This window comes from Lutra lutra, chromosome 4 (assembly GCF_902655055.1).
Source record: "Lutra lutra chromosome 4, mLutLut1.2, whole genome shotgun sequence".
NCBI lineage: Eukaryota > Metazoa > Chordata > Mammalia > Carnivora > Mustelidae > Lutra > Lutra lutra.
In genome coordinates, this window is record NC_062281.1 from 42267830 (window position 1) to 42389725 (window position 121896).

The following is a 121896-nucleotide window of genomic DNA, read 5'->3' on the forward strand; positions in this document are numbered from 1 at the left end:
GAGTGCCCGGGCGCCCCTCTCGCTCCTCGCCTCCCGCGCCAGCCCTCGTAGCCCCGGGTCGCGCCCCTAGCACCGAGGGTCCTGCGGCGCGGGGGACCCTCCTCTCTTCCGCGGCCACCAGCGCCTGGGTGTCCGCGGGTCCGCTGCGTGTCCCCTGACCCTGCTCGATCTTACACCTGATCTTTGACGCTGCACCTGCGGAAGGGGCCCTGTACTTGCCCGCCACGGGTGAAATCCTCGTTTTGCTCCCGGAGGCCGATTGAGCGCTTCCTCTGTGTCTAGACTATGCGGAGGGCTTAGGTGCCTCAGTTGTCTCAGTTGCTCCTCACGGAGACCCTCTGATGTCGGCTTTATTATCTTGTGGATAGGAAACCCGAGGCCCAGAGAGATGAAGTTATTTTACTCGAGGCCACCCAGCCAATTAAAAGGAAATGGTGTTTTCCCTTTCAAAGTTGCAGGTGCATTTTATGTGGGCATTCCTCGTTTTGTGTTACATTTCCTAACTGCCTCTTTTCATCATCTTCTGTGTTGACTCCAGTTTAGGAGAGGTTAAGGAAGAGCCTCTTTCCGTCTGGAACGTCCAAGTATTTGGGCATTTGTTGCTAAAAGAGCCTTTTCTAAATGCAGAGTAGTTTTGGAAAAGGGGAGGAGAGAGTGTGACCCAGAGGTAATAAAGAGGTACCCCCAAATTTTGCTTGGTAATTGAAACGCACTGTTCATTGCAGATGTGAAAATCCCTGGGAAGCATTTGATTTTAAGTCACAGACGCTATAATTCTGAACTGGGAGCATAATTTTTAAAGGCCGCTACCTGTTTCCAGGACCTCATTGACTTATATGAGTGAGGGCTGTTTTGTTTTTTTCTTCCTGACTTTTGTTCTTTTCTATGACTGCCCGCTCACTCCGTTGTTCCCTCCTATTTCTCTTGGGAATGGCCCTACCTTAAAAATTGAAGGTTAACAGGCTGGGAATAACCACTCACTGCTCTTCTTTGTCCGCTGTCATTCACCCTTCAGGGCAGACAGGGGTAGGTCTCTGGGAGAGTAACCCACTATGACCAGTTGAATAGGCTGATTAGAAGCGGAACAAGCAAAGACAGCTTTCTTGGCTTGGTTTTTCTGTAGTTTAAAATCAATTCTAAATTACTTGAACCGGCATGTTTATTGTTCTAAAACAGGGTGGGATATAAAGAGAAAAATCATTTTGAGGCTGCTTTTCAGTGAAGATGTGTTAGGTTAGCCACCTGATATTTCGAAACTGTCAAGAAGCCACAACTGTACACATAGTTTGCAAAGTTAGATCATCAAAGTTGTGGTTTTGTTTTTGTTGGTTTTTTTTTTTTTTTTTTAATTTAAAAATGTTGTTTTTGGAGCCGCCTACTGGCAGCCAAAACCAGCTGAAAAGTACTGTTCTCTGAAGTTCATAGAACCAGAGTTGAGGCCGAAAGGAGCCTGAGCAATCATGTGCAGGGAAAAGCAAGACACTTGGAACTGCACAGATTTATGTTCTAATGCCGGCTCCACACCTGACCAGCTCTGTCACTTCCGAGCAAGTTACTTAATTTCTGAGCCTCAGTTTCCTGTTAGTAACATGTGACAAGTACCTCAACTCACTGTCACATACAATAAGTATTCAGTAGATTGTAGTTCTGATTATTATATAAACATTTTGCAGAGGAAGACATTCAGACTCAAAGATGCTAAGTGGCTTTACATTCATGCTGCTGGCTTGGAATGGACTTAAGTTTTCCAAGTTATATTTAATATTCTGAGTTAATATTTACTGGCTGCCTGCTCTGTTGTCAGGCACTAGTCTGAGGGATACGCACTTAATCCTCACATCCACGCATAATCCGAGAACTATCCTCCCCATTTCAGGGATGAAAAAACTGAGGCACCAAAAGGTTACTAAATACCTTAAGTTCACACAAATTGTAGGTAGCAAAGCCAAGGTTTCAAACACAGCAGGGTACCTCCATAGCCACAGTGCCTGTTGGTTGTTTGCCTGTCTCAAAAATAAGAAAATAAATCATTCTATCAAGCTCTTCCAGACTAGCAATGCCTTTTCTAAGTTCACGAACTAGAATGCTCTTCCCCATAAGTATTAAACTTAGCCACCTTTCTCTGCCCACAGAGCATTTCTAACTCATATAATAATAGAAAAAACATTAATGATGAAATGTTAAGTAACAAAGCAGGATACAGTATTGTGTATTCACTAGACCTCCTGATAAAAAGAAACCTTATGTGGAGAAGAAAATGCATAAAATGCTAACAGTATTGCAGCAAGGCAGTGAAATAATTATTCTCCCTATCTTCTAAACTGTTTATAATGTAGTTTTGTTTAATTTTATAATGATTTTTTTTTTTTTTTTTTTTTTTTTTTTGGTAAGGGAGGGAGGTATTTTGAGCCAGAAAAACAGGGACAAATCTGCCTTCTTGAAATGCTGGGGTCCAGATACTTTGTTTCTTTTCTTCACTGGGGTGAGACTTCCCTGGTAGATTGGCTAAGGTTGGTTAGTTACTGTGGAAAGTTTGCAGATGCCCCCCAAAATAGCAGTGCTACCTTACCTAGCCTTCTTTGACCCAACCTCTTTGCTAAATTCCAGAATTGTATTTGTAAATTTGTCCTCTTAGGACACATGCTTTCTCTGGAATTTTCACTTTAGTTTTATCATTGCCTTAGAGTTGTAAATATCAAAAAGTCCACGACCGGGGCACCTGGCTGGCTCAGTCAGTAGAGCGAGAGACTCTTGATCTCAGGGTGATGAGTTCGGGCCCTACATTGGAGGTAGAGTTTACTACAAAAAAAATTAAATTAAAAAAAAATGTCTGTGACATGTAGTGAAAAGTGAAGTCTGAGGCTATGCTTTGACTTACAGCTCCGCATAGAACCAGCCCCATTAGGAGCCTCCATTCCTGGGCAGGAGTGAAGGTAAAGGATAGCAGTGACCAGGTAGGGCCAGTTCTTGGGCAATTAGGAGGTTAGGCTCTCAATATTTTAGAGAGATTTTTCTAGAACTACATTGTCCAATAGATATATGTAATGTGAGTTATATATATGTTTAAATTTCTGGTAGCCACGTTAAAAAAGAAAAATAGGTAAAATTATTTTTATTAACATATTTTACTTACCCTAACATATTCCAAAATTACTTCTTAGTTCAACATACAATTAATATAAAAATTTTTGAGATATTTTACAGTATTTTCAAGGGGGCACTAAGTCTCACTTGGACATACACTCTGGTGTATATTTTTAAACCTATCATGTCTTGATTCAGATGTAAAATTTTCATTGGAAATAGTTAATCGGTTGTTCAGAACATACTTGGAAGTTTCCAAAAATTGGCTCAATTGTCAGCTTTCAAATTTGAGTTTGAAATAGATTAAAAGTAAATAAAATTTAAAATTCAGATTTTTGGTCATACAAGTAATTTCAAGTGCTCGTTTGCCTGATGTGCCTTGTGGCCACCCACTGAACAGCTTTAGCATATTGGGGCTCTCCAGCAGCTCCTCGTTCTTTCTGACTCCTACAGAAAGCAAGGCCAAAGGAACTTTGCATAGTTAGTCTACCCTACTTCTTCATTGTGCTAGAGGTCTATCAGAGTGAAGAGGTGATCCAACACAGTCTCCCCATTTTTCCAGTGGTGAGACTGAGGCTCAGAAGGGTTAGATCGTTTAGCTCCAGCCACTTATGGTAGGGAGAGCACCAGAACCCTCTCCTGCTGGTGCCCAAGCCAGCCCTCCTTCCACCTGTCCCCAAACTGGTCTTTTTCCTTCCCAGGGGCCTCCACAGGTGTGTCATGTAAATCTGAGTCATGACTCAGGACAGATGAAAATGAGCTCTTCCCTTGCCTGGTTGGGCTCCTGAATACTCAGGCCACCCAAGGTTGGTTGCCCTTGCAGGACATTTGGGATATCTCAAGGTAGCCTCGGACTTCAGGAGACCAAAAGAAGATTGACTTGTGCTGCTCCGTGGAAAATTCCTCCAAAGGCACCTTTCCTGTGGCAGAGTTGTATATGTTCTAGGCATTAGCTGGCTTCTCATGGATTTGGAGCTGTAGCTGGGTTGGGGGTGGAGGGAGGCAGTTGGCAGCTGGGAACGCAGCTGCCCAACCACGATGGCACCAGCATTGTTTTCTGCCTTGTAGCTTCCACTTTACAGGCCTGGGCCCCAGTAAGTTACCCTCATGTGGCATCGCAGTTGGGGGACAAGATGCTCATTCAGGATGAGCAGGGGTTCCCTTGTGGGGTGCTCTGCTTTACACCCAGCAACTCCAGCTTCCTAGCTGATGAAGCGCCTGAGGCCAGCCCTGTACTCTGGAGAATTAAGATTATTCTCTCAACTAGTTCAGCAGACACAGGATTGTAGTTGGGGCCAATATATGCCTTCATAATTTAAGAGAAATGAGGGGAAGATTTTTTTAAGTGTCTTTTTTCCCTCGTAGCTTATGTGCGGAAAACCTTTATTTACACCAGACCTTGTCATAGCTCATCTTTTAGGATATAGCTATGACACTACACAAGTGAACTATGCAAGCTCACTTTTCATCTAACATCTCTTACATGGAACATAAAGCTGAATTTGAATTCTCTACTAGAGCTCCAGCCTTCATGATTTGGCCCCGCTGCTTCCCAGAAGGGTTTCTGGCAGACTGGTTATGCAAGTAACATTTCCTGTTTACTCTCTTTTAATAATTAATGGATGATGATGACGGATTGTGACCACAAAAGTGTTCAAATGTCATTTATTTGAACACACATTTGTAGTACTACACATTCGTAGTAGCATGCCAAACAGTTGTAGCAGTCCTGTTTGCACATAAAGAAGTCAACCAAGAATCTCCTTCACTACAGACTGTAACTACATTTCCAACTAAAAATGATGACTGTTTTGAAAGTAAAGGGTCAAGAGTCTGAAGTTATGGATTCAAGGCTGATGCTCATGAGAAAGTGTTAGAGGCTTTTCACCATCCCTGGATGGTCTCATCTACTCATGATTTCTGTTATCCCTGTTGTGTTGACAATTTCCCAAATCCGTGCCCCCAGCTGAGACCATGCCCTTGTGCTCCAAAGCCCTGGAAATGTTCCGCTGCCCACTAGACAACACCAAGCATGTGACTTGCAGAGTCCCAAATTCAGCATGTCCAAAATGCCCAACCAGCACCTTCTGCAGTATACCTTTTCCGCTAAATGGTCCCATCATCCCCCCCCATTGGCTTCTGGTAGAGGGTCATCCTTGGCTTTTCCCTTTCTGTAACTTCTGGTTTAGAAGGTCCTAAAAGATCTGGTTCTTGCTTAGCACCCCCAGCCTGCGCTCATGACCATCCTGGATCTTGAGTCCCAAAGAAGGTTGCCACATTCTCACTCAGCTGTAGGCTTCCTCCATTCTTGATCTTCTTGACCTTTCAAGACCAAAGTCATTTACTACAGGAGTCCTCCTGACCTCTGCCTGCCTGGATTGGAGGAACACCCCGTACTTTTTCCATGGCATTCATCACATTGGGTTGTTAATGGTTGCCACAGGAGGGCCGTATTCACTGCTGCCTCCCCCATGCTTAGCACTCTGCCTGATGCATAATAGGTACTCAGTAAATATTTGTAGAATAATAGTTGACGTTGACTGAGAACTTTGTGCCAAGTGCCTTGCTAAGTAGGTTGCCTGCATTATGCCATTTCACAAGAGTAGGATCAGGGAGACCCATCAGGGAGGTAGTGATTGGCAGAGTCCGGAGGGACACCAGATTGGCTTCAACTAGGATGAAAGTGGTAGCAAGAAGTGGGCAGATGTAGGGCACATGTGCAGCTAGAGTCAACATGACTTGTTGAAAGTTTGGTTGAGGGGTTGGCTGGGGAGCAGAAGGAGGAACTGCTAGGATTATGGCCTGAATAACTGCTGGATGCTGCTGCTTCTCGCTGGGAAAGGGAAGGAGAACAGTGCATGTAAGTTTGTGGGGGATGGAAATTAAAAGTTCTCTTTGGTATGTGTTAGGTTTGATATGACTATCAGGTAAACAGGGAGAAATGGTTACACACACACACACATACATATAAAATATACACATATAAATATATAATTTATAATTATTTATAAATTATATTTATATATTATATAAATATAATATTTATATTATTTATACATTCTATAGATGTGTGTGTGTGTTTGTGTGTGTGTGTGTGTGTGTATATATATATATGTATGTATTTGGAATTCTGGAAGATCAGACGAGGCCGGAGTTCCTCACTTAGAACTCACCAGGGGGGCGCCTGGGGGCCTCAGCTGGTTGAGTGTTCTTACTCTTGATTTCAGCTCAGGTTGTGATCTCAGGGTCATGAGCTCAAGCCCCACACTGGGCTTACCATGGAACCTGCCTAAAGATTCTCTCTCTTCCCTCTGCCCCTCGCTGTTCCCTGTTCCCATGTGCTCACCCTTTAAAAACAAAACAACAACAAAAAGAACTCACCAGAACTCCATGAAGTAGAACTGTTGCCCACTGAAGTAGTATAACTTCCTAACTCCAAAAGCAGCAGAGCCAGCATTTGAACCCAGGTGTGCGGGCCATGTGACCTTCCTGCTTGCCTGCAGTCAACGGTTTCCATGGCTCGCTGCTGTCCTCCTCCGTTTTCCGCAGTGTAAATTTCTCTGTGCCCGCTGTAGGAATTGTTTTGAAGGTCAAATTATGCTTGCTGATTTTTAAGTGGAATTAGGTATGCTTAGAGTCCTACAGAAGAGGAGGTGAGCCGAGGAAAGCTGGTGACCGCCCCGTCCTGCTGCAGGCTTCCTTCGGCAGCTCTGGGCAGCTGAATGTCATACAGCAAGACTTAGTGTCTGGCGTTTGCTCTTGCAGAAAAGCAGTATTTCAGCTTGAACTACATGAGTCAGATTTATCCCTTAGGAAAGCACAGATGTGAAAAAGAACCAGCTCCTTCCCTTTCATTTCACATTTATTTACAGGTTGCTTTTGAGTATTCAATTCATAATGGTTTATAAATAAGAGGTACTATATCTCTTGTGTTTGACATTTCTTGTGTTTGACCCTGTAGGAAGAGAACGTCTGTAGCTACAGGCTAAGGCATGAGCTTTCTTCTAAAGGGGTGTGTGCGTGTGTGTGGGCACACGCTTTCGAGACCATACACATATTGTATAAATATGTGCTGATTTGAAATGACCTCCTTTTCCTATTTTATTTTAGGGATAACGACTCTCCTTGCTCTCGCCTAAGTTGAATAAGCACCCTGTGCACTTTAATCTCCTGTCGTGCCATCAGGCAGACTGAAGACGGTGTTTTGAGATCTCAGCTGTAAAGACATCCCGCCAAAGTCTCAATCTTGCCTTAACCATGTTCCAGAGACTGAATAAAATGTTTGTGGGGGAAGTCAACACTTCTTCCAACCAAGAACCGGAATTTAGTGAGAAAGAAGATGAAGAATGGATTCTCGTTGACTTCATAGGTAAGGTATTCTTAGCTGTTAATCATCCCAGCAAAAGTGGAAACTCTTACTTCTCAGTTTTTGCATAAGTAAACCAGAAACGCTGAAGGTTTGGAAGCCTTAAAAGTAAATAAGCAAGAATTGTCCAAAAAAAAATTGCGTGAAACATCCTGTGCCAAATGATGAGTCCGTGGAACTGACTGACGTCAGATCTTCCAGTTTTGCAACTCTCCTAGTCTGTTCAGATCTGATGCACTTGAATAGGAAATCCTGTGCTAGACGAACAGTGACCCATGCTGCTCATCACGTTTATTCAGCAGGATAGACGCAGTCTTCAAACCCATTCCCATGAAACCACCATGACCCATCCTATGCAGTGTTACACCACACTACACACACACTGGGTGCTCAGAAATCATTTCCTGTCATTACGAATGAACATAAATGGTTTTGTGTCTCACCTAAATGAAGAGAGGAATGTGAACATCAGCTTATAGTATCCTCTCTTCTTTTTCTGTGCCCTGAATGTGATACCATCGGGATGCTCATGTTCCCGTGGGACTTCGCCAATGAACGTGGACCATGATGTAGACGCCTGCCCTGGTTTCTCAGCAGCAGAAGCCAAAGCCGAAGCCATCAGTGAAGAGTCACGTACCGAGCACCCGTCAGTCTTTTCCTGTTTACCTGCATCTCTTGAGTGCTTGGCTGATACCGGTGATTCCTGCTTGCTCCAGTTTGAGTCCTGTCCGATGGAGGAGAGCTGGTTTATCACCCCTCCCCCATGTTTTACTGCAGGTGGATTAACCACTCTCAAGGTGGAAACCAGTCCTTTGGAAAACCTTCTCATTGAACATCCCAGCATGTCTGTCTATGCTGTGCATAACTCCTGCCCTGGCGTTGGTGAGGCCAGTTGTGGGACCAATGAATGTCCTGACCCAAGTAGCCCCAGGTATGTTGTGAGTACAGTTGACCCTTGAGCATCATGGCTTTGAACTGCATGGGTCTGCTTGTATGGAGAATTTTTTTTTGATAAGCAGAATACAGGACTGTAAATGTATTTTGTGTTCCTTAGGATTTCCTTAATAACAGTTTCTTTTCTCTGGCTTATTTTATTGTGAGAATACAGTAGATAATACCTCTACCATGCAGAATATGTGTTCATTGATTGTTGATGTTATTGGTAAACTTCCCAGTCAGTAGTAGGCTATTAGCAGTTACACTTCGGGCAAGTCATAACTTACACGTGGATTTTCCACTGCACACGGGTTGGCGCCCCTAACCCCTGAGCTGTTGAGGGGTTGACTGTATTTTACTCTGTCCACAAGCAGTCTGTTTGACATGCAGTTTATTTATTTCTACTACAATTCAAAGCTGATTTTTTAGAAGATGCAAAGTAATCTCGTTAGAGATGTGTGAAGGCATGTGCATAGTGCACAAGGTAGTGGATGGTATGAAACACATGTTCATTTTAGATTTTCAAAAACATCCATTAGAACATGGCTCTGATTATATAAGGAAGAGCTGTTGGATTTATAGTACTCTGATGGTGACAGAGAAGAAAAGACTGGCATTTCTCCTACGTGTCTCAATGTAACTGGCACTTTATACACTGAATTATTTGGGCTATCAAATTCAACAAGAATCGTATATCTTTCTTTCTTTCTTTCTTTTTTTTTTTTTTTAGAGAGAGCTCGCGAGCAGGGAGGGGCAAAGGGAGAAGGAGAGAGACTCTTAAGCAGGCTCCCTGCTCAGCGCAGAGCCCGACGTGGGGCTTGATCTCACAACCCCGAGATCATGACCTGAGCCGAAATCAGGAGTCAGACACTCAACCGACCGAGCCACCCAGGCACCCCAAGAGTAGTATATCTTAAAACTCTTATTTTCTTTCAGGTAGTCTTAGCTGGGTCACATCAAATGGCACTTAACCTCAAAAACTTGACAAATCGTAAACATGAAGTAGAATGGCAATTTTACCAAAATGTGTTGCCCAGAGAGTTATTTTCTTCCTTACAGAGGAATGATTTCATACCCAAACAATATTTTCTTGTTATATGGAAGTCCTAGTAGGTCTGAAAGGCTCTGTTTGAGTGACAGATAGGCTGAGGGCCTGGTCAGTAAAGACTGATATGTTTCAAAGCAAACTTATAGGTGTCCTATGGCCTTTATCCAGTGAGTATATTCAAGATGCTTGCACCTGCTGAAAGAAAGCCCATGGTCATGTTCATCAGCCCAAAGTCTGGTTGTTCACAGTGCATGGTAGTGGAATGTGCTGTGGTGTTAAACAGTATTTGGGGCATGCTGACCCTAATTTTCTACATACCTACACTACATACCGTTCACTTCAGGTGACATGGAATGTTTGGAGCAGTTCAGAATGTTCCCATAGTTGGTCCTATAACCCACAGGGCCTCTTTTTAGACTATTGGGGCTCTAACTCCACTAATTGGATCATTGTATATATCTTCTACCATTTCCTGTTTGCCAAATACAAACAAAACCCAGGCAGCTCATTAATTGAACTTCACTAGAGTCTGCTGCACTCGCAAGTCCGAATACTCTAAGTGATCTTGTGATCTTCTGTGAGGGTAAACATATCCTTTACCCAGCTGAGAAACAATTTGCTTACCCGGCTTTATACTGGGTAAGATCTTTGGTGGGAAATGTTACTTTAACTGGCACTTGATTCAGCGCTTTTAAGTTTATCGAGAGATCAATGTTTCAGGCATTCCAACAAAAATTCAAAATTTCTAGGACATGGTATTGATTAAATTGCCTTATGGTTGATTCAAATTAATTTCTTCATTTCTCAGAAATGCTTCCCACCTGATTCTGATCTCACCTCTGTGGAATTCCACTCAAGAGTTTAGCATGATTAATAGTCACTTTAAATGTACTGATGTTTGTATATTTACTTCTCAGTGTTTAGAGTGTGTGTGTATATGTACAGCAGCTTTGTAAATAATATTATTCCAGAAACAGCATATATGCATTTGCAGAAAATTAGAAAATGCAAATATGTAAAAATTAAAAAGTTTAAAAAGACATTTGCACTCCCCGGAGATGCACACTGTTAACACCCCAGGGCACATCCTTCCGGCTTGTTTTTCACACACACACACACACACATGCGCGCACACACACACGTGCACACACACACGCACACACACATTTGTAACCTAAATGGGATCAAGCTGTATATACTGTTTTATAATCTGCTTCTTTAGGCAATGATCTGAACCATTTTCTTTTCAGTAAAATTTCACTTCATCTACTACCCACATCATACTCAGCTTTCTGCATTGGAGCCCAGAATAGTTCACCTCATTTGTCCAGACCAGCATCCCATCCAAGACCATACTCTACATCTGGTTATGTGTTCGCTGTTTTGATGCAGTCAGAATGATCTTTTTTTTTTTTTTTTTGTATCTTGTTTGTTTTTTTATCTTGTTATATGTTTTTTTTTAAAAGATTTTATTTATTTATTTGACTCACAGAGAAAGATCACAAGTAGGCAGAGAGGCAGGCAGAGAGAGAGGGGGAAGCAGGCTCCCTGCCAAGCAGAGAGCCCGACGAGGAACTTGATCCCAGGACCCTGAGATCATGACCTGAGCCAAAGGCAGAGGCTTTAACCCACTGAGCCACCCAGGTGCCCCAATCTTGTTATATGTTTTGCTGTAACATACAGGAAAGTTAAACAAATAGGTGCTTTTCCATATATATAGGATCAAAAGAACACATTTCACTTTCTATGAATTCCTTCAAAAGTACTGCAAATTATCATAGTTTTATAATAACTAAAAATTTTCAACACCTTTATTTCTAGATTTCAAATCCTTATTAAAAAAAAAAAACCACTAAACCAAGATAGATCAGGTGTTACCAAAATTAGGATGGCTATGTAGTAAATATCTATGTTTTCTAAACATGATATCTTCAAAAGTTAGATTGCCTCTATCCTTTCTATCCTTGGGGATATTATCATAAAGCATGTAACAAGAAGGTGCTTCATAATTACAGATGGGCTTCAGATGTATGTTTTATTGTATTTTGGCCTTTGTAAGTATTGTTTATGAGGTCTATGTGCTATCATAATCTTAAATAATACATGTGCCTTTAATGACCCATAGTAAACCAGTTTTAATTACAGAAAATGCACCATGTCCTAACAGTAAAATTAAATAGCATTTTAAATCTTACTAGTAATTTAATAGTTCACCATTTAACATTTGTAGGGCCAGGAAAAGCTGCTTATAAGACTCACTGGCACAGAGTAAGTACATTCCCTTTGAGACTGTGTAATATGTGTTAAAATCAGTCTGAGCAGAAAGCCTAAAGTATCAAAATGCCCACCTTTTACAAACTGCTGTCTTTATATTAACTTCTTCCTATTAGCTTCTTAATGTGACCCCCTTTAATTCTATTTTTTAAAAATTTTTAAAAATTAGAGTGTTTTCCTCTAGTGATTACAGATACAACCTATAATTGCCCTTGTTGTGTAAAATAACCCTTACAACTCTTAAAACTCTTCCTGTCATGTGTTGATATAACTTATATCTATCCTGTTAGATAGCTTTTAATGTAGAAAACATAGAACAATCATGTGGTTTGTAGCCATATTTCAAGATGTGTTCTCCACAGGTCTTTGTGACATTACTATGCAAAGGCCATTCCAAAATGTGCCCTGTTGCGATATCAATGAAAAACTTTTATAATAAGCAGATAGCTTTTTATCCAGGAAAGTGTTAAATGAGTAGAATTTTCTTATGCATATTTCTATTAAATGTGGGTTTAAAGCTTGTTTCCTGGAACATTTACGTATAGACAGAAAACGTGTATGAAGGTGCAGCAGCCTAGGCATCAGTACCAACCCCCTTCCTAACCACAGACTTTGGAGTAAAACCTGTATTAGAATCTTGGTTGCAGGAGGTAATAATAATGACCTTAACATCACTGAGCCTTAGCTTTCTGGTCAGTAAAATTTGGCAATTAAGATATTTTCCTTTTAAGATTATGGTGAGAATTAAATACACTACATTTGCAAAACAGTTGGCCAATCCAGATAATCAATAAATGTTAGTCCCCCTCACAGCAAATCTTATCTAAATGCATTTGCTGCCTGATTGAAATTCACTCAAAATGTGAAGCACTTTTTAGAAAAATACAGTCTACCTAATTAACCATCTGTGGATTATATGACATATTTCTATGAAAAATTGTCCTCTCCTTTCTGTCATTGTCAGTGTGGTCACGAAATATAAACTTCTCTGTCAGCTATGAGACACTAAGCTCTCATTCAACCATAAATTAGTGTGGCAAATGAATCACTAAGTACCTTTTTCAAGTTCATTAATAACATACTCTGTTACTTAATATAGTCCCATTTTCTTCTGTTTCAGAGTGGAAAGTCGAAATGAAATGGGGCAGCACATCCATTGCTACGTTGCAGCTCTCGCTGCGCATACAGCTTTTCTGGAACAACCCAAGAGCTTTCGCCCTTCCCAGTGGATAAAAGAACATAGTGAAAGACAGTCTTTGAACAGAAATAGCCTTCGTCGCCAAAATCTTACCAGGGATTGCCACTCTAGGCAAGTCAAGCACAATGGCTGGGCTGTCCATCAGCCCTGCCCCCGTCAGTACAATTACTAAGAATTTCAAGATTGGTTGGATTCTCTTGGTTTGTGCATATGTGTGTGGACGTGTGTGGATGGACGATGAAGATGCTGTTTCTTTACAGCCAACTGATGACCAATCACATAGTTTTATCGATGTGTTTAGACACTATCTTGAAAACCAGATTTACATGCTGTATATCACATAATGCCTTGCTTTTAACACTTACTTTTTTGTAAATTTTTTCAGAATATTTTTGGAAACATATCAATACAGTTACAGTGTTTGGTGTTTGGGGGTGTCTTTAAATCTATGAAGGTGTACATGAGTTAGTGTTCTAAAGACATTTCTTCCCAAGTATGAGAATAGGCATCTTTCAATTTCATTTTATTTTGTATTACTTAATCAATATTTTGAGTAAGCAAGAATTTATTCTCAGGGTCAGCCATACACTTTATTGACCAGTACTTGATAATCTTTTCTGTATATAATGAATACATTTTTACACACTAACATGAGCATTAACAGGTGATAGTTGCCATAGATATAATGGAATTATGGCTGAACTTTCTCTTGAAAGAAAACTTGATATATTTCTGTGTGTATAGGTTTGTTTTGTTTGTTTGTTTGGTTGTTTTGTTTTGTTTTGTTTTCTGGATTAGCCATGCAGTTCATTTTGGAATTCAGGTACATTAAGTATTAGTGAACAGTGCATTCAGTAATTCCGACATGACTGTGTGACGTGGTACAGAGATTGTGGGACAAAAGCACTTGTCTCCCACGCAGAGGGATTCAGTTAGACCTGTGAAATTGTTTTTGCAGAAATGTATGTCTACAACAAACCCGTTAGTCCACTATTTAACTTGTCTGGAGTCTTTCCTGTCAGCTCTGCCCACTTGCCGCCTCCTGTCAGCTGTCAACTCAGAAGTACTCCTCCAGGCACTTTAGTGACTTCTTTATTTTATGACTGTCCAAGGGAAAAGAAGTAGATTTTGTATTTCTGATGCAGTGATCCATCCTCTGCCATGGGCCTGTCCTGCCAAGTGGCACGCAAGTCCAAGGAGGGATTCCCGGTGACATCCTTTCCTCGCATCCAAATGAAGAGTGACAGGTTGGAGCCCTTGAGTTTCCATTTTTTGTTTTTGTAACTGGGGCTACAGGCAGAATCTTTAACCACTTTGGCCTCTGTTTCCTCCACCAATGGGGGAGTAGTAGTATTTACCTTCCTCACCGTTGTCGTGCGGACTGTGTACTGATGGGAACTGGGCTGTCCAGAGCTGAACCTTGTGTGAAATTCCAAGGGCCTCTCTACTGAATCTAATGATGGAGATGGGGCCTGTGGCAGTTTCCTGCCACAGCTGTTCTTCAGAGTGTTGGTGCTAACGAGGCCGGCGTTCAGGGCTCAATTCACACGAGGCCAGTTAACACACAACCTCCAGCCAGTCACTTTATTTCTTAGCAGTTGTGATGGGTTTTGCTGAGCCATCCACATTCACCAGTTTCCTCTGTAGCTAAATTAAACATACACAATCCAAAGCATATTCTACTGTCAGATCAGTAGTATCACCTTTGCAATCAAATAGCTTATTTTTCCGTGTCCTCTGCAACCCTAATAAGTACATGTCTATATAAGGTTTTCAAGGGAAAAAGCATATAGTTATGTGAAGTATTATATTTTTCAATAACCCTGTAACAGTTCGGTGCAGGGAACTATGGGAGACTTTTTTTTCTTTTCTTTTCTTTTCTTTTTTTTTTTTTTTAACCTAAGTGAAGAGCTGTGCTCTTTTCTGCCTAGACTGGGATGTTTGGGGTCAGAAGAGGTTAAATAGCTTCATGAGATGGTGGTGCAGCTGGTTCTTCCACTGGCCGCGATGAAGTGCCAGGAATGTCTTACATCCCCCTTCTCTCCTTATTCCCTTTCGATTTCGACTACCCCTTTATTTATTTGTTTTCTAATTAGGGGCCAAGTCTGTAAAGTTTTATCAAACTGAGCTAGAAGTTACTTTGTTACTATTTGTGTTTACGAGAGTTGAGTGGTTAAGATAAAGTTTTCATGAAGGTGTGTACATTTTACACCATATCTGTTATAGGGCCGTAAGTCGGTAACTTGAAAATAGACCAGCTAAATGTTTTCTGGATGTAAGCCTCTGAATACATGGGGGTCTCTTTTTTCATATATTACATGCAGTTTGTTAGTACCTCACAAGCTACCGAAGTTCAGCCATGAGAATTTGTTTGGCAGCGTGAACAGATTTGTATATAAAATAGCAATGGTTTTTTGTGTTTTTTTTACTATTATTTTTTCAAATTTCCTGATACCCGAAAATACACTTACTTCTCTATCTGTTACTGACTTTTTGTTTGCCTTATCTAGACCTAGTTTTTTATGGTTTATACCTGGGAAGCAACACTTTCAGTCTTGGGGATGTTTTCTTAGGCTAACCATGCCATCTATCCTATCAGACTGCGGTTTTTATATCAATATCTAAGGTTTCTGCCTGAAATTGGCACATGTTAGAACTGAAGAAAGTGGTTACACAATTCATTTGAAGTTCTTGATCATTAGATGTTTGTTAGGCATCTACTCTGTGTGAGACACAGACCAATAGTAACAGAAGGATGTTGACCTAAGTATTCTTTGAAACATGGCCAAAATGCAATTTATTATAAGTTAATTATTATTTCTGCTGTTGTAAATATTAGTGGCTTACAATGTGCTTTCGTGCATATTTCTTAAAACTTCAAGCAGTGAGAAATCAGACCCCTCTGAATTTAGTGCTCTGATGGTTTCTAGACTGATAATATGGAATGTTACTTGGAAAAAGTTTGGACTATATGGTGCACACAAGCAGTACTTCATGAATGAGCTTCTTAGTTTTTAAAAATGCACCATGTTCCTCAAAGTTTGTGTTTTTGTTAATAAAACATTTTATAATGTATTTTCTATGTTTTACTTTTTCTTTCTCAAGTAACTATGTATTGCACTGTAAGGTGAACACAAACCATTATTTATCTTCTGTGGCAATGCATTTATATGGTTGGGTGGGTGGGAATTTTTTGCAGAAAGTGCACAGTGATTGAATTTTTGACTTTCTACTCTGGCGAGCTTTTTCTACATTAATTTCCTGGACATTTTCCCAGTTCCCAGGTAGTCGGTGTATCAGAACGTTGATTCTAGTGAGAAGACAGTTTCCTTAAAACTTGAGAGGGCCGTTCAGCATCGCTATTGATTTTACTTCTAAAATCTGTGCAGTACACTGCTTCGTCATCTGTACATCTTCACTGAATCTGAGTGTCTTTGCTATTTCTCTTCCTCCTCAAGGAAAGATACTGTCTTTCTATACTCTTCGTTAAAAAGAGCAGAAGAGAGTCTCTTTCTTATCCTCATTTTCTTTGAATTGGAAACAAAAGAAAGCAAAAATTAAAAAATGAAGGATTCCAACTGGAAGATAGACATTTAAGTGTAAATGGATTAGTGGAGAATGCTTAAGAGTTTCCAGGTAGTTTTGTTTTTAGAATCAGTAAAAAGACTGCTCCTAATACTGGAGATACTAGCATATGTTTGTAATGTTACCTTGAAGTTATCTTTTATTTTATCAGGCCCATTCATACTGGTTAAATTCTTTTAGAAGTCCAGCTACTCTCTTGGATGGCTTCACTGCCATCAGCCGTGTTGATGCATTATAAATGGCATCCTTATCTACTTATTGTAATGCTTAAAATTTTATATGAAATGCTTTATTTAGAAAATCTGCCTAATCCAGCGGTGTCAGCCTTGCCATATACCACTTTCACTTGAAATATGACACCAGTTACAGTGGTTTGGGGTGGAGAAAGAGGTACTAGAAAGCATACAGATAAAGACATCTTTTTCTGTTTGCAACAGTATCCTTTCTGTGGGAAGAGATGTTACTATTCAAAGGAAGGCAGCTTAAGTGGATGTTTTGTATATCATTTAGAATTTTCCTTACAACATATTTTTTTAATTGTATGATTATTAAATGCCCCATTTAGTTCTGTATTTGCCTGAAGTTTTAATATTTGTTTTCTAGGTGGACTTCTTAAAAACCAAATCAGGACTTGGGGAGTTTGATGTGTGTGTATCCAGGCTTAATATGTATGAGTGGTTTTGCTTGCTCTTTGGTTGTTTTCCTCCAGAGGTTTGGAACTTTAATCAATAATTGTGTGTGTGTGTGTGTGTGTGTGTGTGTGTGGTTAAGTGGCTTGGTGTTTCTTCTCAAGTATAATTGTGAACACACTTGCTTTTCAAGGGCAGGGCATCAGTTATAGAGACTGAAGAGTATTGTAGATTGTACTATGTGCCTTCTCGATGTATTTCTGGACATAAATTTTTTTCAACTTGAAAACTCAAAAGGGACATTTGGTTGGATTATATACTGTACATCATCTATGCATAAATGGCAGCTTGTTTTCTTGAGCCACTGTCTAAATTTTTTTCTGTTTTTATAGAATTTTTTATACTGATTGGTTCATAGATGGTCAGTTTTTTACACAATACAGCACTTTGCCAAAAATAAGTGTAGCATGGCTTAAACGTTGTGTAGTAACACCAGTTCTTTGTATTTGGGTTCAGTGGTGTGTTTTGCACTATTTGAGTTGTGGTTTTTAATCTGTCAATAAATAAAATGTTCTTTAACTTCACACTTGTCAGATTCTCTTATCTTTATGGTCACAGTCTTAAAACTAGATACAACTTAATTAAATTACTTGCTGTTTAGTTTTACTTATACAGAATATTTAATATGCACTTTAAATATTGTTTTTAAAGTTTATATAAAATTAGTATGTTAAAATTTTTCACCTGAAATGAATAATCATTTAAGTGAACATGAATTTGAGGATGACTCCTAGCCAGTACCTTTTCCCTGCAACCCATAATTGTTAAACAAACACAGAATTTTTTTTTTTTAATTCATTTGAGAGAGATACAGAGACAGAGAGGGCACAAGTGGAGGGCGTGGCAGAAGGAAAAGCAGACTTCCCGCTGAGCTGGGAGCCTGACATGGGCACCATCCCAGGACCTGGAGATTATGACCTGAGCCTAAGGCAGATGCTTAATCATCTGAGCCGCCCAGGTGCCCCACAAATACAGAATTTAATACACCGGTTCTTAGCCTTTTTTTTTTTTTTTTAAAGATTTTTTTAGAGCATGAGCTCTAATAAAGCAGCGGGGAGGGGCAGAGGTAGAGGGAGAAGCAGATCCCCCATTGAACAGGGAGCCTGATGTGGGGCTCAATCCCAGGATTCCAAGATCACGGCCTGAGCCGAAGTCAGACACTTAACAAACTGAGTCACCAAGGTGCCCCTGGTTCTTAGCTTTTTTTTTTTTTTTTAATATTTTATTTATTTGACAGAGAGAGGCCACAAGTAGGCAGAGAGGCAGACAGAGAGAGAGAGAGGAGAAAGCAGGCTCCCTGCCAAGCAGAGAGCCTGATGCGGGACTCGATCCCAGGACCCCGAGATCATGACCTGAGCCGAAGGCAGAGGCTTATTAACCCACTGAGCCACCCAGGCGCCCCAGTTCTTAGCTTTTTTAAAGCTAGGTTGCTGAATTCCCAATGGCTCTTTCCCAGATGAGTGCAGGCACAATCTTATTTAAGCATTTTAGGGCAATATGGACATTTTTTTTTAAAGATTTTTAAAGATTTTATTTATTTGACAGAGAGATCACAAGTAGGCAGAGCAGCATACAGTGCCGGGGGGTGGGTGGAGCAGAGAGCCGAATGCAGGGCTCGATCCCAGTACCCTGAGATCATGATCTGAGCCAAAGGCAGAGCCTTAATCCACTGAGCCACCCAGGCGCCCCAATGTGGACATTTCTGATGTCCATTATTGCCCTTATTGTGGAGCTCTAGTTTAATTAAACCAGTAAACATTCAGAGAGCCCAAAGAATATCTCCCATGTTAATCCTTGAGGAAGGTCTGCATTCTAGAACTAGACTATTTCAAGACAGATTTTTATCCTGAGATTCCATGTTGAGACATAAAGACTGAGGATAGGCATGGGGGGATGGTCACCCCAAAGATGGGAAGAACATCGTGAAATGAAAGCACCTACTCAAAATAGCAGGTGAATGGTCACTGTTGAGAGTGTTTGCCAGGCCTACTACAAGGTAAAGGGGTTGCTGAGGGAATCTAGCAGCTGCTTCACATCTCGAGGGCAGTGACTCGAGCGAGTCTAAAAGTAGGTAAGTCAGGGGGCACCTGGGTGGCTCAGTTGGGCATCTGCTTTTGGCTCAAATCATGGGGATTGAGCCCCATGTTGGGCCCCCTGCTTCTCCCTCTCCCTCTACACCCTGCTACCCATGCTGTCTCTCTCTCTCTCAAATAAAACTATGAAAAACTATGGAAAGAGCCTTGGTGTCCACTGACAGGTGAATGGATAAAGAATATGTGGTATATATATGTAATGAAATATTAGTCATCAAAAAAATGAAATCTTACCATTTGCTATGACATGGATGGAACTAGAGGGTATAATGCTAAGTGAAATAAGTCAATCAGAAAATTATATGAATTCACTCATGTGGAATTTAAGAAACAATATAGTAGATCATAGGGGAAGGGAGGGAAAAATGAAATCAGAGAGACAAACCATGAGAGACTCTTAACTCTAGGGAACAAACTGAGGTTGCTAGAGGGGCAGTGGGTGAGGGGGATGGGGTAACTGGGTGATGGTCGTTAAGGAGGGCACATGATGTAATGAGCATTGGGTGTTATACGTAACTGATGAATCACTGAACTCTTCCCCTGGAACTAATACTACACTGTATGTTAATTAACTGGATTTAAATTTTAAAAATTTAAAAATCTTAAAAAAGAAAACAAATTTGTGCAAAATACTTGAGGAATAACCCTGAGAGTACAGAGGCCGGTCACCTACAGAAGACGGGTAAAAAAGAGTTGGACCGAAGGGAGAAAATGGAGCAGATTCGGGAGGATCAGCATGTGCCTCATTTCTCCAGGCATCCCCATCTGCACTTCTCTGACTCTTAGAACCATAGAAATCCTCCCAGCACCTCCAACAAAAAATGAAAACCAACCAGGGTGTTGGTGGGGGGGGAAGGGGGGAGACTCCAAATAGGAAGCAAGAGCAACTGAACCTATTAGAGATGAGTACAGAACCACAGTGAAAGGGAAGGGGAAGGAAAGAACCAAGTCAACTGGGAGTCAGTATTTCCACTGCATTGGAAAGTGAGGACACAAGCTCACAAACACACGGCTCTAATTGGTGAATCTGTTTGGCACAGATGTAGCAGTTAGCAATTCTGTCATTATTTTATGTGTCTACCAGGACTGAACAGTGAAGGTATGACAAACCGAGAGCCAGCTTTCTCACAGTACATGGTGAACAACACCCAGGTGACCCCTGTAAGTCACAGCTTCCACAACCAACCCCTGCTCCTTCAGGGAGAGCTGAACCTGTTACTTCCTCTCACAGACAGAATAGGACAAAGGTGATGGGATGTTGCTCCCAGATTAGGTTACATTCTATGGCAAAGGTAGGGATTTTGTAGATGTAATCACAGTCTTACTCAGTTGCTTTTAAGATTAAAAAAAAAAAAAAAAAAAAAAAAGACATTCTCCTGGTTGGGACTGACCAGTCAAGCAAATCCTTTGAAAGAGTCTAGAGGTCGAGGACTTGACGAAACAAACTCTCTTCCCATTGCTGGATTTGAAAAAGCCAGCTGCTGTGAATTCCATAGTTACCAAAAAATCCAGCTGCTAGGGACCCAGAGAGCATGGAGGAAGATCTTTCTTCCGTCAAGCCTGTACCGCTACTTTGTCACATAGCTCTTTCTCCCACTTTACCTGCTTCGAGTTACTGCCACCTCTTTCTTCTCAGCCACCGTCCCCCCATTCAGCCCAAACCCCCTTCTGCAATTTGGCCATCCTGATGATGGCATGTTCAACTGAATCTCTTATCTTTCCAACACGCCTGCTCTGCTAATTTCCAATGTCATGTCAACCTCAGTCCAGGACTTTGTTTCCATGCTCAAGCTCCAGTCCTTGTAATTGTACTACTTGGTATTTACCCAAAGGATGCAAAATACTAATTTGAAGGGACACATGCACCCCAAAGTTGATTGCAGCATTATCAGCAATAGCCAAATTATGGAGAGGTCAAATATCCAATGACCGATGAATGAATAAAGAAGAGGTGGTATACATACGAACACACACACATACACACACAGAGGAATATTACTCAGCCATCAAAAAGAATGAAATCTTGCCATTTGCAATGACATGGCTGGAACTAGAGAGTGTTAAGCCAAGTGAAGTAAGTCAGTCAGAGAAAGATGGATACTGTATGTGGAATTTAAGAAACCCATGAACACCGGGGGGAAAAGAGAGGAAAACCAAGAAACAAACTACAGAGAACAAACTGAGGGTTGCTGGAAGGGAGTTGGGTGGAGAGAATGGGTTAAATGGGTGATGGGGATTAAAAGGAGCACTTGTGACGAGCACCCAATGTTGTGTGTAAGTGATGAATCACTAAATCCTACACCTGAAACTAATATCACACTATGTTAACTAACTGGAATTTAAATTAAAACTTGGAGAAAAAAAAAGTTCCCTAGAGGGCTTGTTCAAACCCACTGGGTCCCACCTCCAGAGTGTCTAATTAATGGAGGAGGGTAGTGGGAAGAAGAGCAGGCAGGAGCAAGGGGCCCCCTGCCCTCAAAGCAAACTACTCTTAAAAGGAAAAAGCCCCAGGGCTCCTGGGTGGCTCAGTGGGTTAAGTCTCTGCCCTGGCTCAGGTCATGATCTCAGGGTCCTGGAATCGAGACCCCCATTGGGCTCTCTGCTCGGTAGGGAGCCTGCTTCCTCCTCTCTCTCTCTCTCTCTCTGTCTGCCTCTCTGCCTACTTGTGATCTCTCTCTGTCAAATAAATAAATAAAGTCTTTAAAACAAGGAAAAAAAAAAAGGAAAAAGCCCCTTCCTGTTATTTTACACCACACTTTCCCACACGGACAGCTCCCTGAAGGTAGACCCGTGCAAAGTGGATAAAAACTTGATTGTGTGACAGGTGCAGGAAAGGTTAATCAGATTAAAACGGCCACCAACAAGCCAGTTATAGCCCCTCAACTCAGAAACTCCCACAGCAACCCTCTCGGGTCCTCTCGATCTTCTGGACCCTCCTAACACTGCTCAATAAACCTGGCCCCGCTGCCCCCCACTCTTCGGCCGCTCTACCTCTTCATTCTTCCAAGCGGCGGGACCAAGATCCGCAGGCACTAAAGGAAAAGAAACGCGAAAACATAATCAGTAACCCTGGGGTGGGGCCGATTGTATGTATTTCTGGTAAGTTCCCAGGTGTGGCTGCTGCTGTTGGTCCAGGGACCCTGCTCTGAGACCAACCCACGGCTTTGAGACCAACCGCCCAACCCACCGCTGACCTTATCTCCCAGCAGATGACTGGCCTGGACAGAGGCAGCTGAGGCCAGCAGGCGAGGAGCCCGGGTGGGGGCCTGCGGGGGTCAGCGCGGGACTGAAGGGGTTTATTAAGAGGAAGAATACACCGGTTATTAAGAAAAACATGGAGGGAAGCAGCAATGTATTGTTTGGTGGACACTCTGTAACCATTTTCCTTCGACAGGAGCGCCCCGATTTTCTTCTAGGGATCCGCTCTTCCCCGCACCGCGCTCCACTTTCCGGACAGATGGCATTCCTTAGTCCCCACTCCGGGAGGAGGCACAGGAATGAGCACCCCCCCGCCCCCGAAGCGCACGCCCCTGGCCGCACTGGGGGGGTTAGCCCCTGGATTGGACTGTGCCCCAATCAAAGCGAATGAGTTGCATTTGAGGCTCTTTCCAGGCCTGCAGAGAGAGCCTGAGACCCATTTCCACCTGACTTCAGTCAAGGAGCACCTGAACCTAGAGCTCCAGCCGGAACCTCAGCCCACAGAGGCGGGGGTGGGAGGGGGTGTTGGGGGTGATGCTCGCAGAAGCTGGGCCCGGAGCCAGAAGAAGGGAAAGAGATACAGCCCTACCTACCGGTAATGCCTTGATCTCGCTCAACCTTCGGACTCCAGTGTTAGGTGAGCTGAGGTTTCTCTTTTTGCTTAAACTGGTTTGGGCTGGGCTTTCTTCATGCCCTGTTGGCTTCCAGTAGAGGCTCAAAGAGCTTTTCTGTTAGCCTCAGCGACCAGGGTTAAGCCAGGTAGGCTGGAGAGGATGCAGGCCCGTGCTGTGCGTGTGGAGCCTGGGCCCAGTGTGGCCAAGACCTGGAGCAGGGACAGGAATGAAAGAGCTTTGTTCACGAAGGCCCAGCCGCGCCACGTGTAGTGCCCCAGATGGGGGGCTGCTGGGGCTGCTTGCAGTGGCCCTGGGGCGTGCAGGCCAGCCCTGGGGGCGAAAATGTGCTGGGTTCAATCTCAGGATCATGACCCCAGAGGAAGGCAGATGCTTAACCAACTGTTTACTCTCACTTAACCCGTTTATTCTCACTTTAACACCTGTGATATCCACACGTGTTTTATACTCCATAGCATGTCCTAGTGTAAGGGACAATGTTTGATCTTTCTTAGTGACACACACAGAGGGCTTTCTTACAGCTGATGGCATCTTGGGTGCGATGATGTATGACAGAGCTCTCTTTCCTTCTCCGGGTGGCACGCTGCCTCACTCCCAGCAGGGCCGCTCCTGCTTCACTTAGGGGCTCTCGGCCCTTGGCCACGGAAGGCGCCCTTCACTGGAGCATCATTGTCTTGCATACAGCAGACGCTCAGTGTGGGAACTTACCTCAAGTTTTCCTTTGAAACAGGGACAATTAAGACACATCCTTCTTGCTTGGCTCCTTCTCGAAACTTGAAGTGTGACCTGCCAAAGTCAATAAGGCTATAAGAAATTCTGTATCCAAAAAAAAAAAAAATATATATATATATATATCCCAAGTTTCGCCCCTGAATCAGCTCTGCTTTATTTAGAAACCTTTGGTCCAAGCATAGATTCTCAATGTCTCTCTGCCATATTTTATTTTATTTATTTATTTATTTATTTATTTATTTTTATTTTTTAAAGATTTTATTTATTTATTTGACAGAGAGAAATCACAAGTAGGCAGAGAGGCAGGCAGAGAGAGAGGAGGAAGCAGGCTCCCTGCTGAGCAGAAAGCCTGATGTGGGGCTTGAACCCAGGACCTGGGATCATGACCTGAGCCGAAGGCAGCGGCTTAACCCACTGAGCCACCCAGGTGCCCCATTATTTTATTTATTTTTAAATTCACTGCTCTAGTTTAGACTTTGTTGCTAATTTGATTCGTTTATAATGTCGATTGTGGATAACGAATTCAGATAGGACAAACTTTCTGGAACTCAGGACAGCTGCAGAAGTAGAACAGTGTCCTGTCAGAGGGGGGTCCTTGTGGCCTAGGAAGAGGGGACATCATTCCCTGAAGAGCTTACAGGATCCTCTGTCACTGGGATAGAAGAAGGGTAGCCAAAAGCAGGTGGGTAGACTCAAACCTATGAATTTCTTGGTCTCTGAAAATAATGGAGCAAATCATGGGGACTACACAAAATGAATGACATTCCAAAACGTCTGATTTCTTACTTGAGAATACATCACAATTAGTGATTATGGGGTACATTTAATTAAGGAGTGAAGTAATAGCCATTTTTAAACGCTTTTATCAAATAATAACACTGGTGCCTCTAGTGGGATGATAGTTTATTTTTAAGTTCTATAAGCTAAAACCCGTGTATTTGAAGGAGTAGGAAGCAAAGGAATTCCTAAGAGAAGTGAGGGATTTATTTACTCTAAAAGATGAAGAAAAATTAACTTTGATTTTTTTTTTTTTCTGTTGAATGATTTCCCTAAAGAGAATGTGTCCCAAACTGGCTTCAATACACCCTGGCCTGATGGTTTCATACAAAATATAACATTTAACTAAATTAAAATTAATCTCCTATCGAGATATAAGGAATGAAAAGGGAGATGGATGTTATCAGTTTCTCAGGATTTACTGAACACCTCCCCAGGGCGAAATGTGGAGAACGAGTTGGAGAAGAGGTGGTTGGAGGTCCTGTCACAGAACTGAGGTGTGTGAAGTGGGGGTGAAGAGGAGAGGAAAAGAAGATTTTGAGTTTGGGCAAGGCTGAGGAAAAAGAATTCACTCTAGTCTACGGACTTCCACGTGGGGCACTTTTTTTTTTTTTTTAATTTAATTTTTACAGCCCATTCCTCCTTGTTGTAAACCTGTTGCAGGTAAGAAAAAACAGCCATGGTTGCTACCTATTTCACTGGAGATAATGTCATGGCGAAGACCTTCTACCTAGCTGTCCCTCACTAAGGGGAGGGGTTGGGGAACTAAAGCCTTAGAGGGGTCTAGTCAGTTCAGGGACCTAGTAAGTTATCTAAAAAGATCTTAGAGGTAGATACTGGGAAATCCTCACACTTGCCAACAGAAAAATTGGGGGTAAAATTGGGGGTTAAAGCGCCCTGGACTTTCACGTGGGGCACTCTTAACGTGAATTACAGGAATAAAATTATTCATGTCAAAGAAACATTTGACAACTACATTCAAGAGTAGGTCACAGTAGAGGCACTGGGTGGCTCAGTCAGTTAAGTGTCCAACTCTAGATCTCCGCTCAGGTCTAGTTCTCAGGGTTGTGAGTTTAAAACTCACTTTGGGCCCCATGCTGGGCAAGGAACCTATATTTAAAAAAAAAAAAAAAGTCAAAGTACGAAAGTCAGTGAAGTGATATTTTATACAGCTCTCTCATAGGCTAAAAATAGCCTCTAGAGAAGTTTATAAAAGTGAAAAATGGGTTAGTAATTAAAGAGCTGGCCAGGCTTTATCTGCGATAAAGCCTCTGGAATAACAATTATAGAGGCAGATGTGGTAGCTTCAATGGACAATTTATTTCTTGGCCAGCCTCCCAGGACCTCCCCTGTCACCATTGCCTCAAAAACCCTGAGAGGCCCAGGCCAGGGTTTCCTGCTTCAAACCCAGCCCCGGCCCCAGGGGACATGAAGAGCAATGGCTTCTCCTTGATGAGCCTGTGTCGTGCTGATAGCCCTGATCAGGAAGGGAGTCCAACCGGTGAGGTCGTGAGGTTGACACACTTAGAAGTTCTTGAACTCTACAGTATCTTTTCTAGGGAGAAAAAAAAAAAAAGATTATAAATATCTATAGAGAAATCTAAGGCAAGTTAGAAAACTTTGAAACTAAAGAACAACTTAAAAGAAAGAGAAAGTTTTGCGCTGATCCTAAAACTTTTGACCCAAAAAGCATCTGACAACACGGGCTAGAGAATGTTCCTTTGCAGCCCTAGGGGTCTGCAGAAATTCCTGGGAGACTACTAGCCCAGGGAGGCTGCTCTTAATATCTTGTATTTCAGTAGCAGACCTGAGGAAAAGACTGATGTGTGTTCTTAAAGGAAAGTGAATAAACTCAAGAATGACTTCTTGTCTACCTTGTTATAAAACTGGATTAGCAAACCATTTACCCACAAGGTTATAATGTTTAGAGGAAGATTTGACAAAGAGTGGGTGAAATTTTTGCCGCATTTTTAAATAGAATTTGTACATTTATCAGTGATTTCTAAAATCTCTATAGTGTTGACACACTAAATTGCTTCTTAGAGATTCTTTGTAGTTACACTTGGGTTTGTTTTTTGGGGGTTTTTTATGTGTGTGTTGTTTTTTTTTTCCCCCGCATTTTCTATTTTAAAACCAGTTTGCGGAGATGCCATTGGCAATACACTGAGTAGTAATTCAACCATCTTGTCATATAATCCATTTCAGACTCAGAGCTTTATATAATTTGCCAATTTTGACAGAGCTTACTTTTACTTCTTTCTGTTGTTGTTTAGAGATCTTATTTATTTGAGAGAGACAGAGCGAGAGAACACGAGTGGGGTGAGGGGCAGAGGGAGAAGCAGGCTCCCCAGTGAGCAAGGAGCGCGATGCGGGATTCGATCCCAGGACCCTGAGTTCATGATCTGAGCTGAAGGCAGATGTTTAACAGACTCAGCCACCCAGACGCCCCTCTCTATTGTTAAATAGGAGGAAAATATACTAGTCTGGCTGCTGGGAGATACGGGTTCTGTTTGCATCCCCCAGCAGGACCTGTGTTTAGCTGAAATTCCAGGAAGTGTGTGAAAGTTCCCAGAGGATGTAAGGCCAATGCCAAGATGTTAGCAAATGTCTCCAGCACCCTTGTGTGAGGATACTCCGGCATGGGTAGAAACCAGAGGGCTGCCATCCTTAGATTAGTGTGGTGGGGCTAATTTTTACTATAGGAACTTATAAGTCGATACTACATTGTCTAGTGACTTGTGGTCTGCGTTTATTCTTTGTGGCTGCTTTTGTTTTTCAGTCGGTAGTGTAAACTGAAATTGGGCCAACTCTGTAGTAATTCCTTTAAATGTAAATACTAAGGAAACCTAAGTGGCTGACAGGATGACAGCTGGGTTATAAAAGTGACTGGGCCATTTGGGAAGCAGGCCACTGGCCTTTTCCCTCAGACAGGTGGACTGGGGGACAATGGCTCCATTAGGGAAGCCTCTTGCTGTTGGGTGGTGCTGATCCCACAGGACAAGGAACTGGCTCGCCCCGCCTTGTTTGTTGTGCTAGGGACCACCTCAGATGCAGCGGTGAATTGCTATTGAGAAACAACGGAGAGAAAAGCATTGCATCGGGCTCAAAGAAACTGCACGAGGCTTTATTTCTTCTCTTTTCTATACCCATCCTGCTACTTCCCTCAGCCACTCTGTGACCTCAAACAAGGCACACTTTTATGCCCCACTGCCTCAGCTGTATACCCCATTTCTGCTGACATTCCGCTAACCAGAATTCAGTCAGTGGCCTCTCCTCGCTGCAAGGGAGAAGGGGACACTTCGTTTTTCTTGCACCTGGACTGGGAGATCTGTCAGGGAGGGGATCCCCAGCAGGCGCTTCCACCCCCTCACAGCCCACTGGTCCTACAAGGTCTCATACAGGCGTCACTTCTAACAGGGTCTTCCTGCCCCTTCCCTAATTCTTCCAGGCAGACTCTTCATCCTTCATTGCTCTCAGGTCCGCCTTTTCCTTCTGCTTGCTCTTTGCCATGTGATGACATGATCTGTGTTCTCTTCAGGTCTCCTTCTAAATCTTAAGTCCTGAACCATGGACACCTATGGCTCACCTCTGTACGTGAGAGTCCGCATGTTACTCACTTTTGTACTTCTGCGTGCAGAGCCTAAGACCTACGAGGAAGTTTGCTGTGTAATACCGTTGGATTTCTGATAAAACTAGTAGAAGCCATCTGTGCTCCTTTCAATATGTATTTAAACTACGTTATAAAGCCAATAAGTTTTATGTATAACCTGAATTGGTGTGCCAGTCAAAATGCTTCTCTCTACAAATGACAGCATTTCGGTGTACTCAGGCTGGTGATCCGTGGCAATCAGAATCCTTGTTTGGTCATCAGACATACTTTGTTCCAAGACTAAAGGGGGGCTCTGGTTAAAAAAAGGGGGGGGGGGAGGTGAGTTCCTGTCCTAGGTGCTCAAGAAGCTTTTCTTCATACAGCAGGAAACTGATATTTCTTCCACTGCACAAAATATTCTCTACAAAAGAATTAGATCCACAATTCCTTGTCTGCAATTCTGATCTGAAAAGCCCTTAAAAACAAAAGTTATTCCATAAATTTGGCACCGAAACTTATTTTGCAGCAAAATGGGCTTGAACTGACCAAAGACTCAGCTGTCACAACATCCCTCTCAAAATATCTGCTGAATGCTGGTATTTTGTTGCCTTTTTTGTTGTTGTTGTTCTTTTATAACTATGAAAACATCAGGGTCAAAGATACCCTTCTGGTAAAAGTGAGAAGATAGAAGAAAAGAAGCATCTCTCATTAACAATGTAGTACAGAGAGTGAGGTCATTACAGAAGCTCAGTCCTGGTGTGTTTTCGAGATATTTTACTCAAGATTATGAAGCAGAATCGTTACTTTCTATGACAAAGAAACAGAAGTCGTTTAAGTTTTATAGTGATGATGAACAAGAATTAATAAAAATAAGAAAACATTGCATAAGACAAAAATTAAAGATTTTTTTTTTTTTAAGTTTAAGTAATCCAGGGATGCCTGGGTGGCTCAGTGAGTTAAGCATCTGCCTTTGGCTCAGGTCATGATCCCAGGATCCTGGGATCGAGTCCCACGTGGGGCTCCCTACTCCACTGGGAGCCTGTTTCTCCTTCGCCTGCCGCTCCCCCTGCTTGTGCTCACTCTCTGTTTCTCTCTCTCTCTGTCTGACAGATAAATAAAATATTTTTTAAAAATTTTTTAGGGATTCCTGAGTGGCTTAGTGGGTTAGGCTGCTGCCTTTGGCTAAGGTCATGATCCTAGGTCCTGGGATCGAGTCCCGCATCGGGCTCCTTGCTTGACGGGGAGCCTGCTTCTCCCTCTGCCTCTGCCTGCCACTCTGCCTGCTTGTGCTTGCTCTCTCTCCCTCTCTCTCTCTCTCTCTCTCATAAATAAATAAATAAATCTTTAAAAAAAATTTTGTTTTTAAATAATCTCTATGCCCAATGTGGGGCTCAAACTCACAACCCTGAGATCAAGTCACAGGCTCTACCAACTGAGCCAGCCAGCCACCCCTCCCAAAACCTAAGATCTCGACCACGTTTTGGCTGAGTGCATTCAACAAGAAGTGGCTCTCTAACTAGAACACAGCTAGAATCTGCCAGGAAGAACTGAACCTTGAAGATGTGCCTGAACATTCATCATGGTGGTTCCAGAAATTGAAGAAGCATCATTGCATAAAACCACCTGCACACCAGGTGAGGACAGCTTCTAATGATCAGCAAACATCGGAAAATTGATGAATTTGATAAAATCGTATTTGATGAAAATGTTTTTCTTTTTTTTTTTAAACTGATGAAATCCAATTTTAATTTTTTGAAGATTTTATTTATTTATTTGACAGAGATCACAAGTAGGCAGAGAGGCAGGCAGAGAGAGAGGGAGAGAAGCAGGCTCCCCACTGAGCAGAGAGTCCCATGTGGGGCTTGATCCCAGGACCCTGGGATCATGACCCTAGCTGAAGGCAGAGGCTTAACCCACTGAGCCACCCAGGCACCCTGAAAACGTTTTTCTTGAGCATACTGAGAGTGCTGACGAAACCACTCTTACCTGGAGCTACATACTGGGGAAAACCTCAGCAGCACTGGTGGGTGAGTGGGGAACTAGATAGAGCAACAGGCAAGGTATCCAAAAGCTCTGTATAGTTTCCCTGGGCTTTTCCATGCAAACAAAGCATGGGTGGGACACCTGGGTGGCTCAGTCGGTTAAGTGTCTGCCTTCAGCTCAGGTTATGATCTCAGGGTCCTAGGATCAAGTCCTGTGTGAGGCTCCCTGCTCTGCGGGGAGCCTGCTTCTCCCTCTGCCTGCTGCTCCCCCTGCTTGTGCTCGCTCTCCCTCTCTCTCTCAAATAAATAAACCTTTAAAAAAATAATAAAAATGTTTGGTGGGGCGCCTGGCTGGCTCAGTCAGTAGAGTATGTGACTCTTGCTTTCAGGATCATGGGTTCGAGTTCCAAGTTGGGTGTAGAGATTACTTAAAAATAAAATCTTTTAAAAAAACGCTTGGCCTTGATGTGATGCATAACCACACATTGATTATGAGAAAAATTAGACTCAAATTGAGAGACATTTTACAAAATACTTGACCAGTACTCCTCAAAAGTTTCAAGGTTGTGGAAAACAAGGGAAAACTAAGAAAGTACTACAGACTAGCCGGGGCTCTGGAGACAGGATGGTTGAATGCACTGAAGTGTCTGCCATTGGATCCTAGAACAGGAAAAAAAGGCCATTAGTGGAGAAATTGGCGAAATCTGACAAAATGCAGATGTTAGTTAATACTACTATGCCATTCTGAATTTCTTAGTTTTGACAAATGTGCCGTGGTTATCTAATGTTAGTGGAAGATGGGTGTAGAGCACACAGGAACACTGCACTATCTTTGCAACTCATCTATATTTCTAAGATTACCTCAAAATTAGAAATTTATTTTTAAAAATGCTTGGTGTGGACTTGGACTTACACTGATGTTTGAAACCAAATCTATACAGACTTTGAAGGATTTCATAGCACTAATGAGAAGACAACTAATGCAAAAATTCGTCAGCCAGAATACAAAGCCAACAAGAAAGAAATGTTCCACATCAACAGTGACCCTCCTGTTGTGCGTGTCTTGAGTGAGAAAACTGCTCAAGTGATTTTGGTTTTGTTTTGTTTTGTTTTAGAATTTCGGGCGCACAAAATTTTTTTTTAATTGTGATAAAATACAAAAATTGTCATTTTAACCATTTGTTAAAGTGCACAGTTCAGTAGCATTAAATACACTCACATTGCATAGCAACCTAAGCATTCCCATTACTCTGCATCTTGTAAAATGGGAACTCTATACCTATAAACAACTCCCTATTCTCTCCCCCGCCTCCCCAGTCCCTGGCAACCACCATTACAACTTCTCTCTTGATGATTTTGACTACTTGAAGTACCTTATAGGAGTGGAGTCAGACAATATTTGTCTTTATTGTAACTGGCCTCTTTTACGCTGCATAGTGACCTCCAAGGTTCATCCAAATTGTGCCAAAATGCAGGACTTCCTTCTTTTTTAAGGCTAAATAATATCCCATTGTATGGGGGCACCAGCCTGGGTCCATCTGTAGGGGTAGAGTGTGTAACTCTTGATCCCTGGGTTGGGAGTTCAAGCCCCACATTGGGTGTGAAGATTACTTAAAAACAAAATGTTTAAAAAAAAATTCCATTGTGTGTTTTACTACATTTTGCTTATCCATTCATCAGTCGCTGGACACTTGGGTTGCTTCCATATTTTAGCTACTGTGGATAATGCTGCTATGAAAATGGGCGCACATTACATCTGAGACCCTGCTTCGAATTCTTCTGAGTACTCAGAAGTCTGGCTGTACAGAATTGCTGAATATAAGATAATTCTATTTTCTTGAGGAAATGGCTTACTGTTCTCCACAGTGACGGTACCATTTTAACATTCCCACCAATAGTGCACAAGGGCTCCCATTTCTCTCCCTCCTCCCCAGCACTTGTTCTTTTTTACAGCAGCTAACTCAATGGGTGTGTGAAGTGGTTTTAAATATAGATGATCATGAGGGTAATAGCGCTGATGAAGATGGAATTGTAAACAGGTGGAAAAAACTTAGATGATATGGTGAAAATGTGTGAAGAGTCAACAGCTGGCCTTGAACCACACACATTTATCAATGTATGTGAGTTTATGAGGGTTTTGGTAACTAAAGAGGAACTGCTTAGAAGGAAACCTAAATTAATGAGCTATCGGGCCTGAGGAGAAGGTCTTTTTTTTTTTTTTTTTAAGATTTTATTCATTTATTTGACAGACAGAGATCACAGGTAGGTTGAGAGACAGGCAGAGAGAGAGAGAGAAGAGGAAGCAGGCTCCCCGCTGAGCGGAGGGGATTGATCCCAGGAGCCAGGAGCCTGGGATCATGACCTGAGCCAAAGGCAGAGGCTTTAACCCACTGAGCCATCCAGGTTCCCCTATGAGGAGAAGGTCTTAAAGAGGACCCTATTAGAATGCTTCCCTCAATCCAGCTCCTCTGGTCACGGGGACACTCGGTTTACATATGCACAGGCATATTTAGCTAAATTTGAACCTGTGTGTATTTAAAGATTCATAAAATGTCTTCCTAGAAATAAGAGTATTAGAGTATAATCTATTTTTATCCTATTATTTCATTTAGTGTTTTATTATTATTTAAATAAACTACACACTGTTTGTCCTAATGAGTATTTCACTGTAGGAGTTTTAGTATGTTTGATTCTGATTTGCTGCCTTGGACCTTGCTGGATCTGTCCTGAACCACACAACATTATATACACTACCTTTTTTTTTTTTTTTTTAAAGATCTTATTTATTTATTTATTTGACAGAGAGAGACATAGCAAGAGAGGAAACACCAGCAGGGGGAGGGGGAGAGGGAGAAGCAGGCTTCCTGAGGAGCAGGGAGGGGCTCGATCCCAGGACGCTGGGATCCTCGTGATCATAAGCTGAAGGCAAATGCTTAATGACTGAGCCACCCAGGTGCCCCTATACACACTACCTTTAAGGATATCTGAAAAATTCTGAGTTCCAAAATTCCCCAGGCCCCCAAAGATTTTGGAGTATAGTTTGTAGACATTATTTTTAGCAAAAAAAGCAAATAACACACTTGTAGGAGATCGTTCCATTGTCCCAGGTTAATATCTTTTTGGAACAATTTCTAATACCTGTTACTCTGGGCTATGCAGATTTCTATCTTCCCCTCATTGGATAAAGTCCTCTGTTACATTCTGGCACTAAGATGAAACCAATACTTAGTTTTTAAGCAAAAACACTGAAAAGGTTTAATCCTCTCTGGTAGTAATACTCCTAGACTGCGTTACACTCTAATTAGGGGCATTTATAGGATTAAATAAAGCATGACGGACGGCAGCCTGGTTCACTTGGAAGAGCAGGCAACTCTTGACTTGGGGTCATGTGTTCAAGTCCCTTGGGTGTAGAGATACTTAAGTAAATAACTTTTTTAAGATTTTATTATTTATTTGACAGAGAGAGGGATCACAAGTAGGCAGAGAGGCAGGAAGAGACAGGGGGTAAGCAGGCTCCTTGCTGAGCAAAGAGCCCGATGCGGGGCTCAATCCCAGGACCCTGAGATCATGACCTGACTCAAAGGCAGAGGCTTAACCCACTGAGCCACCCAGGCGCCCCAGTAAATAACTTTTAAAATATTATGTAAAGAATGAGTTAATTTCTCCCTAATAATTCAGCATTGCCATTATGAAGGTGAGTTAGTCACTGTGAAAACAGGGCCTGGCTCCAGGCCTTCCAGCCACTTGTGTCTTCCAGCCACCCCTGGGCTCAGACCAGCTGTCCCTCCTGGCCGCTGTCAGGTGCTGCCCGTCCTAGCATCCTCACTAATGCGCCAGGGCTGGAAAAGCTTATTTGGGTGTCTAAAATAAGAAGAAAGGATCTAGTAAGAGCTTGCACTTTAGAACATCTGTTTTGGATACTCACAGTCCCTTGTTAGCCCTTCCTCCTTCTCATCTGCGTTACTGACTGAGGTCCTGGGTAAATAACCCCCAGAGGGCCAAGGCACCATCATGAATCATTCTTATTTGATCTATAAGGATTAAGGAGGGAAATAGAGGATCACCTGGATATTCTTTCCCAGAGTGACACTAATCAACATCTTTCGTAGGCCAATGTCAAGTTGAGAACATACACTGATATCATTGACAACAAGTTTTGTGTATGTTCAAATATTCTGTGAATTGCATAGAAGGAAAAAGAAACAGGATTACAATGTAAGACATGCTTTGTATATTTCCTTGAGTTAAACACAGGGAGGTAACTGTTATTCCCCTTTTACGGGTGAGGACTAAGGTTAGGTCAATTAACCAAACCTCTTACAACTAGTAAGCGACAGAAACTAGATTATAACCCACCTAACTCTCAAACCCATGTTCACTTTATTTAAAAAATCACAAAAGCAGTGCAGGCTTGTTGTAACAAGTCCAATGGAAGAGATGGGTTGATGTCTCCATCCCCATCCCAACTCAAGAGTACAGACTTTACTAGCTAGGATGGTATCTTGCCACTTCTCTCTCCAACTTCACGTAATTACACAGACACACATATAAACATTTCTTTATTTTCCCCCTTTCATTAATGTTAATCTGTAACCTTTCCTACTACTCAATTGATAACATTCAGAGTTTCTTAGTCCACACATGTAACCCTAACTCGGTTACTTTTTTTTAAATTTTTTAATCTTTTTAATTTTTTTTAAAGGTTTTATTTATTTATTTGACAGAAAGGTCACAAGTAGGCAGAGAGAGGAGGACACAAGTAGGCAGAGAGGCAGGCAGAGAGAGAGGAGGAAGCAGGCTCCCTGCTGAGCAGAGAGCCGGATGTGGGGCTCCATTCCAAGACCCTGGGATCATGACCTGAGCCGAAGGCAGAGGCTTTAACCCACTGAGCCACCCAGGTGCCCCCCTAACTCGGTTTTTAAAAAAGTAACTGCACGGTATGTTCTGTACTACAGACAAACCACAATTTATTCAACACTTCCTGACAGAAATTCAAATTGTTTTTAGGCTTTTGCCATTACAAATAATACCGTGGTAAACTTTCTTGAACACACGACTTTACAAACTGGAACGTTGATTTCCACAGGATGAATGGACAAGAATAACGTAACTGAATGTAATCTCTGCCTTTTTTTATTTTAATAGATAGTAGGCTGCATTCCCAAGATGTAACTAATTCATATTTATAGCAGCAATGTATGAGCGCTCATTTTCTCACGCTCTTGCCGGCACAAAATATTAGTAATCTCTCTCTCTCTCCGTGCCTATTGGATGGTTGAAAAATGGCATGTCACTGCATTTCTCTGATTACAGGTAAGGTTGAGGTTTGTGCTCTTGTTGGTCAGGCTCGACTCATAGAGACAGAGTGACGTGCAAGGCCAGTCGATGGCATGATCTTCTCTAAGGTCTGGTAGAGTCATTCCTATGGGGCGGGGGCAAGATTTCCTGCACCATGAACCGTTGGTGGGCCAGCAGGGTCTATACCAGGGGGCATGAGAGAAAGGCATAAAAACAAAACTAGGTTCTGAGCTGTGACCAGTTCAAAAGCAGTACATAAATGGAGAGTGAAATGAGGTTACTTTTACTAACTTTCAGACTCCGTGACCTTTATCAAAACGAGATCTCACAGGGAAGCGAGTAGGGAACCTTGGCTGGATGCCTCTTCCGTAAGCCTCGCCCCTCACCTGCAAGCTAAATAAGAAAGAAGGAAAAAGAAATGACAGAAAGAGGGAGAGAGAGAAACCAAGCTTCCTTCAGCTGGGACCATGTTCCTGCCAGAGCTGGAGGTTTCTGGGGGGCTGGGCTTCCAGAGGCTCCGATGCAGGAAAGCAGAGGGCAGCTGGCTCTCCTGCAACTTCAGTCCAATCTCTCCAGCCGCGAGTGAAGCCTGAGGACAAACCAGAGGCGGTAAGTGGAGGAGCCAGCTTCAGTGTAACTACGTCTTCGACTGGAGATGCCCCTTGAGATACATCACAGAACCCCTCCGAATCTCACTGTCCTATTTCAGAAAATGAGGGAGGGGGTTGAAATTTTTGATGTGCGAGGCCTCCTCCAAGGTTCTACAGTTCGAATTATAAAATGTTGATTGTTTTCTATTACTTTTTGTCCCACCTTCTATTGGTATCCATGAAAAAGGAGAACGATCATAACACTTGGAATCATGTCTTGGGTTCAAGTTGCAACCTGCAAGCTACACAGTCTCAGACAAGCCCTTTGATTCCTCTGAGCCTTTTCCCCTCATCTATAAAACTTACCAAATCAACCTTGTAGGGCTGTGGCAAGACTCATGTGAAGGGGGCATTTGTGAGAAAACTTACAAACTCTAACAGTGTTAAAACAAATGTAGTACAGTATTCTTACTAAATCCGAACCACTTGCTTCCACTGTTTTGCTGCATTTAAACTTCACTCATCAAATATGTCAGTCATTCGTTCCAAAAATGTTGACCGAGTGTTTGGGGGCACTAGAGTTACCTTAGTGAACAGGATTTTGGAAATTACTAACTTCATGGGACTTGGACTTGACAGTTCTTCTAGTATCTGGATCAGATAAGGGAATCTGGGCCCATAAATATTTCAGCAAGGTACGTTGATGATAAATGAGCGGTATCCAGTGTGTATCTCCAGTAGAAATGAATTCCATAAATGTGTACAGAGCTCTTCTTAGGGCTCCATAGTGATCAGGCACTGTTGTAGGCATTAGGAGATTGACGCAGACCAAGTTCCTGGCCTTCTGGAGCTCACATTCATAAGATCGAATTGGTTAGACGATCTGAATCCTATATGGAAAATACAGCCAAAGGAAGGTACGAGGGTGATTTTGAGAGGTCGAAAACCTAGTTCTGGACCCAGAGCTTCTGACCTCTTGGCAACAGTGTTTCCCCTTATCAGAGCCAAAGGCATTATAAACTCTGACGCCTCATGCCTCGTTTCTAATTCCAAGTCCTCAGAGCCTGGACAAGTGAAGAGTCTGTACTGAGAGTCTGCTTTGTGTTGCCTCCAGTGCTGGACATTTTATGTGCGTTCTCTCACTGGATGTGGAAAGCTCCGTGACAGGCTTGGACTCTAAGACCTTGAGTGATAGGAGGAATGAGGAAAGGCAGAAATGTAGTTTCAGATGAATATGCCCTCAGTGCCCAAGGCTGGCCGGGCACAATGCCAGGTCCTCGGCACCCACGGTGAACAAGCGTGGATCCTGCAGTAGAGCGCTTTCAGTGGGGGATACAGACCCATATGATAACCAGACAATGACCAGGGCCATGCAGTATGTGGTGTGTTACAACAGGGAATAGCAAGGAGGTGACAGGAGACCAGGGAAGGGGCTTTCGGTTGCCCCTGGCAAAACTGACTCCGTTTCTTAAGCTACACTGAAACAGACTGGCTCGTGCTATTAGGAACCTCAGGGCAGAATCAGGACTTAAACAAGGAAACTCTCTCCGCTCTCTGTGTCACCATAGGCTTTCGTGCTGCAGGTGCAACGTTCTTCCAGAGGAACATCGGTTCATACGGTGACCTTGGAGCATGACCCAGGCTTCTTAGCTAGCTCTCAGGGAAGGAATATTCAGGGAAGAACTCTGGCCCTGCTTGGACCGCTCAGCTTTTCCCCTGAAACTGTCGTGGTGCCCACCAATGGGCCACCAGGATTTAACAAGCTCCGTTCGCACACCTATCCCTGTTGGTGGATGGCGGGTAGGTTCTGAAAGCAGAAGAAAGGGAGAGGGAGAAATGCCCGCCTGCTGAGTCACCCAAAACAACAGCTACCATAAAGAGGCCCCTCCCTGGAGTGAGCGTTGCAGTCATGGAAAAAGCAGGAACCCAGAGAAAGAAGTTTGCGTGCTGCGTTCTGGCTGGAACCGTGGTCGCACCTAAGAGCTGGGAGGAAAACCAGACTGTGGGGGGCTCTGAATGCTGGAGGAAGGACTCCAGAGCAGCCTGAGGGGAGCATGCTGACAGCTTTGTGCAGAATCTCTGCAGTCCTCCCGAAAATCATTCAGAGCCACAAGAAGGAAGGTTTGAGACCACTACACACTTAGATCTTCAGTGAAATGAGGATGTGAGAAAGGTCACAAGCTTCATACTGTGTGCGGCTTCACCCCTGCACCAGCGCAGGGCAGCTCCAAAGTGCTGTTTGCCAGCTGCCACAGGGGAGACCAGAAACTGCCCAGAGGCCTGGGGAGAGGGGGCTGCCGGTCCCAGCAATCCCCAAGGAAAATTCCACCCCTGCAGGAGAGGACTCAGCCTGGCTGGGAACTGCTGTGAGCAGGACTGGGAAGAGAAAGAAAGAAGTCACCCACATGCCTGGAGGACTCGGAGGGACAGGAGAGGGAAGGAGCGAGGAGCACGCTGGCAGGAGGGGCAGGACTCTCGGGGCCAGCGGCTTGGTCCGGAGAAGGAATCAGGGAAGCTTCCTGCTGGTCCTGGGAGCCCTCCTGAGCCAGGCGGGGATCCTAAAATCAGACGAGGCTCCATAAAGTAAAGGAAGTCTGCACCCCTGCATCAACAGAGGAGGGAGCCCTCGAGCTGAGAAGGAAGGCAGGCTTCCCCACTCCCATCACAGGATTGTCTTGCAAACCGCTGGTTTCGAAAAATCCAACTCATGCAAAAATCAATGACGAAACGCTGCGTCTCCACCTCCAATCAGAAGCACGTTAGAAAAACATCCGTACAAAGGCACTGCCAGAAAAAAATCGGAAAAGGAGGAACAGAACTGCCCTGCAGACAATGAAAACTCTTCGGGCAGGAGAAAAACTTAATCAGCCTCATCGTATTAGAACAGTTAAAAAGCGTCACCAGGCAGCGGCGACTGAGCTAGAGGCTGATGGGTCGGAAATCACTCAAGGAAGGGGTGGTCAGGCCGCAGAAGGCCGCAGACAACAGGAAGACAGGAAAGAGGAACGGGGCGGGGGGGGGGGGGTGTTAGAAAATAAGTGTAAGAAAAACACAGCAGTGTTTCAGAAACCAAATTACAAGAAATACAAGCAAAAAGAGGCACCACTCTAGAGGACGTTGTGGAAAACAGAAGAAAAGTGAAGAAGATAATGTAGAAATAAATAAAAATCATTAGAGAAGGCACGATAGGGATGATAGGCAGGCAAAGGAAGTTGGACAAATGTAAAGTTTAGAGTCCCCGAAGAAAAAACCCTGAATAGTGGAACAAAACAAGTATTTTAAGTTATCATTCGATTTTAGGTAGGGTTTGGACCTGGGATTGGATGGAAAGTTTGGCCCAGATCACAGACCTCAATTTAGGAAGCAGGTGGGAAGGAAAGGCTGGAAGTCATCTGCGGGTGGTGGTGGCCTCCCAGGTCCCAGGGGCTCTGCCATTCAGGACAACCCCCAACCCCTCATGCACACACACCCAGGGGCCTCCCAGGAGCTTTTCCCACGCTGTGACCGCCCCGCCCATGAGGGAGCTTGGGAGCGGGATGAGCAGCTCATTCCCCTGACCGCTGGCTCAGCCCAGAGTCTCAACTACCTACAGAAGTAGAGGCCAGGGCCGAAGGAGTAAATGAGATAAATACTTCAGGAGGAGCTCCTTAGACACAAGTCAGAAATCAGAGAACCAGAAAGTATAAAGATGAGTAAAATGAATGTGACTACATCACTCAGCTTTATAAAATCTTAATATTTTTACCGTGTTTGCATCAGAAGATTTTAAGGAAATACAACTTTAAGGATACAGGTGAAGCCTATTACAGACCCCTCTGATCCCATTCGTCTTCCTGCCCCCAGCCCAAGATACTACTACCCTGAAATCAAGGATTATTTTTGCAAAACATGCCTTTATGCTGTTATTAAGTATGTATCAATAACTATATGTAATATCTGTTTCACACGCTTTCCAACTTTATATAAATGATATCATACTGAGTGTTTCTATCTAAAATTTGCTTTTTTCCCCATATTTTTGAAAAGCATCCATGTTGATCCAAGTGGCTCTACTTCGTTTTAACTCTAGCCCAGTATTCCTCAGTGTGACTAGACCACCATGTATTTACCCATTCTTTTGTTGACGGACCTTTGAAAAAAAGATCTGACAGGTTTGGTTTTGTTTCCGGTGTTTTTTTTCAAGTTTTCACTCAAATTCCAGTTAGTTAACATACAGTGTGATATTGGTTTCATGTGTAGAATTTAGTGATTCAACACTTCCACACAACACCTGGTGCTCATCACAAGTTGGTGATGGTGGTTGTGTGTATGTGTGTGTGTGGTTTTTTTTAATAAAACTGAGACATATCCCTACTCTATGATCCAGAAATTCTACTGTTAGGTAAATACCTAAAAGGAATGAATATGTTTGTCTACAAGTGTTCACAGCAGGAATGTTCACATACAAGAATGTCCACAGCACCTTTACTTAAAATAGCCAAGAACTAAAAAAATAAACAGGTGTACAGATATGATGGAATACTAAGCAATAAGAAGGAACAAAGTACAGGTCTATGCAGCAGCACAGGTGAGAGTCAAAAACGCGTTAAGAAGCCACTGTGAGGGGCGCCTGGGTGGCTCAGTGGATTAAGCCGCTGCCTTCGGCTCGGGTCATGATCTCAGAGTCCTGGGATCGAGCCCCGCATCGGGCTCTCTGCTCAGCAGGGAGCCTGCTTCCTCCTCTCTCTCTGCCTGCCTCTCTGCCTGCTTGTGATCTCTCTGTCAAATAAATAAAATCTTAAAAAAAAAAAAAAAAAGCCACTGTGAGGGGCAGCTGGGTGGCTCAGTGGGTTGGGCTTCTGCCTTCGGCTCAGGTCATGATCCCAGGGTCCTGGGATCCAGCCCTTCATCGTACTCTCTGCTCAGTGGGGAGCCTACTTCCTCCTCTCTCTCTGCCTGCCTCTCTGCCTACTTGTGATCTCTGTTTGTCAAATAAATAAATAAAATCTTAAAAAAAAAAAGCCACTGTGATTCCATGTGCAGTGTGTACACACGTATAACGCAGTTTGTATGTAATACAAAGTTCTAGCATTGAACTGGTAAAACCAGTCTGTGGTGGGAAAAACCCAGAACCGTGGCTCCCTGATGGTGGAAGGTGGAAGGGGGTATTGCCAGGGAAAGGGAACTTTCTGGGGGTGATGGTAATGTTTTGTTTTGTTTAAAGATTTTATTTATTTATTTGACAGAGATCACAAGTAGGCAGAGGCAGAGAGAGAGAGGAGGAAGTAGGCTTCCTGCCGAGCAGAGAGCCCGATGTGGGGCTCGATCCCAGGACCCTGGGATCATGACCTGAGCCGAAGGCAGAGGCTTTAACCCACTGAGCCACCCAGGCACCCCGGTGATGGTAGTTTTTAAAACTTGACAAGAGTTTGGGTTACAAAAGTATATCCATTGAGAATGTATATGTAGTGTTTGTACTTTTCATTTTTTTTTTAAGATTTTATTTTATTTATTTGACAGAGAGAAATCACAAGTAAGCAGAGAGGCAGGCAGAGAGAGAGGAGGAAGCAGGCTCCCCGCTGAGCAGAAAGCCCGACGCGGGGCTCGAACCCAGGACCTGGGATCATGACCTGAACTGAAGGCAGCGGCTTAACCCACTGAGCCACCCAGGCGCCCCTGTACTTTTCATTTTAAATAAGTTTTAACACACACACACACACACACACACACACACACCTAAAACGATATCGAACTCTGTTAATGCTAGGCATGCTAAAGTATTCAGGGGAAAATACACTGGTATCTCACTTTGTTGGAAATGCACCGGAAAATAAGATGAAATAGTGGATGGACAGAGGGATGGATAGATGGAGAGAACTATGATAAAGTAGGAATAGCAAAACATTGATAGAATTTAGGTGCTGGATATACAGGTACTCATTATAAATTCTTTCAGCTTTATTGGGCATTTAAAATTTTCGTAATAGGGGCGCTTGGGTGGTGCAGTGAGTTTCGACTTAGGTCATGACCTCTGGGTCGTGAGATCGAGCCCTGTGTCATGTCAGGCTCTGCACTCAGTGCAGAATCTGCTTAAGATTCTCTCCTCCTCTCCCCTTCCCTCCCCTATGCTCTGTCTCTCTCTCTCTAAAATACATAAATAAATCTTTAAATTTTCATAATAAAATGTAGGGAAAGGTTTTAATATTTAATCTGTCCAAAACCCACTCTTGATTTCATTCTGCCCTAAAGCCACTCCTCCCTTCAACTTCCGAATTTTAATAAATGACAGCCGTTCAGCTAGTTGTTCACCTCTGCATTGCCCCTGACCCACACAAGGAATCCATCAGCACATCCTTTCAGCTCTACTTTCAACATCCGTTCCGGATGCACCCAGCTTTCATCAACCCTACCACCCGAGCCTGTCCCAAGTCACCATCCTCTCCCACCTGGATCACTCTAGTCTACTGAGTGACCTCCCTGCGGAGTCTATTTTCCACCCAGCAGTCCCACGGGTTATTTGTAAACAAACGCTCCCTCCCTACATTCCAGCCATACTGACCTCCTTGTTGTCCATTAAGTAAGCCAAGGTCTTCAAGACTTCCTGTTCCCCTGCCTGGAATGTTCTTCCTCCTTATCTGCATGGCTTGTTCTCTCACTTGACTTGTTCAGATTCCCTGAAATCTAGACAATATAGCACCTCACAGCACATTATACTGCTTTTATTTTTCTTCTTATTGCTATCTGACTTATGTTTGCTTGCTTTCTATACCCCTTAACTAGAATTAACCTCCAAGGAGGCAGGAATTTTGTTTGCTTTACTACTGTGTCCTAGTGTTTGTTGAATTAATGAATGAGAGAGACAAAATGTCACCACCTCCATGAGTCCTTCCCAATCCACTCCCCACCTCCTACAACTTAATAGTTCCCTCTATCATATTCGTTTTTTTTCCTCTATTGCTTTTTTTTTTTTTTAAGATTTTATTTATTTGACAGAGACACAGCAAGAGAGGTAACACAAGCTAGGGGGAGTCGGAGAGGGAGAAAGCAGGCTTCCTGCCAAACAAGGAGCCCAATATGTGGCTCAATCCCAGGACCCAGAGATCATGACCTGAGCCGAAGGCAGACAATTAACGACTGAGCCACCCAGGCGCCCCACTTTTCTCTACTGTTTAATGATAGTCATTTGTTACACATTTATCCTGTCCCCCACCCCAACAGAGATATATATAGCTCTTAGATGGAGCTAGGGGCCATTTCTTGTTAACTGTCATATCCCCTGCAGTTAACAAGAACAGTGCACGGCCCAAAGCATGCTGATCCACCCTGCATCTACCTGCCAACTTCAACCTCTACCCAGACCTTCTAGATTTCCAACGCTGCCCTGTTTATCTCTGTTCTCTCTCTGCACCGTGGAGTTACCACAAACCCTTCAGAAGCTACACCTATTATCTCTAAGGGGCTCTAGCTCCCACGTGTTAAGATGCCTTTCTTCTTTTTTTTTTTTTTTTTTTGTCAGAGAGAGAGAGAGGGAGAAAGCAAGCACAGGTAGACAGAGTGGTAGGCAGAGGCAGAGGGAGAAGCAGGCTTCCTGCCGAGCAAGGAGCCTGATGTGGGACTCCATCCCAGGATGCCGGGATCATGACCTGAGCCGAAGGCAGCCGCTTAACCAACTGAGCCACCCAGGCGTCCCAAGATGCCTTTCTTCTCAAGTGCACCCCCACCCCCCCAGCCTCCCAGGGTGGCCAAAGGCAGCTCCCACAGAGCCAGGCTCTCTGGGCCTAGACTCCTAGGTGCTTCTGGAATCCCAGATGCCAGAAACAGCTCTGCCTCTGGAGGGCAGCACTCAGCCATGACCCTGCTGAGTCCAACGTGCCTGCTGCAAAGGGAGTGGTTGGTCCTTGGAGTCTGGTTTAGGAGGGCCCATTTCGGCTGCCCCCTCCATTCATTCCACAAAGGGGACTGCGGTTGGCCAGGCACGTGGGTGTCAGGTATGAAAGACGCAGTTCCGGCCCCCAGGGAGCTCCCTGCTGCCTGGTAGAGGCCAGCTGGCATGGGGGAAAAGGAGGAAGTGGGAAGAAAAGAGTGTGAAGAGCCCCACCTCAGAACAGGACAGCTTTCCGGAGGAGGTGGTATTTGAGTATTATTGGATTTGTGGGAATTAGTTGAGGGAAGGCAGCAGAGGGGGAGAGGAGACTGGGAGGTGCAGGTACAAAGGTCCAATCGAGAAGGGCAGGGGGTGTGTAGAACAGCTCTGCAGTTGAATTTCCCAGGTGCAAGAGGCTTTGTGTGTTAAGGGCTCTGGCCTTTACCCCAAGGCAATTGATAGCAGGGTGGTGGTGGTGTGAGCAAATCTGTGCTTGAGAAAGAGCTTAGGGGGCACCTGGGTGGCTCAGCGGGTTAAGCGTCTGCCTTCAGCTCAGGTCGGGATCCCAGGATTCCAGGGTCCTAGAATCGAGTCCTGCATCAGGTTCCCCGCTCAGTAGGGAATCTGCCTCTCCCTTCCATGTTCTCTCTCTCTCAAATAAATAAAATCTTGAAAAGAAAGAAAAAAGCTTTGGCAATACATCGGAAAGCAGATTAGAGGGGGTAACACGTGTCAGGAGAACCAGTTAGGAGGTCACTGCACTAACTGAGGAGAGACTGGAGTTGTACTGAACTAAGGTGGAGGGAAAAAAGGATTAATTTGGAAACAACCCGGTGGTACCTGGAAGCAGCACAGGAGTGCTGAAGTCAGACCCTGCCACCGGTCCCAGGGAAACTACGTTTGTGTCTAATCTCTGAAGTGGGGATGACAGTAACAGCACCTGCCTTGTTGTGCTGGTGCAGGACTACAAGGAGTTAATACAATGGAAAAGCTTAAAGTAGAGCTTAGCTCCGCTTAGGAAGTACTAGTTATAATTATGAGGCTCAGAAAAAAGAAGAAAGGAATAACTAAGATGACTCCTAGCATTCTGCTTTGGAAACTAGATCTGCAGTTCTCAGTGTGTGATCTGGGAACCTCTGGAGTCCCAAAGCCCCCTTCAAGAAGACCACAAGGTCAAAACTGTTTTCCTGGTGTTAATGTTTGCTGTGAGGATGCAAATGGCAGTGGTGGTGAAAACTGCTGGTGTCCTAGCATAAATGAAGACAGTGGCGTCAAACTATACTAGTAGTCATGATACCAGCACTCAGCAGTACAAAAAAAGGGAAAAAACAGGTTTACGGGAAAATGTCCTTGATGAGGCAATTAAAGGAATAGTCTAATGGGCAATTCAGTATTAAAATATGAAAGGATTTTTTTTCTGTTGATGTGTTTTGACTAAGATGAATAAACACGTTTAATGTTAAAAAAGTTTTAGTTCCCTCTTCATATGAGATATACTGGTTATCATTTAGCCATACTCATTTTTGCTTAATTTCAAATCAACTCTATGACCAAAAAAAGTATTAAAAATACAAAAAAAGTATTAAAAAGTAATAAAAATACTTTGAGCAAGAAGATAAAGTAATACTGAATGATCCTTCAAAATACACAAATAAAACAAAAAGTATAAATATCCATGAGTGTATACTAATATAAATAAATCACTGAATGAGATAGTAAATGGGAGAGAAGAGACAAATCTAGCAGAACTCCAAATAAATAACGTAGATATTTTATCTTGAAGCGAGGGGCATAGCTCCCCACTCCTTCCCCGTGGGCTGCACATGGTGATTTTTTCCCAAGCAGTATAGTATTTGAGGGTGGGAATGGGGGAAGTAAGTCTACAATGCAAAAGCCTGACAAACACTACTAGGTAATCAAGGTGAACATCAACAGTCATAAACCGCGATGATAGTATGTACTCTTGATATGATATGAAGAAAATGGCACTTTGCCTCTGTGATATTCTTCCTCCAAACCTATAACCTCAGTTTAACCATTAGAAAAACATAAAAGACAAATTCCACTAGAAGGGTATCCTACAGGGCCACCTGGGTGGCTCAGTGAGTTGAGTGGCTGCCTTTAGCTCCCATGATGATCCTGGGATAGAGCCCCACATCTGGCTCCCTCTGCTCTGCCCCCCCCCCCACTCCTGCTCTCTCTCTCTCTCTCAAATAAATAAATAAAATCTTAAAAAAAAAAAAGGCATTGTACAAAATACTTGGCCAGCACTCCTCAAGACTGTCAAAGACATTAAAAAAATAAGGAAAATGTGAGAAACTGTCACAGCCAAGAGGAACCTCAAGGAGACATGAGTTCTAAATGTAATGGGTTTGGATCCAGGAGCAATAAGAAGACATTAGGGTAAAACTGATGAAATCTGAATAAAGCATGGGTTTTAGTTAAAAATAATGCATTGACATTATTTGTATGATAATAAATGTACCACACTGTGTCAATAATAGGAAAAAGTGTGAGGTGGTCAGGGAGGGTGAAGGAATATATGGAAGCTTTGTTCTACCCTCTCAATTTTTCTGTAAATCTAAAAATTTCTAACAAATTGGATTTTTTAAAACCTTATTATTAATTGGTGAATAATTCTACCATCCATCACTCTAGACTTTGAGAACTGAAGTTCTATAATGGGATATCCTATGCATAATTCAATTCAGTATTTACCAAGGTCCTACTCTGTAGGCCTTTGAACTGCTGGGTACTGACTATAAAAAAATGAACAAGATCCAAGGCCTCGTAGGAGATAAAAGACATTTTTAATAGGTAATTACTGTACTGTGAGGTGAGCAGAACTGAAGCGCAGAGAGAAAGGGGTTTAGGAAGGTTTTGCAGAGGAGGCATGGAGAGGAAGAGGTACAGAAGCAAGAAATAAGTGAATTGAGCCTTTTTTAAACCTGTTCCTCTAAAAGTCTTGTTTTTCTCCCTGTCCTTTTTTTTCCCTGAAAATAAAAGCACTGTAGAGGCCAATACTTTATTTAACATGGTGTTTTAACTTTACATGAACAATGGGAAAAATATACTTTAGAAAATGCCAAAATTTCCAAAATTATCACAAGCATGAAAGAATATACATTTCAAAGTGAATTTTCAAAGATTTATTTATTTGAGAGAGAGAGAGAGAGAATAAGGGGGAGAGGGAGAAAGAATCTCAAGCAGACTCCATGCCGAGCACAAAGCACAACTCCGGGCTGAATCTCACAACCCTGAGGTCACACAAAATAAGTGAATTGTAAAAGCGAGATCAGTGGGAAATGAGGGGACTAAAATGTGAAACAAAGATAACATATTGAAAGATGATATCTAGAGGCGTCTAGCTGGCCTCTAGACAGTTGGAAGAGCCTATGACTTTTGATCTTGGGGAGGGGGGTCATGAGTTCAAGCCCCATGTTGGTTACAGAGATTACTTGAATTAAAAAACTTTTAAAAACTTTAAAAAAAATTTTTTGTCTGGGGACACTTGGGTGGCTCAGTGGGTTAAGCCTCTGCCTTTGGCTCAGGTCATGGTCTCAGGGTCCTGGGATCCAGCCCCACATCGGGCTCTCTGCTCAGTAGGGAGCCTGCTTCCCCCCTCTCTCTGCCTGCCTCTCTGCCTACTTGTGATCTCTCTCTCTCTCTCTGTCAAACAAATAAATCTTAAGAAAAAAAAAGTCTGAAGTAAGTATCCAAAAGGATGACTACATGAACAAAATTCTGGGAAACAGCAATTTCCTAATTCTGCTTCATTTTATTGCAGATCTTTCAAACAACTCAAATTCCATGGGTGTAAACTAGTAAGGGGGGTGGACGGAGGAGCAAAGAGCAAGGACTGAGCATCCCTCTGTGACAGGTAATATACACAAAAGAGGGTCTCTCTCTATATTTTCAAATGTAATCTTTAGAAAGAGCCTTGAAATGAGTATCTTCTATGTTTTCTGGAGAAAACCCCTGCTCAGAGGAACTCAGTATCTTGCAGCAGAGCAGGACTAGAACCAGGGTCCATCTGAGAGTAAACCCATGTCCTTTTTAGTCCCATTTAACCATTTAGCTGTTTGTAATATGGCAGTATTCACCCTGTTGGTTCCAAACAAAGCAGTCTTGAGATTGCCTCTGATTTCTTCCTTACTATGATTGCACTGTATTCACTTCATAGCCAAGGGCACTGAGCAAAGAACATTTCTAATTACATGTCTTGTTTACAAGTAATTTATTAATTAGCCCAGTGCTAATATAATACATACATACTCCAAGATTAATCCTACAAATGTTCATGGACATCCCTAGTTTTCAGTATATTTTGATTATCATCGTCACTCATTTAGGCCGCCAGTTTTGCGTCCGTCAAGGTAACATTACACTTGTTGGTAGACCTCCCTTCTCTTACCATCATGCTGTGACATCTCTAAGCTTTTTACCGCCAAGTGTTCTGAGCTGACTGCAAACGGAGGCAACTCCTTCCGGAACGAGAGCACCATCGTAAGCATTATAACGGTATCAAGCTTCTTGGGACCGACAAGATTCTGAGCCTCTCCTGATTCTATGCCACCTGAGGCAAGGCTCTTCCTATTTCCTCCTGCGTTAATACCGGGGAGAAACAATGATTTTGCCGGAGGCACGAGACTGTCGTTAAGAGAATCCAGAGAGGGAGCATGAAAAACAGTTGGCCTTGCGGACCCGAAATCCCGAAGAGCTGCGGTTATTTCTAGGCTCCCAGGGCCTCCCGGACCCAGCCGCACAAAGAGCGCGGGGCGGGGGCGCGGGTCGGTCCCGCTGCCGCCGCCGCCGCCTCCTGGTGCATCTCGGGAAGGGCTCCCGCCCGGGCCGCGCCACCGCGCCCGCCCGAGCGCCTTCGTATCCCCGGCCCTACCCCAGCGGCTCGAACCGGGCCAGAGCAAAGCTCCGAAGCCACCAGCCCGCGGCCTGCCCGAGCTGCCGCGAGTTCCAGGGAGCCTGCGCTCGGCTCCTCCGCCGCGGGGGTCTTTGTTCCCGTAGGCGTCCCCGCCCCACCTCTCCCGCCACCAAATCCGTTGGCAGACTATCAAGGGCTTGTCCTACTTGGAGATGGCCAGTCCGGGGCGCGCAGGAGAGGGGCGGTGATAGAGGTAGCGAGGGTACCCTGTGTCTGGCTAGGGGGGGAAAGAGAAGGAAACGCGTCGGGCCCGCCTCCTGCTATTATAGCTCGGAGGCGGGCGGCTCCCTCCAGCGCGGGCAACTCGCGCGGGCTCCGCAGGGCGCGCTGGCGGGGGCGGGGCGGGGCGCGGCGGGTCGGCCCGCGGGCTGCACGGGGTGGGGGCAGTTCTCCCGGCCCAACCTGGGAGAGCCACCGCTCTCAGGGGATGGTGGGATGCCGCCTCCGGCCCCGCTCTGGAGAGACGTTTTACTCGTGGGGGGCCCCGGAACTTCAGGTCCGGAAGACAGGAAGGGAGGGTGCGGCCTGGCGCGAGCCTTTTCTGAGCGCGGGGACTTCGGAGTGGGAAGCCGCCGGGCCGGGGAAAGGCAGCGGGGTGCGGAGGGACCCATCCATGGGAGGTAACCGGTCGACGGAGCGGGGAGCGGAAAGAGGGTTGATACGAACCTCCGTCGGCGGGCTGGAGCAAAGTGCAAGACAGGCATTCCAGAGAATGGCTGCCCTCGGGTGCCGCGGCGGGCCCCGGTGGTCCCAGACCCGAAGGGTGGCGCGCGGAGATACACGTGGCCCGCCGCGCGCCGGGCTGTGTTTACATTCTGCAGCAGCTCCACGTTGTGCCGCCGTCCTCGCCTCCCATTGGCCAGCTCGCCGGCCGAAGCGGCGCTCCTCCCGCAGGGGCGGGCCCTCCCGGTCCCGGCGTCTTTTCCGAAAGAACCGGGTTCCTTGAGGCCTTAGCGGGACCGCCACGGTGCGCCGCAGGATGGCCACTACCTCAGTACTCTATGCTCGCCCGTGCCGCCTCCACCTGGCCGTAGCCGGGACTGAGCCGCGGCCTGACGTGGACGGGACCTGGGAGTTGACGGCGGGAGGGAAATTGAAAGTACTGGCGGGAGATGCGGAAGCAGAGCGGCCGGGAACCAATCCTCGGAGGAGGAGCCTCTGAGAGACTCCCTCCCGCCTCCGGGCCGCGCAGGCAGGTGAAGTGGAGAGCAGGTGAACGCGGACTAAGGGCCTGGGCAAGCTGGCCCCGGCCCCTCGGGGTGGGCGGGCGCGGACTGAGATCAGGGCGCGGCGCGCGGGCCTGCGGGGCGGGCGCGCGGGAGAGGGGAGCGCGCAGTCCGGAGGTGTCAGTCTGAGGCGCATGCGTGCGGGGCGGGCCCGGCCCGGCCTATATATTGGGTTGGCGCCGGCGCCAGCTGAGAGCGGAGCGGTAGCGGGTCCAGCGGTGAGAAGGTGCCGGGTGTAGGGCGGAGTGCGGGAGGAAAGAAAGCCCCCGGGGCCGATTCTTCCCGCGGGCGGGAGCCTAGAGGAGGAAAAATGGGAATGCTGAGAAATAGGGCTGGGGCGGATGGCTTCCCGCGTTGCGTCCCTGTCAGGATCTCTGGCAGGGAGCCGGGGAAGCGGCGGGGGTGGAAGGCTGCCCCGAAGGGGGAGGCCACGGAAAATGCCCTCATTCTAGGGGCTTCTCTCGCCCACGCTCGTTAGGGGAGCTCTCCCGCGGGAGGGAGGATAGGGGTCTGGGTTCCCTTCACGGAGCGAAGAGCTCCCTGACCAACCCAGTTTTCCCCTTTAACTCTCTTTCCTTTCACTCCCACCCCCATCTGGAGTCGGGGTCCCGGTGCCCCTTCAAGCAACAGGCAGGGCCCGGTGGGGCTGGGAAGGAGGGAACGGAGACTGAAGGACGTGACACAAGTCTCCGTTCCCTCCGCCCCCTGCTTCCCCGCCACCGCCGCTCTCCAAATTGGCGCGGAACCGGCTTCTCCACAGCGTTTCGCCTCCACAACCCCCTCTCTCTCTCCGGGACTCGTCCTGGATGGAAGGGGGGATGTGGGGGCGCTGCCCAAGACCCCCTCGGGGTTCCGGGAGAGAGGATGGAGGGCGCAGAAAAGACCCATTTTGGGGAGACCTGCCTCCTTGCTGGGGTGCTTTGTAAATTCTTGAAGACACTCGCGTCCCGGCCGTCTATTCAATTGAGGAGACGCAGGCGTGTGTCCAAAATTAATAGATAACCATTGTAGTGCGTGAGACAGCATGGTCAAATGGCTCAGGCCATCTCCTAAGGGACTTAGCCGAAACCCCTGAATGAGCGTCTGATTGGCACTTGGGGGAATATGGGTGACAATATATTTGACTCTCGTTTTTCCTGTCCCCTCCAGAGATTTCACACACTTGAAAGAAGAGAATGTCAAGACGCAGGTAACATTGTCTTGTAGACATGTTTAAGAATATTCGCTGCTGCGCTTTAAACGCATGATTTATTAAACTTTCTTTTAAAAATGTCACCGTAGTAGCCGTTTACAAGCTAAGCAACAGCCCCAGCCCAGCCAGACGGACTCCCCCCAGGAAGCCCAGATAGTTCAGGCCAAGAGGAGAAAAACAGCTCAGGTGAGTTAAGAGAGAGGAGAGAGAAGAAATTCTTTGCTGGGACTTCAGTTTAATAATGATCTTTTTTATTTTCCAGGATGTCAAAAAAAGAAAAGAGGAGGTCACCAAGAAACACCAGTATGAGATTAGGGTAATGCAGAACTGGGCTGGGGGGGTTTGGGGGAAACAAATGCAGGACAAAGAATTGTGTTATTGCTATGCAATAGAAAGATACCTGACACTTTTACTTCGAATGCCCCTAGAGGTCAGCAGAAGGTCTGTATCTTTGGGTGGTTTATATGTGCCTGAATCCTACTACAGCTGCAGAGCAAGTTTGCCTTGAAGCAGCTGGTTCCTCTTTGTAAATCCCTCCCTCTTGGAATCGCCTGGTGCACCAGGGCCCGCCTAATCTGTCCAATGTACTGCTCTTTGTTCCCTCTCTGACTGTAGTGGAGGGTCCTAATAGCTGTTCCTTGGGCCATAAATAGGATGGAAGTCACTGACAGACTGGCACATAGCCCTTTGCCACCTATTCTCCCTATGTGTGGTACAGAGAACACTAGAGACAGTGGTTCTCTTTGAAACCAGCATTGGTTGGGGAGAGAGTCCTTTAAAAGCTATTTAAGTAATCGACATCAGTTGATTCCACTTTTAAGGTTTTGCTTTATAGTATTCTGAAATATGGAAGCAGACTTAACTGGGGTGGGGGGAGGAGCTTTTTATAAAACAAGGTGCCCTTACCACTATTGTAAAGAGGGAGAATTTTAGTTTTATGATCTTGAAAGTGATTATTAGTGTTTGACTACAGATGCATTTTGTTATTACTCCCTTCCCCAATATCTAATGTCTTGTATATTTCCAGATTTGTATTTTGTTCTCTAAAATATCCCCACCCGTTACTCTTTACGTATGAAGATCCGTATGAACTGTGTCTTAATTCTAAAATATGAATGTCAACTAGATTGTCAACAATGGTTAACTAACAGTGGTGTTGGGGGAAACTATAGCCTCTTTAGAGATACTAGCTTCCATCCAAGACAAAAGCTGATTTTCGCATAAATTTTTGTTTTATATGACAGAACTGCTGGCCACCTGTATTATCTGGGGGGATCAGTCCTTGTATTATCATTGAAACACCCCACAAAGAAATAGGAACAAGTGACTTCTCCCGATTTACAAATTACAGATTTAAAAATCTTTTTATTAATCCTTCACCTTTGCCTGATTTAAGGTAAGAACATTTTTTGTAATTTCGTATCAAAGATTAAAATTGTACTTAGTATATTACACTATCTTGAATCCTATTTTGCCTTCATTAGAAGACCAAAAAACATCCAAAAATTGCTTTACTAGTATTTATGCATGTACTGAAATGGTGATATTTGCAAAGGATATGGGTATTTAAAATACTAATTTTATGAAGTGCTTTTCATTTACTTGAATACTCTAAGCCTCATTAGAGGCTTTTTAAATGAGGTTTAAGTCTTCCTTTTAATAAGGAAGCACTTTAACAGGTATGACATTTTCATTTGATAGATCAACCCTATTTCTTGCCAAGTTTAGAAATACCTATATTCAATTCTTTTTTCTAGTTAATATGACTAAGAGGTATAGCTTATACAAAGCATGTAGTGTAGTATATTTGGCTCTAATATACAAATGAATGAGCAGACATTTAAACTCACCACCCCTCCCCTTTACTACACTCTGTCCCAGCCACCACCACTTTAGGTGAGTCTACTATTGATTTATTTGGAGATGACTGTAACTTGTCTCTACTGGGATTATATGCTTAAATATTTAAATTTGCAGTGTTGCTCTTGAGAAAATGTTATCTTAAATGGAAGCCTTTTAATTTATAAATGGGGGAAGCACTCTTGAAAGCCATAGTCTAAGTTCTTGCTGTACAATTTCAGGCTTCTGCTTTTTTATGCTAAAGAAATGGTTTCTAAAAGTTAAAGTAGCAATTTTTTCCTAATTTACTTTAAGAGCTCCTCCTTCCAAGTTCTAACTCAAAGTTGTATTTCAATACCTGAAGTTGATTCTTTGTACAACAGGTAGCTTGAATATTATGTAGGTCACATACTCTTTTCTCCCCTTCTATAGTTGGGGATGTTCAAAGGATGTTTGGCTAAACATGCTAAAAAAGGAGACCAGGTATGTTCATGACAAACATTTTGAAGTTCTGCATTCTGACTTGGAACCACAGATGAGGTCAATACTTCTAGACTGGCTTTTAGAGGTATGTTCCATCAATACAAATTTTCTTTATCTCTGTATAATGGAAAAGTATTTAGATGTATATGTGCTTTCCCTGTGCCCTTGCTATATTTTCAGCAGCCATCTTTTGGGGGATACATACTGCAGTTAACAGTACCAAAATGGAAAATGTCTGCTTTGTGAGAATAAAGTAACACAGCCACTGCATCCCATACAACCTAAACTTAATTCAGAACTCCTGGTGTCTGTGGGAATTGCTGTGTACCAGGCACTAGATGCTGAGGATAATCAAGATAAACAGAATATATACATAGTTGAAAAGGTTTTGAATTCTGGTATGCAAAGTGAAGAACCAGGACTAGGCTTCGGCCCTCAGAAGTCCTTTTTCTACCTCACCAAAATCAAATTATGATTTGGAATCCTGATTTCTGGGTCCTAAATGATAAGGAGGCTTTGAATATCCAGAGGCACTAAGCCCTCTGGGCTTCATGTAGTTTCCCTTTATTACACACCTTTATTCCTTTTTGAAATACACTGTACCATTAATCTAAAGGAGTAACAGTGATCTCCAAATCTCTAAAGATCTATGACAGAATGTTCTGTTTAGGCCCATTCCTTTTCTCTGGATAATAATTCCAAGAGTTTCTAAAATTGAGAAAATTACTTGTGTAAATGACAAACTGATTTTTCTCCAGCCCTTGGATATTTACTCTCTAGTTTCCCTGTGTTTGATAGAGATGATACACTCTAAGGGAGAAACACTATAGGCTTTTCGGTGGAATAATACATGGCAGAGTAGATCTCAGAAGCTATCAGAAAAGTTTTTAAGACTATAAAACACTGTCCTTTTGAGTTAGGTTATCATTTCTTATTCTGACTAGCAGGGAAGATATTTCAGTCATGTGGGAACAAGAAGGGGGATGAATTTTTACTTTTGGAGTGCCTAGTGATCATGGAAGCAACCTAAGCACAAAATGTAGATTTTTTTTTCCTTTTTATGGTTACACTGACTTTATCTGGTAGTTGCCCATCAAATTTATTGCTATCTTTCCTTAAACAGGATTATATGCAAAACTATAGAATATAATCAATCCAGCAGTGTTAAACTCTAGTTTTTCTTAGTATATCCTTTTAGTCTATGAATGCAAAGATGGTTCAATATTATCTTAATAGTTTAAAAGAGAAACATCATAAAGTGTCGATAGACTTGAAAGACATTTTTTGAAATTCAGTTTCTGTTCCTCCTTTCAAAATATGTAGTAAACTAAGAGTTCCTTAACACATTGTTTATTAGAAACTCATGTACTTCCGTCCCTGTTTCCTCATCTTCAAAATGGCGATAAAGCTGCTACTTCCTGGAGCTCAGAATTTGAAGCTTTCCCTATACTAAGTATGGAAATGACAGATACTGTTTATTAACAATAGTGAAACATTAGGGAAATTCCCATTACAGTAAGAAACAAGGGATGAGATCCAGACTGTCTATCACCAATGTTGTTCTTTCAGTTGTCTTCTATAAAAATTCTTAGCCAACACAGTAAAACATGAAAAAAATGAAGTTAAAAACATTGAAAGGAATGTTATTTTGTAGTTAAATGTCTGCCTAGAACAGTGAAAGAATCATTTCGAGCTGGTAAAATTATAAACTAAGCTCGAAAACATGAACACTTACCAGCAATAAACAATTAGGAAACTAATGGAAAAAAGTTCCCACTCAGTCAGCAAAAGTATAAATATATCTGAGAATAAGTTAAGTCCATATGAAAAAAATACATATATAAAACTAGTAACAGTAGGGACACCTGGGTGCCACGGTCAGTTAAGCATCTGCCTTCGGCTCAGGTCATGTTCCCAGGGTCCTGGGATCGAGTCCCGCATCAGGCCCTTTGCTCAGTGGGGAACCTACTTCTCCCTCTGCCTGCCACTCCCCCTGCTTGTGCTCTGACATATACATAAATAAAACCTTTAAATAACTTTAAAAAAAAATCTAGTAAGTAAATGAGGATAGTAATAGATTCTTTTATCCTATATCCTAGTATATGTTAGTATCTGCCCCCTCCTTACCCCTGCCCAGTCTTAGCTCTGGTATCCTAAAAAGCAGAGTTGGTCTCTAAAGTATTCTAAAGACTGGTATTTTAGGTGAGAATTTTCTAATTGGAGAAATGCATACAATATTTAAATGTTTGGATTCTTCTCTAGGTATGTGAAGTATACACACTTCATAGAGAAACATTTTACCTTGCGCAAGACTTTTTTGATAGATTTATGTTGACACAAAAGGATATAAATAAAAATATGCTTCAACTCATTGGAATTACCTCATTATTCATTGCTTCCAAACTTGAGGTGAGTTCTCAAGCTTTATCCATGATAATATATCTCACTTTTTAAAATCAACACATTAATAATCCCAGCAAATACAGCTTTTGACATTAACTCTATAAGAAAGATGAGTGGGTTTTTTCCCTCAGAACATTTTCTGAATATTATTGATTTGGATAGATAAATATAGTTCCCTTTGTTAGTATCTGAGCCTATTATAAGTATCTGGTTTAGATTCTGGAAGCATCTAGGTGAAATATCCTGTGGTTCGTTCTGCTGGACAAAATATACCTGCAGTGTGGTCTGTATACATATACAGCACTTGCATTCAATAGAATGGCCTTTGAAAACTAAATGACCAATCAAATGAAATAAATACTATGCTGGGTTAAAATAATGGTCTATATATACTGAATGGTCTATATTCTGTTTTTGGGTGGTGCTGCCAGGATGGAAGGCAACCCTTTTTGCCTGAGGTTTTCTTTCACACAATCTTGTTTTTCTTAAACAATACATTTTGGATATCATACTTTCTTCTGAAAGTTTTGAAACTTGTCATCATTTTGAGGGTAGGAGAGGGACTGTGAATCAGGCCTTAATCTAGGTGTATTTTTCTTCCAAATTTGTCTTTTGAGCACCAAGAGCTATCTCCCAATTCTGCCATATTTGGTAAATAATTTTGTGTTTGGTCTATCCTTACTGTGTGTTTTGGGTATCTTTCTAGACTAAACTCGTGATTTTTAACCTGTTCTCATATGTAGCAGGCCTCTCTTCTTCTCTGATCATTCTGTTTTTCTCTGGGCTGTTAAGACAGACCTGTCAGCCAAACTGCACAACGTATTTCTTGATGTACCACACCTTTATAAAGGAACTGTTTTCAGTAGTTTCTAGACATTGTTGAAGTGTCTTGTTTTGGTCTGGCCAATATACTAAGCAATCTTAAAAAAAGTCTGGCTTTTTATTTTTTAACTGAAATATTTTAAGATATTCTAGTTGCTTATTAATTGAAATTCAAGATCAAGTCTATGAAAATAAGTGTCAATGTAGTTGGCTAATTTAGACTCCTACATCTGTGAAAAATCTTGTTACTAAGACACAATCACTTTATGAAGCTGTCCTTAAAAATGAAGCCTGTATGTGGTTTCCGTATAACCTTTTGTTTTAATCTCAATCTTAACTGTGCTTTTTTTAAAATCCACTTTAAAGGAAATATATGCTCCTAAACTACAAGAGTTTGCTTATGTTACTGATGGTGCCTGCAGTGAAGAGGATATCTTAAGAATGGAACTTATTATATTAAAGGTAATAAATTTATTGTCTATTTGCTATTTACTGAGTTAGTAGTTACTACTGAATCTGAAAGACCACAATGTAAATAGTGAAAACAGGTTTCATTCAGCATTAGGATCCAGTTCAAAGAGGTTAATGCATCAAAATACGGACAATGGTATATAGACGGAGTGGAATTTACATAACCTGTAGACTCTTCTTTTTCTGTGTCTTTGTTTCTATTGAGAATATATTATTTTCCTAATTTTAAAGTTAAGGAAAACACTTTGAAAAGTATAATTAGCATAGCCTAATTCATTTGTGTATACAAATGAATTCCAACAATGACTCTCAAATCTTAGTTCTGATACTGCCCCCCCTTTCTTCCAGTAGATACAGAATGAAAATTATTTGTCTTTTTTCTTTCTATATGCAAAAAAGGACTATTAACAAGCATGGAGAAGAGAAGCATAAAGGTGTTTAATCAGGCCCTGAATTAAAGTAAAGGCTGAATGTTAGCAACTAGAAAGTATGTTATTAAATTTGAACACCCTGAGTTTATATATAGGACACACCAGAAAACAAGGACTTTTTATAGATTATCTAAACTATATATATTATAGATTATAAATTTATATTTTGTAAGTTATGTTTACAATCTATATTCATATTCGTAGCTCTGTTAAATATCAGCTTACCAGAAAGATGCCATTCTAACAATAACCTTATTCAGATTCAGGCTTGAAGCACACCATAAGGAGTATGTAAGAGATGGAATTTTCTGTAACACTGTTCTCACCTAATTATTTTAGACTGCTTGTAAATGGTAAAGTCGTAGGTCTTCATGGAGGAGAGGATATCATAAATCGGGACTTGTCTTTTTTGTTCTAAACTTTTAAGTTTGACGAGAAGCCATCAAAGATCATGAAAAGAAAAGATCTAAATGGAATTCGCTCTGGTCACTGAATAGTTTTACAAAGGCAGTTTCAATAAATAATAATAGATGTGGAAGACCAGGGGCTGCAAGAAATGAGAAGAGGAGGAATGAATACCAGATGTAGTGAGCTTTCTAAAGATAGACAACTAGAGAATTATAAAGGGGCCTGTATTAGTAGACTGTAAAATATAAGCATCTTTATATCCTGAGGTATCTATAAATATTTTTAATAAAAATAAGGGTCAATAAAATTCCTAGGAAGAAATAAACCTAAACCAGAAAGTTTTTAAATGACTAGTAAAGTAGCTATGTATTACAGTGTATACATATCTACATTTATTAACAGGTATTTTAATTCCATTAACAGGCTTTAAAATGGGAACTCTGTCCTGTAACAGTCATCTCCTGGCTAAATCTCTTCCTCCAAGTTGATGCTCTTAAGGATGCTCCTAAAGTTCTTCTACCTCAGTATTCTCAGGAAAAGTTCATTCAAATAGCTCAGGTATTTTCAATGAATATATGCTAATGTTTATTATAGCTGTTCAATGCATTTAAAGTCTTAAGTAAGTTATACAATAAAAGGCATAATGAATTAAATCCACTCCTTAATTGACAAGAACAAAACTGATGCATAAAATTCTGTTCCTGATATTTATATTGCTTACTAATTCTAGAAAACAAACTTTTTAAACTTTGAGTTTAAATGTATTATGAATACTTTTCATTCTTTGAGTTCAAAGTAGAATTAAATACCTCTTTTTGATATATAAAATGGAAAAAGGCATTTAGCCAGTTGTCTTTAGTATGATGTGAAATTATTCTGTATGATTATCTTATTCTTATTTGAATACAAAGAGTACCTACTTTGTACTTTAGAATTAAGATTATTTTTTTTTAATTAGGTTCAAATTATGCTTTCCTAGGCCAGCGTAACAAATGTTCTTTCCTGCCTGCCTCTCCTAAGTATCTTAAAGGCCACTGTAACTGTTCTATGTTCTAATTCTGTGTAGTATATGAAAAGCTTACATATGGAATTGAAGGAACTGTGGTATACTGGGAAGGGTTTTAAATAACCTAGGGTAAAACTTAGTATTATTTTAAATCTAGTCAACACAATTATGAACACTAACACTGAATTACCAGTAAAATATTAGAATCGGTTCATTTTATAATATTTTGTAACAAACGAGAACAAACATTTGATAAACTGGTAATTACTGTATCTGCATTATTTCTAAGTCTTCTGCTCAGAAGTTTATTCCACTGCATAGGTATTCACCTTAGGCCTCTGAAATCTCGCCGTTTTACACCATTCTTCTCCATTATACTGCCTTTTATTTTATTTTTAAAGATTTTATTTATTTATTTGACAGATTACAAGCAGGCAGAGAGGCAGGCAGAGAGAGAGGAGGAAGCAGGCTCCCCGCTGAGCAGAGAGCCCGATGTGGGGCTCGATCCCAGGACTCTGAGATCATGACCTGAGCCGAAGGCAGCGGCTTAACCCACTGAGCCACCAGGCGCCCCTATACTGCCTTTTAAATAATCTCACTGTTTAGACTACAGTGAAGCAGATACAGAGGGAACACGTTTCTAAAGGATCATTCTTAAAATGTAGCTTTCCTGATTTAAAGTCCTCCAGTAATTTCAGTAATAAGAACCAGAATTCTTAAGGACCTTTTATGATCTAACCTAGGCTAATCTATGATCTAATCTATCCCTCTCCAGCTACTGCCCCCCCTTTAAATAAGGAATGAAGGAAAAGAATTCCTTTGTTCTGAACTAGGAGTTCCAAGGGCAAGGAATACTTTCTCATTTCTCATTTGCAAATGCTGTTCCCTATATGTAAAATACTCTACACCTTCCAGTCTTCCTAGCTATCTTGTTTTTTAAGATTTAAGCAGCACAGGGACACCTGGGTGGCTCAGTCGTTAAGCGTCTGCCTTCGGCTCAGGTCATGATCCCAGGGTCCTGGGATCAAGCCCCACATCAGGCTCCCTGCTCTTCGGGAGGCCTGCTTCTCCCTCTCCCACTCTCTGTGCTTGTGTTCCCTCTCTCGTGTTCTCTCTCGGAAATAAATAAAATCTTTAAAAAAAAAAAAAAAAGGATTTAAGCAGCACAAGTCTTCCCCACCCTGGATTAGGTGCCCCCCCCCCCCCTACTATTACACAGCACGCCGCATCCTAACAATCCTTGTCTGTTCACTTCCTAACTCAAGCCACCACTCTTAAGGAAATTATCTTTGGATCCCTTAGTTTTGGCAATTCTTGGCACAGGGATCCACATCATAAGTACTCTAACATTGTACCCAACTATCTTTAGTAGCAGCATGTATCACTCATCCTTTTTCCTCGGTTAGCTTTTAGATCTCTGTATTCTTGCCATCGATTCATTAGAGTTCCAGTACAGAATATTGGCTGCCGCTGCCTTATGCCACTTTACCTCTATTGAAGTGGTGAAGAAAGCCTCAGGTAAGGCACTATATTTTGTTATCTTCTTACATGTTCACAACTAAATTTTAAAGGGGCTTTTATCAACTTTAGCTTCCTATTAAAATGGAAGAAAATTAGTTTAGCCATTATGTTCCCTTTTGTTAGAAGTACTTTCTAATTGTCAATATATATCCATAAACAAAAAGATCAATGTAAACTACATCCATTTCAAGTTAGTCAACATGGATAAAGCTCTAAGAGTTCTTTGGGTTTTGACAATTTGTTTCATATGTAGAAGGTACTGATTAAGAAGCTCTAAGTCTTGGTGGGTCAGTTGGTTAAATGTCCAACTCTTGGTTTTGGCTCAGGTTTTGGGGATCGAATCCTGTTTTTGGTTCTGCACTCTGGGGAGTCTGCTCCTCTGCCCCTCCCTATACCCTTCTCCCTGCTCGAGTGCTCTCAAATGAATACATCCTTTAAAACAAAAGGCTCTAAGTCGAATGATCACATTATTAAAAGGCCAAAATCAGGGCGTCTGGATAGCTCGTGCATTAAGTGTCTGACTCTTGATTTCAGCTCAGGTTATGATCTTGGGTCATGGGATCGAGCCCCATGGTGGGCTCCACACTCATGGTGGAGTCTGTCCCTCCCCCTCTGCTCCTCCCCCTGCTATCATGTGTTCTCTAATAAATAAATTTAAAAAATTAAAGGCCAGAATCAAGTTCCAACAAGTTAAAGCAGTTTAGCACTCTCAAACTATGTTTAGAGACAGTTTCTGATGGAACCTTCACATTTCCCTAAACTTTCCTCTGTCTAGGTTTGGAATGGGACAACATATCTGAATGTGTAGACTGGATGGTGCCTTTTGTCAGTGTAGTAAAAAGTACTAGTCCCGTGAAGCTGAAGATTTTCAAGAAGATTTCTATGGAAGATAGACACAATATCCAGACACATACAAATTATCTGGCTATGCTGGTATGTTTCTTATGGGGCTTCTGGGTTTTATCTAGTAAGTCACTGAAACTGGTAGTAAGGATACTAGAAATACTTTAGGGCAATGGTTTAGGCTACTAGGGGCTAGAAAGTTCTTATGGGCACACTAATGTCACAGCAAGATTTGTGGAGTGTCTCAACATCAATGCCAGTATTCCAGATAAGAGTTTTTAAAAATACAGCTGTAGGCAGTTCAAACCGTTGTATCTCTAAAATGTGATTAGTCATGCTTGCAAAGACAGAAACCTACATGAGGCCTAAGTAGTCTTAAGTTAATACCCAAAAAATCTGGGTTTTGTTTTACTGTCAGTGCTTACCTGTTAATCTCTGCATGATTTCTCCACATGTACAGGATGAAGTAAATTACGTAAACACCTTCAGAAAGGGTGGACAGTTGTCACCAGTGTGCAGTGGAGGCATTATGACACCACCGAAGAGCACTGAAAAACCACCAGGAAAACACTAAAGAAGTGAACTGGCAAACAAGTTGGAATTGAGTATTGGGTAGAATTTCATAGAACTGAACTACTAAAGTTTTCAGGAAAGTAGTGCTATGACTGTCCTAGCCAATTCAGAAGTTTCACTGCCATTCTTTGATTTTAAGAAAAAACACTTAAAATTGGCATTAAGGAAGAAATTCCTAGGTTAGCTGTTTAAACAGCTGGACTTGTTTACAAAGATGACTTCATTCCCAGCGTGACTGGATAGAAGCCAGCCACAATTTATGCCATAAGAATCTTTTTGATCCAGTGTTACTATGTTTATCTTGATAAATTAAGAATTTTATCATTGGAGTTTTAGACTAGACAAGTGCTACCTTAAAGGGGACACGAGTAATACAATACTTTGAATCTAGTTTCTAGATTCGCAAAATTCATATTCTTGACTGGTGCAATTTGGTTTTTGAAAATAAAATTTAAACTTGTTTACAAAGGTTTAGTTTTATAATAAGGTGACTAATTTATCTATAGCTGCTGTAGCAAGCTATTATAAAACTTGAATTTTTACAAATGGTGAACTTTAATCTGTTTTTTTAACTGATACATTTGCCTTGCCATAACATTTTTTAACCAATAAGGCTTAGATGAACATGGTGTTTAAACTGTGCTCTAAAAAGGGGGAATACCAAAGAAATTTTAAACAAGATAAATGTTGTAGCTCCTACTTTGGGCTTTGACACAGAGGTTGCTTTATAATAACTTTTTGTACATCACAATTTAAGTGAAGAAGTACCCTTTCAACCTATTTATATGAGAAAGTCACTTTACTAACTCCAAGATATCCCTAAGGACTTTTTCTTAATTTAGTGTGACTAAGACTATTTATGTTTGCAAAATTATTAAGGTCCTTTTTAAATTCCTACATAATGAGTTAAGGACAGTGTCAAAGTGATAAAGCTTAACACTTGACCTAAACTTATTTTCATAAGGCAGAAAAGTAGTAAATGTATACTGGCCGCTAGATTATTTATTGAAAACCAACCAACCTGACATAGGAACTTGCTGTATACAGACTAGCTACTTCTACATACTTTAGTTTTTAAAAAAAATGAAATTTCAGCCTCAAGAGGGAGTCTAAATAGAAAACAAATTATACTAAGTTGCTAGTTTATTCTGTTACTGGACATGTGAATCTCTTCCTTTGAAGAAATTATAAATTTAAGCTATGGTTATGGTATGAAGTCTTCTGTATAGTTTTTTAATTTTTTCAGTATTGTCTGAAAAGAAAACACCACTAAATGTGTACATATGTATTATATAATCTAATACTGTTTATTTTTAGCCCATTGTTTAAAAAATAAAAGTTAAAAAATTTTAACTAACTGCTTAAAAGTAAAGTTTTGCCATTGCTTGGAGAAACTTTTTTTTCCTTCTCTGCGCTGCCAGCTGTAACACTTCTTCTGGGTTGCTTGCATTCAATTCTGTCTGGCCGATGGCTTTGATCTTCCAAAACAAGAAAGTGACATTATTACAGGTGTGGTCAAAAATACTAGTATACATAATATAAAACTACCTACATATTAACACTCAGCTTAATGATTAGTTAACCTCTAACTGTAAATGATGAGAGGTATGGAAGAAATTAATAAAAACAGACTAGAGCCACACTTAAAAAGGAGATGCTAAGCCACTGTTTATAGAATTACAGTAGGTCCCCCTTATCTGAAGGTCTAGGGTCTGGAAGCAGATGATCCTCCTCCTGACATATCTTAGAAAGTCAACAACAGTAGCGGGGCCTGAGTGGTTCAATCAGTTACGCATCTATCTTAGGCTCTGGTCATGATCCCAGCATCTTGGGAATCCCTGCTCAGCAGGGAGTCTGCTGCTCCCTCTGCCTGGTTTAGTGGTTTAGCGCTGATCAAAGCCTCCACCTGCTCTTGTGCTCTTGCTTGCTCTCTCTCCCCTCTCAAATAAAATCTTAAAAAAAAAAAAAAAAAGTTAACAGTAACCTAATACTGTACCACAATGCTTACATCATTCACCTCATATCCTCACAAGAAGGGTGATGATACTCTGAGACTATATTCACATAGCTTATTACAGTATATTGTTATAACTGCTCTTATGTATGTACATGTAGCATTTAGTACTAGCCATGCTTTCAGGCATCCACCAGAGAGGTCTTGGAACTTACCCCTGTGGAAAAGGGGGGAGACGACTCTATCTACAGTAACATTAATTCATATAAGTTTGACTAAAAATACCAATAAATAAACCCTACATGTAATTTGACACATTTGTTACAGTTAAATTAGGGCTCCAACAAAAGTTTGAAAAATCAAAATTCATGTTTCAGGTAAGGCTTCACTTTTTTAATGTGCAAAAATAGCTAGCTGTTCAGCACGTAACAGCATATAGCACTGCACTTCTTCCATGATTAGAAAGAAATACCTCAGCCTACTAAAAATCGACAGTATTCTGCCAAGGAGCATTTTGTGAGAACATTTTAGTATCTTTGAATTACCTTTAAAGTAATCTACAAATTAAAAAAAGAAACCTAATTAGAACATCTTTAAACAACAAAGACTGTTCTGATATGTAGCTTGAAGGGGGATAGCAAGACTACCCAGAAATGATCAGAAAGTAGGAAGACTTGCTGGACAATACCATTTCCATATGAAGGAATACATGTGGAAAAACATGGTCCCAGGGTATAACTAGAGAGTAATTTCCAACAAACAAAGTGTCACAAAGATAACTGGCTATAAAAGTCCAAAGTAGAAGACAGAAATTGGAACAGCCCAGAGATGTGAGAGAAACAATGTACTCTGGGTAGCAGTGGATGGAGCTACTGAGGGAGGACGCAGAGCAAGCGAAATAATGGAGGGACCAACTTTTTGGGGAAATCAAAGTTAAGGGGCAGACAGAGGGAGATACCCACACAGAAGAAAAGTCCTAACAGTCAGTGAAAAGAACAGTAAAAATGATGTTAGGGACAACACAGGAATAAAGAATTTTAAGAAGTGAGAGATAAAAGGATAAGGACTGAAGAACAGCCACTGGCTGATGAACCTTGAGATAACAGGAGTGGTGAGTTACACTGGATCAAAGAGCTTCAAAAAACTAGGCAGAGAAGAGGAAGAGGGAGGTAGAGGCACAGTCAAGGATCAAATAGTTTATAAGCTATGGGGGAGACTGACCATACAGGAGAGGAGACAACTAGTTAAAGGTCACTGAAGTGACAGAATCAAAGCCTAAAAACATGCCTTCATCAAGGAGTAACAGAACCTCTTACTAAGAGGGCACCTAGTGGTGAGCACAGTTACAGATTTTAAAGGTGGGAAGGAGGGATATGAAGCTGTACTCATATGGCCACAATTCCCAAAACTACAATTCCTATATGGATAGGAGCTGGTCAGTCTTTTCTCTGGTCTAAACACAGGCAAGGAAGTACAGAATAGGGAGAGAAAGGACAGGAGGCTAAACAGAAGGCAAGTCTATATTAGTCCGTGAAAAAGTAGACCCCTGACCGCTGGCCATAACACAAGAGATGAGGGGCCAATGAAGGTTGGAGACCAGGGTTTGGTAGTCGCACCAGCTTCTATGGTTGCAGGAGTTTTTCCAGTTGGACTCTGGCTCAGAAAAAAAAGCTTAAATTTTTGAAAAAGGGATTTTTCCAGGTGAAGTGAAGGACCAAAAAAAAGCAAAGATGCTATAAATATTGATCAAAGGGTAGTTCTGACAGTCAGCCACAGACAAGCAGGGGTTTCCAAATGTGGTTTGTTATCAGAACGACCTGCCAAATGTAAAATGTGGATTCCAGAACCTCGTCTCAGACCAACTGAATCAGTATCTCTGACAGCACACAGGTTGGTATTAGCTATACTTTAGTGAGTATGGAAGGATGGGAAGCTGGGAAGGCACTGAGAGATTGAGGAAAAACTGGTCTTGAACCTGAACATCTCACTGATAATGAGGAACATGGGAGCCAGGAAGTAAGAGAGGGATAGATTACTGGCAGAAAGATCTTACGTAGAACAACTGACAATAAGGCCTGCCTATGGGTGTGGGTGGCTGATTCAGAGTAAAGGTAACAATGGAACCTGTAAAGCTAGGGGTACTGGGTTAACAGATCACATAATTTGATGCATGTAGAGGAACAGCCAGGAGGCTGGTTAGATGAGCTCATGTGGAGACCGACGTAAGCTTTAAAGAGAAAGCGTGTAAGATGATTACAAGTAAAGGCAGTTTGGAAGTAACAATTTCAGTACTGCCTTCCAGCCCTGGATAAGCTGGAAATGGAGGGACAGTGGCCTCCAGTCAAGTGCAGCTAGTTTCACATTTTTTTCGTTTCATTTTTTAAAAAAGATACTATCATATTTTTCCTCTAAATAATGGTCCTACAATTTAGTCCAAGCAGAGAGCTTTAAAATACACACAATAATATGTAATTTTGTTAATGTGGGTGAAAGAGGAAAAGAGAAAATATCTATGGTGATAATGATGCAAAAATGCTAGGCAAGTAAAAATGGCCATAAATTTATAATGCTTTGGCTTATAAGTCAAATCTTTAAATAATCTATTTAGTAACTACTGAGTATCTATTATGAGCCAGGATACATTCTAGGTATCAGCTGTAACAAAACCAAGTCCCTACCTTGTGGGGAAGTAACCAATAAGTAAATATACAGTATGTGAGATGTAATAAGTATAATGAAGGAAAATTTCAAAAGAGAAATGAGGAGTGTTAAAGGGTAAAGGGTGGGGAAAGACTGCCTATTTTATAAGATGCCCAAGAAATGATCACTAAGGAAGACAGTTGAGGAGACCTGAGGGAAGTTAAGAAATGTTTCTAGAAAATAAAATTTCAAAGGCCCTTCAGTGATGAATGTTTTCAGCACGTTCAAAGAACAGCTAATGGTGTAGCAGAAGTTAGCAACGGAGAAAGTTGAATGGATAGTGGTCAAGTCATCTGCAGCCTTGTGGGCCATTATAAGGACTCTGGCATTGCAGGAGATGGGAAACCATTTAAAGGTTTGGAGCAGAGAGGGATATGATCTAACATTTTAATATAAAATAAACTAGAGGTAAAAGCTCTAAGATAAAAATAGGACCTATTAAAAGTAAACACAGATAACTAAATTCTGGCAATAACAAGGCACACAAAATCTTTTTTTGTTGGTCCAAATGTTAACAATGGTTTAATACCATGGAAATCAAGTGTATCACTGAAGAAAGGCATATAAAGTAACTTACTGCAATTTGTCTTTTATCTGTTTCTCCTCTTTTATGATGAAGATCTAAACAAATCAGTTAAGAATAATAAATCTGATACTATTAAATACCATGACAGAATCTCAATTGTTCCTCAACTTTGATCTAGGAAATACACAGTATTTTTTCAATTTACAGAAATGAACTGTTCTAATAACACATATGCTGATGAAAGGATACAAGTCAAATATTCCAAAATGGTAACATCCCATATGTAGTCATAGTAGGAATCCATAGCATCATGACTGAAAAACAGAATTTAGTTACTTCCTCTTTTCTTAAGCCAAAAAATTTCAACTTCATTTTAAAAATGATTCGTACCTGTTTTGTTCCTGCAATGACTTAAAGGCTGTCTTGTAGTCAATTTCTCTGAGGAACTGACATAAAATTGCCACCTACATAAACAAAGATTTGAAAATGGTTTCACGTAACCAGTATCAACAATGACTCCCTGGGAGGGGTAAATTTTTTAATTTAATTTCTTTTTTTTTTTAATAATCTTCTCACCCCATGGGTAGTTTGAACTCACGAACCCAAGATCAAAAGTGGCATGCTCCTCCAACTGAGACAGCCAGGTGCCCCCAGGTTAACTTTTAATGATTCTTACATCAAGAATATATTCAAGAGGGCCTGCAGATCGTACTGAGGAGATCAGCTTTATTTATGGACTCCTAGATCTAATTTTAACTACGAAAAATCTTTACACAAGAATCTGTCTGCCCGGGGCGCCTAGGTGGCTCGGAGGGTTAAATGTCGGTCTTCTGCTCAGGTCATGATCTCAGGTCCTGGGATGGAGCAACCTCATCGAGATCCCTGCTCAGTCTGCTTCTTCCTCTCCCTCTGCCCCTCCCTCTGCTTGTATGTGCATGGGCGCACTCTCGCATGCACACTCTTTCGTGCTCTCAAATAAATAAAATCTTTAAAAAAATCTGCCCAATAATTTTTTTTAAAAGATTTTATTTATTTATTTGACAGACAAAGATCACAAGTAGACAGAGAGGCAGGCAGAGAGAGAGAGGGAAGCAGGCTCCCTGCTGAGCAGAGAGCCCGATGCGGGACTCGATCCCAGGACCCTGAGATCATGACCTGAGCCGAAGGCAACGGCTTAACCCACTGAGCCACCCAGGCGCCCTGCCCAATAATTTTTAATCAATGAACTAAATCATAGATTTTTAGTTTTATTTGAGAAACTGGCAAAAAGCCAGTTCAGAAAACTGAAAGGAATGGAAAGCTGCCAAACAAAAGTATTACATAATGACTTTCAAGGACATACAGAACATGCAATTAGACCTGTCACAGCTAGTCCACTCCTCCACACCCTCAGTCTCTGGCAACCACTTATCTATATTTGGACTATAGATTCACCTACTCTGGACATTTCTTATGAATAAAATCATTAATACAAAGCCATGTTTATGTGGCTTTTTTTCACTCAACATAATACCTCTAAGACTCATCCCTGTTGTAGCACGTATCAGCCTTTCACCCGCTCTTATGGCTAAATAATATTCTACTACAGGATCTACCAAATTTCATTTAACCATTCACCAACTGATGTACCTCTGGGTTGTTTCTACTTTTTGGCTGTTATGAATAATGTTACTGTGCACTTTCATGCACGAATTTTTCTATGGACTGATTTTCAATTTCCCTGGTTACAAATCTAGGAATTGAACTGCTGGCTTACATGGTAATTTTATGCCTAAAGTTTTTGAGGAACTGCCAAGTTGTTTTCCAAAGGAGCTGCCCCGTTCTATATTCCTACCAGCAATGTATGAGGGTTACAATTTCTCCACACCTTCACCAACACTAGTTACGTCTTTCAATTACAGCCATCCTAGTGAATATGAAGGGCTATCTCACTGCCATATTGATTTATAGTTCCCTCACTGACTAATATATATACCCACTCTTACATATTAAAAAAAAAACTTGAAAACGCAAAGACCAATGTTTTCTAATCCATACTTTCATTTTAGTTAAAATTTACTAAAAAATTTGAAAGAATATGCCAAATTCTTAAACACCATAAACTTTATGATACAGAAAATAAAGGCTACTTCCCAGTTCAATGTTTTATATTTAAAGTAAACTCAATACATGAAAATAAACCAACAACATGGTATCATGAACTAACCTGTGTGTGGCAATTCAGCAAAGAACAGCATTTTATCATTCGTTTTATTACCTACAAAAATAGATTATTTTCAAAAACGAGTCAACATCAATGGTAACTAATTGACCCAATGTAGAATGTCAACAGTGGTGAAAATTTTGTGTATGTGGAAATGGTGGGTATATGAAAACCCTATTTTTTGCTCAGTTTTGCTATGAATCTAAAACTGCTCTAAAAAAATAGAATTTTTAATTAAAAGTAGCTAGTTACTACAAAATTTAAGATCTCATTTCAAAAACCATTTGTTACTAAAGTACTGAAAAATACCATTCAGTAAGTTTTGATAATGGCGGCCTAAACCAGAGGAAAGAGCAATACATATGGAAAGAAAATGAAATAAATTTGAGATTTAAGAGACAGAATCAGTATGTCTTGAAGGCTGATTGGATTTCAGGCAGAGTGTCAGTAAAGAAGAGGACATCAGGATTTGGGCTTGGTCAACTCAAATGGTCCAACAAAGGTGTTTGGTAGTTTGGTGTTTTGTTGTTCTTTTTGTGGAAAAAGGTCATGAGGAGGGAGACTGTAAGGTCAGATACTGAAATCAGTTTCGGACAGGTTGAGTTTTAAGTGTTTTGGGAAAGCACAGCAGCAGTGATCTGTGGGCCCTGGAAATATACAGTGGAACTGCAGCTAGAGCGTTCAATTTGGAGTTAACCCCACATACACGGAAAGAAATAAACTCACCCAAAAAGGGGCCCGGAAAAAACAGTGTAAAGGTAGGAAAGAAAGAGAGCCCACAAAAATAGTTTACCTGGTCTGTATATACATCAGGGGGCACAGCCTTATTGAAGAAATCAGAACACACAGCTCCTGCCTGCAGGTAATAGTGGAGAGCTGCTGAATACTGATTTGTTGCTGAAGTAGAAAACAGAAGTAAAGAATTACTGATCATTAGACATAATAGGTGAAAAAATAGACAAGGCCTCTTTTGTGAAGAGTCGGGTATTACTACCTCATGAGTTGATAAAAGCAGATTCAAACCATAGGAGTAGGGATAAGACTTACCCAGTACAACACATACACACACACCGCATTTTTAAGTACTTTAAAGAAGCAATATAATGTGTTCCTTGCTTTCTAAAACCGATTAGCCAAAAATTTAGCTCAGATCTCTTGTCAACCTTACTAGCACATTACTAGAATTTAGTATTGGAGGTATGTGTTTCCCAAACACCCATACTAGAAACATACCTGAATTTTCTGAGGTAGTTTATAATCAATAAATCTATTTTGAACATGGATATTAAGATCTTGAGAGTAAGTTCTTTGAGGAGTTATGGTAAAAATGAGCATTGAAACTGGTAATTATTTGCTTCAAAAAGAATCCAGGAGAGGGGGGATGATGCAGGTGAGGGTACAGATGAAATAAAGCTGGGCATAATTACTGTTAAAGCTGGATGACAGATACATGGGGGTTCATTATACTAGCCTTTAGCCTCTCTTTTATTTTGAACTTTCTCTTTAAAAAATTCGATTCCTAAAGAAAATTGATCCTGAAACACCACCAGTCAGAAATTTGATTTTATCAATACAGTAACAGAAATATTGGAACTTTCATATCAAGTGGGAAAATCTATCACATATAATGGGGTGGGGGAGGAGTCAGGAATCTACTTCCAAGAACACAAATAATTATCAAGAGTGCCGAGACAGGGCGCCTGGGTGGCTCAGTTGGTTGAGCGACTGCCTTCGGCGCAGGTCATGATCCTGGACTTCCAGGATTGAGTCCGGCATCGGGCTCCCGGCTCCTTGGGGAGTCTGCTTCTCCCTCTGACCTTCTCCTCTCTCATGTTCTCTCTCACTCATTCTCTCTCAAATAAATAAATAAAATCTAAAAAAAAAAAAAAATGCCGAGACAGATTTTAGAATAGCATATTTAGAAAAGAATATTTAAAAAAAATTTTTTTAAAGGTGATTTTGTTCTTGTTGTTGTTTGTTTTTTAAAGATTTTCTTTATTTACTTGACAGAAATCACAAGTAGGCAGAGAGGTAGGCAGAGAGACGGAGGAGGAAGCAGGCTCCCTGCCGAGCAGAGAGCCCGATGTGGGGCTTGATCCCAGGCCCTGGGACCATGACCTGATACAAAGGCAGAGGCATTAACCCACTGAGCCACCCAGGTGCCCCAAATTTCTTTATTAAAGATTTTTATTTACTTATTTGAGAGAGAGCAAGCACAAGCAGGAGGAGGGACAAAGGGAGAAGGAGAAGCAAACTCCCCACTGAGCAGGGAGCCTGAGGCAGGGCTCGGTTCCAGGACCCTGAGATCAGGACCTGAGCAAATGGCAGCTGCTTAACCAACTGAGCCACCTAGGTACCCCTGGAATAGAGTATTTTAAAACAGCAATTTTAAAGGGGCACCTGGGTGGCTCAGTCGGTTAAGTGTTTGACTCTTGGTTTTGGCTCAGGTTATGATCTCAGGGTCCTGGGATCAGGCCCCCGCATCATGCTCCCAGCTCAGGGAGGAGTCTGCTTGTGGATTCTCTCCTTCTCCCTTTGTCTCCCCCTCCCCCTGCTTGTGCTATCTCTCAGTCTCTCTCTAAAAATAAATTAAAAAAAGAAAAAGGCAATTTTACAAACTACCTTTAACTTCTTTCCCTAAGAATGTTTTAACCAGGGGCGCCTGCGTGGCTCAGTGGGTTAAACCTCTTCCTTCGGCTCAGGTCATGATCCCGGGGTCCTGGAATCGAGCCCCGTGTCAGGCTCTCTGCTCATTGGGGAGCCCGCTTCCCCCCCACTCTGCCTGCCTCTTTGCCTACTTGTGATCTCTGTCAAATAAATAAGATCTTTAAAAAAAAATATTTTAACCAACTTAGATGAACATTCAAACTTTTTTTTAAAAAACAGAAAAAAGGTAGTCAATATAAAAAATTAAAAGTATGCAAACCAAATGCTCAATAAGGAAAAATGAATATATAAGTCTATCTGGGAAGAAGAGTTAGAGATCAAAAACAAGACTTAAAGTATTGGGGGAAAAATGTGTCATGTATTTATTTTCACTTCCAAAAGTGCTACAAAAAAGCAAAAATACAAAGCAACCATACATCTCACTTACCAAAATAAATATCTGCCTGAATAATTAGCCAGGAATGGGTGTTGGGGTTTATACTGAGGGCGTACCGAACTAGCTCTTTCACTGTGATTGCCACAGCTTCAAAGTCCACCGACTGGAGGCTTAAAAAAAAAAAAAGACAATGAACATTAATCTCTATTTTTCAACTTCAAATTTCAGACACACTAAAAACAAAGACTTAGCCAAAATTTAGGTGACCATAAATACAATATTAAGTATTACTAAGAGTAAATATATTAAAACGGTCACAACAACTAAGTCTAAAAAAGGAGTAAGGGGGGGGGGGCGCCTGGGTGGCTCAGTGGGTTAAGCCGCTGCCTTCGGCTCGGGTCATGATCTCGGGGTCTTGGGATAGAGTCCCGCATCGGGCTCTCTGCTCAGCGGGGAGCCTGCTTCCCTCTCTCTCTCTCTCTCTGCCTGCCTCTCCATCTACTTGTGATCTCTCTCTGTCGAATAAATAAATAAAATCTTAAAAAAAAAAAAAAAGGAGTAAGGGGAAGGAAGGAAGCCAGCTGCTCTGAGCCTGGTTAAACCTGGAAGTCCTTTGACACAAAAATACATGATGAACTGTGGGGATAAAGCCAGCCCAGCATCCAAGAAACACAGCTGATAGTGCCCACCTTCCAGAAACAGTAAGGGATGGTGGGAGAGAACATAGGCTTTGGATTCAGACACACATGAGGGTCAAGATCTAACCATAGTTCACCAGCATTCCCAGTACAGAGGGAAAGAAACTATGGTATTGTTGGCAAATACTTGATCAGACATTTATAACTAAATGAGTTCAACAGGTTTGTGATACAAGAAATTTATAAAATGTTAATAAGAATTCTATCTACATATCAAAACAACTGATCTTAAAATAGTAATGTTTATTTTTTTATTTTTTTATTTTTTTAAGATTTTATTTATTTATTTGACAGACAGATCACAAGTAGACAGAGAGGCAGGCAGAGAGAGAGGAGGAAGCAGGCTCCCCGCTGAGCAGAAAGCCCGATGTGGGGCTCGAACCCAGGACCTGGGATCATGACCTGAGCCGAAGGCAGCGGCTTAACCCACTGAGCCACCCAGGCGCCCCTAAAATAGTAATGTTTAATCCAGGCCATTCTCACACTGTTTTAGGAGTCAATAAAGACTCTTGCTCAAGAAAAATGCTTTCTTGGTCATTTAGTCACATTTTATTTTCTCTGATCAATTTATATTAGAGTGCCTTTATCGCGAAGATAATGGTTATTAAGCCTATTACGTGCCAGTCCTTATTCTAAACACCTAGTTTAGAAAATGTATTAACTTATTTAATCCTCACAAATCTGAGGTAGGTACTATTCTTACACCCATTTAAATAAATGAAGAACTGGCAAAGAAAGCAACTTATCCAAGGTCATCCACCAGGTAACTGAAAAAGAGGCTCAAACTCAAACCCTACCAATCTAGCTCAAAGCCTCTACGGTTAACTATTCTTTTGCTTCATTTATAAACATACACTGAAAATCAATCATCAAATTATGCTACCGACTATCAGTTAAAAAAGCAGAAGTATTTCTACCTGACTTATGGACTGCTATCTTACATACAGAATTTTACATAAGGTGCCCCTGGGTGGCTCATTTGGTTAAGCATCAAGACTCTTGATTTCAGCTGGGGTCATGATCTCAGGGTTGTGAGACTAAACCCCACATCTGGCGCCTGCAAGATTCCCTCCCTCCCTCTCCCTTTGCCCCTCCTCGCCCAACCTGGTTCATGCAGGTAAGCTAGGAAAAAAATTTTTCAGGGGTGCCTGGATGGCTCAGTCTGTTGCACATCTGACTTCAGCTTAGGTCATGATCCCAGGGTTCTGGGATCGAGTCCCGCATTGGGCTCCCTGCCCAGCAGGAAGCCTGCTTCTCCCTCTCCCTCTGCTTGTGCCCTATCAAATAAATGAATAAATCTTTTTAAAAATTCATATAAAAATGCAGTTACAGGATGCCTGGCTGGCTCAGTCAGTAAAGCATGTGACTTTTGCTCTGGGGGTTATAAATTCAAGTCCCATGATGGGTGCAGAATTACTTAAAAATCTTGAAAAAACAAATCTGCAGTTATAACGCTGTGTAGTATAAACACTGGCTTCATGAAGCATGGTGATTCTTCGGAAAACAAGCCTCTGTAAGTGGAGGAAAGGGTCACCCACCCACTTTTGACCCTCCAAACCTCTACTCAAGATGCACAACTACTTTCCATCTCCAAGACTGAGTTGAAAGCAAATTACTTTCATTCTATAGACCACTTACCTACCTACCAAAATCTTTCCTTCTTCAAAGATGCCACTAAGAGCAATAAAATAAGGCTTAGTCCTGCCCTTCAGGCATAAGTTAAAAAAAAAAAAAAAAAAAAAAGCAAAGAAAAAATTGGGGGAGTGGGGAAGGAAGAAAAAGTAACTTTTGTGAGAAAAGAAATGGGACTCCTGAATGAGAAGTTGCTATGGGTAGGAAAAGAAATGTGTAAACGGTTTCTTCTTTCAGAAAAAGAACATTTTTGGGTACCTGGGTGGCTCAGTCAGTTAAGGTATCTCCCTTCTGCTCAGGTCATGATCCTAGCTAGGGTCCTAGGATCAAGTCCCACATTGAGCTCTCTGCTCGGCTAGGAGCCTTCTTCTCCTTCTCCCTCTGCCCCTCCCCCTGCTTGTGCTGTCATATAAATAATAAAATCTTTAAAATAAAATAAAATAGAAAAAGAACATTTTCTTCTCTCTCTCCAAAATTCCCCCATCATCTTATTTTGGTTCTCAGGAGATGAAAGAAAGAACATTCCTCAAAGTACCCAAGAACTTCTTAGTAACTAAAAGGGGTTTGGGAGCCTCTGACAATCATAGTATTAGAGCAGACCTACAAATAATTATTAAAAAGTCATTTTCAAATAGATATCATTAAAAGATGCAAAATCCTGGAACTCTAACAGGAAATCAATTTTTTTGCCTCGATTTTCTATTTCTACCCATTGACAAATCGTCAGGATCACTTAGGGATCTTTCTGTTCAACTGAAGGCTGGTATAACAGCTCTTAGAGTTAGGTTACATTCATTTTTCGGAAAATAATGACTGCAACACAGAAACAAACTTGGCTGTAGAAGACTAAGAGAAGCCTTTTAGTCAAATTACTCAAGGTTACCTGTATCAGGATGGTTTCTAAATATATAAGTAACAAATATAAAGCTATAATACATCTTACTTGGGGATGGAAGATGGCCAAATAGAAATGTGCTCAGCTGTAATATCATTGACAATGTCCTCCTAAGAAGAAAAAAACATATATTTTTTAAAGTGTGATTTTTAAAAGATATCTTTTGAAGATTTTTTTAATGAGATTATGAAATACTGACCCGAACATTGTGAAGTTTCACAAAGAGTGACAAAATAATAGTCAAAACCAATGGCTCCTACAAGAAAGAAAATACAGAATCCTTAAATATATATATTTAATATTCTTGTCAACCTCAGGGACACCAAGGATTTGCTCTAAAAAAATTCTTTCACTTTTGAAATATACCATCTCCTTTAGAGCACACACTACAGGTTGTTTATTTTTAATCTCATGAAAGAAATCAAGCATACAAATTACACAAAAATTACTCTATTTAGGGGCGCCTGGGTGGCTCAGTCAGTTGAACATCCAACTCTTGGTTTCGTCTCAGGTCATGATCTCATGGTCATGGGATTAAGCCCTGAGTTGGGTTCCACACTCAGCATGTTGTCTGCCTGAGATTTTCTCCCTTTGCCTCTACCCGTCCCCCATGCATGTACACCCACGTGCATGCATGCACACCCTCTCTCTACATTAACTAAATCTTAAAATAAAAATTACCATATTGAGGTGACAAGCTTATGGTGCTCCAGTCCTCAGATGACTTTTAAAATTGAGTAAAAAAATCTCTTTCCAATTAGTACTTCCAGCTATCTCTAAAAAATTAAACTTTTTATTCCCTACAATAATAAAGAATGGAATGGAATCTAGGTTATGTCCAATATATAGATGTAATATTAATGCTAACAAAAATTAAAACCAGGCTTCACACATCCAGCCCTATTAGGAAGACTTCTTTAAAATTTAAAAAATACCTGTTCTATTCACTAAAACATGTTAAGGTAAATGCAAAATAAACCTCTGCATTCAGACCAACCCATCTTCAGGAATGATCACTGAAGATAAAAAGCACATTATACAGAGTATTTAAATAATCAGCATTTAAACACTATTTTTCAGTCCTGTTGTATGAAAATCAGCAGTAATTAGATCAACTTTTAATAAAACTTACCCGTAATTTTTTGATAAAAGAAAGTAGTTCGCTCCTACAAAAAAACCACAAATTTTGTATTTACATTTATTATCAGAATTAAAAAGAAAACAAATTATAGATGGTTTACTTCTAACTCTCCAGTTCTGCACATATAAAAGAAAATAATGTTCTATTGTCACACTAACCTAATAAAACAACTTGTCTGTTTTATCATTATGTGACTTCGTCACACAATGCAATCACAGGCTTCACTGATTCTGAATTCTAATAGATATTAAATGATTAGCAATCTCTTAAAATAACATATAAGCATAAGATACCTCCAAAGGTGGCCATGTCAGACAGAAATCAGCACCAGAGAACTTTAATACTGTCTATCTTTATGATATACAAAGATAAAAGGCTGATGTTCTTGAAACAGTACATAGTACAGATAACTCAAGAAATAAACTGATAGAAACATACCGATACATTATACCTAATGTAGATTCCCTTTGCTTTATTAAACTAACTCTGCCATCATTTCCACGTTTGTGTTGACTGGACACACTACAGATCTGAACAACAACTTCCCAAAGGTCTTTAGCAGTCCGTCTACTTTCTTTCGGGCCAGGAAGTTCTTTGCATGTAGCTGCTAAAAGCTGTCCAAGCTAGAACACAAAAAAACAAGACATTCACAAAAAATAATTTGTAACAACAACAGAACCACATATGTAAGTTCTATTATTAAGGCACACTTGAAGAAAGAAAGATAACTATCCAAATATACCAGTTATTTTATACAGTGCCTTCCATCCAACCGCTGAGGAATTTAGAGCTCATTGTCTACTGACAGATCAGAAATCTGAATGGGAAAGAGGATGCTCTGGTTCTGCCACACTATAAAGCTCATTTTTTCTACACAATTAAAGTTTAATGAGGACAAACAAGTATAGTCTAGTAAGAACAAAACTGAGACAAAGCAAAGAGGTAGGTGCTTCATTAAGAGTGTGTGTTGGCAGAGCGGGGGAGGAGGGGGACACGCCAAGCTGGTGAATAGTATGATCCCACTTTAAAAGGGGTGGGGGAAGTGGGTGTGTGCGTGTGTGTGTGTAATGCAACATATACATAATGTTAACTGTGGTAAAGCCCAGAGATACAATTAAAATAGTGCTTTAACTTCACACATGCTTTAATCACTTAAAACAAACTTTTAGTGAAAAAATGAGAGAAATCTGGAAATTGAATTTGGCAAGACAAAGTAGTAAGATTTAAGGACAACCTTTGTCTAAGAAAAATGGCAGCCACTGACTGGAGCTATTGCAGATGTGAGGAGACAGAAGGAAGGACAGATTACTCAAAGTGAATGATCTAAACAGAGAAAGCCTTAACGACCAAAAATGCAGGAGGAACCCATGAAGAGTAGAAGGGCTGAAAGCAGAAGGCAGAGAAAAGACAGGCCCCATATATAGAGGAAAAAATTGGCTTAAGTCAAATTCAGCATTTCTTTCCCTCTGTAATTTCAAAATGAGAGGGCCCCCCCATCCTTTGTTCTTATTAAATCTGATAAGTAATGGTTCTTTTAGAAGGTAAAATGGCAAGGATAATTTCAAGTCCATCAGGAAACCCCAGATCCCTTACTGGACCTAGAAAATATTCATAATGGGGTCCCCACTGCTTAAGGCAGTTTCTTTAAGAAGGTGGCCATATTATGACAAATATGAAAACTGATACTTCTCTCAATTTATAACAAAAAATTTCAAAAATAAAAATATCTGAATAGTTCAATATCCATACACTTGACTTACTGTGAATATTCTGCCGCATTTACTTTACATGTGCACCTATACTGCTTGTCAGCTAGTGAGCTGCAGACACCACACCTCATCCTTAAATACTTCAGTATGTATCTTCTAAGGACAAGAACATTCTCCTATGTAACCACAACTCATAACCACTACTCCGTGATCACACCTAAGAAAATTTAGAAACCTGGTGCTTCCTAAGGTAGTAAAAATGATGTAAAAACCCCTGCTGTGGGGGGCACCTGGGTGGCTCAGTTGGTTAAGCATTCAACTCGATTTCCACTCAGGTCATGATCTCAGGGGCACACGATGGAGCACTGAACAGGGCTCAGCGCTGGGCGTGAGCCCACTTAGGACTCTTTCCCTCCCTCCCTCCCTGTCCCTTCCACACCCACGACTGCTTGCACTCTCCAACAAAAAAACCAACCCTAGCTCTGCTATGTGAAAGGAAATCAAGAGTCCACAGTCTAGCAGAACATTTCCTCTTGCATGCCTACTGAACCCAAGTCAGCTCCGACAACGAGGCCCACCATACATGCAGCTACTGACGAGCAGTGCAATGCGGGCCTCCTATAGCTCCTGGTCTTAATTCATTTTCTGTTGTCAAGAATCACACGCTTAGGTGAACCTCACTAGATTGCTTTACTTGAAAGTAAAAATTTTCAGAAATCTTGGACCCCATGGGCACCTGGCTGGCTCAGTCGGAACAACATATGACTCTTCATCTTGGGGTGGGGAGTTCAAGCCCCACACTGGGTACTGAGATTACTTTAAAAAAAAAAAAAAAAAAAGTCTAAGGCCCCAAGTCAATTGAATTCCACAAAACTTCTTAAACATCTACTATGTGTGGGTAAGAGGTAAAACACTGAGCATATAAAAAGTAACTATCAAGATTACACGCGTAAGTGCAACAAAAATCTATGTCTATGGTTCAAAAGTAACACCAGCAGCAGAGTTCAAAGGTAAGGTGAGGAGAAAGGAATAAGGCAAAGCTTCAAAGAAACCACACAAGGGGGCCCTACCTAGGTGGCTCAGTCATTAAGCATCTGCCTTTGACTTATGTCATGATCCCAGAGTCCTGCGATCAAGCCCTGCATCAGGTTCCTTGCTCAGCATAGAGCCTGCTTCTCCCTGTGCCTGCCGCTTCTCCTGCTTGTGCCCTGTCTCTGTCAAATAAATAAACATCTTGGGGTGCCTGGGTGGCTCAGTGGGTTAAAGCCTCTGCCTCTGCCTCAGGTCATGACTTCAGGATCCTGGGATTGAGCCCCACACAGGGGAGCCTGCTTTCTCCTCTCTCTCTCTCTGCCTCTCTGCCTCCTTGTGATCTCTGTCTGTCAAATGGATAAATAAAATCTTTAATAAACAAACAAATAAGAATCTTAAAAAAGAAAAGAAACCACACAAATAGGCAGAAGCAGGAAGGGTATCCCAGCTAAATGACCAAACAGCACATGCTTAAGCGTAGAAGCGGAGAAAGCATCCTGCACACACAGACATGTGAGTACTCAGAGTAGTGTGTACCACCAGCACAGAGCTGGCATGACAGAGGAGCAGCAGAGAGCCAACTGGGGAAGAAGCACTTGCACCTCAAAAGGCCTTATAGGCCACATTAAAAACCCTGGTCTTTATGCTATGCTATTACTATTACCACCAAGCCCTCCTCCTCCTCCTAGCAGCTAGTCTTTTATAACCCAAGTGTCCATAAATCCTGTGCACTTTCCAATATACTACGCTGCCTCCTCTCCTGATCCAAGGGGGAGATAGCACAGTTTTATTATTATTTCAAAAGGGCACAATTTAGTTACATGCTTAAGATTTTTCTCCCTTTCCTTTTTGTGATTACAGAATATACAAATAAATAAAATATGGAAAATAAAACTGATTAAAATCACCAAATATTCCACTACCCAGAGATAATGAGAGTTAATACCCTTCCAGACATTTCCCTATGCATAGGTATACATATTCCAGGCCAAATTCCAAGTTTGAAACTGCTCCAAATGAAGGGATTTTTGAAAGGGATTTTCAAAACGTCCCTTACTCTAGACTTCTCAGATTCCCTTTTCCTCACATAAACAAGGCAGCAAGGGGCCAACAAGGGGAGGGGACACACAAACCCTAACTAGAGGAGATGATGAGATGCCTCCGTGACTCTTCAGCAAGGTCACCGCGTAGCCTTCCTCCTTTTGGGTTGATCCGGGGGACTGCAGGAAGCAGTGAGGTCACCCGGCCCAAGGGCAGGGAACTCGCGGCACAGTATCCCGCACACTGCAGGCCCTTTACCACGCGCCCAGTCCTGCCTCTGCACAGTTCCACAGAACTCACTGGACAGAAGAACAGAGAAGCTACTGTATTGTCCTGAGCCACAAGCAACAATCCTAAGTGGAAATCTCTTGGCACAAAATGCTTCTCTCATCTGAGCGTATAGTAAAGACCAAGACTATGGGGCATAATCAGATAACTACTCTAGATATGAGGAACTCCTATCACAAAGGTTAAAACATACACACACACACGCGCGCGCGCAAAACAGATATAATCCAATGTCTAAAATTCCAAAGACAAAAATGATTCAAATTATGACAATATATTTTAGGAACAATTGTAGAGAAGACAAAAAGGAGGAAAACCTTCACCAAAAAATAGCAGTAAATCTTCAAAGAGTTGAAATGAGCTCAGTTTTTAAAAGGACATACATGAAATTAGTAGGAAAAAACAACCGAAGACAAATGAAAAAAAGTGACAAGAGTCTTCCAAGAGTTCCCAGATAACCACTGATTTAAGAGATTATGTACTAAACTTGAGAGCGGATAAAGAACAAAAAGCATACAAACAATAAGGAGGAAATCTAAAAAACTAAAAGTACACACAGAAAAATGTTAAATCACTAAATGTTTTCTTTTTTTTTTTTTAAGATTTTATTTATTTATTTGACAGACAGAGATCACAAGTAGGCGGAGAGGCAGGCAGAGAGGAATAAGCAGGCTCCCCACTGAGCAGAGAGCCCGATGCAGGGCTCAATCCCAGGATCCTGGGATCATGACCTGAGCCAAAGGCAGAGGCTTTAACCCACTGAGCCACCCAGGCGCCCCCACTAAATGTTATCTTAACAATAAGACCAGGAAGCAAGAATAGTCCACTGCTTATTCAGGGTACACACAGCACAAAACAGACACAGTCTTAGGGAAAACTCAGTCTCTTTTTTTGTTTTCTCTACCCAGAAACATTTTCAGTTGCACAGAACAGATAAAATTAAGAAAGGAGAACTAAGCACCAATTCACTGAAGGGATTCTTTCACTGGGGTGTAATTACATAAACATTAACAAGAATCAGGCCCAAATCTAGAGGAGGGAATAGGCTCCAGAGAAGGTAAGGTGCGCAGATGGAAACAGCTGGAAATGTACCCCTCACAACTCCACCAGTTCATACACAGGTACGCTCATGTATTCCAGACCTTAAAATTAGAGTTTGATTATTTTGATCAAAGCAAGAAAAGCTAACATCTCACTAATTTAGAGTTATACCAAAATGTTGTCTGTTAACTAATTTTTGCTTGCCTTCTCATGAACGTAAAACTATACTTTTAACCACAAACATTTGTCCAATCTTCCATTGTATTATAGAAATTGGACAAGTTCCCTATGTAGTACAGATCTAAAGAAAACAGGAGCACCTGGGTGGCTCAATGTGTCTTCAGCTCAGGTCATGACACCAGGGGTCTGGGATGGAGTCCCGCAACAGGCCCCCTGCTCAGCCGACAGTAGGCTTCTCCCTTTCTCTCTCCCTCTGCCTCTCCCCCTGCTCATGCTCACTCTCTCTCTAATAAATAAACCTTAAAAATAAATACATAAAGATAGATCTAAAGAAACAGGTACAATAATCCCTACCTAATAACCCCTTTATTTAGATTAAACACAAGTTACCTTTACATATGGATTATTCTGAAGCAAAAACGCGGGAACTTGCAGTGTAAGGTATTCATTTTCCCTCCAGTTTAACATAAAAGCAACACACTCCTCAGCAATCACCTGACGAAGAGGAATATCTAAAAGGCCAAAGAAGAAAACAGTTGGAATTACCACATAACATTAAAATGAGATCAAAGCAAACATGTACTAAGATTTCAGTTGACCAAATTAAAATGTTTTTAATTTACAGTTACAGGTAAAAAAGTAGAAAAATTCCAACATTTTACATTTTTCCCTAGAAAACTAAGGTTTCCCAGTAACAGACTGCATGGTCCCCACTACTAATCAACACAACCATCTACTATGAATACGTTACATGGCCAACACCCTGAGAAAGTCCACAGTACCTGTCCTCTAGAAATTTGTAATTCAAACAAGCAGAGAATAAACACACAAAGTACAATGGTACCACATAAACTTTTAGCACACTTAGAGCACAGAAACAGCTAAAACATAATAACATTGTAATAAATCTGAGTAAATATACCATTTTAAATATTTTTCAGATTAAAATGTAATAAATACTCCTCAGAAATAAGACTTTCACTTTGAAAAAAATATTTACTGCACCAAAACCAATTTTAAATAAAAAAGTGATAAGGAGAAAAAAAAAAAAAATCACCCAGAATTCAATTGTTTTGGACCAAAAAAAAAAAAAAAAAAAAAAAAACCTGTTTTGCACATAACTTCCTTTGAGATAATTATTAAATATACCTTAACTATTTAAATATGTTGCAAATTTTCATAGCTCAAAGTATATAATATTCAGGTTTTTTTTTTAAAGATTTCTATGTATTTATTTGACAGACAGCGAAAAGCACAAGTAGGCAGAGAGGCAGAAAAAAGGAAAAGGAGAAGCAGGCTCCCAGCTGAGCAGAGAGCAAGACATGGGGCTGAGCCACCCAGGCACTCCAATATTCAGGTTTTAATGTACTTCAGCAAAAAGAAAAATCCCAAAGAATACTAAATAACAATGTTAACTTAAAATAGGGAGAGCTATTAAACTTCTTGAGTACTTTATTTATAGTGTAGTCTTTCTAGAAAAGACTGTGGCTATTAGTTTATATCTCACCTTACCGAAAAAAGGATTTGACAGGACAAAGAGGGTCATAGGAACACAGCAAAATATACATTATTTGCACCATCGTCAAGAAAGAACAAAGACAGAAGTGAAATTAGTATCCCCAATGCATACATTTTGCCAAAGGCAGATCACACAGTGTTTGGCTCCAAGGTTTCCTTTAATCACCCAGCACTCCCCAATAATAGAGCAATGGTTCTTAAAGATAAATCAGAATCTAGGGAGAATACTGATACAGCCTGAAAAGCAATGATTTGGACATTAAACTTCCCTTTAAGCATCTGCAATGCAATTAATCATTATTTTTAAATGTAGAGCCCTATGATGTAACAGGCACCCAGAGCAGACCTAGAATTCAATTTTGTTGAAATCCTAGGAACATAACAAAGACACACATCTTAATAGAAAGTAAGCTGTTAATACAAAGGTATTAAAATTGGGAAATTTCTACTTTAGCTGGTGGGATTGAGCCTTTGCTGGGCTCTGCACTGGGTGTGGAGCCTGCTTTTCTCGTTCTTCCTCTCTCTACCCTCCCCGCTCTCCCAAATGAATAAACCTTAAAAAAAAAAAAAAAAAGAGGGATGACTATGGAACAGATGTCACCTTTCGTGTGCACCCCTCCCCCTGCTGTGACCCATGGAGAGACCATCCTACCCACCCTGACTCTCACAGTGGCAGTGGGGTGCACAGCTGTCAAAGAATCAGAGCCAGGTGTCTGCTGAACTCAGGGACCTTAGTCTGTAAATGAGATTTGAAGCAAGGCACTAGGCCTATGCTTGTTTCTCCTAACAATACATGACATCCTTGCAGTTCCATTTTAAACACTAAATGTAACACCAACTATGGGACAAGCAGCTGAACATCCAGCAAGGTAAGAATTTATATAAATTACATGCAGTGCTAGGAGTCTTGGATCAAAAACAAAAAAAAGTGATGTGAATTCCAAAACTCTTAAAGGTCAAAAAGGTAGTATAAAGTGACCTGGGCTTATTTAAAGGCATTCCCATCTATTTCAAAGAGTGAGAAAAGAGGTTTAACCAGGACTGATGGATTCAAATCACTGTTCAGTCTCTTACTACATGACTTTGGCCAAATTCCTTCATCTCTCTGTACCTGTTTCCTGATTTACGAACAGGAATAATTAAAGTACCTACTTCACTGAGCTGCCAAAAGGACTAAATGAGTTCTGCACCTAAAGCTGCTCCAACAACATCTGACATGCAGCTAACACTCAACAAATGTTAAAATTAAAAATTTAAAAATTCCTTTTACTTTACATTTTAGAGAAATTATACATGAAAAACCAAACTTCCACTTTAAAGAGAAAACACACACAGTAGCATGTGTCAGCTGATAGTGCCAATATATTACTAGATCAATTTTTAAGACATTAAAGGGCACTGGTGCATTAAAGCTCAAAGGTACTCTATCAGCAGAGTGCTAAAAAGTTGTAATATCTGCTAGAAATCAGAATGTAGTAACAAATTCACCCAAAAGACCCAGAGGGCCAGAAGCCATTTCTGGTTTTGTGCATTACTAGCACCTTTCTTTATACTTCAATTTTATAGCTTTATTTATTTATTTTTAAAATTTTATTTATTTATTTGACAGAGAGAGATCGCAGGTAGGCAGAGAGAGAGAGGAGGAAGCAGGCTCCCTGCGGAGCAGAGAGCCAGATGGAAGGCTCGATCCCAGGACCCTGGGATCATGACCTGAGCTGAAGGCAGAGGCTTTAACCCACTGAGCCACCCAGGCGCCCCAATTTTATAGCTTTAAATGTGTACCGTATGATTTAATTGCTCTAAATATCACTAAAACATGTAAAATTAAATTGCTTTAACTAAGCAAGATTTATATACAACAGAGATCATTTATATATGTAAGCTCCTTATCATAACATATTTACACTTATAACTGGACACAGAAGGTCTGTTCCTAAAGTGACAAGTGAGTTCCTAACCCCCTGGGAACGATTTTGATAATTTCTATGATGGTAATGAGGAATTAAATGTTCAACCTATACTTACAAGGACATTTTAATTCTTTGTTAACAGAGTATCTTAAAATTGCAATATAGTTTTACAGTGTGCTGAACAGTGTTCCCTCAAAATTCATTTCCACCTGAGACCTGAGTTTCCTCACTTGGACAACAGGGTCTTCACAGATATACTTAGTTCAGAAGAGATCACACAGATTAGGACACACCCTAAACCCAATGACTGGTGCCTTTATAACAGGACACACCCAAGGGAAAGCCAAGTAACAAAGGAGGCAGAGACTGACTGCAGTGTGAAGCTACAGGCTAAGGAATGCCATAGATTGCTGGCAGCTACCTGAAGCTAGAAAAAGCCAAGGAAAGATTATTTCCCAGAACCTTCAGAGGGAGCACAGACTCGCAGACACCTTGATTTCAGATATCTCGTCTCCAAAAATGTAGAGAATAAGTTTCTGCAGTTTTTTTTTTTTTTAAAGATTTTACTTATTTATTTGACAGACAGAAATCACAAGTAGGCAGAAAGGCAGGCACAGAGAGAGGGGGAGGCAGGCTCTCTGCCAAGCAGAGAGCCCGATGCGGGGCTCGATCCCAGAACCCTGGGATCTTGACCTGAGCCACAGGCAGAGGCTTTAACCCACTGAGCCACCCAGGCACCCCAGTTTCTGCAGTTTTAAATCATCTAGCTTATGATACTTTGTTATGGTAATCCCAGGAAATGAATAGTTTCCTACATTATCTCCGATGCTCTCAAGAGAACTCCACATCTGAATTGTTTTAGGAGAGCAGTAACTTTTTGAAGAATGGCAAAAAGCCAAGCAAGTGTTTAAGGTTCTTCCCTACGATTAGTTGAGCACTGCATTTCTGAAACTTGACTTTGTGAACATCTTACCAGGAAGCCTCATTTCCAGATATCCCCGCACCCTACTAATAAGATCAGAAGGAGGCCTCTCTCCTGACTGCCCGGTTCCAGCTTCATGTGTATGAATATCCAAAAGCAGCATCTCATTCAGCATGACCTGACGAAGTTTTGGTGAGAACTCTGTTACCAACTCCAAACAAGCAGCAAACAGCTGTTTGGCATGGGAAAAATCCTACAGAAAGAAATGACAGATCACTGGATCACTTTTTCTCTGGAATCAAAAAAATTGTGCATTTTTTCTAAGTACAGAGCAATGAGAAGAACTAATTTAGATGGTTAACAACAGTTGTCTCGGAGAGTGAGGCTAGAGTATCTTTTTCTTTATCATCTGTGTCACTGATTTATTCTAATACTTCTTTTAAAAAATCCAATTTACAGTATACAATTTTAAAAATCCAATAAACAGTATAAAAACATGCTATAGAAAACAAGTTTTACATAAACTATAAAAAATTTTTTTACATAATTTATATACATATCATATACATATATTTTATATACATAAGCTATACATGTTATATACACACACATAAATTATACACATCGCATACTTATATGTATATAGAGAATGCACACACTTTCTATGACAAGTACCCTACTACACACCTAGATTATTCAGAATTGGATCTTATACTCTTCAGTAAGGTTTTACATTCTACAATCTTTGCATACAAGCTTACTAGTTCACATAATTGGCTAATAAATCAAATAAATTCACTAAGCCCAACCCTTTTCTTTACATATCTGCTTCTAATTTTTTCAAAGAGTATTTTTCATTCATTCTTTCTCTCTCTCCTCCCACGTGCCTCCTTGACTCCTACAATCTGGCCCCTACCTCCATCACAATGAAAAAACAGTTCTTACTAAACAAAGATATTTTAATTGTGCGAACTACTAAACACTTTTTAGTTATCTTACAGGACTTAAGGGCATGTGCATCCAAGTGCTGCCCACTCCCTTATTCTTGATAGTCTGTCTCTTTGCTTGGCTATTAGGACTCCACCTCTGTTTGGTCCTCATACCCATCATGCCACTGTTTCTTGGACCCAATGTTGTATCCCCTCGATTCTGTATATTCTCCCTGGGTCATCTCTCAGGCCTACCAAATCTCTATCTGTAGCCCAGACCATTCCCCAAGCTTTAGACTGTTTCTAATTGCAGGCCCAAATTAACCATTGTAAAAATGAATAATCAATCCTTCAAAAATGTTCTTCTGCATATTCACTTGCTGGCATCCAAAGCAGAAAGCTGAGCATTGCTCCCCATTCTTTTCTCCCTCTTGCCTTCCATAGCACATCAGTAAGCAATCAATTCTAGATTTATTTTTTTTTTTTTTTTGACAGAGAGAGATCACAAGTAGAGAGGCAGGCAGAGAGAGGGAGAAGCAGGCTCCCCACTAAGCAGAGAGCCCGATGCGGGGCTCGATCCCAGGACCCCGAGACCACGACCTGAGCTGAAGGCAGAGGCTTTAACCCAATGAGCCACCCAGGCGCCCCTCAATTCTAGATTTTACCTCCTAAATGTTTCCCTCTGTTCTCTTTTATCCTTTCTAACACTTGTGCCACTTACTAGCTGAGTGACGTTAATTTAATACCTTTGACTCTGATTTCTCACCTATAAAACTGAGATAACACCTTGTACACAGTGTGTGTGTGTAATAAGTGAAAGAATAAATATATACGAAAACTGCATTAGAGTCTCTCCGTGCCCAATAAATGTTACTTACTTTAGGGACGGAAAGAGAAAAGCTGCCAATGACATGCCCCCTATTATAAACTTGTCAAGAGCTCCACAATTATTTAGAGCTGTATGGTCCAATATGGTAGCCACTAGCTGTACGTGGCTACTGACCACATGAATTGTGACCAGTCCAAATTAGAAAGTGTCTTGAGTGTAAAATACTAGATTTTGAGTGAAAACCTAGCACACGCACTGAAAGAGATAAAGACATAAATAAATTGGAGACCCAAATAATTGAAGACATATACTAAATTCATAATTAAATTGCCATCAATTTTTAGGTCAGACCCTGAATATAAAGCATATTCTTTTTTTTTTTTAAGATTTTATTTATTTGACAGACAGAGATCACAAATAGGCAGAGAGGCAGGCAGAGAGAGAGGAGGAAGCAGGCTCCCTGCTGAGCAGAGAGCTCGATGCGGGACTCGATCCCAGGATTCTGGGATCATGACCTGAGCCGAAGGCAGAGGCTTTAACCCACTGAGCCACCCAGGCGCCCCTATAAAGCATATTCTTAACCAGTAGTTGATGTACGCTTTTACTCACCTTAACATTACTGCAGTGTAAACCTTTGGCCATGAGAATGTAAACCAAATCTCTTGTTAAATTGTCTTTAATTCCCAGGATAACCCCACTATACACGGAAGGCACTTCCCACTAGAAGAGATAAAAATACATAAATACACATACACACACACAGAAAGGCAAATCTAGGGAAGAATGTTTCAATAATCTTTAATCATATTTTAAAGAGTCCGGCAAGGGTCACTTCGTAGAGAAAGGAAAATGACAGCCATAATGTAATACTAATCAAAATGAACATATTCACTATCACCCAGTAATAAATTAAATGGATTGGAACTTTCTAAAAGATAATCTATAGACAAAAAGAAGGAAAGAAAAAAGCCCTAGGAGTATATCTATTAATTTATGAGATCCTCACCAAAATACTATTAAGTAGGTACTATTATCCTCATTTTACAGGTAAGAAAAGCAAAACACACAAATGTCAAATAACTTGCCCAAGATTGATTATACAGCTAGTAAAGATAGAGGCCAGGATTCAAACTCAGGCAGTCAGATCAGAACTCCCTCTTTACTATGCTACACTTCTTCATCTGTAAGAATGAGCACTAACAATAACATCAACACTAATGAAGCCCAACACTAATGTTCAGAGAAATCTTTCATCTCACTGCACTTACATGTTCAAATTCCACAAAATATACATAAACTTCTGGCTGCTCTTTTACTACATTTCCAGCAGAGAAGTACGCAGTGAGTTACAAGTACTGCCATCCTACTTTAATTTCTCCCGTATCCTTTGTATCTTTAGCTGCATTCCACTGAAATGGTGTTCTAAAAGTTATTTTCATGCACACTTTGCATGCAGGAAAGCTTTTAAATAGATAACTCAGAAACAGGTAAATCCATTGGCTGGGCATTTTTAAATTAACATATAAAGCAAAAAATGTCCCATAAAGAAGTTTTAATGAATCAGTTTCAACCTTTAGGCTTTAGACTTCAAGAGGGTATTCATAAAGACAAAAATACTCTATAAGCACATAGCAAGGAGCAGCTACATAATGCATAAAGAATATTCCTTATACAGATACTTACAGCTTTATTTAAAATATATGGAAATGCTAGGACAATAAATAGGACATAAACTTATTTTTAGAAGTTATGGAGGGAGCCTCTTCCCCCACTAATGCACATGCGCTCTAACAAATAAAATTTTTTCTAAAATAAATAAATTACATCAGAAAATAAGTGTGATTTTCTTATGTGTTCTTGACAAAGGGTTTCTAACCTTGTTAGACACTGTCCAGAACTGGCGCTCTGAAGTCATACCATGTAATTCAATTAAAATCTGTCGAATCCTCCAGGGATCCACTGACAGTATCAACTGATGCTCCAACTGACCAATGTTGACACTTGCTGAAGCTAAGAAAGAAGAGATTTCCACTTCAATAATGACTTAATTCAAAGAAATCCTTAATCCTACAAATATAAGAATGATAATTCATTGAGAGAAATTGTATGTTTGTTAGGTATTGTAAGTGAGAAACAGCTCTCATCTTCAGAACTCATTCAACATAAATTCTATCCTCATACAGAAAACCTAACAGTTTGTATTAAGTCTGCATTTAATAAATAAATACAATGAAAATATAAACAAAGATAAAAATCAGTACCTGGTTCAAAGAACTAGGTGGGATATATGGAAAAATTAACTTATGTAGACAGTCTCCTACTTTCAAACATAATGTGTTAACAAAGGCATGTGTAAATATATTTTTGTTTTAGTAAATACTAAAAATGTGGTTTTTAAAGGGAGAGTAAGAGAAGGTGGAGGCACTACCTTCCCAGAAAACCAAGAAGATCATTAAAATCCCCAATTACAACTCGACATTCAGATACAGTCTTCATTAATCCATTCCCAGCATTTTAGGTCTTAATGTCATTTTCCTAGTAAGGTTCAAAGCAGCTACAATTTTGTTTTGTTAAATTAAGTGCATTCTGTCTCACCTATATATTAAGCTCTAAATCTTATGTTTCTTAGTAAGAGCACAATATTTTCTACTTGTATCCATAATATGAAAGCAAAAATAGAAGAAAATCATCAAATAAATAAGGCAAACAACAATGTTGCCAAAGAGGAATGCTTAGTCAGTAGACAGTATCACACAGCACTGCAGACTGAAACACATGAGAACGTGTACTTTTTTTTTTTTTGAGTTTCAGAACCCTTTACCACTCCCCTCCCAGCTCTCATTTTTACCTCCAAGAACACAGCAGCAGCAGCAGAATCACCTTGGTCTATTTTCCCAGCTAGAATCTTGTATGTAACTAGGCCTCAATCTCCATTAACCATAGACTCAGCAGAGTTCGGCACTTAATGCTTAGACAGAAATACGACTACAGAAGACTGGTAAATTTCTAATTAATTACTGACATAAGTATAAATTAAAACAATTCAGAGGGCATCCTCAAATACACTGAGGGGCAAATAGAATAGAGGGGCAAAATGTGCCAACATTTTCGCTAGCAGACTAGAGAGCTAACCTGGGATATCATAAAATGAAGTTACAGGTTTAATGCACAGATTTACTCTAGGGGATCGCTTCCTCATCTGATCAACAAGTAGCTTTCGTTCTTCATCTTTCAACAATGTAATGAAAAGCTCATGTGAAGAAATCATGAAAACATACTGCAGATCTTCCAACCCCAGACACACATTCCTAGATCAGTAAAAATATTGTAAAACAAAAAAAGTTTATAATTTAGTTTGGGAAAAGCAATCATATTAACCAATCTTTACTCATAAACCATTTAATAAGCTACCACTTCATGAACTATATAATTATATTTGAAATATATTTTTAAGTATTTTTGGTCCTTACTTAAAATTGTGAAGTCAGTGTCAAAGTACACAAAAAGAGTAACTAATATAAATCCTAAATTTTGTGTCACTACACAAATCTGAACTTAACTGGCTCTCAATGGACTGCCTGGCTATAAAACATGCAGGTTATATACAAAAAATAATGTTATTTTTCTCACAGGACTAACTTGAAAGTGAAGGAAAAAAAAAGCACTTACTTTAGAAAAGCAGCCATGTTTCCTTTCAAAGAATCTGAAGCTTTTTCTAAATTTATTGATCTTGAACATACCTAGGAATTTGAGTAATTTTTATTTGAATATTGGCACTTTAAAAAACATACCCTACAGTTTGAAAAGTTTACATTTAAAAACAACAAAGTTCTCCTTCTTCAGACACTTATCACAGATTTACCTAAGTAATTTAAAAAATGAGACTGTGAAATAAGAATCATTATGGGGAGAGGGAGTGGAATGTGATCATTTCAACAACGGCAGGTGTTTATAGGATATAAAAAATAACGTACCTAGCATGGTATAAAGCTTTCCCAGAATGTATAAAGTACGTTAACCAATTCTATGAGGTGATAAACTCTACAGTAGCTCCAGTCAGAAAAGTGAAAGAAGATTCATCTGAAATAGCTGAATGATCAGGAACAGCTAAAGTATACAGAACCAATGATTAAGAAGATAACCAAGGTTTTAAAAATAAAGAGTGAAATTAAGGAAAACTAGTTGTGGAAATGTTAGTTATCCACAAATAACAGTCTCATAATATTCTGAGTTTATTCATCAGATTAAGACTTCTCCCATATATTACTTACAATAAACCAAAATAATGCCATCATTATAAAAGTCCCTAACTGATAGAAATTGTCAAATATTCCCTAATATGTTAACAAAAAAACAGAATGTTCACAGCAGCATTACTAAAAGCCAAGAACTCATAATAGCCAAGAACCCTAAAGTCCATCAATTGATGGAGACATAAAATGAACAATGAAAAATGTACCATTCTATGGAGTATTATTCAGCCACAAAAACTAATGAAGCACTGATACATGCTACAATATGGATGAACCTTGAAAACATTTAGTAAAGAAGTCGGTTTAAAAAAAAAAAAAAAAAAAAAAGATGGGGTGCCTGGGTGGCTCGGTTGGTTGAGCAGCTGCCTTCGGCTCAGATCATGATTCCAGGCTCCTGGGATCGAGCCCCGCATCGGGCTCCCTGCTTAGCGGAGAGCCTGCTTTTCTCTCTCCCTCTGCCTGCCGCTCTGCTTACTTGTGCTCTCTATCTGTCAAATAAATAAATAAAATCTTTAAAAAAAAAAAAAAAGAAAAGAAAAGAAAAGAAAAGAAAAGAAAAGAAAGGGCCACAAAGGGGGCGCCTGGGTGGCTCGGTAGGTTTTGTTATGACTCTTGGTTTTGGCTCAGGTCATGACCCAAGGTCCTGGATTAGGGCCCTGTATTGGGCTCTGCACTCAGTGTGGAGTCTGCTTGGGATTTTCTCACTCCCTCTGCCCCTCCCCCATTCACACTCACACACTCTCTCTCTAAAATGAGTAAAATCTTAAAAGAGAAGGGGGGGGACACACATATGATTTCCTTTTATATGAAAAGCCCAGAATAGGCAAATCCAGAGATAAAATTATTTTAGTAGTTGCCTGGGGCAAAGGCCACTGAGGGAATATAAGGGATGACTACTAACAGGTAAGAAATTTTGTTGTGAGGTAGAAGAGGGAGGATGAAAAGTTCTGAAACTGAGGTGGTAAGTTGCGCAATCTATGAAAATACTTAAAAAATCACTGGGTTGTAGTTTTTAAATGGGTGAACAGTAGGGTATGTGATTTTACCTCAATAAGGCTGTTATTAAAAGGGGGGCAAAAGGGAGCACCTTGGTGGCGCAGTTGGTTAAATGTCCAAGACTCTTCATTTAGGTTCAGGTCATGATCTCAGGATTGAGAGATCGAGCCCCACTTCAGACTCCAGGCTGGGTGTGGAGCTGCCTTATGATTCTCTCCCACCTCTCTCCCTCCCTCTCTAAAAAAGGAAAAAAATAGTAATTTTTCAAGTACCATGCTCAGAAACAGCCTTGTAAAAGAACTATGCTCAGATAATAATCAGCATATAGCACATCTGCACATCTTGATGTACAAAATACATTAGCAATAACTTTGCTCCACACTATCAATACTAATGATCTTAGTAGAAGTAATACCTGAATATGCTTTCACAATAGCTTATTCATACATAGTGATATATTGTACACCTATCAAGAAACTTAGGGAATGGGTGTTAACTTCTGATAAGCAATATAACAAATATGTTAATTAAGCTCAGTTCTTAAAACATGAAATGGGGGCATCTCTAAAATGCTGTAAACATTTTATTTTCTTTAAAGATTTTATTTATTTATTTGAGAGCAAGCAAGCCCAAGCAGAGGGGTGGGGGGGTGCATGTTGAAGGCAGGGGTAGTGGGAGAAGCAGACTCCCCGGATGAGCAGGAACCCAATATGGGGCTCAATCCCAAGACTCCAAGGATCATGACCTGAGCCAAGGGCAGACATTTAACCAAACGAGCCACCCATTTTAAAAACATAATAAACTTAAAAATGTAGGTGAGGTGGGGGCACCCGGGTGGCTCAGCTGGTTAAATGTCTGACTCTTGGTCACAGGCTCAGATCTTGATCTCAGGGTTTGAGCTCAAGCCCTGCACTGGGCTCCACACTGGGCATGGAGCCTTCTTAAAAAAAATTTCAGATTTAAAAAAAAATAATAATAAAAAAATAAATTTCAGATTAAGCGGATAAATTCTTTAAAAAAAAAAAAACTCTTAAAGATAATCAGGAAAAATACAGTAACTCTATATCCACTGATGAAACTGAAGCAATGCCAGAAATCTTCCCTCACACAAAAAATCTCCAGGCCCAAATATTTCATTGGTAAATTCTACCAAACACTTAAAGAAGCAATGAGTTCATTTTTAGGAGAGAACTTTTCCACGCAAGGAAAAAAGGTCCCTCAATTTATTTATGAGGTATGTATGAGCTTGGTACCAAAATCAAAGGAAGGACATGAAAAAAAAAAACAGCTATATCAACCTCATACACAAATGTAAAACACCTTAAAATATCACAAACTAAATCCTGCAATAGGTTTTAAAAAGTAAACATATACCTAAAACTAATATAATGTTACATGTCATCTTAATTTTTTAAAAAGTCATGACTTAGCTAAGTTTACTACAAGCAAGCCAAAGTAGTTTAACCCTTAAAATTAACATATTTCTGCAGCTACCACAGAAGACAGGATAGAGATTCCTCAAAAAATTAAAAACTAAACTACCATGTAATTCAGTAATTGCACTACTGGGTAATTACTCCAAGAATACAAAAACACTAAATTCAAAAGGATAGCTAAACCCCATGTTTACTTAAGCATTATTTACAATAGCCAAACTATGGAAGCAGCCTAAACGCCCTATGATAGATGAATGGATAAGATGTGTATAGATACAACAGAATATTGCTCAGCCATAAAAAAGAATGAAATCTTGCCATTTGTAACAATGTAGATGGAATGGGAGTATAAAGCTAAGCTTCAGAGAGGGCGCCTGGGTGGCTCAGTGGGTTAAGCCGCTGCCTTCGGCTCAGGTCATGATCTCAGGGTCCTGGGATCGAGGCCCACATCGGGCTCTCTGCTCAGCGGGGAGCCCGCTTCCCTCTCTCTCTCTCTGCCTGCCTCTCCATCTACTTGTGATCTCTCTCTGTCAAATAAATAAATAAAATCTTTAAAAAAAAAAAAAAAAAAAAAGCTAAGCTTCAGAGAAAGATAAATAGCATATGATTTCACTTATATGTGGAGATTAAGAAACAAAACAAATGAAAAAAGAGAGACAAACCAAAACAGACTCTTACCTACACAGAATATCTAGAGGACTACCAGAGGGGAGGTGCGTGGGAAGATGGATGAAAAAGGTGAGAGGGATTAAGAGTACATTTATCTTGATGAGCAATGACTAATACATGGAATTGCTGTATTACTATATTGTACACCTGAAACGAATATAACACTATATGTTAATTGGAATTAAAAATTTTTTAAAATTTAAAAATTTGGGGTGCCTGGGTGGCTTAGAGTGGTTAAGCGTCTGCCTTTGGCTCAGGTCATGATCTCAGGGTCCTGGGACAGACGAAGATGACATAAAGAAATGGAAAGAAATGTTCATGGATCAGAAAAACAAGTACTATTGAAATGTTTATACTACCCAAAGCAATCTACGCCATTTACTGCGATTCCTATCAAGATACCAACAGCATTTTTCACACAACTAGAACAAACAATCCTAAGATTTGTATGGAAACACACACACACACCCTGAAAAGCCAAAGCAGTCTTTAAAAAAGAAAAGCAAAGCATCACAATTCCAGATTTCAACTTCTATTACAAAGCTATAGTAACCAGAACCCCTGGGTGGCTCAGTCATTAAGCGGCTGCCTTCGGCTCAGGTTATGATCCCAGGGCTCTGGGATCGAGCCCTGTAGCGGGTTCTCTGCTCAGTGGGAAGCCTGCTTCTTCCTCTCCCACTCCCCCTGCTTGAGTTCCCTCTCTCATCCTCTCCGTCAAATAAAGAAATAAAATCTCAAAACAAACAAAACAAACAAAAAACACAAAGGTATAGTAATCAAAAGCTATATTAATCAAAAGAGTATGGTATTGGCACAAAAATAGGCACATATTAACAGAACGGAACAGAAAGCCTAGAAATTAACCTATAATTATATGGTCAATTAATCTTTGGCAAAGCAGGAAAATAGTGGGGAAAAAGACAATCCTTTTCAACAGATGGTGCTGGAAAAACTGGACAGCAACATGCAAAGAATGAAAGTAGACCACTGCTATACACCACATATAAAAATTAACTCAAAATGGACAAAGACTTGAATAATGGACCTGAAACCGTAAAACTATGAGAAAACATAGGTGGTAAACTCCTTGACCTCAGTCTTAATGATTTTTTTTTTTTTTTTGAGCGGATTCCAAAGGCAAGGACAACAAAAAACAAATTGTGCCTACATCTGCTTCTGCATAGCAAAGAAAGCCATCAACAAGATGAAAAGATAGAAAATAGTTACAATATATTAAGCGGCTAACATCTTACAGCAATAAAAAAGTCAACTATAAATGCATACAACTTAGAAAAAAATCTGATAAACATTCTTTAATGAAGGAAAAGAAATACATTTTGTATGACTTCATTTCTATAAAGTTTGAAAAAGGCAAATTAAAGAATATTCTCTAGGGTACATATAAAGGTGACATAACTATAAAGAAAAGAAAAAAAAATTATCACAAAAGGCAGGATAGTGGTTTCCTCAAGGGGAGATGGAGAGAGGGTTTGGTTAGGGGCATAAAAAGGACTTCTAGGGGCGCCTGGGTGGCTCAGTGGGTTAAGCCGCTGCCTTCGGCTCAGGTCATGATACCAGGTCCTGGGTTCAAGCCCCACATCAGGCTTTCTGCTCAGCAGGGAGCCTGCTTCCTCCTCTCTCTCTGCCTGCCTCTCTGCCTACTTGTGATTTCTCTCTGTCAAATAAATAAATAAAATCTTAAAAAAAAAAAGGACTTCTAGGGGCACCTGGGTGGCTCAGCCGTTAAACATCTGACTTTAGCTCAGGTCATGATCCCGGGATCGAGCCCCAAGCCCCACATTGGGCTCCCTGCTCAGCAGGAACACTGCTCTCCCTTTCCCATTCCCCCTGCTTGTGTTCCCTCTCTCACAGTCTCTCTGTTAAATATATAAATAAAATCTTTAAAAAAATAAAAATAAAAAGGACTTCTAGAGTGTTGGCAATGTTGTATTTTTGGAACTAAGTTGGTATTAACTGTGCTTTCTATATTTCTCTCAATGTCTGTTATATTAAGACAGTTAAAGAGGTAGAAAGATCCAACAAAAACACGGATTCTGGAGCTCACAGAAGAGGTTAGAGTTATGACTTGGGAATGTTTAGTCAACATGTGACTGAAGCTTTAAATAAGAATTCAAAAATGGGGGCGCCTGGGTGGCTCAGTGGGTTAAGCCGCTGCCTTCGGCTCAGGTCATGATCTCGGGGTCCTGGGATCGAGTCCCGCATCGGGCTCTCTGCTCAGCAGGGAGCCTGCTTCCCTCTCTCTCTCTCTCTCTCTGCCTGCCTCTCTGTCTACTTGTGATCTCTCTCTGTCAAATAAATAATAAATAAAATCTTTAAAAAAAAAAAAAAAAGAATTCAAAAATGGTATGAAATAACTGAGCCAAAAACAAAACTACTGTAAACAGAAACACTAAAGGGAGGGCAAAAGAGACGTCAAGGAACAACCAAGGAAAACTTGGTACTGGGAATCAGTAAAGAGCTTTAGTAGATGATAAGGACGGAGAGCACCGTCTGTCAGGAGTATCCAACACCGGCAAGTCAGATGAAGAGAAAAAAGAGGGCACTGGATTTGACAACTAAGAGGTCATTGGTAAGTTTACAGCAAAATTACAAATTAAAAAAGGGAAAAAGTGTCTTACCTCAAGAAGAAAGTCTATTTTCTCTTTATTAGGTCTAAGAAATAGCTGGTTAAATTGAACACTAATCGCTCTACCTTCCAATATATCACGGACTGTGTTACAGGCACAAACTTTAAAACAGATTTCATCTAGAGCTTCATTTCTGTAGAATACAAAAGTAGATCCACTAATACATTCTTTTTAATAAAAGGTAGATATTACAAAACCAAATTGGCAAGAATGAGTTATTTATCCTTGAGAGGTAAAATTTTAGGTTATTCAGGCACATGTCAAGGGTGGGGATAGAGCAGAACAGAAGTTTTAAATCTGTGAAGGGACGATTTAGTTACAGCTTAGGTAACAGAACCAAATTCTCCTAATTTTCCCCAAGTGCTTTTAAAGTGGATTAGATGAACATTAAAGTGGCTCCTCCAACTGTGTTAATTTCCCACTTACTAATAAAGGTGAAACAGTCACAGTCTTATAGGTAATTTGCAGGTTATTTTTGATAAACCCAAAGTGCACTTGCTCTTTTATCCAAAAATAAGAAAGTAATTCTTCAATTTACTTACTTACCCCTGTTGAGCTTTCTGAAAGAGTTCCCTTAGTACTGACTGCCGGAACTGGATAGGTAAACTGAAGGTTAAGTTATCTTCAATGAAAATCTTTACTACATCCTAGAACACAGACATAAAATTGCATCCAGTTCAAAAATTCTGGCAAAGTTTCTTTAAAAGTCTTTCCAAAAAGAAAAAAAGAGTCTTTCTATAATGGAAAATATATATTGAAGAAAATCATGAAACTAGGAAAGAAAATCACCTTACTAGGAAAATCTTTTCTAAAACTTTAAAATTAGACTGAGGATAAAAACAGCCACCCACCACCCCCCAAATTCTGCCCTTTCAAACTGAAGATCATGAACCAAAAATAAGAGGTAAAGGAAAAATCAATCAATCAGAAGCAATCCAGGTAATTAGAAGTTGTAAAAATTCAGGGTGCTGGGTGACTCAAGTCATGATCCTGGGGTCCTGGGACAAGCCCTGCTCAGTGGGGAGTCTGTTTCTCCCTCTCCCTCTCCCTCTGTGCTCACTCACTTTCTCCTTCAAATAAATTTTTAAACCCTTAAAAAAAAGTTGTTAAAATTCTTCTCATCCACTTTAAACATAGGTTCATAAAACAAACTTCTAAAAATATTAAAACAGTTAAAATAACTGAGCTGGAAAAAGCACACAAAGAAATAATTATAATAAATTTAAATGGTTTAAAATATAGTCATTAGTGAATTACAGAAAATACCTGTATCACTCCATATAGACTTTGTCTCAGCTCTTAAGCAAATGAAGAGAAGAAAGGAGTGATATCAAGCAATTTAAGAGAAGGGTTGAAAAGAGTGGTAACACATGGTAACACAGATAGGAAAGAGGATTTCTGGAAACATTTAAAGCTAATCAGCTGTCACCATCAAAAAAGTACTGACCAAGGTGGTTTCGCAACTAGGGGGCAAGCACTGTCCATAGCAAAACGTGAACAGTGTAGGCCTACACACAGGCAAGACAGCCTTTTCCCACATGCGAGAAGACACATTTTTTATAGCTGTTCAAATGACTATATTCATTCATTCATTCATTCACTCATTGGGAGTAGAGTGGGGAGAGGGAGAGAGAATTTCAAGTAGGCTCACTTAAGCTCACTCCCAGGGCAGTCAAAACATGGAACGCAGCTCAGATCCCACCAGCCCAGGGTCATGACCTGAGCGGAAATCAGAAGTTGGGACTTAATGGAGCTTAAGTGAGCCACCCAGGCACCACCAAATAACTACACGATCAGCACAAAAACTACAGAGTTTATATAAATAGAACCCTATTTTTAAAACCAGGCTAAATATGATTTCTACGATACTCCTATATATATAACTGAAGTGATAAATTTCAGAGTTGTAATAAAATTGTGATTTTCTTCTTTCCAGCTACTCACTACAATACCTTCTGATTTATAAATGTTGGCTTTTCATTATATTCACAGTTAACATATGCCTATCCATGAGTACTATTTCTAAGGTCTTGTTTACAAAGGTTTACCACCCCAGAGAGTTTCCTAAGATTCTGAATCTTACCGTAACTAATTTCCACCCTCCATAAGCCTGTACTAGGGATATATAACTAAAAGAGGTCTATATAAATCCATCTGTATCTAATCTGTCCTTAAGAAAGTTTAGTTTTCTTCCCCAAGGCAAAGCAGAATTTGAAAAGGGGGCAGAGGTGGGGGAGGAAATACTATCCCTGCTCTTATTTTCTGTGGGGGTAAAAAAAAAAAATCAATTCTATTTAAGAGTGAACTAAAAAGCTCGGCTAAGGAGCACCTGGGTATCTCAGTCGGTTAAGCATCTGTCTTTGGCTCAGGATCCCAGGGTCCTGGGATCGAAGGTCTCATCAGGCTCCCTGCTCAGTAGGGAGCCTGCTTCTCCCTCTCTCCTTTGCTTGTGCTCTCTCATTCTCTCTCAAATAAATAAAATCATTTAAAAAAAATTAATTTAAAAATAAAAAGCTCGGTTAAAAGCCTATTTGTGGAGACAAAACTAAAGATATGCTATCGCTTTGTCATTTCATGACTCCTGCTTTGAGCTAACATGAAGGCACTATTCATTTTCTAGAAAGAAAGCTTTCCAATAAAGATTTTAAAACTACAAATGCTAATTCCCAGTGATTTTCATTATAAAACTAAAAATATATACCCAAAGGAGACAATAAAAATCTCAAGACTAATTTAAGCCCTTTGCATGGGTAAAACTGAGGTAACAACCACAGTCGTTGGTAAAGCAAGCTGTGTAAGAGACCATCCAAAACCACCAACACCACTTTGGTCACTTTCTTCTTCAGTCTTAATATCTGCAGTGACTAACAAGGCTGGGGTATAAGGCCAAACTTTTTTTTTTTTAAAGATTTATTTATTTGACAGAGAGAAATCACAAGTAAGCAGAGAGGCAGGCAGAGAGAGAGGAGGAAGCAGGCTCCCTGCTGAGCAGAAAGCCCGATGTGGGGCTCGAACCCAGGACCTGGGATCATGACCTGAGCCGAAGGCAGCGGCTTAACCCACTGAGCCACCCAGGCGCCCCAAGGCCAAACTTTTAAGTCAGACACAAGACTTAAGGGTCCACAAAACTAACAATTCTCTAAAAGTTCTGCTTACAGAGTTTCTTTAAAAATTTACTTAAGGGGCATCTGGGTGGCTTAGCAGATTAAGCCTCTGCCTTCAGCTCAGGTCATGATCTCAGGGTCCTGGGATGAAGCCTTGCATCCGGCTCTCTGCTCAGTAGGGAGCCTGCTTCCCCCTCTCTCTCTGCCTGCCTCTCTGCCTACTTGTGAGCTCGCTCTCTCTCTGTCAAATAAATAAAATCTTAAAAAAAAAAATTTTATTTAATATGGGCAAATTCTTGACCTTTAAGAAAGGATATTATCAAAATGAGTCAATATTTGTATAAGGCACTGCTTAGTTTATAAACTATAACTTCTCACTTGATACTCATAGGGAGCCTATGAAATGAGTTAACTATTACCACCATTTTAGAGGTCAATCTGTTTTACTTGCCCCAAATCATACAACTGATAAATGGTGATGCCAGATTTTGAACTCAGCTCTGTCTGGTTTCCAAAACTTTTCAACTACCCTATTATATCCCTATCATACATCTTACCTGATAGTTGCCAGATCTCAAACAAATATGGACTTGACTATATGGAGTCAATTGTTGAGAGGTACTATCAGAAGAAGGTACAAGAACATCACATGCTTGACAGTAGCCTGCTAACCGCTTCTCATCTATGGTACAATGAAGAGATAATGAACCTATCTGCAAATAAGAAGTATACAGCATTATCCATCAATGTAACAAAAACAACAGTCTAGTACCCACTCAATGCATTTTAACAGTACAAGAAAATGTAATGGAAAATTCAGGGATGGAGGAACCATAAAAAATTAGCACGAGTTAGCAAACTAGTGTTCACAGGCCAAATCTGGCCTGTGGCCAATTTCTGTAGATCCCATGAGCTAAGAACCACATTTAAGGTTGTAAAGGAAAAAAACAAAAACCACAGCAAAAAATGAGTATATGCAACATAAACTGAATATAGCCCACAAAGGCTAAAGTATCTATTATTTGGCCTTTTACAAAAGTTTGCTGACTCCTGGTTTAGTTTTCAGACCAACATACAAAACGCAGATGTCATTACTCTAAGTAGATATGACAATTAAGATATTAGCAAAACGCTAATACTGTTAAAAAACAACTTAAGATACTTAAGAAAACATAAGAGGAGAACAAATCTGATGAATGCCTGGACAAAGGAAAATGGGAATTCCCGACAGGTCTAGAATAGATTTAAAGTAAATCTCTTGAACATTTAATCAATTTCTCTGATGAGGAGAGACTGAAATAGGAATTTGTCTAGGCACCAAGCACATAAAAACCTAGTTATATACTTCAAAATGCAGTTGCCAGAATCATACAAATAAAAATGCAAGTGATAAACATGAAAAAGTTCACCCTTACTAAGAATTAAGGAAATGCAAATGTTTTAAAGTTACTGTTATTTCACCCAACCAAATTAGCAACTGGAAGGGAAAGAAAAAGGAAAAACACACTGCACTGCAGATGAGAGTACCCTGAGAGAAATGTACCTGGAAAGCAACTTGGTTTTATGTTTCACAGCCTTTACAAATTTAGTAACCACTGACTTGATATTAAACCAAACAAAAACTTATGCTTGGAGACAGAAGTATCATAGCTTTACAATAAATAAAAGTAGCAAACATAAATGCCCAAATATTAGGGAAATAAGGTAAATCACAGCTCATCTATACAGGAGAAGAGAATACATTTAAGTGTCTATCCAAAGACTTAGGCATGGTAACAATATGGTAAATATAGTCAGTCTAAGCTTATCCGTATAAAAACTAAGAATGAAAATAGGAAGAAAATAAACTAAAATGACAACAGGGGTAATTTCTAAGCAGTAGTATTACAGATTTTCAAAATGTTTTCAGTATTTTTTAAAACTTACCAAATGTACTACAATGAATACTCGTTTTTATTATCATCAGAAAAAGCCAAAAAATAGATGGACTTTTTAAGGACTGATTATCTTGTGCCTGTTATCACTATACTTACCTCTGCAATTAGTTCTTTGGTTCTAAAAAACTTCTCTCTGGCATTTTCATAGACAGCTGAATTCGTAGAGCCCTGCTGGAAGTAAGCTGCACCCAAATCATAACACACCTAAAATGGTAATGAAATTTGTTTAGTAACTTTTCATTTTTAAGAGCTAACAAAACACAAAATTATGTTTATCTCAGCAAAACACAGGTACATATATAAGAAAAAAAATCTCAGTGAGCAATGAAACAACGTTCTTAGTCACAAGCAACAGAATCCAGTGGACTGATTTAAGCAGAAAATAGATTTAACTCTTAAGATTTCAGGTGACCTTTAGAATTACTGGGCCAAAGAATCAGGCTTGGAAAACAAAAGGGGCAAGGGAGGCAAGAAGCCAGATGAGAGCCCAAAGTGACCTAGTGAGCACTGCAGCCATCTCAACACTAGACTCCAAAGCTCTTAACACCCGTGGCCACCAGCACTACACTGAGAGCAGCAACAAGCTATACTCTTGCTAGGGCTGCCGCTGGAAACTAGATGTTACTATCACCGTTGCTACGTCCACCATCATAATGGATTCTCTACCATCTCTACTTCTTTTATTTTTTTAAGACCCTATTTTAGAGAGAGAGAGAGAGTGCGCCAGGAGTGTGCACAAGTGGGGGAAGGGGCAGAGGGAGAGAATGACCTAAGTCAAAACCAAGAGTCTGACGCTTAACTGAGCCACCCAGGAGGCCCAATCTCCACTCTCTTTAAAGTGGGAGAGCAACTAAATGGCCAGAGTGAAATAGTAAGAAATTTGAACTATAAACAATAGGAAAAAAACAACAGGAAAAGTACTAATAGAATCTCTTTATTTCCTCAAGAACCTTTTTAAATTCATGCCTAGATTAACCAAATGCAGAACTCAAAGACTCAGATTACTGAACCCAACCTGAACATTTTCTGAACAGGAACAAGGCCCAGAAAGTGACAATGTCTGGTTACAGGCATATAACCAAGTACTGGCAGAGCCCAGGCTCAAATCCAGATCCCTACAGCTCCTTATATCCTGTTTCAAGTTTATTCTACACATTGCTGACAAATCTGAATTTTTTTTTTTAAGGTTTATTTGAAGGAGGGAGGGGGAATCTCAAGCAGACTCTGTGCTGAGCATGCTGTGGGGCTCAACCCACAACCTGGAGATCATGACCCAAGCAGAAACCATAGGTCAGACACTCAACCAACTGAACCACGCAGGCACCCAGACAGATCTTTCTTTAAAAAGTCTTCAAATGGCATCTGGGTGGCTCAGTGGGTTAAGCCTCTGCCTTCAGCTCAGGTCATGATCTCAGGGTCCTGGGATCGAGCCCCACATAGGGCTCTCTGCTCGACGGGGAGCCTACTTCCCCTTCTCTCTCTGCCTCCCTATTTGTGATGTCTTTCTCTGTCAAATAAATAAAATCTTAAAAAAAAAGTCTTCAAATTATTCCCCCAAGTAGGAGAAAGTTCAAATCCCTTGGCCTTATCATTAAGGGTCTCAGAATCTAGATTAACTTCTCTCTCCAAATCTCTCACTCTCTTTGATTTCAACCACACCGGCCTTTTCATTTTCCCACCCATATCAGATCCTAGAAATAAACTTCGTTCCACACCCTTTATTTCCATCTACACAAAACCAGCCTTAGCCAATGGGTACTTATGTCTCCCCTAAACTCCTAAGCTGTAACAGTCTGATATGCATTAGAACTATGCTTTACTTTTATGCAATATATATATATATATATATATATATATATATATATGCCATCTTCTTGAGCTAATCAGGATGAATTCTTCACCTCTAGGATACTGCTTTCCACTATTTAGTCCCCATTAAATGTCTGGCTGATTTTCATTCTAGAGTGCTTCCTCACACCTGGAGCAAAGGGGTGCTAAAGAAGTTTAAAAAAAAAAAAGGAAATGGATATACAGATATTTATAACACATATGCACACATACATATTAGAGTTTCATGTAATTCCCCTTTCCAGATAAAGACAGAGTACAAGATACCAAAAAGGTATTTTTAAGTATAACTATATTAACTAGACATCAAAACAAGTTTTTTTTAATTTTTTTAAGATTTTAAGTAATCTCTACACCCAAAGTGGAGCTCCAACTTAGTAACATGAGTCACATGCTCCACCAAATGAGCCAGCCAGGCACCTCCATTAAAACAAGTTTAAATTCTAGGGGCGCGTGGGTGGCTCAGGCGGTTAAGCATCTGCCTTCAGCTCAGGTCATGATCCCGGGGTCCTGGGATCGAGTCCCGCATTGGGCTCCCTGCTGAGCGGGGAGCCTGCTTCCCCCTCTCCCGTTCCCCCTGCTTGTGTTCTCTCTCTGTGTCTCTCAAATAAATAAAATCTTTAAAAAAAAAAAAAAAAAAAAAAACAAGTTTAAATTCTAGAAGCACCTGGTTGGCTCAGTATAGCATATGACTCCTGATCCCACAGACATGAGCTTGAACTCCCAATTAAAAAAATAAAACAAGTTTAAATTCTATAATCAAGAGGTAGTCAATAGGTTAAAAACAAAAAGCCTGATAATAAAGCAGTCCTAAAAGAAAGTAAATACTTTCAGATTTACAGGGGAATGAATGTAAAGATTTTTTCCTTTTAGGTCAGGTAAGTTTTAGTAATACAAAGAATGCACTTTAAATATTACAATGCCAGGAAGTGAATATTGCTACTAATTTGCCATTCAAGACACAGAATCAGGACTCAGCTATGTAATTAAGAGAATATCTGATAGCTCACCTAGCACACTGAGATGTTTTGTTAAGAGTTCTGGTTTTCATGTTATATCACCCAGTCTACGGTGAAAATCAGAAGTATTACCAATAATCTTTAAACAGACTCTCAGTGATTGTAAGATACTACGTACCAGAAGCCTTGCTACATGCAAGTTTCATTAACAATTTAAAGAAGTTACCAATTGTCAGTCCTCGCTACTTCTATTCCAACTATGACCTCCATCTCATCAGGCACTGAAAAACTGACTACCCTCAATTCTGTAACCAGCTAATCTGAAAAGGTACCCCGCAAATTATGGTTATTCCTGCCCATTTCAGAATGGGAAAGAGTGATTAAAGCAATCATGCAAGGGCACCTCACTGGCACAGTGGGTAGGGCATGAGACTTACTCTCAGGGTGGATGACTTAAAAGTTTACTTTAATTTTTTAAAAATAAACTACTAAACTGTTGCGATTTTTTTCGTTAATTATTTTTATTAAAATATATTGTATTATTTGCCCCAGGCATACGGGTCTGTGAATCATCAGGCTTACACATTTCACAGCAGTCATCATAGCACATACCCTCCCCAATGTCCATAACTCAACCATCCTCTCCATACCCCTCCAACCTCCAGCAGCTCTGTTTGTTTTGTGAGATTAAGAGTCTCTTATGGTCTGTCTCCCGCCCGATCCCATCTTGTTTCATTATTCCCTTCTACCAAACTTTTTTAAAAAAGACGACAACATGCCAACCCACACAAAATAAAGAACACAGAATATAAAATGCACTATCCTCATGGCCCTCTTTAGGCGGTTCTCGAAAGTTTTAAAATTTCTATCATACTCAAGGTTCTGTGCTAAAAGTGAAGAAGGTGAGAGATACACATTAAAAAGAGACACCTCAGAAAGTTTACAATCCAACAGAGAAAAAGACAACATGAATACATAATTTCTCACATCAACTAAAACCTGTCAAAGGGATTAGAGCCCAGAGTTACAGAAAGCAGACAACCTTAAGATCCTTAAAAAACTAATTACTTTCTCCACGAGCCTACATTTTTCAAAGCATAGTATTTGTTTTGCAGAGGGGTTTTTTGGTTTAATTATCTAATAATATAAATTAACTGTAAAATGAGTTGCATGCTCACTGCATTCTCAATATTTAAACTCTTGTTCCCTAAACACGACGGGGAAGCAATTTCAGAGGTGATAAATCAAACAAAATTTCCCTTCCATTTCTTTTAGGAAAATTTAAGTCTTATAAAATTTACAAATTAAATACGATGCAAAAGGGTGCTGGGGCAGTTCAGTCGTTTAAGCATCTGCCGTTGGCTTGGGTTATGATCCCAGGGTCCTGGGATGGAGCCCAGAACTGGGCTCCCTGCTCAGCGGGAAATCTGCTTTTCCCTCTGCCTCTCCCATCTCCCCAAGGCCCCCCACTTGTGCATGTGTTCATGCTCTCTCTCAAATAAAATCTTTCAAAAAATAAATATGATGAAAAGTTTTAAACAGCATCTTAAGTCAAAATCAGAGAGACAAAGCCAGAAATTAATAACGCTAGAATGATCTCACTTAAGGTCTTCCAAAAATTTGCCACACATTGATTAAACACAGCTATAAATACCTGGCACTGCATCTCCTCGGTTCTGATTTTCAATCCAGCGGTAGAACTCTCTGTTTCTCCATTTACCATACCTGGCTCCACTGCCAATAAATCTAGTGTTCTCATCGTGTGGACAAAAAGATCCTTGTTTAATTTAAGGGCTGCCTCTAGCACCAAAATAGAATCAGAAGCTTGCTCTTTTAGCTACAAGAATTCAATAAAAGAATTATTAAAATACAGAAATCACAGAAAATTAACTAAAATATATTTACAGGATACTCAGTAGCTTGTTGTACTAAACTATTAAAAATTTTTTTTAACACAGGAGTGCAATTAGATCTGTTGAGATTGTTATCTTAAATTTTAAAAAATACAGTAAAAGTTCCTATTTTGAAATTAGAAAATATGAAGTGGAAAGATTTTTTTTTAAAAGAAAATTGGAAGAAAAATGCTTTAAAAGATTTGTTTCCACTGATTTATTCCAGAAATATTTGTATGCATCACTGACAGCCATTTAGTAGGCATTAGTAACAAAAATAAAATAATGCAGGTTTTTTTCTTCCACATTCAAAATACTACAGAACATGTTAATTTTATACAGATATAGATACAGAAGGTTTCTTATCTTCCCTGCGTATCTCTGGCACACTGTAGGTGTTAAAGAATTACAGAGATCACTTTTAAATTATGGTAACTCCCATATTTCTACTTTTATATTAACTAGATTTAAAAAGTAACTGCTACATCTTCCTGACTGTAGAAGTAATTTTAAAATGTAAGTAGTATGTGCTTATTATAGAATTCTGGGAAATATTAAATATAAAAATATCACTAAAGGAGTGATTTCTCTATTCTCAAGTATCATGACAATTCGACAAAAAATTGGTAAAGCACCACCATTAACACTGAAAAGCTATACAATTTACAATTATTACCAAACTATGTTCTAACAGTAAAAACCGAAATGTCATTGCTTCTAGGCCTTGCCAATCCTCATACACTTAAGGTTATAAGCAGCACATGAACATATTCTGCCATGCAACCCGGAAATATGAAAGTGTAACTGATGCCAATACTCACTACTTTCAAAATATTTTCTGTTAGCTCTTTCTCCTGTTGCATCTGATTCATACTAAAAGAGAAAATGATTGAAAAGAATCAAATGTTACTCAAAGGACTATAAAGTCTAAGCGTCAGAGCATTATTCAACATGAGCTGGAATTGAAATAAAAATGCTTTTAATGCTATTTCTTTTCATGCTTAAAGATAAATAAAAAAATAAAAACTCAGGCACCTGGGCAGTCAGTTGGTTAAGCATCCAACAACTTGATTTCTGTTCAAGTCATGATCTCAGGGTCCTGGGATCTGTCCCTGAGTCAAGCTCCGGGCTAAGCAGGGAGTCTGAAGAATCTCTCCCTCCGCCCCTACCCCCACCTACACACTCTAAAATTAACATATCTTTAAAAAAATTAAACAAAAAAACCCACAAAAGCTCAATTATGATGCTTATTTAACCATTATTTTCCCATGTGCTTTGTGTTTAAAAAAATAATAATTCTCAATTTAAAATTAAAACTTACTGGCAGCAAAAGCTCATTTATATCAAGTTAGAAACTATGCTCTCGAGCCCCAAATTTGGGTAAACTATCTAAATTTTAAGTATTAGGTTTAACACTCCACATACAGATAAATTCAGTAATTAATTTTCGGACTCCTTCAATTTTACATATTAAGACAATTTCTCCATGTACAGAACAAATACACCTTCACATAAATTTAATTATATGAAGAAATCTTAATACTCTGGAGCAGATGAGCTAACACCAAAGATGAAAGGCACGATTCACAAAGCGCCCTCTCCTACCATCTTTCTAGAGCTCTCTATCCTAGATGTCCAGAGCCCTACCTGATTCTCTTACCCTTCCAACTCCTTCAAACCTACCTGGATGCAAGCCTTCTGCCCTCTGGGTTCTACTCTACACCTTCTGTACCACGGGTTTTTAAATAAAAATTTGCAAGAAAAAAATTTTTTAACTCTGATGAAAAAAGTGCCAACAAAGGGTCATGTCTGCCAACTTACACACTTAACTGAGGAGGTCCAGGTTTTGCCTGTTTGACAGGAAAACTACTTTGAACAATTGTCCTAATTGCCCTGAAGACAAAAAAAAAGAAAATTTAATACATTATAAATGTCGTTTATTTTTTCAAGTACTCCTTAGAACATTTGTATTATAAATTATCCCAAGTTTTAATTCAGATAAAAATTTCATAAATCATCCACATTTTTATCAGAAAGCTCAACTATGCAGTCATCAATTTTCTCCACCATCAGACTCACAATTTACAAGATCCTCTGAGAGACCTCTAGGTTATAGGGGACCCTTAAAAGCATACCCGAGGGGCACTTGAGTGGCTTAGTCAGTTGAGTGTCTGCCTTTGGCTCACGCCATGATCTGGGCCAGGGTCTTGGAGTAGAACCCCAATTCAGGCTCCCTGCTCAGTGGGGAGTCTGTTTCTTCCTCTGCCTCCTCCCTACTCCCCAGCTTGTGCTCTCTCTGATAAATAAAAAAAAAATCTTAAAAAAAAAAAAAAGGGGGGGCATACCCTTGAAGGCCAGAGTGCAATTAAAAAGAGGCTGCCCAACACATTTTAGGTCTATGAAAAAATTTACCATCTGTTGTAGAGAAGGATAGCCATGGCAGTGGTTGGAGGTAAAGTGGCCAGATCCATGTCCACATGCTTTGTCCCAGGAGGAACTTTACTGATGCAGAGCAATTCATTTAGTAGCATATTCAATACTGGAACAGACAAACTTAAAAGAAAGAAGTAAAAGGTTAATGTCTGCATAAGAGGCATAAAATGCACAATTCAGTATTTTCACTGAACATAATTAAAATGCTAAAGGACTAAATCCACAGGGCTATTTTATTCACCTGTCTCAACAACTTACACAGAAATACTAAATTTCAAAATATTTTTTAAATCTCATTATGAAAACAATTTAAACATACACAAAACTAGTAAGAATGTAACGAACCAATATGTGCCATCATCTAGTTTCAAAACAATTATCAGCTGATGGCCTACCTGGTCTCATCTCTATTCCTACTTCCCTTCTTCCTATTACTATTGTGAAGCAAATTTTTAACATTAAATCATGTCTTCCTTAAGTGTTTCAGAACAGATCTCCAAAAAATTAATTGAATGGCGGGGGGGTGGGGGTGTCCCTGGCTGGCTTAGTTAGAAGAGCATGTGACTCCTGGTCTTGGGTTCATGAGTTTGAGCCCCACCTTGCATGCAGAGAGGACTTAAATAAAACTTTAAAAAATTAACATAGTCACAGTATTAATTTCACATCTAAAAAGTTTTCAGTTGCTTATCAAATATTCCATCAGTGTTCAATTTCCATCTGTATCATATACACCATACTTTCTTTGTACACATCACTACCTCTTGATACACCTCCAGCCTATTATCTTCCTCAGATTAAAGAATTCTTTCCTTTGGGGCGCCTGGGTGGCTCAGTGGGTTAAAGCCTCTGCCTTCGGCTCAGGTCATGATCCCAGGGTCCTGGGATCGAGCCCCACATCGGGCTCTCTGCTCAGCGGGGAGCCTGCTTCCTCCTCTCTCTCTGTCTGCCTCTCTGCCTACTTGTGATCTCTGCCTGTCAAATAAATAAATAAAATCTTAAAAAAAAAAAAAAAGAATCCTTTAATTCTAATGCTTGACGGCTGCAGAAGGTTGGTGAAAAAGTGTTTAAAGACTACCAATGAGAGCATAAACTAGTACAACGCTCTTGAAATGCAATCTGCAACTACACATCATGGGATTTAAAAACGTTTATACCACCTCAGTCAGCAATTTAATAATCTGTACTAAGGACATAACCAAAAATTCAGATAAAATTTAAGGACAAAGATATTTAAGGCTCTGATTTATTAGAGTGAAAATGTAGAAATAAACTAAGTATCAACGGAAGAACAGTTAATAAATTCTCCACATGATGGAATTATCTCCAAAAAAGCCAAAATGGGGAAATGTTCATGATATTGTTATTTGGGGAAAAAAAAGAAGGGACACTGGGGTGGCAGAGTCAGTTGGGCATCCGACTCTTGGTTTTCAGCTCAGGTCATGATCTCAGGGTTGTGGGATTTGGCTCAGAGCTCAGCGGGGAGTCTGCTTGAGATTCTCTCCCTCTCCACCCACGAATTCCCTCTCTAAAATACATAAATATACACACAAACACATATATTTTAAAGACTTTATTTATTCATTTGACAGAGAGCACAAGTAGGCAGAGTGGCAGAGGGAGAGGAAGAAGCAGGCTCTCCACTGAGCAAGGAGCCCAGTTTGGGGCTGGATCCTACAACTCTGGGATTATGACCTGAGCCAAAGGCAGCAACTTAACCAACTAAGCCACCCAGATGCCCCTAAAATAAATCTTTAAATAAATAATATATATATGTTTATATACATATATACATATATGTATATGTATATGGAGAGGGGTGCCTGGCTGGCTCAGTCAGCAGAACATCCAACTCTTAATCTTGGAGTCATAGAGTTTGAGCCCCATGTCGGGTATAAAAATTACTTTAAAAAAAATTGGGAGAAAAACAACTAAAGTTACACAAAAATGTTAGAAGTGCTTGTCTCCCCTCCACTATTATTTCCTTCCTAGTTTCTGAATTTTACAAAGTACTTTCTCTTTAAACTGTGAGAAAAAGGGGAGGAAAACAAATTGTTTTCTAAGCATAGCCTTGACAATACTTATTTGTTAAAATACAGGCATTGACTCTAAAATATTTTTAAGGGACGCCTGGGTGGCTCAGTTGGTTAAACGGCTGCCTTTGGCTCAGGTCATGATCCCAGCGTCTTGGGATGGAGTCCCGCATCCGGCTCCTTGCTCCGCAGGGAGCCTGCTTCTTCCTCTGACACTCTGTCTACCTGTGCTCTCTCTCTCTCTCTTTCTGACAAATAAATAAAATCTTAAAAAAATATATATATATTTTTAATAGTTTGGCAGCTAGTGACTGATTTATGACCAGTAAAAAATAACTGATTTATTTAACAGCAAATCATCTATATTACATAATAACTATCATTAATTTTCATTCATTTTCTTCAGATACATAAAAATAGACTGAAACATTTAAAACTGTTTAGGTGTGGGTTTTCCCTAGTCATCATATCAAGTAATAATGATAAACTAAGTCACTATGGGTAAGTCTATACTTCAAAAGGTGATTTAAATTCATCTAACATTCAAATATTTTATACCTTTTGAAAAAGAGTTGCGTATTTTACCAAGAAAATACAGAAAAATAATTTGTACTTTAAGGGCTGGTTATCATAAGCATACATAAGAAATAACCCAAAATATCTAAATAGTAGTTCAAAAATAGACTTCTTTTAAATACTGTATACCTTTTCTCTAATATGTCTAAATCCCACTTCAAATGTGCAGCAACTTTAAGAGCAAGTAGTTTTAAAATACGATTTCTCTTGTTATCAGGCGGAGGTTGCACCTGGTTTTGCTCATTCACTGAAGGTTTGGAAGCCTGTTCCAAAAACTGAACAATAAGTTGAACTGGCGCAGGATCTAGGATGCGAAAAAAAAAAAAATCTTAAAAGTTTTAATTATGAAGATGCAAATGGTTTCCCTGTACTGGTTTTTGGCCACAAAAAGAACCCCAACAGCTGTGTAGTTATAATAACTAAGGAATATGATTTCTAAGAAGTATGCTTGGGGATTACAGCGGAGAAAAAGGGCGGTAAGGAGAAAGTGCAGGAGACTGGGTGCAGAAGAAAACACCTGTAGAAAAAAAAAAAAAAAAGAAAAGAAAACACCTGTAGAGTAAGAACATAATGGTTATAGATTTCTAGATCAGCAAATAACAGATGTTAATTACAGGAAAGCCATGTCATCTTTAGAACTGTTTTAACAATTAGCCGACCTTCATCAAGTTACCTCTGTGCACCTGTTTCCATCAATGCAAAACAGAAGATACCTGAGATTATGAAGGCTGAATTAAATGAGATAACAGATGAGAAGCATTAAGCCTGGCACCCAGAAAGCACTCAGTAAGTGAATGAAAAGCAAAAAATTAAAATGTAATATGATACAGGCAGGAAAACTGCCCGAGTGAAACCATTAACTTCTGGCAGAGTTGTCTCTATAGTTAAGCTGATGTAGACTGAGCAAGTTACTTCTTTATGAACTTTAGGAGCAGAATACTATTCAAAAAACTTACCTTTTCATGCCAGTACCTCTTTCCAGACACACCTGGAGTTTCCCTCCTTCCCTAACAGCACTCATTAACTGGGATATTAATCCTGATCATCATTAAACAACCATGTTACAACTGTACAACATTTCCTACTCTTGGGAGATTTTCTCATTTTAATTCACAGCTCAACTGCAGAATATACAAATATATGGGTATATATATGTATGTATGTGTGTATATATGTACGTGTGTGTGTACAGCAATTTTTCGCCCGCTCCAAATTGATCACAGGCCGGCGTTCTGCAGGGGTGTGTCCGAGCCAGCCTCCCCAGCCCACGCAATCTTACACGACCATGTCGCAGATGCTAAAACCGCAAACAGTAAAAGGGCCAAGGGCGCGAGAGGCAGGAGGGCCTCGGTTTCGGGTTTTCAAGCCCTCCACGGCAGTGCCCCGGCTCTGGGATGCTGAATGCTTAGCAAGGGTGCCGGTCCACAACTCCACACGGGTTCACGCCTCCCGGGCCCGCAGCTTCGTGGCCGAGGAGATGCGGGTCCTGAGAGCCAGGCGGGCGGCGCCCGCGGCCGGGTCCCCGTCCCCTCGGGGTGCAGGCGCCGCGCTTACCCGGGCAGGGCTTGCGCAGATGTTTCTCCAACAGCGACTCCTCTAGCAGGAACTCGAACCAGCTGGTCTGCGGCGGGGTGCAGGGCCGGCTGGAGGTGGCCGCCTCCCGGTCCGCCGCCTCCGCGCTCATCCTGCCCCCGCCGCCGCTACCCCCAGGGACGCTTCCCGGCTCCAACCTGACACTCGGACGCGTGCCTCTGGCCTGTGATCTACGGAACCTCCCGCGGCGAAGCCACACTCAATACGTCCTGGAAACCCACACAACTCAAAATGGCGACACGGCCCAGCAGGAGCTGGGGAGCTTAAGCCCGCCTCCTTACGTCACCGCCGCGCCACCGGACCAATCGCTGTTCGACTTGTCGATATGGGGCGGGGCCAGCCCTTAGATCACGCCTCCTCCCCGGTCGCGGTGGAAGACTACTGGCAAAGAAGCTGGGTCGCAGGTGGGCTTTCTCCCTTCCTTGGGAGATTACCAGCAAGAAAATGGAACAGCCTCATCCAGGATTACAGCGGCCGTCAATGTCCTCAAAAGACAGCGAAGACTACGCGTGTAAACTGTGATCCAGGCAAATCTTGTCTTCGGTGCCTTCAATTTCCCCTTTTCCATTTCCTAGATTTCCTCCCACTTAGGTGCGCTCGGTGGAGGCGCCCTCCTGGCTTGGGCACTAGCGTCCCTGACCACCCTTCCCCGAAACATGACAGAATGATGCCCCACAGTGAGATCCAGCTTTTCTGTTACTTCTCAGGACTAGCTCTCAATATTTAGCGCTCAATTAATCCTTTTGATATCCCAGCTAGAGGTATTGTTAATCCCATTTTACATTTACCTCCATTCTGTAATGTGTTTTTTAATTAACAATTAAAATCTGGGAAAGTGTATTCATAGATCATGCACACGCTGTGTAAAGAGTGCAAACTCGTCTAGGTTAAGCTGTTTAACCTCTCTGAACTTTAGTTTCCATATTTGTACCTAATCTTAGGGTTGATAAGAGAATTCAAAGCAGAGCTTGAGATAACACAGGTAAGTTAGATAATCAGGTAAATGAGATAATGCAAGTGAGCTTTTAAAGATTTTATTTATGAAAGAGAGTACACAAGGAGGGGAAGGACAAAGCGGGAAGCAGCCTCCCCACTGAGCAGGGAGCCCCACAAGGGTCTCCATCCCAGGATGGATCATGCCCTGAGTCCAAGCAAGGCACAAGCTTAACCAACTAAGCCACCCTGGTGCCCCCAGTTAGGTTTTTTTAAGCAAGACCTGACATTTAGAACGTGCATGTTACCTGATCTCATATAGTGCTTTCTTTTTTGCGTATTATTTTCATACACGAGTCTAATTTTCTCCTATTAACAAACTCATTATACACCTTTTAACCAATGAAGAAACTGAGGTTCCAGAGTTATTTGCCCAAGATTTCCCAACAAAGAAGGGGCTGAGCCATGACTTTGGTGAACTTTCAGCTGGATCCAGGCTGGTTCCAACATGGGATAAGCAAGGATAAGATCAGTTGCTTATGGTCTTTTCCAGAATGAAGAAGATAGGCATTCGTAAGTTTTAAGAAAAATAAATGGAAGTCATTCCTTCATAAGTGAAAGTGAATCAAAACAAATACTTCAGTGGCAATCCTTGCCCTTTTCTTTTCTTCCTGCCCAATCCTCTTTCTGGGCTCTGTGCTGCTTCTCCTCTTTCATTTTAGTATTCCCTGGGGTCCCATTCCTTGTCCTCTTCTCACTGTAAAAACCATCACTGGGTCACTACCCCCCAAATAGTGCAATTCTATTCCAGGCTCTAAAGAAATCATTCATATATTAGACTAATAAAACCATGAGGACTAAATTAATAAAATACAAGCAGGGAGATTAAACAGTCATTTTCATGGAAAATTTGGCGTGTTTTACTCACCAGCTAGGCATAAAAAGGTGAGGGGAGAAAGGACAGATCCCATATTCCTGACTCCATTGATAATGGTAGCTGACCTGTCTCTCCATCCTTTATCAGTATAGTGAATAGCTAAGAGAAAGTTTGAAATTCATGTTGAAAATGTTTGATTATGCACCTCCCGTTAGGTGTCAGAATGGAAATGTCCAGAGGGTGCTAACTTTTGGACACGTGATTTGTATGCAGAAAAAAAAAATTTAATAATAGTAGCCAATGCTCATTTGTGAACTCACTGTGGCGCAGATTTAAGCACACGGATTCATGCATTGTTTTAGTCCATTCAGGCTGCTAAACAAGATGCCATGAACTGCGGGGCGCCTGGCGGGCTCAGTCGTTAAGCTGCTGCTTTCAGCCCAGGTCATGACCCTAGGGTTCCTGGGATAGAGCCCTGCATCTGGCTCCCCCTTCATCGGGAAGCCTGCTTCTCCTCTCCCACTCCCCCTGCTTCTGTTCCCTCTCTCACTGTGTCTCTCTCTGTCAAATAAATAAAATCTTAAAAAATAAAAAAAATTAAAAATTAAACATAAATAAAAAGATATCATAAACTGAAGGCCTTTTAAACAACAGAAATGTGTTTCTCATGGTTCTGGAGGCTCAGAGTCCAAGATCAGGTGCTACATGGTTGCATTCTAGTAACAGCTCTTGGGGGGGGGGGGGCAGACTGCCAACTTCTCATTGTCTCCTCAACCAACAAAGCAGAAAGGAGGCCAATTCTTTCCTAAGGACATTAATCCTATCCAAGAAGTCTCCACCATTATGAACTCCTCTAATCCTAATTATTTCCCAAAGGTCCTGCCTACTAATACCATCAGGTTAGGTGGTAGAGTTTCAACATTTCAACATCTAAATCGGATGAGCACAAACATTCAATCCATAACATGCATATTATCTCATTCAAGCCCTATGAGGTGGGTTTCACCATTATCTTCATTTTCAGGTGTTAAAACAGGCACAGAGAAATTTTAAAAACAGCTATTAAGTGCCAGATGCTAAGCATGAGTTTAAGCAGCATGATGGCAGAGATTAAAATCTTACCCTATGCACTATGTGTCTCTTTAATAAGAAAGGACCAAACAAAACAAAACAGTCCAATAGAAAACTGGGCTGTCAAGAAAATGCAATCTACAAAAGAAGATATTTGAATCCAAGTTAAACATTGAAGAAAATATTAGGCTCAATAAACAATGAGCAGAGTTTGAAAAGTACAATCAACATGATTGCAGATTCCAAATTGTAACTAACCTTTAAAAAAAAAAACACTTTCTTGAGTTTTGGTGTAGTATCAAAGAAAAAAATCCACAATTATCTGAAAAGACTTAAAATACTCCTTTTTCTTTTTCTTTTCTTTAAGCTCTGAACCCAACATGGGTCTTGAATTTACATGTTATACCAACAAAGACAGCAAAAGCACCCCAAAATACTCCTTTTTTCAACTACATATCTATGTGAAGCTGGATTTTCTTCATATATTTTTACCAAAAGGATGTATAGTATTCGAAAACAGAAGCAGATATGAGAACCCACTGTCTTCTGTTAGTTATACATGAAAGAGATTTGCAAGAATATAAAACAAAGCCATCTCCTTATCAGAGTTTTAAATGAAAATAAGTCATTTCGCATAAAAATTACATCAACATATAACAGGCTTGTGATTTGTATTATTTTTATTTATTTATTTTAATTACAATTAACATACACATACAGTGTTATATTAGTTTCAGGTATACAATGTAGTGATTCAACAGATTTTTAAAATTTAATTTAATTTTTAGTTTTTTTGGTTAAGATTTTAATTTGTTTGACAGAGAGAGACACAGCGAGAGGAAACACAAGCTGGGGAGTGGGAGAGGGAGAAGCAGGCTCCCCAATCCCCCAGCAGGGAGCCCCATGCAGGGCTGGATCCCAGGACCCCCGGATCACTACCCCAGCAGAAGGCAGACAGATGCTTAACGACTGCCCAGATTTTTATTTTTATTTTTAAACGAGTTTAGTATCCCCAGCTCCACTGGGCCACTCCACCATTTTAGATTGTGTGGATTTCTAGAATGTTCTAAGCCCAGCCTTGTTGCCTGGATTCATGAGGTTTTTAATTAAATATTTTTGTTAATTTCTCAGTTTTAATTTTTAATATGGTAAATATCAATAAACATAAATAGCAAATAAAGACCTTATTTATCACTTTTGAACCAGGCAGAGTATTTTATTTATTTATATATTATATATAAAATACACATGTTTATATATATTATATATCATATATTTATATATATTTATATGTTATTTATGCACAGAACTGTGCAGAGTTTTTTTTTTTTAAGATTTATTTATTTATTTATTTATTTGACAGACAGAGATCACAAGTAGGCAGAGAGGCAGGCAGAGAGAGAGAGGAGGAAGCAGGCTCCCTGCAGAGCAGAAAGCCCAATCTGGGGCTCGATTCCAGGACCCCGAGATCATGACCTGAGTCCAAGGCAGAGGCTTTAACCCACTGAGCCACTTAGGCACCCCTGTGTAGAGTATTTTACACACGCCATCTCAGTTAAGCCTCAACAACCCCACAATAAATAGGTACCATTTGCAGTATTATGCCCATCTTATAGATGAGAAACCTGACTCTCAGGGGAGTTAAGTGACTTGCCCGGTATCACATAACCTAGTTAGTAGAAAATAGGGAGTTGAGTCTGCTTTATCTGATCCCAGAGCCCAAACTCACCACTCCATCAAGAAGATACCTTGCTGTTGATTTTTTAGTTTGCTTTTTATTTTTTATTTTTTTTTAAAGATTTTATTTATTTATTTGTCAGAGAGAGAGAGGGAGAGAGAGCGAGCACAGGCAGACAGAATGGCAGGCAGAGGCAGAGGGAGAAGCAGGTTCCCTGATGAGCAAGGAGCCCAATGCGGGACTCGATCCCAGGACGCTGGGATCATGACCCGAGCCGAAGGCAGCTGCTTAACCAACTGAGCCACCCAGGCGTCCCTAGTTTGCTTTTTAAATAGTGATAAACCTACAAAAAAGGTTGCAAGAATCATATAAAGAACTTTTTTTTTTAAAAAAGATTTTATTTATTTGCCAGAGACAGAGAGAGAGAGTACACACAAGCAGGCAGAGAGGCAGGCAAAGGCAGCGAGAGAAGCAGGCTCCCTGCCGAGCAAGGAGCCCGATGTGGGACTCGATCCCAGGACCCTGGGATCATAACCTGAGCCGAAGGCAGAGGCTTTAACCCACTGAGCCACCCAGGCGTCCCAGAACTTTTTTTTTTTTTAAAGATTTTATTTATTTGAGAGAAAGAGAGAGTGAATGAGCAGCGAGAAGGGCAGAGGGAGAGGGAGAAGCAGCCTCCCCCCTGAGCAGGGAGCCTGACTCAGGGCTCCATCCCAGGACCTTGAGGATCATGACCTGAGCTGAAGGCAGTCACTCAACGGACTGAGCCATCCAGGTGTCCCCATATAAAGAACTCTTACAACCACTTCACCCAGATGTCTCTATTGTTAATACTTTACCGCATTTCCTCCATCGCCCTCTCTCTCCAACTCTCTATGTATCATTCGGCTTCTTTAGACGCCAATAGGGTGACCAACTCATCCGAGTATGGCCAGGCCCCAGCACCTCCCTATTCCCCTTCTGGGCAAACCCTAACCTCAGGCATGAAACAGCATGCCCATGCAACAGCACCACCTCACTTTGCTTCCAGTTGTTTGGGTGCTGGCAGCTGTCATCTCTACTTGGAGAAAGTAGATGGGAAGTGAAAGGAAGATGGGAAGAGAAGATTGTAGTTAATTCATCAAGTGGCCTGAAAGATGCCAGAGTGCTAAACTTTAGAATGAGGGAAAAACACAAATTAGGTGATTCCAGATTTAATAATATCATAAGAATAAGTGAAATTCTAGCGAACATTTTTACAATGGTGATATTTAATTAACAGAACATCTTGCAAGGGTCATATGCTGTGTATTTGCAACAATTATTCAAGCTACAGTGGAAAAAATGCAAAGAAGTATTATTACTGTTTTTTAAGATTTTAAAGATTTTATTTATTTATTTATTTATTTGAGAGAGAGAGAGAGAGAGAGAGAGACCAGGAGGAGAAGCAGAGGGGGAAGGATAAGGGGAAAGAATCTCAAGCGGACTCAGAGCGGAGCACGGAGCCCAAGGTGAGGCTGGATCCCACGATCCCGAGATCAGGACCTGAGCCGAAACCGACAAGAGTCAGATGCTCAACCAACTGAGCAACCCGGGAGCCTCAAGATATTATTACTGTTTTTCTATTTAAAGATTTTATTTATTTATTTGACAGAGAGATAGTGAGAGAGGGACCACAAGCAGGGAGAGTGGGAGACGGAGAAGCAGGCTTCCTGCAGAGCAGGGAACATGACCTGGAGCTTGATCCCAGGACTCGGATCATGACCTGAGCCCAAGGCAGATGCTTAATGACTGAGCCACCCAGGAGCCCCAAGGTGTTTTTTTTTTTGTTTTGTTTTAAGATTTTATTTATTTATTTGACAGAGAGAGAGATCACAAATAGGCAGACAGGCAGGCAGAGAAGAGAGAGGAGGAAGCAGGCTCCCCGCTGAGCAGAGAGCCCAATGCGGGGCTTGATCCCAGGACCCTGAGATCATGACCTGAGCTGAAGGCAGAGGCTTTAACCCACTGAGCTACCCAGGCACCCCTGTTTTGTTTTGTTTTTTAAGTAAATTCATTACTATTCAATTATGAATAGATAATTTAAAACTTTTTTCAGTAAGTATTTTAGGAGTGAGGTCCCTGGCAGCCTCAGTCCATGGAGCATGTGACTTTTGATCTCTGGGTTGTGAGTTCCAGCCCCAAGCTGGGCATAGAGCTTACTTAAAATAATAATAATTATTATTATAATTATTATATTAAAATATTAATAAAATAAAATAGTAATATTTCAATTAATAAATTAGTAAAATAATTAATAAATTAATAAAATATTAATGAAATAAAAAGAATAGATAATTATTTATTTGTAATTATTAATAATAAATATTATTATTACAAACAATGGCGGGGGTAAGTACTATATTGATGTTACACTGCCATCTTGTGGCCATGGCCGGTAGTGTCCATATCTACCAGTTGGAAGAAGGACTATGACATGAGGCTTATGATTTGAAGTTACCTATTCTTTACATAAGCTATCCAGCTACATCTAAATGAATCACATCTTCACAGGGAATTCCAAAAACAGATCTTTCAGGACTCCTGGGTGGCTCAGTCGGTTGAGCGTCTGCCTTTGGCTCAGGTCATGATACCAGGGTCCTGGGATCGAGTTCCACATCTGGCTTCTCGCTCAGTGGGAGCCTGCTTCTCCCTCTACCTCCCTCACCCTCTCCCTGCTGCT

At 40.7% G+C, this 121896-nt stretch overlaps 3 protein-coding genes across 8 annotated transcripts in view; 2 read left to right on the top strand and 1 right to left on the bottom strand.

Annotated features, from left to right (window-relative positions):
• The window catches only part of TP53INP1 (tumor protein p53 inducible nuclear protein 1), an 18222-nt gene extending 518 nt beyond the window's left edge, over positions 1 to 17704 (top strand). Inside the window, exons 2-5 of one of the 2 annotated variants that reach the window (XM_047728226.1) lie at positions 7195 to 7453; positions 8024 to 8381; positions 11665 to 11702; positions 12829 to 12963. In XM_047728226.1, the coding sequence (XP_047584182.1) occupies positions 7342 to 7453; positions 8024 to 8381; positions 11665 to 11686 (492 nt within the window). In that variant the 5' untranslated portion in view covers positions 7195 to 7341 and the 3' untranslated portion in view covers positions 11687 to 11702; positions 12829 to 12963. Of the gene's footprint in view, positions 1 to 7194; positions 7454 to 8023; positions 8382 to 11664; positions 11703 to 12828 lie in introns of both variants that reach the window. The other variant, XM_047728225.1, reaches the window with a different exon arrangement.
• A 31224-nt stretch (positions 17705 to 48928) lies between these two features.
• On the top strand, positions 48929 to 63088 carry CCNE2 (cyclin E2). Of its 5 annotated transcripts, none has more exons than XM_047724242.1 (12): positions 48929 to 49046; positions 51229 to 51268; positions 51361 to 51457; positions 51534 to 51587; positions 52516 to 52667; positions 53543 to 53678; positions 55856 to 56002; positions 57185 to 57280; positions 58552 to 58686; positions 60541 to 60652; positions 61431 to 61588; positions 61959 to 63088. In XM_047724242.1, exons 2-12 carry the CDS (start codon positions 51255 to 51257, stop codon positions 62070 to 62072), a joined length of 1215 nt encoding a protein of 404 aa, XP_047580198.1. In that variant the 5' UTR covers positions 48929 to 49046; positions 51229 to 51254; the 3' UTR covers positions 62073 to 63088. The 5 variants fall into 5 exon arrangements, with proteins under 5 accessions (XP_047580198.1, XP_047580199.1, XP_047580195.1 ...); XM_047724243.1 differs by lacking the exon at positions 48929 to 49046 and adding an exon at positions 49266 to 49349; XM_047724239.1 differs by lacking the exon at positions 48929 to 49046 and adding an exon at positions 49779 to 50049.
• Positions 63089 to 63357: 269 nt separating this feature from the next.
• On the bottom strand, positions 63358 to 114872 carry INTS8 (integrator complex subunit 8). Its single transcript, XM_047724238.1, has 27 exons — positions 114598 to 114872; positions 113173 to 113347; positions 110417 to 110557; positions 109826 to 109897; positions 108826 to 108877; positions 107767 to 107949; positions 103402 to 103509; positions 101926 to 102081; positions 98811 to 98911; positions 98256 to 98397; positions 91932 to 92002; positions 91395 to 91570; positions 90139 to 90272; positions 88872 to 88982; positions 86556 to 86757; positions 82545 to 82666; positions 77302 to 77486; positions 76855 to 76888; positions 75922 to 75978; positions 75771 to 75832; positions 72549 to 72667; positions 70248 to 70351; positions 69458 to 69508; positions 67642 to 67715; positions 67501 to 67565; positions 67303 to 67346; positions 63358 to 63549 (listed from the first exon to the last, which is right to left on the bottom strand). The coding sequence occupies exons 1-27, from the start codon at positions 114725 to 114727 to the stop codon at positions 63433 to 63435; spliced, it is 2988 nt and encodes a 995-aa protein (XP_047580194.1). The 5' UTR covers positions 114728 to 114872; the 3' UTR covers positions 63358 to 63432.
• Positions 114873 to 121896: the final 7024 nt, after the last annotated feature.

Bases quoted from the DNA above. Each gene is read 5' to 3' on its own strand.
- CCNE2 (XM_047724242.1), top strand. The intron at 57,281-58,551 runs GTAATAAATTTA...TTCCATTAACAG, and splicing joins TGGAACTTATTATATTAAAG to GCTTTAAAATGGGAACTCTG. The intron at 58,687-60,540 runs GTATTTTCAATG...TTCCTCGGTTAG, and splicing joins AGTTCATTCAAATAGCTCAG to CTTTTAGATCTCTGTATTCT.
- INTS8 (XM_047724238.1), bottom strand. From the start codon at position 114,727: ATGAGCGCGGAGGCGGCGGACCGGGAGGCGGCCACCTCCAGCCGGCCC. The intron at 98,912-101,925 runs GTAAGATGTATG...TCTGTGTTCTAG, and splicing joins TGAGATCTGGCAACTATCAG to GATGTAGTAAAGATTTTCAT. The intron at 63,550-67,302 runs GTAAGTTACTTT...TTGTTTTGGAAG, and splicing joins CAGATAAAAGACAAATTGCA to ATCAAAGCCATCGGCCAGAC.